The sequence below is a fragment of the Thamnophis sirtalis genome, unplaced genomic scaffold, assembly GCF_051295495.1.
Source record: "Thamnophis sirtalis isolate CommonGarterSnake01/CBP01778 unplaced genomic scaffold, rThaSir2_p1.2 scaffold_10, whole genome shotgun sequence".
In the NCBI taxonomy this organism is placed as follows: domain Eukaryota; kingdom Metazoa; phylum Chordata; class Lepidosauria; order Squamata; family Natricidae; genus Thamnophis; species Thamnophis sirtalis.
This window is the reverse complement of record NW_028261390.1, coordinates 23,017,378-23,149,570: the sequence shown is the minus strand read 5'-3', so window position 1 is coordinate 23,149,570 and position 132,193 is coordinate 23,017,378. Positions and strand designations below refer to the sequence as shown.

General features: G+C 38.7%; 1 protein-coding gene and 1 long non-coding RNA gene across 5 annotated transcripts; one reads left to right on the top strand and one right to left on the bottom strand.

The window, feature by feature from the left end:
- Positions 1 to 34,534: 34,534 nt before the first annotated feature.
- On the bottom strand, positions 34,535 to 46,016 carry LOC106553339 (uncharacterized). Of its 2 annotated transcripts, XR_001313855.2 has the most exons (6): positions 45,608 to 46,016; positions 44,126 to 44,219; positions 39,750 to 39,950; positions 38,663 to 38,753; positions 38,100 to 38,233; positions 34,535 to 34,805 (listed from the first exon to the last, which is right to left on the bottom strand). It is a non-coding gene; the product is annotated as an uncharacterized LOC106553339 (long non-coding RNA). The 2 variants fall into 2 exon arrangements; XR_015697873.1 differs by having other exon boundaries at positions 38,663 to 39,950.
- A 9,117-nt stretch (positions 46,017 to 55,133) lies between these two features.
- On the top strand, positions 55,134 to 119,880 carry ELOVL6 (ELOVL fatty acid elongase 6). Of its 3 annotated transcripts, none has more exons than XR_015697871.1 (5): positions 55,134 to 55,490; positions 101,332 to 101,463; positions 111,538 to 111,689; positions 116,088 to 117,158; positions 117,917 to 119,880. XR_015697871.1 is itself a non-coding variant. In XM_014073903.2 (4 exons), exons 1-4 carry the CDS (start codon positions 55,402 to 55,404, stop codon positions 116,510 to 116,512), a joined length of 798 nt encoding a protein of 265 aa, XP_013929378.1. In that variant the 5' UTR covers positions 55,134 to 55,401; the 3' UTR covers positions 116,513 to 119,880. The 3 variants fall into 3 exon arrangements, 1 of the variants encoding a protein (XP_013929378.1); XR_015697872.1 differs by having other exon boundaries at positions 116,088 to 118,085; positions 118,277 to 119,880; XM_014073903.2 differs by having other exon boundaries at positions 116,088 to 119,880.
- The last annotated feature ends 12,313 nt before the right edge of the window (positions 119,881 to 132,193 follow it).

Genomic DNA, 132,193 nt, shown 5'->3' with positions numbered 1-132,193 from the left:
GGAGGCACGGGATTAAGTACCACCAATATGCGGATGATACACAGTTGTATCTGTCCGCCCCGTGCCAACTCAATGAAGCGGTGGACGTGATGAACCGGGGCCTTGAGGCTGTTAAAGACTGGATGAGAGCTAACAAACTGGTGCTCAACCCGGAAAAGACCGAGTGGCTGTTGTGTTTTCCTCCCAAAAATTCGGCTAACATTCCATCAATCAGGCTGGGGGGGCAAAATTTATACCCCTCAGACAGGGTCCACAACTTGGGAGTCCTCCTGGATCCACAGCTGAATTTTGACCATCATTTGTCAGCTGTGACCAGGGGGGCATTTGCCCAGGTTCGCCTGGTGCGCCAGTTGCGGCCCTACCTGAACCGGGAGGCTCTCACAACAGTCACTCGAGCCCTTGTGATCTCTAGGCTGGAATACTGCAATGTGCTCTACATGGGGCTGCCCTTGAAGAGCATCCGGCGACTTCAGCTAGTCCAGAACGCGGCCGCGCGAGTGATCATGGGCGCACCACGGTTCGCCCATATAACACCGATCCTCCGTGAGCTGCGCTGGCTACCTGTTGATCGTCGGGTGCACTTCAAGGTTCTACTTACCACCTATAAAGCGCTCCATGGTAGTGGATCTGGCTATCTGAGAGACCGCCTTCTGCCAATTACCTCCCTGCGTCCCATCAGATCGCACAGGGTAGGCCTCCTCCGAATTCCATCCGCCAGTCAGTGCCGACTGGCGACTACGCGGAGGAGAGCCTTCTCAGTAGCAGCTCCGACGCTATGGAACAACCTCCCCGTGGAGATCCGTACCCTCACCACAGTCCAGGCCTTCCGCACAGCCCTCAAGATCTGGCTATCCCGTCAGGCCTGGGGATAGGATTTATTCTCACCCCGCCCGAATGCTGAGTGAATGTTGTGTTTTATGGTTAATTTTTTTTACTCACGTTTTTCTTTTATGTCTTGTCCTGCACTCCCTTCCCCCATTGTTGTAAGCCGCCCTGAGTCCCCTCAGGGAAAAGGGCAGCCTATAAATGTTCAATAAAAAATAAAAAAAAACTAAACTTGGTACACAGATGACTTACTCTCTGGAAAAAAAAACACTGTGGGGGTAAGACACTCCTAACACCCCTTGGGGGGATGTTCTGTTAAGATACAGCCTATTGTGCCTTGAAATGGCTTCTACTGTACTGCTGTAAAATGGCTTCTCCTGTACAGCACAGTGGAATTGCTTCACAGTACTCCACAAGGGAGCTCCCTATGGTAAGGGGGTAAATCCAACATTAGAAATTATGTTTGGTCCAGACATTTTCCCCTTATAAATAAATACCCAGGCAACACCGGGTTATCAGCTAGTGATAATTAAAAATATGATACTTCAGAAACGTCAAAGCATTTTTGAAGAACTGGCAGACATTTATAATAAATCTTTCTTGAACATTATAAATAATGACAGATATAATAAATATATTCAAGACTTTGTGGACAGACAGGATTAACAGGAAATACAAACCCTATCTGATGGAGAAGTTTTGAAAAATAACTAAATGGAGGATTATAAAACAGATATAACAATCAGATTGGAACGACAAATGAGAAATCAAGAGCTTGAAAAGGATCTGGGCAAGGACTTGTTTTTGAATTTACAAAAGAAACATTCTAAAAAGTTGAAAAAAATTGAGATGAGAGAAAGAAAATCTGCATGGAGAGTAATTCTATAACAGCAACTTGATGGATTAAAAATTAACATTGGTAGAAGCAAAAGAATTTAAGATTAACTTATTTCCATAAAATATGGAATATTTTTATAAAATTCTGGAAAACCGTTATGGACTTTTTGCTGATATTTGGAAAGAAATGAAAACGATTCCATTTGTGAATGGAAAAGGGGAAATATTGGGGGGAAAATGAGTATGTACTTTCACAGGGATTGGACAACTATTAATTTGCCTGCACCTATTGCAAGGACAATCAGAAATAATTTCTTTAAATGTTCTTTTTTCTTTCTCCACTTTTTTTCCCCTATTCTTTTTACTGATTCCATTTTGTATTATCTTTTAGTATTCTATAACCATTTAATAAATCTTATTATTAAATAAAATAAAGAATATTATTTATTTTTAAGAAAGATGATTTATAGTTGGTCAGCATTTATATAGCACAAGAACACCAACGTTGTAGGAGATTTTAGACCACTGTAAAGCTCTTCATGGATCCTTGTAACCTTTTGGATTGCCTAGAATACGCCCGTCCATTTCAAGTATCTTAGTGAAAAGCAAGGTAAGGTTCATTGACTGACAGCTGCATTTCCTCTCCCATTAAGGTTGCTGCTTCCACTTGCTGGTTGGGAAAATCAGTAATTATTTTCTTTAATATGGTGGAACAAGTTGGGCAATGGGAACTTGAGAAACAGAGATCTGGCGATCATCCTATACAAGCAGCTATGGTAGTATTGGTAACAGTGGTGGGTTGCAGGCGATACGCCCTGTACAGCGCCTGCACAATGCTCTGCTGAGCAGCTGGAGCGTCGTGGAGGCTTGCGGAGGTGCTAAGATGAATGCGCATGCTGCGTGTGTGTGTGCATGTGCTGCACACGTCCATGTGGACACCGCCAGGCTCTTTCCAACTGTACTTGTTGGAACGGGATCCAGAACCCACCACTGACCTTTACGATATGTTTGGTTTAGCACAGGGGTGTCAAACTCCCACCTGTGGGCTGGATGCATCCCGCATTGCCACGCCCTCATCTGGTTTAGCAAAGGAGAAAAAGTTGTGATACGTCATGTGACGATGCCGTGATGACGCGAGTTTGACAGCCCTGTTTTAGTGAAACTTTAAAAGTGAATTTCTATCACGTTCTTAATTGTTATGGGGAGTAATAAGCAGGTATGGCAGATGTGACAAAACACTATTAAATGTGGGGGAAAATGGTAAGATTTCTCTCTGATAATCAACTGGGCCTACACCCAGTGTATTATCAACTTTAATTCTTACATTTTCAAACAAGGAACTAGGAGAGAACTAAGCATCCTTTTGATATGCCAATAATGTTTATGAGCCACTGAAGAATCCAGTAAAATTCTAGAAACTAAAAAGAATTCTGGTTGCTGATGGGTTTTTTTTCTTTCCAGCCACCCCTTTAATTTTGATTAAAATTAAAAACCTTTCCTAAAAAGGTTAAAAATAGAGTAAAACATCAAGTCTGGTGAGCATAAAATTGATCGCTAACATGTAGATTAGTGTCTGTGGGTAGCATCATTAGGAACCTCAGGACTAGGCTAAAATGTGTTTTGCTAATTTGTGCATATGCCATCCCAGCCTGGTATACCTGCTTATTAATAACTTTTTATTGATTAATTTTGCTCAGGAAAAATAGTAATCAAGTCTGGCTAGGACAGCAGAAGAAGGAGCTATGTGATTGTTGCCAGTAACTGCCATTCCTAATCCTCTCCAAACAACAGCCATTGTTCTTTTTCTCCTGTTAACAAATTTTATCTTGAATTTTGATTGGGCTGAATGTGTAGGAGTCGGCTGTCGAGTCTTCCAGCAGCGGCCGCTCTAGAAGTGCGCTCTATGGTTGTAGGCCGGCTGCCAGACAGAGAGTCTTCAGACAGAGAATCTTCTGGACAGACTGTCTTCGGGCAGCCAGCCCACAACCATAGAGCGCACTCCTAGAAAGGCCGTAGCTGAAGACTCGGCAGCCGAGTTTCGGAGTTTGAAAGTCAGAGAAGAAGTTATGCTCGGAGTGTGGTGGCGGCGGCAGCAGCAGCAGCAGCAGCTGTGCCCTGGCCCTGCAGGAAAAGCTGGGTCAGAGCATGGTGAGGCTGGGAGGCATGTTTGCTGGGAGCGGAACAGGTGCTCGCGCAACCCCCCCTCTACAGCCAGGCTCCATGCACTGACCTAGGGGGTATCCCTAATATGCCAAGCCACAGGAGCTGGGGGGCGGGCAGAGCATTACATGGCTTGGCGCCTTAGGGATACCCCCTAGGTCAATGAATGGCATTCTGCCCAGCTGGAGAAGCGGCTGCTTGTGAGTGTGGTCACCTCATGACTGCATCACCCCTGAGGCTGTGCCCGGCTTTTTGGGAGCCCGCTTGCAAGGGAGCAACCCCTCAGCAACTCCTCTCTCCTGCCAGGTAGAACGCCACTCCCCAACCTAACGGTATCCCAAAGGCGCTAAGCAACATGAGTGCCTTTCCCCCCCAGCTCCTGTGGCTTGGCGCCTTCAGGGTACCCCTTAGTCAGTGAACGGTGCTCTGCCTGGCAGGAGGGGGAGGTTGTCCAGGGGGCTTATTTTCAGGGGTGGGCTTATATTTTTGCCCACCAGAAAAATGTGGCAAGGCCTTAGTTTCAGGACAGGTTGTATTTTCGGGAAAACATGGTACTTTGGAAGGTCCTCCTCCATTTTAGGGGCATGGGCCTCAAATTGAGGCACAGTAAATGTGTTTTTGCTGTACCCCAGGTGGAATTCCTGGGCTTCTTAGTGGACGCCCAGGGCATCCACCCCACCCACTCCAAACTTGCTGCCATTAGGGACGTCCCCACTTCTATCTGTAAGGTGGAGCTGCAGGCGTTCCTTGGCCTCCTCAATTTCTAAGCCCCTTTCATTCCCCACAAGGCATCACTTGCTGAGCCACTCCATCGGTTGCTCGACCGACAGACGGCCTGGTGCTGGGGCAGCTGCGAAGCACATGCGTTTGCAGCTGTCAAAGCCATGCTTACGTAAACATCTGTCCTAGTACAGTATAATGACAGGCTGCTGCTAACGTTAGCGTGTGATGCCTCCCACAATGGTGTGGGGGCTGTCCTGAGCCATGTCTTCCCAGAGAGCTCAGAAGCCCCCATTGCTTTTTACTCCTGGACACTATCTTCCACCAAATGGAATTACAGCCAGATTGACAAGGAGGCTCTGGCTGCAGTGTCTGGGATTAAAAAGTTCCATGACTACCTTTACGGGTGGCACTTCACCTTGCTCCACAAGCCTCTCCTTGGGCTTCTAGCCAGTGACCAACCACCCCTCCCATCCTTTCACCTCTGATGTCCAAATGGACTGAATTCTTGGCAGCGTATTCTTATACGCTGCATTATTGCCCGGGGAAGCAGCTGGGGCATGCTGATGCCCTTAGCCACTGCCTGTTGCCCCTCGCTGTCACAGACCACTCTCTGGCCTCCTCGGTCTTAGCCATAGAGTCTTTGGACCTGCCACTCTCAGCTTCTGATGTTGCATCCCACTCACTGACGGACCCCACTCTCTCACACGTCCTCACCTGGGTGCAGAGGGGGTGGCCATTGGGGAAGTTGGCTGATGATTTTTGGCCTTTTAAGATAACCAGAATTTCCTGGTGGTGGTGGATGCCTACTTGAAGTGGGTTGAGCTCTTCATCATGACATCCAGCACTGCTGAGGCCACCATCCGAAAGCTGCAGTGCCTTTTTGCCACACATGGTATTCCAGACACATTGGTGTCTGACAATGGCGCTCAATTCACGGCTGCAGCCTTCCAGGAGTTCCTGGCCAGCCTGGGCATCCGTCATGCCCTCCCCGGACCCTACAACCCTGCCTGTAATGGCCAGGCAGAATGTGTGGTCCGCTCAGCCAAAGAAGCTATGGGTCGAATGGGCCCTGGTGGCTGGCCGGACAAGGTCACGACCTACCTCCTGGGCCAGCATTCAACCCCCCCGCCCTATCTCCCACAAAAGCCCTGTGGAGCTGCTAATGGGTCGCCGCCTGCAGACCACCCTTGACTAGTTACATCCCACTACATTACCCCTTGTCCGAATGGTCCTGGGAGCCCTCCAAGATTTTTCTGGGTGGGGGATTTAGTCAGGTCCTATACCGGGGACCCTAGGTGGTTGACTGCCACCATCACCCAAATAACTGGACCCTGTTCATATAGGGTCGGCTTCCTGGATGGGCATGAATGGCGGTGCCACATGGACCAACTGAAGCGCCACCTACCAACCAAGGCCTTCCCTGAGTCAGGCCTCTCCTATGACGCTGCCACCTGCCGGGCATCATCCAGCTACCAGCCTCAAGCTGAACCACCGCTGTTGTTGGACTTACCTTCTCAGATGCCGCCACTTGTCAGGGAGGGTTCTCCTGACGTCACCTGGAGCTCCACTCCTGTGGGGGAGGAGCTACCATGGGCACGTCCTACCTCTTTGTCTGCAGCTCCACTATTGCGGCGCTCTGGGTGGATCCAGTGCCGCCCCACCTATTTAAGCGACTTCGCTTGCGCCACATCTGCGCATGCACCCTCGCTGGGGGGGAGGAGTGTTATGTCCTCAACTTGTGACTGGTCTTAAGTCCTCAATGTACGACTGTCCACAAGTCCTCGACATACGACTGACATCCGGCAACTGTTGAGCCGCGCCTGATTGGCTAAGGTGTGGCTGGCTGAGCGCAGGCTGTTTCTGCTGTTATTATTGGTTGCCCTACTTGACAGCTGTAGTATAAATAGCTGTCAAGCAGGGCAAGGTTCTCAGTTGTACATAGTTATCCTTGACTCTTGTTGTTAATAAAAGCTGTTCTAATTTACCTCAGCTGCTCCACGCCTCTTATGTCTCTCTCAGTATTCTTTACCTTTACATTCACCTTTTTATGGATTAAGAAATGGCTGTCCAGATATCAATCTATTCTTCAGTTTAGGACAGGTATTCTGTCTACACAGCAGTTATTTACGGATTCTGCTTGGTTGATTTCCCTGGAACTTTCACTCCTTCCACCTCTAGGAAGAAAGCAAATGTGATCACTTTTCATGACTGAAGGTTATGCCATTTCCATTAAGAATCCTTTGGTAGCATTAACTCTTCTTTGAAAGTTTTAAAAATATCCATTCTCCCTCTATCTTCATGTCATGTTCTTCACTTCTTCTGAAAGAAAAATATTAGTTCTAAAGTAGTTCATTGGAATGAAAAACGTATTTCGGAATAAATGATGAGGGAATCACTCAAGATTCACTGCTCTCTGACAGGAGCAGGAGAAAATTCCTGCATTTTTTCTGCTAGGACTTCTCACTCTGTTGGATGAAAGAGTATTTGCTTTAAAAATTATCCAAAGACGTCAGGGACGTTTCCCTGCGCGGGTCATGATTCGCTCATAATTTATGATGAGGTGGCCCAGCTGTGTGCGTGAACATCCCATCTTTCACTGCACTCTCTCACGGCCTGCAGTCTTTTTGCTTTCGACTCTTTCCCCGAAGTTGCAAGAGAAACTTTCATGAGGAAATCTTCCAGTCAGGCTCTTTTCAGCCAGAGAAGCTTTAAAGTGAGAAAGTTAACAGAAGAACCAGTAAGTACCACTTCCAGCATGAGGATAAACTCAAAAGCACAGCTAACAAAAATTTAAAAATAAAAAATCCTGAAATAGCAAGCAGCTAACAAAGAAAAATAGAAAAAAAATAGATTTGAGAAGCTGCAAGGTAATATTGGTGGCAAGGACTCTAGGTCAGGGGTGAAATCAACTTATCTTCGCTACTGGTCTGCAAGTGTGAGAGCGCGTGTGCGAGGGCTCACTTCACTAGTGCCACCTCCACACACGCACAGGACCTTCCGTGCATGCGCAGAGCATCAAAAATGAGACGTGATGATGTATAGGTGGGTGAGCAAAGCTTCCCGCCGTCACCAAACCAGATAGAACCGGCTGCATTGCACCACTGGTCCAGGTTAAAATTAGAGAAACATTCCTTTACCAAGACACAATGAAAGACCCTTGAAGGATTTCATTGGAATTCACTTAATGGAGTTATTTTACATTCTTGGGACATCTTAACATTTGTTACTTTTTAAAAATCCAACAAAAAGATTTGATGGATTCATATAAAAAATATTTCTTTTTTTTAAAAAAGGACTTTTCCAAAAAATAGAAATTGCAAAAGCTACAGAAAGATATGTATTTCTGATATATCTCTGGGGAGCTTTTGGTTTTCTGTTTTCCTGCTTGCCAATTGAATTATATCCATGAATCTTTGAACGGCTTATCGGTTAGCTGGAAAGAAATATGCTTTATTTTTCTTTGCACAATGTAACAATATTTCCCCTTCTATTCGGAAAAAAAAACCTTTGGGAAAAATGCACGCTGGGATATTTATTCTGTTTTTGTTGTTCTCCCTTTGGCCTTTGCGATCCCAATTTATTACCCTTCATTGCAAATTTATTTCCATCCATAACAGTATAATTAGGTTTAGTGGTAAATGATGGCAATGTTCTTCAGGGTGTATAAATGTGACCGCCAGGGGGCAAAGCACAAATGTAACATGGAATTAATCTGAAGAACAGCAAAATGGTTTTCTTGTATTTCTTTTTGATATAACATAAATAACATCATCATTTTATCCAAAGATCTGGTTGACTGAATAACTGTGCATAAATCTTTACATTTCCTCACCTCTTCATTCCTTTTTTCCTTTCACAATACTGAATATTTGATTCCATTATGTATTTAAAAAATATATCATGATAACATGCAGCTGCTTTTTGCATACATATTTATTTGCTGAATTTATTTGTGTGCAATCTCGGGACTCTCAGCAGCATACAGAATATAACAAGAAAAAATTAAAACAGCCATGATAAGATTTAAACACAAACAAGAGAAAGAGAAAATAAAACTGGGAAAAAATTTAAATAACAAGTAAAAGAAGATGTGGTAGGTTAAAAAAAAACCGTTCTTCCAAACAGCTCAGTTTTGAAGACCCTTCAAAAAAAGTCATCAGAGGTGACCTAACCAGAGGTGAGTTCCTACCAGTTCAGACCGGTTCATCCGAATTGGTAGTAACTTGATGGCCTGGGTTGCTGGAACTGGCAGCAACCCAGGCCTGCCACGCCCCAAACTGGTTCTCTCGTTGGCGCTGTAGGCACCACCATCTTGTTTTTGCCTTCTCCGCATGCAGAGATAATTTTTTGTTGCAATGCACATGAACACACAGCATACATCAAGCCCGCGCGTGCATGGCACGTCCCTGAGTGAACCGGCAGTAGCGGTAGCCGGAACCCACCCCTGGAACTAACAACATCCTGGAACTCCAGAGGAAGTTCAATACAGAAGTGTGAGACCACTAGGAGATTGTCTCAACTCTAGGAGGTCACTTTTTTCAGTGCTGTTCTAACACCTACTTCTAACAATCACTAAATGAACTGTTATAAGTGGAGGATTACCTGTTTTTAAAAATAGTAAAATTTTGTCATGTTGGCCAATAACAATTATTGACCTAGGTAGGTGTTATTTTTTTCCTTTAAAATACATTAAAAATGTGCTTTTTATCCTGATTGTGTATATGCTGTTATGTCTATGAACATAATAAAATTTTAATTTGATTTGATTTGAAGCTGATAACATTTGGAAATGAGGACACATATTAAATGATGTTTTCTGAAAGGTCAAACAACTCTACCAGATCTCAAGTTCTGGCATTTTATAATGTCAGCCAATGTTCTATTTCGAATGCTCATGTTAGCATCACTGGAATTAGGCAGTGTATTGCCTCAAGTTCACAAAGAAGACTCGAAGAGCCAATAACCTATTATTTAAAAAATTTAGCAATCCAGAAATGTGCTGGGCTTGAACTGAGAAAGAATGTAAGAACAATTCTTAAAGTATCTGAAAAACTGGAATCTTACCAACTGAATACAGCCTGTAGTTATTGCTTGCCCTGAAAAACTACAAATACAAAGACCAGATGCTCAGTCTATTCTTCTAGAAACTATCCTCATGCTGAATATTACCCAGGAAAAACAAAGTAGATGATTTTGCTCAACACCCAGTAAAATATCTTGGTTCAGATTCAATTTGATTTGTAGAAGTAGTCTTATTGCATGCTTCAATATTTAGACTGTATTTCCACAAAAATAAGACAAGGTCTTATTTTCTTTTGACTCCCGAAATAAGCACTTGGCCTTATTTTCAGGGAGGTCTTATTATTTTTGACATTCAGGAGGTGGTGAGTTTGGTCACCTCACAGCTGCTCCTGTGTTGCAATATTTTCAGGGAGGGTTTATTTTGGGGGAAAGGGCTTATTTTAGCGCATGCACTCAAAAGCCCGATTGGGCTTATTATCAGGGAGGGCTTATTTTCGGGGAAACAGGGTATCTGATTGCTTTCTTCACTGTTCACTTTGCTGTTTTTGACTCAGAGTTATAGGCAATGCTGAACTTTATACAAAATGATCGACCATCACATTCATTTAATATGCCCAGCCCATTATTGGTAGAAAAAAGATGACTTATCAAAAGGATGAGATCTCTATGATGACAGAATTGTTCTTCCAGTTCAGATGAGATTAAATGGTACAAGAAGTACCAGAAACACCTAAATTTAATATATCTTCCTTTTCTTTTCTATCTTTTTATTTTTTTTTTACTTTTTAAATTATTTTTAAGTTTGCATTAGTTTTTTTTCTTTGTATTTGTAAACTTTAATAACAATTATTGAAAAATTTACATGGCTATCAAAATTATTTTTTCTAGGGGTTGAAAACATGGCCAATCAAATCAGATCAGCTGCTATGAAGCACTTTGAAAACATTAGTTAGATGGACATATACTGATAAACCCATAATGTATCTAAGTCAGGGGTATCAAACTGAAGGCCCACGGACTGCCCTGGAAACAATGAAGGACCAGCCCACAGTGTGTCTGCCAGTGAAAACAGAGCTCAGGAGGGCCACATATGGCCCTCCCGAGCTCCATTTTCGCTGGCAGAGGGTTGTAGGAGGCCAGTCCAGCCAGAAACAGAGCTCAAGAGTCCATTTTCGCTGACAGAGTGCTCAGGCCACCACAGCCCCCCCCCAGGAGTGATGTCAAGCTGGCCACACCCATCCTGGCCACACACACCCCTACCTCCCAAGGTCAAACACAACCCTGAGGCAGCCCTCAATGAAATCGAGTTTGACACCCCTGATTGAAGTTCACACAGAAAGATCTCAATGATCACATATGGTTCTAGGCCACATGCTATCTGCCATTGATCAAAAGGGAAACATGCTATAAATCAGATGCTGATACCATTTACTTAGACTTTGACTTGAAGCATAAAGGTTAACCCCTCCGTAGTCATGGTCAATTGTTTTCAGTGGCATTGGTCTGAAAGTGCCAAGATTTGTTCTGTGACTGAAGAATCATCCATAAGTAGACATCCAAAAATGTTACACAGTATTGGATTAAAAAAATAGAAATAAATATTTTCTGCCCACAACATGGTAAGTACACACAACTTTTGGTTCCATCTACACATGTTGAAGGTCCCAAAGGTGTGAGGGTTTTTTTTTTTTCAAAACGCAACTGGACTTTCTTGATTTCTTTGAAAACATTTCATTTCTCATCGAAGAAGTTAGAAGTTAATTTAAGTTAGAACTGGAGAAGCTGCTTGGATGAGAAGTGAAATGCTTTCTTAAGACAAAAACAACCCCAAGAAAGTCCAGTTGCCCTTTTGGGTGGGAAAGCACCTTTGGGAGAACCATCACCTGGATGATTGAAAATCTCCATAGATACATGTTGAAGGATAATTCAATTATCTGATAAAGTTCAAGGTGGGTGACTGCCATACCCAAACTGCCATACTAGAACAAAACCATGCAGAGAGTGTGCCAGTGAGATACATAAAGTGACAACAAAGTGTTTCCTTTTTCCATCATAGTCCTAGGAAATTTCAGCATCACAATACTTTCTGATAAATTTGTGGGTACTTGCAAAAGCAGATTTCTTTTACATTGAGAATGACATTCTTTCTTTATACTTTTGAATACTATTTTCTGGCAGGCAACAATAATTCTGCAGGCAGCCAGAGAGAAAGTTGTCAGCTGGAACAAGTCTTGGAGATGGGCCGTTCTCCACTTGGAACAATCTTCTTTTCACCTCCAGTTTTGTACATTAAATTATAGCCAACGCAATCACTGGGGACACCCCCCCCCTACATACTCTCTTTTGGATTGTGTCCATGGAATTGTCACATTCCTTAATGCTGTCATTAGTCCAAAATAAACTTCATAACCACCAAGCTTTGGAACAATTCTTTTCCAGAAAGGGTAAATTAAGTAAATAAACTCTTCAGGTGGACAATTCTCCAACCTCCCTTTTTTGGGGAAGGTTGTTGAGAAGGTGGTGGCCCTTCAACTCCAACAGACCTTGGATGAAGCAGATTATCTAGACTCCTTTCAGTCTGGTTTCAGGCCTGGATACTGCACTGAAACCGCCTTGGTCGCGCTGATAGATGATCTCTGGCGGGCCAGGGATAGAGGACATTCCTCTATCCTGGTGCTCCTTGACCTCTCAGTGGCCTTCGATACCATCGACCATGGTATCCTTCTGCGACGGCTGGAAGAGGTGGGAGTGGGAGGCACCGTTTTACAGTGGTTCTCCTCTTACCTCTCCGACAGGTCGCAGTCGGTGTTGGTTGGAGGACAAAGGTTGACCCCTAGGCCCCTTAAATATGGGGTGCCGCAGGGCTCGGTCTTGTCCCCCCCTCCTATTCAATATCTACATGAAGCCACTGGGTGAGATCATTCGCCGGCACGGGATTAAATACCATCAATATGCGGATGATACCCAGTTGTATCTTTCCGCCCCATGCCAACTCAGTATAGCGGTGGAAGTGATGTGCCAGTGCCTGGAAGCTGTCAAGGTCTGGATGGGAGTGAACAAACTTGCACTCAATCCTGACAAGACCGAGTGGCTGTGGATGTTGCCTCCCAAGGACAGTCCAGATATTCCATCTCTAAGCCTGGGGGGTGAAACTTTACACCCCTCAGAGAGGGTCCGTAACTTGGGTGTCCTCCTGGACCCGCAGCTGACATTAGAACATCACTTGTCAGCTGTGACCAGGGGGGCCTTTGCCCAGGTCCACCTGGTGCACCAGTTGCGGCTCTATCTGGATCGGGAGGCACTTTAAACGGTCACTCACGCCCTCGTCACCTCAAGACTCGACTACTGTAACGCGCTCTACATGGGGCTGCCCCTGAAAAGTGTTCGGAGACTACAACTGGTCCAGAATGCAGCCGCGCGTGCGATATTGGGTGTACCAAGATACACCCATGTTACACTTATCCTCCGCGAGCTGCACTGGCTTCCTATTGGTCTCCGATCGCATTTCAAGGTGCTGGTTATTACCTTTAAAGCCCTACATGGCCTAGGACCCGGATATCTGGAGACCGTCTTCTGCCGCATACCTCCCAACGGCCGATAAGATCACACAGGGTGGGCCTTCTCCAGGTGCCGTCGACCAGACAATGTCATCTGGTGGCTCCCCAGGGGAGGGCCTTCTCTGTAGCCACTCTGACCCTATGAAATGATCTACCCCCAGAGATCCGGATCCTTCCCACTCTCACAGCCTTCCGAAAGGCTACCAAAACCTGGCTATTCCGGCAGGCCTGGTGCTGTTGACCTCATGAATGAGGTCCAGCCCCGCCTAGATTGAGTCATGAAGCGATCTTTTAATCTGTTTTTATCTCTATTTTTTATTTTTTATTTCTCTTAAAAATGTATTTCTATAAGCCACCCGGAATCCTTCGGGATTGGGCGGCCTGTAAATTTATTAAATACTTAAATACTTAAATACTTAATTCTGCAATTCAGCAGATCTCAGAATTAATTATACTCAGAATATTAATTTCATCAGGTGTACCATTCATGTTTTTATGATTATGCCTGAAAAGCGAATAGTCTAATTATAGGATATACAATGTAGCTTGCATCATATAAAATCTCAGAGATGATGCTATGACCCAATTACTATATTTCAAGAGTGCATCAATGAGCGTAGTCCATTCTTCATTCTTGTCGCAACACCCTTGTTTTTGCATCACAAGAATGGTCATGTTCAAATCTGCACTTTCCCATGTATAGGTAGTTCTTGACTTATGACCACCATTGAACCTTAATTTTATGTTGCTAAGTGAGACAGCTAAGTAAATTTTGCCTCACTTTATGACCTTTCTTGTCACAATTGTTAAGTGAATTCCTGTTGTTAAGTTAGTAAGTTAAGTTTGTTACTACTTTTGGAGGATTTTAGACCATTGTATTGGCATTGCTAATGAGCTATAGCTGAACTTTATATTCTTTTTTATTTAACTGAGCTCTCTCTCTCTTTCACACACACACACACACACACACACACACGGTTTAGGGGTTTTCTTAATGTTCCCCAGCAATTCAAAAACACAGGAGTGTGCCAACTGAGTCCAGGCAAAAGCAAACCAACATTAATCCATAGAGCAATGGCCCAATGAGTCCATAAGATACATGGAAGTTCCCAACAAGGTAAGTCCACCAGGCAAATTAAATCTACAATACAAGAGAGTTGAAAAAGCAAGAAGAGTCCAGAGTTCTGAGGCATGATCCAAAGTCAAAGCACAGTGCCAGTTCAGAGGTAGGAATCACGATAACCAGGAAACACGTTCCCAACGTCATCTCCATCTATCTGCTGTGCTAAATAGCCAACTTTGAATGCAGCCCATCAAGAGGGCTACTGCCTCATAAGTGGCCAGACTTGACCTTCGCTGCACCTATCTTTTCTTCACCTTCCATGATCTTGGATCAGGCAGAGAGGGCAGTCCCTCTTCCTCATGGCTGACCAGCTGCAACTGTGTTCTTCCTCCACCAAAGCCTCACGGCTGTCCTACTACTGCTGTGCCTCAGCCAAATCACTCTCAGCCATCTGGTCACTCCCATCGACCGTTCCACCTCACTTGGACTCACAGCCCCCGCTTCAGAGTCATCAGCTTCCTCCCCTCCTGGTGTGCCCAGGACTGGCACATCTTTTTCTGAACTAACAGCCTCCAGAGAAGCTTCTGGGGAAGCATCCGGGAAAATGATCATATCAACTTTCTGAGGGAATTACTGATATGCATATGCTTTATTTGTCAGGCTCTGTAAAAGTTGAGTGACATGAAAAATCAGATGTCACATTTTCTAGAGGCAGAAATTTTCAGAAATTAGGAATGCCATAAACCTTGTTGACAGATCAACCGAGCTTACCATATGGGTAATTACATTGATCTCGAAGCTGTTGCCATAAATGTTTACAGATCTCTGCCATTCATTTGTCAAGTCCGAAAGAAAATCACAGATCACTTTTAATTGACTGGATCTTTCAGTCTTTCCTTTTCTTTCATTTATTCCCTTTTGGCAGTTATAAATTCAGTTCTGATTTTGTATCCACAGACACAATCAGATAGCTTTGGGGGTTTCTGTCTTTATTTTTCATCAGGGGCTACAAGTCAATTAAATTGTTTAGACATTTTTTGTCAGGAAAAAAATGCTCACTGGAATAAAAAGTTGTTTATTAGGATGTCTCAACTATGGGTAATTATGTAGTACGGAAAAATGAATATGCATACAGCTGGGAGAATAAATTAGATTGTACAGTATGTGCTTCAGGTTAATTATTACCAATCAAGTATTTTAATGTTTTAAACCTGAAAAACAGTATTGCAGGAAACCAATAGTACTAAATTATACAAACTAAGCTGGATTAGGGCAAAAGTTTCTTTAGTTTTGCCATCTGTTTCTAGGTGTAGTCAATCCTAAATGTTATAGCTATCTGTAGATATGATGGGCTAGATCCAGAATAAATTAATACTTAAAGCAGAATTCTGCAACTTGAAGACCACAGGCCTGAAAGTTGCCAAGTTTGGGGGCCTCTGACTTAAAGTGAAAGTAACATTAAATGTTAATTATTAGCAACAATTCCATGGATTTTCTGTAGTAAATTATTTTTATTTCATTTTCATTTTCATTTTCATTTTATACAATCACTTATATACTGTGCGTAACAAAAAAAAAAAAACCAAAAAAAAGAAAGAATCCACCATAAAAAAAACCCCAACATAACACTTCAATCCCCCATACACCCTTTCTTCTCACCCTCCAACTTTCATTTCTCCCCTCCAGCATTCCCCTCTTCTACTTCCCTTCCCCCTCAAACATCTCCCCCTCCCTCCATCTCACCCTCCTTACATTCCCCTCTCACTCCCTCTTTACTTCTCCCTCTTCTTTCCCTCTTCTCCTCACTTTGGTGTATCCCTACAATTAATCTAATAGATTAGATTAATTCCATGGATTTTAATGGTATTTTGGCACAATTAAGTTAATAAAAATCCAAGATAACAATGATAGTTAAGATTTCTTGTTTGTTCCCAACCTCTAATAACATCATACTTCAGTTGTACCTGTGGCTTAAATTGAACCAATTAAATAATTAATGGCGATAAACTAAAGCAACCTGCCTGAAGCTACCAACCCTATTTCAAACAGTAATTAAAACCACTACAGACATACCTTGCGGTGATACCTTCCATGAATTAAATTGGAAAAAGAATATTCCATCTTAAAATGAAAAGCCGTATCAATCTGAATAGCAAAAAATGGTACAATTTGTTGGACCTGATTTGTCCAACAAACATGTCATTACTTGCCTATCTTTAGGTCTGAGAGTGACAACATACAATACACACAGATCAGAAAGTAGAGAACGTATTTGGTAGATAAAAGCAATTAGTATTTTAAAATATATTTCAACAAACCTGAAAAATAAGTTTTGTTTCTTTTAGGATGAGGAATATGTTTAACCTCTTATACAATTCTTATCTAGCATATTCAACAACAATTTATTATCACAGTCTTAGACCAGTGACCAGAACAAATAAGAGCACTCAGTATATATACACTTAAAACTTCTAGTGTAAAATAATAAATAACTAAAATCTATAATAAAATCCAGTGTCAATTATACATGGTCTGACTATAAGATAGTTGCAATCCCTAAACTGCATGGCCCTCTGTAAGTACAATGCTAAAAGGGAAGTGACTAAGCACTGCAAGGGGTTTGCCATGATTGTTATATAACATCGCTATGGAAAAGAGACGTGTTTGCGATGAATCCCTAGTGCTGCTGTGCAGAATCTGGCCACCTGCGCTGTAGTTATGGACTGTTCGTCCTCAAGTAGCCACTGGAGATAGGTAGTGTCGGAATGGCCAGGATCGTGGCACGACAAAACCGCGCTCGACTAAAGCACGCCCGATTAAACCGCGTCACTGATGTCATCAACAGGGCGACAATAGTGAGCGCGGAGAAAGAAGGGTGCTTTAAATAGCGCTTTGAAAGCAAGCCGATTCAAGTTAAGGTAAGGGTTAGGTTTAGGGTTAGGATTAGGTTTAGCGTTAGGTTAAGGGTTAGGTTTAGGGTTAGGTTAAGGGTTAGGGTTAGGGTTAGGATTAGGTTTAGGGGGGTTAGGTTTAGGTTTAGGGGTTAATTTTAGGTTTAGCGTTTACAGCGTGCATTTTTCTCCGCGCTGTTGTCGCGCTGTGATGACATCAGCTACGCGGTTTTGTCGAGCGCCCTTTAGTCGAATGCGGTTTTGTGGTGGAACTGGCCAGGATATCTAGCATATTCTTCTCTGATTCCTTCGCCCGTCATAAGTTGACTGCTGACTGAAGCTACTGCCAGAGCCTACATAATTGTTTAGATATTTGAAAGACTCAAAGTTCTCCCCCAAAACAATTGTATTTGGTATTTTGTAAGACCTGGATTCAGAGTGCTAAAGAGAATGATATGTTCTGGAAAAGTGAAGTGTGAAGCTATAAACAGAAGAATTGTGATCTGTGTGACTACAGAGTGATATTTGTCCTTTAGCTGTTAAGAACATTTGTAATGCAATTCAGATACGACAAGTAAATGTTTTATCTTTTTACTTAATATTTTGGGTACACTAAAGCTAAATATTTTTTTTAAAATGTGGATCATGGGAACTTTTCTTGTAATAAATTGTACAAATGTATTTTTTCTGTGCAACCCCCCCCCCCCCCCAAATAACACTAACACACAACAGAGGCTTCTGGAAAATATTCTAGATCTAGATTCATAGCAATCTGGCTTCAGATATGAAGAAAGGAATATAAACTGTGTTGGATTCTACTATGGAAGACTTGGATCTTGTACTGCCTTGTCCTCCAATCCAGTGATCTCCAATCTTGGCAACTTTAAGACTTGTGGACTTCAACTCCAGCTTTGCTGGCTAAGGAATTCTGGAAGTAGAAGTCCACAAGTCTTAAAGTTGCCAAGGTTGGAGACCCCTGCTCCAATCTCTCTCAGAATTCCGAACATTCACTTTCTTGATCATCTATAGGTTTGTGATTTGGCAGTGTTTTAGAAGACATGATCCCTACCCAATATGCAGTTAAAGGGAAGGAGATTGGGCCTACAGACCCTCTTTTATGGACCCTACCTTATTTAACACCTACATGAAGCCACTGAATACATCAATTTGGATGATAGTTATACATCTTCATCCTGAACCCAATGAAAAATGATGTAGAATTTCTGACTCAATGTTCTGATGGTATCAGGGTCTAGATTGGGTCTAGAACAGTTCAGACTCAACCCTAGTCAGACAGTTGAAAGGCTGGACAAATCAAAGGGAGATTCAAAAGGATTACGTTTCCTCCGAAAGCACATTATTACTTGAAATATTTTTGATAGATGCTCTGCTAAAACATTTAATGTCTATCAGGAAATGTACCATTACAATGGAAAAATTACTAAATTTCCTCAAATCAGTGGACCTCTATTCTCCTTCCTGCTGAACCATAAACAAACCAATTATACAACCAGCAGAAATGCTTAAGAAATGCATTGCACAGATCATTATGCTCAAAATAGATGTGTTGTTAGCCTAAGGGAAACAAAAGAAAGCAAAGTATAATACCTATCTGCCCTGTATGGGATATTCTTCAACAGTGTTCTATGCCCTGTCTTTTTAGGCACAATCTAAACCGTGGTGGCTCAGGGGCTAAAATACTGAGCTTATTGATCAGAAAGGTCAGCAGATCGGTGGTTTGAATCCCTAGTGTTGTGTAACGGAGTGAGCTCTCATTACTTGTCCCAGCTTCTACCAACCTAGCAGTTCAAAAGCATGTAAAATGCAAGTGTCAACTTGTACAGGGACCACTTTGATGGGAAGGTAACAGCATTCCATGCGCCTTTGGCGTTTAGTCTTGCTGGCCACATGACCACGGAGATGTCTTCGGACAGCACTGGCTCTTTGGCTTTGAAACAGAGATGAACACCCACCCCCTAGAGTCAGGAATGACTAGCACAAAGGTGCGAGGGGAACCTTTACCTTGACCTTAAACTATTACAGAGGGAAAGGGCAAGCATTCTGTTTCTGGTTCACTTTTTTCCAGGTGAAAAGACTTCAAGTTTTGGCAATTGTTGACTCCTGATTCAAGCCATAGTATATTGCAATTTCTGGCTTCTAATGCTAGCCTTTTGTATATTACAGGTGCAAACCTTAAATAACAACTTTAAGGACTTAAGAATCATTGTGGATCTTTTCAGTGTTTCTTTCCTGCCTTTTTTGTGTCTTGGATTCAGATCCAGTTTCTCTAAACTTCAATCAAATATTTTGACTGTTTTGTGTTTCTGCCAAATTAAAAATTGGTTCATTTATAGCTGTGTTAATAATCATTTGCTCCTATTTGTTTACTGCTTCCATAGTTGAGAACTGGATGCTTTGCGGATTTGGCGTGGCTCACAATTTGTTCCATTTACGTTCCTGTTCAGGACAACACTCTGATCATTCCTGTAAATCCACAATCTTTGGGAAACAGTTTCAGATCAGCTTTTTGCTTGCCTCCCTATTGTGAAATTGAAAATACATGAAAATCCACATTAAAAGTCTGGGTATTATTTAGAGCATCTTAGCATTTGCAAGAAGGGTGTTGCAAAATCAACAATAATATTACTTCTCTCGATGTAATTAAATGGTATTTAAAAACCAGGGAAGCAATACTGAGTTGGTGTTATTTAACCTGTGCAGGTAATAAGGACAACCTGGAAGCCAAAAGACAAGATGGTGCAAAAGTTCTCAGCAATGGTCTTTTGCAAAGATTTGAAGAGCTCCTGAATTTCTATTTTAGTGCAATGCATTTCCTGTAGAACTGCAGCCAAGTTGCAATAAAGCATCTGAACTGAGACTTATCAAAGGAGAATGTGGATATAGCAAAAGTGTTATATGTGCAAGTGCCCAAAATGTTATTGTTTCAAACCATTGTCAAGCGAATGGTTGTAAGTCAAGAACTAGCTGTAGCATATTTATAATACAACAAAGTTTGATCAGTGATACTTTTGATATTTTAAATCTAATAGAAACAGAGTTAATAAATTCAAAAGCTTTAATGTAAGTACCACTATTCAACTTGTCCAAGAAATGCAAACATTCTTAGTGAGGTATCTTCATATTTTTCCACCTTAAAGAACTGATTGCCTAGTTATTCCTGCTTTATGCAAAAAACCACCCTTGTAAATAAATTGGAGAAGATAAAATATGCGAAATCTTTAGGATATTAGTCATTTGGGGGGGAATGATGTCTGTAACAAATACTATGTGTTATGTAATAAAACTGCAACTTATTTGGCTGATGATGTTTGAAAAAGAAAAGATAAAAAGCCTATGTGTGTACTACAATGTTAATCAAAATAAATTACTTAGGCATCTATATAAAATGTTCGGGTTCTTTGTTCAGATTTCTCCTATTCCCTAATTCTTGACTTTTCTCCAGCTTCTCATTAAGTATTTCAAAGTTCCCTTGGTATCTCATCAATATCTGCAAGAATTTCAAAGTAAAAGACACATAAACAAAAATGCTGAGCAAACCAGTAAATAAAGCCTTCTCAATAGAGGCATATTTTGTTTTGCCAAAGTACTGGAGAAATTGCACTTGCTAGAGAAAAACAGTGGCACACAACTTTATATCATTTCTGAGATCTGCTTGTACTGGAAATGCCAGATTTCTATTTTAAAAAACCCAAGCAATATGGTGACTTTGTTTCACTCTTGTGGATGAGAGAGATAGCAGCATGAAACAGTTTTTTAAAAGTGGAATTGCAAAAGTGGAGTTGAAATGAAGCAATCCTTTGAAATGGCACAGCCTTGTGGTTTAAAACAATTCTTTCTTTTTCCACTAGATGGCCTTGCATAATCAGCTGACTTCAGAAACTGCTATGTTGGATTTTTTTTTCCCTAATAACAAGACATCTGCAAGAAAGCCATATTAAATATTTTCTGAAATATACAAAAAATACTTTCAGCTGTACCATCTTTTTAATAAGATTGAAATCGGTTAATTCAATAGCTTCAATAGCTTCAAAAACATTTCCACCTTTATAAAGGAATATCACATTTAACTCACTGGAAGAGAATTACTATGTGTCATATACAGATTAAAAAATATTATGGTGTATTCAATCATCTTAAATCATTTATATATCGAACACCAAATTAAGAAGATGTAAAAACACACATTTGTGAGACTAATAAAACAGATTAAGAGAGGAAACAAATGGTATAAAGTAAGAGGAAAATAGGATAAATTCAATAGGATAAAGTATTTTATATATGTTAATAGCTATAGCACAAGAGTAAATAGCATGAGATTATTTTTACAGTCCCTCCAAACCCCCAATGCTTAAGCCCCAAAGAAGTCTGGACTCATTAGCTTCTGATAGTGTTGTGGCCCGGCAGGAGCCGTTGGAGCTGCCACCAGACTCCGACAGCGAGGGGCCCTATGAGTCAGCCCTGGAGGATGTGGAGGACCCTGGACAGGGTTCCGACTCCGAGCAGGGCAAAGAGAGACTGGTTGGCCACCAGGTGGCGCCTGAGCCTTGGATCAGTGGGGAGGAGACAAGAGAGAGTGATCCAGAAATCAAGTGAGTTGTTCTGGGATGCATGCCATCGAAGGGCTACTCGGCGTCAAGAACTACTACATAATTACAGGAGGTAATTATGCTCAGCTGATGGTCATTAAGCTCCTCTCCAGATTATAGAAGAGACTGCTTGTGCCACACCCTTCTTGCAGAAGTCAATGTTTGGGACTAAAGAGAAACAAACTTGGCAGGCTGGATTGCTGCCAGAGTTTGTTTGCATTGCTGCCAAGGTTTGTCAGACTTGCTGCCAAAGTCCTTACCTATTTGTTTATTTGGCTTTCAGCCACCAAGATTCTGCTCTTGTTAATTAAAGGACATTCCATTTTACGCTTGTCTCGGCTTTCGTTACTGGACGGAGGAGGGGATCAGAACAGATTTCTATTGTACAGAGTAAGATTCAGCACCTGTCGTGTTTTCAAGGGTTGTGAGAGGTGGCAGTTGTAACAGCAGCTGCAATTAGGAACATCCCCATCCCTTTGCATCCATGTGTAATGTCAAGTGGGGCTTCATTTTCAGGGGTGTCAAAATCACATCATCATGGTAGCATCATGTGATGTATTGCAACTTTTATCCCCTTTACTAAACCGGGCGTGGGCATAGCCAGTGCATTCACAGCCCTGATTTAATATAGTCTTAACCACTATCTGAACACTTCCTGACAGGTGTCTTTCAGAGTTAAAATAAATGTATATACATAAATTATTGCTTTAATTTCAACAAGCATTTTCCAACTTTTCTGGTTTCTAGGCTTTCAAAGGTTATACAGTCCTGATAGAAGTTCAAAAATTTGAGAAATATTGACATTTCTTAGCGTCACTGAAAACTCTAAAAACTCAACTTAGGAAAGTAAAGAAAATAGTATTCTGTGAGTGAAAACTACCATAAATCCTTTGCCACAATTGTAATTGTTACTGTTGTTAAAAAGGAGAATAATCATAACCGAAAGCAAATACTGTATGTTATGCCATATTTTGACACATTCTGTTTGAGAATGATTCCGTTTTATCTCGAGGAAAAAAGAAGAGGTGCATCATTAACTTTATTAACAAGAAAAAAGGCCAGGGATAAATAGGTAGCTTGGGGAAAACGAAATAATAATTTACAAAATATTACCTCAGATTATAAAATGAGCAAACTTTTTACAAATGAAGTACTACATCTTTTGGGCCATTAGAACATTCTTGATAAAGATAATGTCAGAAGAAATTATAGACCATGGTTAACTGACTCAATTTAGGGCGAGTACAAAGTTTGTCCATTACTGCCTCCCAAAAATAATTTTGGTCCTAGGACAACTGGTTAATATGGATAAGCACTATGAACAGAGAGAATAAACTCGGTATGTTTAATCTTAAGAAAGTGAAGTTGGCTTATTCCAGTGGTGGGTTGCTCTTACCATCGCTACTGGTATGCTGCTCATGTGCAATCCACCACCCCTGCGACACCCAGCTCCTTCTTGGGGCTTGTGCAGTCGCCGCATGCTGTGCGCACGTGAGCAATTGGCCGGTTGTTTTAAAAACAGGTATAGAACGTGGGCGGGTGAGCCAAACAAGCCATCGTACCAGTACGCTGTCAGCTGCTCCCGGCTACTACTGGTATGCCCAGACCGGACCACACCGGACCAGGAGGAATCCATCATTGGCTTATTCCAAAGATATCCCACAAAAGATGACCAAGATTCATTTCCCATTATTCTAGAATGCAGGACAATAAATAAGGAAGTTACAGGGAAACATACCAGTGAATATTAGAAAAAAACATTGCAGCAATAATAGTTCAATAATGGAGTCAGTGAAGTAAGGTGAAGGTCTCTTTCATTGGATGTGTTGAAGTGAACACCAAGCTGTTGTGGATGTTTTAGTTTGAATTTCCTCACTGTGCAGTACACAATGGCTAGAACAGCTCTTTCTGTCAAAGAATACTAGGGGCCTTACCTCAGTATTCTTGCTTTCTAATGTCAAGCTGTAGAAATGGTTGCAGTAAGGAACCAATGTTGAGCAGTGATGTGCAGTGAAGTTTATGGCTGGTGAGGTAGTCCCCTCTCCCGACACCCCACTGACTAAAGCGCTTTCTTTCGCCCGCCTGAGCTCGCAGCAGCCCGCCTAAGCTCTGCTGCGAGCTCAGGCGGGCGAAAGAAAGTGCTTTAGTCAGTGGGGTGTCGTGGGAGAGGAGAGAATGCCTGAACATTGCATTTATTAAAGAAAAAAAAGGAAATTTGAAGGAAAAGAGGGAGTGTGGGGTGGGGGTGGGGGGCATCAGAAACGGAGAAAGAGAGGAGGAAGAGTGAGCGCAATGCTGCAGTTTTAAACAGAATGACAGAGTTGAAACCTCTACTATGAGGCAGGAGAACTGCGTGCCTCAACTATCTCGGGATTTTTTAGGCTTTTAACCCTCACTTAACTCTGCTCGAGCGCCTAAAAAGTCAGAGTAGATGAGGCATGCAGTTCTCCTGCCTCATAGTAGAGGGTGCTTTTTTAGAGGCTTTTTTAAACAGTCATTCACGGTCTGGCAGCAGCTAGCTAGCCTAACCTCAGCACTCGCCTTTTCCCGTTTACATTTTTTTTTCCTTTTCATGATTGACAGTGTTGAGGCTGTTTCTCCCCCTGCCTCCATGTCACTGATGTTGAGTAATATAGGTTCTTATGCAACAGAAGATATGGGACCATGAACAAGAAGTAAAGAAATAGACAAAAAGAAAGAGATGGTTGTTGACTTCAGGAGGACACAACACGACTGCTCCCTGCTGAACATCAATGGCTCTTCCATGGAGATCGTAGAGAGCACCAAATTCCTTGGTGTTCACCTGGCAGAGAATCTCACCTGGTTCCTCAACACCGGTTCCATAACAGGTAAGACCCAGCAGCGTCTTTACTTTCTTAGGAAACTGAGGAAGGCACAGCTTCCACCACACATTCTCACAACCTTCTACATCGAGAGCACCCTGAGCAGCTGCATCACCAGCTGGTTTGGGAATTGCACCATTTCAGGTCGCAAGACCCTACAGCGAATAGTGAGGATGGCAGAAAAGATCTTCGAGGTTGTTCTTACTTCTGTCATGGACATATACACCACATGCTGCATTCGTAAAGCCAGAAACATTGTGGCTGACCACACAAACCCCTCATACACGCTCTTTACTCTCCTGCCATCTGGAAAAAGGTACAGAAGCATTCAGGCCCGCACAAACAGACTGTGTAACAGTTTCTTTCCACAAGCCATCAGACTCCTCAACGCAAAGAAACTGGAACCATAAATACTTGTGTATTTAGCTTGTGTATTTTTTGTGTATTTAACTTGTGTATTTTTTAAGTTCTTAGATTTAGAGCTATATGTAGCTCTGTGTCCTGCTTTGTCTGACGTAGCACTGTGGTCCTGGGGAAACCTTGCTTCGTTTCACTGTGTACTGTACTGTATATTGTTGAAATGACAATAAAACTTGACTTGACTTAAATGTTTATGACTTATGTAAACAGTTCCAATGATTAATTCTCCCTCATTCATGCACATATATAATGCGCTGTTCCATAACCAGTTTGTTCATAATTTGATCTGGAAAAGGCAGGCAACAGAAGAAAAACAAAATGGGTCACAAGTCTTCTACCAAGTTTCTTGATTCCATCTTCCTTTAATAATATTCTTTTTATTGTTTCCTCCATAGTGGCATAGCACTGTTCACAACCTTTGGCTCTTTTTTTGGGGGGGGGATATTTCCAGGGGTGGGATTCTACCGGTTCAGACCTGTTTGGGCAAACCAGTAGCTCCAAAGAACTGACTCGCTCCCAGTATCAAGTGGGTCCACATGCCCGCTTCTGCGCTTTACCTACATCTTCTCAGCTGGGTCATGCACGGCTCTGCTGCACCTCAGCTGTTTTCCTTCCCAAGCTGTAATCCGGAAGGTAAGTCTTCTCTAAACTGTGCAAACACGTGCAGGGTGCGCTCAGTGAACTGGTTGTTAAACTGGTAGGATCCCACCCCTGGATACTTCTTTTTTCATGTACTTGCTATCCATAAAAGGATTGGTTTTCTGCTGTTATTGTGAATCCTTGTCTTCCCCATGGTGACAAAGAATTCATAATAGCTTTCTATTGGTTCTTCCCATAGCCTGTTTTTAATACTTTGAGCTTTGTGATTCTACAGTTGTATAACAGGGGAAGAACTGCTTAGATGATCTTTGGAATATGCAACTTACAGGTGAAACTCCAAAAAATAGAATATCGTGCCAAAGTTCATTTATTCTAGTAATGCAACTTAAAAGGTGAAATTAATATATGAGATGGACTCATTACATGCAAAGCAAGATAGTTCAAGCCGTGATTTGTCATAATTGTGATGATTATGGTTTACAGCCCATGAAAACCCCAAATCCACAATCACAGAAAATTAGATTATTACATGCAAACATTAAAACAAGGATTGTACATAGAACAAAATTGGACCTCTGAAAAGTATAAGCATGCATATGTACTCAGTACTTTGTTTTGGCCCCTTTTGCAGCAATTACTGCCTCAATGTGGCGTGGCATGGACGCTGCCAGCCTGTGGCACTGCTGAGGTGTTATGGAAGACCAGGATGCTTCAATACGGCCTTCAGCTCTTCTGCATTGTTCGGTCTCATGTATCTCATCTTTCTCTTGGCAATGCCCCATAGATTCTCTATGGGGTTCAGGTCAGGCGAGTTTGCTGACCAATCAAGCACAGTAATCCCATGATATTGAACCAGGTTTTGGTGCTTTTGGCAGTGTGGGTAGGTGCCAGGTCCTGCTGGAAAATGAAGTCACATCCCCATAAAGCTCATCTGCGGAAGAAAGCATGAAGTGTTTCAAAATCTCCTGGTAGACGGCTGCATTGACCCTGGACTTAATGAAGCACAGTGGACCAACACCAGCAAATGACATGGCTCCCCAAATCAACACAGACTGTGGAAACTTCACACTGGACTTCAAGCATCTTGCAGTGTGTGCCTCTCCATTCTTCCTCCATACTCTGAGTCCTTGGTTTCCAAATGAGATGCAAAAGAGGACTTTGGACCACTGAGCAACAGACCAGGTCTGTTTTACTTTAGCCCAAGTAAGACGCTTCTGACATTGTTTGTTGTTCAGAAGCGGATTGATAAGAGGAACACGACATTTGAAGCCCATGTCCAGGATCCGTCTGTGTGTGGTAGCTCTTGATGCACTGACTCCAGCCTCAGTCCACTCCTTGTGAAAGTCCCCAACACTTTTCCCTTCCAGATAACTTTCTATTAATGTGCTTTGATACAGCACTTTGGGAACATCCAACTTTTTTTGCAATTACCTTTTGAGGCTTTCCCTCCTTATGGAGGGTGTTAATGATGGTTTTCTGCACAACTGTCAGGTCAGCAGTCTTTCCCATGATTGTGACTCCTACTGAATCAGACTGAGAGACCATTTAAAGGCTCAGGAACCCTTTGCAGGTGTTATGGCTTAATTAGCTGATTAGAGTGGGACACTTTGAGCCTAGAATATTGCACCTTTTTACAATATTCTAATTTTCTGAGAGTGTGGATTTTGAGTTTTCATGAGCTGTAAGCCATAATCATCACAATTATGACAAATCACGGCTTGAACTATCTTGCTTTACATGTAATGAGTCTATCTCATATATTAATTTCACCTTTTAAATTGCATTACTAGAATAAATGAACTTTTGCACGATATTCTAATTTTTCGAGTTTTACCTGTAAGTGGTACAGGAAGCTTCATCCACTACAGGAAGTTGCCTATACCACAGCACACATCCCTGGGCATGTCCCAGATTCACTCCAGGACATTAAAGTACATCTATTTATCATTCCGAGAGATAAAGACTGTAATGTTCAACTGCATTAAACTTAAATGACAGTATGAAAAAAAGTTCTCTTAAGAGCTGCAAAAAGTGTGAATAATCTCCAAGATTTCTGCTTAAGAGGAATAAAAGAACAACTTAAAATATAAATAATGAAAGCAACGTCATGTAAAAGTCAGGAAAATGTAAAGCCCCAAGGATTCCTGTAAGTGTTTTATTTTAATGGAAACCATCAGGTTAGAGTGCAATGATATGAAAAAACCTGTAAAATACGTACACCATTTCCATTTGAAAGAAATAATTTTCATTCAGTTCATATCTTTCTAGCACTTCATAGACAATAAACAAGACTTGGTTAAGGAAATGCCTGTTAGTTATGAGATAATGGAGAATTCATAATTTTTCCCATTAATTTCTCCAAAGGCTCAGTGTGAGAATGATCTGATTATAGGCCTGTTTGTCAGTGAAATACATTGCGTAAATACTCCATAAAGAAGCAAACAAATTAGCATGTAACCAACTATAGCACTTCTAGTTAAGTATTTAAGATAAGGGAACAACCACCACCTCTGAGTAGTTTTTGTTGTTACTACATGAATCCCACAAAGTACAAAACTGGTTGCTTGCATGTTTCAAAGATTTTTTAAATGCTGTATCTTTACGTTAAATGTAATCTGTGTCAATAGTGCAAAGGATAGTTTGGAGGCTGTGTAAAATAAATTGCCTATTCCAGGAACGCCTTTGGGATTAACATAAATTGATGCGTTCAGCAGATTTAAATTGAAGTCCATGGAAATCAACCACACCTAAACTATTATTAGGCTTTTAGATATTAAAATCATAACCTAACACAATCCTCTGAATTAGCCTCAATAAAGAACATATTGAACGAATCTAATTGTAGTATATATTTTATCAGTTATCTTTTCCACAACAAATGCCAGAGAAATGTCTCTGCATCTACCAATTGTCATTCATTTTGATAAATTTTTAGGCTTTATTTAACAAGAAGAGAGAAATTCAGATAATTTCTCCAATGCCAAATTGTATTCTTGTACTTGGACCATGTCACAGCCAACTGGTACTTAGTTGTGACATGGTCAAAGGAAGGTATAAAAATAGCCTTTTCAACTGTCTTTCTTCTAGTGAAACATTAATCTGCTTTGCCATGTAGGTAGTCCTCAACTTATGCCCATTAGTTTAATAAGTGTACGACAGTCCTGAAAAAAGCAATTTACCACCATTCCTCAAATGTATGACTGCTTTAGTGTCCTGAGATTATGTGACTGCTGTTTGTGACTTTCCTTGGGGCTTCCAACAAGCAAAGTCAACGTGGGAAGCTGAGTCACTTACTGGCCAGGGCAAAAATGGTCATAAAATCAGGCGTTACTCACTTGAGCCGAGGTGGCGCAGTGGTTAAATGCAGCACTGCAGGCTACTTCAGCTGACTGCAGTTCTGCAGTTCGGCTGTTCAAATCTCACTGGCTCAGGGTTGACTCAGCCTTCCATCCTTCCAAGGTGGGTAAAATGAGGACCCGGAGTGTTGGGGGCAATATGCTGACTCTGTAAACCGCTTAGAGAGGGCTGAAAGCCCTATGAAGTGGTATATAAGTCTAACTGCTATTGCTATCAACAATGACATTGCTTAGTGATGGAAGTTCCAGTACTGATTGTGGTCATGTATCAAGACTATCTGTACTTTAGTTAAGTCCCAAAGGAAGAATGAGGGATTTTCTTTCAGTGGGCTCTGTTATTACAGCGGTACTGTCACTGCCGTAAGTGATTATTTTCTTGCCCAAGGAATAGTTGAGGAATTTCTCCTTTCCCTGGCCTGGAGATACTATCCATCCAGTTTCTTTGCACACAGTTGTAGATGATAGAATGAGGCTGGCTTTATTCATTATAAGCATCTAGTTTTAGCCTATCGTTAATCATCTGATACCATACCACACAGTACTACCAGCCTTTAAAACTACATAATTGAAGAGCTGAGATGGCACAGTGATTAGAGTGCAGTACTGCAGGCTACTTCAGCTGACTGCTAGCTGCAGTTCAGCAGTTCAAATCTCACCGACTCAAGGTTGACTCAGCCTTCCATCCTTCCGAGGTGGGTAAAATGAGGACCTAGGCTGTTGGGGGCAATATGCTGACTTTCTAAGCTGCTTAGAGAGGACTGTAAAAGCACTATGAAACGGTATATAAGTCTAAGCCCTATTGCTACTGCTATAATTGTTTATAAACCGATTGCCCTCATTGACAATTTATGGTATAATTTACCCCAAAGGACAGAGAAAGAAAAGTCTTTGCTGAAAAAATGATCTGATATATAACAGTGTAGTATGTTACCACTCCATGGATAGGTACTGCAGGCAAGGCATTTCTGCTATGCCCAGCTAAATAATATACTTACTAGGGAAAAATTAATATCCTGCCCTTCTTGTGCATGTACACATCATTTAGAGAAGCCACCAGGAGCAATTAAAATCATTCCAAGGAAAAAAAGGAAGAATTAAGAAATAGGCAGATCCGGTAGCCTAAAAAGTTTATCTGGGAAACAAGAAAAGGTGTTATGTGTTCAATAGAAAACTAAGATTTATCACACGGTGAAAGAATTACCACGGGACAAAAGAGATGGAATATTTGGATTGCAGTCTCCAGGAAGGTGTTTGTCTTCTTTTCCTCAGCCAGGCCTCTCACATTAGGTTTAGGTTAGGTTAGGTTAGGTTAGGTTAAGTTTATTTATAGGCCGCCCTTTTCCCTGAGGGGACTCAGGGCGGCTTACAACTTATATAGGAAGGGGAAACATACAAAGACATATAGGACAATACATAATTAAAAGAGTAAAGCAACATTCATTCAGTTAATTAGGATCAAATTAACTGTGCTTGTTCACAGGAATACAAATTAATATTCTAATAGGAAGATATCCATATCCTGGGTGGATGGATAACCATCTTAAGATAAGGCCACAGGGAAATCTTATCTATTATTGTGTGCCATTCAATGGCCCAGTAGATATACCAAATAAACAGAAAGGAGGAGGTAATTATCTTACTCCATTGTTGCTTCCCAGTAAATTATTTCGGTCATGCTCCCTTATGTTGGAAATACTGTATTTTGAGGGAAATGAGGGAAAAACACTCAGGACATCTAGAGAAACTAAAAAGGTGGAGTCACAATATTTCTAGAATAGTGTTTCTCAACCTTGGCAACTTTTACAATGTGTAGATTTCAATGTTTAGTAATGTAGGAATTGAAATAAATACATCTTGCGGTTGCCAAGTTTGAGCAACAGTTCCAAAATGTCCTCAGTCCAGCAGGCCTAACCGGCTTTATCTTTTTCTCCAGGTGTATCTATGGAGATTCTCAACCATCCAGATCATGGTTTTCAAAAGGCAACTAGAGTTTATTGGGTTTTTTCCTTGAAAACTTTTCACTTCCTTGAAAATGTTTCACTTATTTTTTTTTCTTTGAAAACCTTTTGTTTCTCATCCAAGAAGCTTCTTCAATTCTTAATTAAAACTTCAGTTAGAACTGAAGAAGCTTCTTGGATAAGAAGTGAAATATTTTCAAGCACAAAAACCAAGAAAGTTTTGGAAAAGCACCTTTGGAACAGGTCTGCACCTGGAGTTTCCCTAATGATATTTAGATTCCCTTTCTTTCTTTTTCTTTTTTGTATTGTAACTCTATTAAAGCTTACAAGGGCAAAGTTAAAAGACTAATGTAAAGTAAGGAAAACAGAAAAAGGAAAAAAGAGAGTACAGAGAAATAGGAAGAAGAAAGGATGGTCTTTCTCTAGAGAAACATAAACAATTTTAGTAATAATACCTTCTCTGGTATTTCAAAAGAAAAAAAAATCTCCCATCTCTTTTCTTATCAATAATCAAATTGTAAAAAAAATCATTCACTCTAAATCAGCAACATTCTGTTCTGTTCTAAACATTCTATTAAGAACTATAAAAAATAGTAAATTATTTTTTAATTTGTATTTTGCTTAATGTAATCAAACAAATCTATTTTGTTCTCTCTCTCTCTCACTTTCTCTCTCTCTCTGTATATGTGCACACACACACTCTTATCCACCAATCTTTAAAATCCCTTCATTCAGTTGCGATCAAAAAGAAATTCTATTAATACCTACAACATATATAATTTAACCCATATAGATTAAAATGGGCCATATGCTTGGGAACAAATGGATTAATCCTAAGGAAGAAAACAATGGCATACAGAATCGAGAAAAATAAGAATACTTATTACAGTGTTACAGCAGTCCTCTTTCTGGTGGAAATGTATGGTTTGGAAAGATGTGTGACTTGAAAAAGAGTGACGAAAGATAATCTGTCTTCAAATTATGGATCTGAAATCCACAAGACTGGAGTGTCAGAAGAACAGATTAACTGTGGATCAAACAGACTTATTGCTTCCTGGAGGCAAAGATTGGCAAACAGAAACTCATATATTTTGAGTATGTGGTGCAAGTGGAGGATTTAAAAACTTCGATGGGAACAGCAGGAGGAGGAGGGTGAGTCATTCAGTCTCTTTGAACTGTGACCCAATGGACATCCTATCAAAAGGATTGTCTCAGTAACTGATGGGATTTGTTGATAGGATGAAGAACACAGGAAGAGCTACAAATTATTATTATTAAATTCAACATGTATATATTTCCATGTCAGTGTACATGTCGTAAATATAAAAATCAGTGCCACTTTGTTTAGATGTGATAGATTTATTTATTTATTTGTCAACAAGTGGAAGAAACAAGCATGAAAACACATGAAAAAATGACACAAATAAATGGGTATAAATAAGCAAAACAGCCATAAACACATAGAGAGTACATATAAATGGGACAGTAGGACAGGGGCGGTAGGCACTGGTGCGCTTATGCATGCCCCCTTAGGGACCTTTCAGAAACGCATAAGATCCATGGTAGACAGTTTAAGGTAAAATGTATGGGGGTTAGAGGATAACAGTATCACAAGTTGTTCCAGAAACCATAACCATTACTCTTCTATATGAAGCTATTCATCCACCCTGACCAGTATTAAATTGTGCAAACTGAAAAATATCCATTATAATTGGATCAGCACACAAAAAAAATTAAATATACCAGATCTAACTTATTGAATGTTTCAATTGACCTGTTGACACTTTTGAAGTTATTTGAATCACGTTCAATGAATGGTTAATTATTAAAATGTACATGTATTTTAACAACATTGAGCTTCTCATATGGTTTGCGCTGATTATTTTATTCAAATTGAACTAAACACATTACATTTGTGGAAGATTTGATCTATAAAGTGGTTAAAAACATGAAAGGTTCTGGATAGAAAGTTCTTAGTGCTGTCATTCTAATCAGAGGTGATATGCTGCCAGTTTGCACCAGTTCAGGCGAAATGGTAGTGGCGTCGTCGTGAGGCTTCGCCCACTCACCCTGACCTCATCATGGACTTTCTGCACTTGCCAGATGTCCGTGCACTCCCATTACCGAACCCGTAGTGAAGAGAATAGAATACCATTACTGATTCTAATGAAACTATGAAGCTATGCCATCTTTTAATATATTTTTAACAAAAAGAAAAACTTTTTCTAGTAGTAGAAACACATGGAAGTAATAAGGTAGGTAATAATTCCTATAACCCACAACTAAGGCAGGCTAAGTTAAAAAAGAAAGCTTGTGTAACATTCTAGTGATGTTACTCATATCCTTATGAAACCAATGTCATGATTTGGCCTATTGCTTGTTATCAATCAGAACATTAAAATATGTGACTCAATAGTAATTACAGACATTCCACAAATATATGTTAAGACCAAGAGATCAAATATTTCTCTCACAGAATAGACTAAGCTATTGGCTGTTTATTGGGTCAGATAGGCTTATGTAGGTGTTAAGTCTCTTTGTATTCATTTATGGCTTAGCAGACAATAACAAGTAAATACTGGTGAGAAACATACACCCTGCTTTTTAACCTTTTTCCTAATTTTGCAATTCATTTTTGTGGAAATTGTTCTTTACTCTATTCCCATTTATTTTATACATTCCATGGGAGTAACTATTTATTCATTTCTATATGATTTTATACCTTATTAATTTTACTGGTGAAAGACTTTCAGAGACAAATTAAACTCTTAGATTTACTTGAAAATAGCCCATTAACCTGAAACACAACAAATTACTTGTTGGACGTATCCCTTTTAATTTCAAGAAATAAATACACTGAAGTTTTCCAATCTGTGGCCTTTTAGGAAACTTCTGATGATCTATAATGTCCCGTCAAAATAAATTAACCTGGCCAAAAGTTTGCAAAATTATCAAATTTCACAAGGCTTTGATACTCTTTCTTGAAATCTTACAGAATTTGGCATTTAAAGAGGTAATCCAAAGTTTCATGCAGTTTGGTGAGCTCACCTGATTTGAGCCATCACAACACATGCCTGTGTGCACACATACACAGAGTTTAAATTTCATTTTGGAATGCTACCTATAGGATATCATTTGTGGCATGATATTGAAAACTTTGTGTGGTGATCCCAAAAATCTTTCAGTGTACTGATTTATAGAAAAGTACTGCTGGTTTTCATTACAGATATCAACAGTGTTTTTTTTTAAAGTAAAATAGTTTCACAACAGAATCCCTTATTATTCTAGTTTTGTTACATAGCTAGAGAGCTTTGTGAAAATCAGAAACTGCATGTATTATTTTTGTGGAAGAACTCCATATGTTCCAGCAATTCCCAGACGATTCAAAGTTTCAATTAAGAGATGTATTCAAGCTGTTATTCAGGGAATCCTGCAGTTCCAAGGACATTTAACTGGATTCCTCAGTAAGAAATAACAATAGATGCTTTCTTTTTCTAAGATAAAATATTGGCCTAGTTAAAAATCTAAACCTAATGAAATCAAGTTATAATCAAGCTTAATGATGATCAAAGGTTTGTTCTCTGAAAGATGAACTCAGAGCTTTTGTATTGTGAGAAGAGAGCACATTTGGAGAAACCCAAAGGCAACTCAACTTTCTTGGGTTTTTTCCCCCTTCATTTTGGTAGTTCATACATTACATCTAAACATAAAACCATGACCTAATTGCATAATATTCGTTAATGATTAGCATTACAATGTGGTTGGATGATAGTTTGTGATTCTGGGTGTAATACAAATCTGGGTATCCATTTGCTTTACTAGATGCATCAAATCTTCATGTTTTTTTCAGTCAGCTTTCAGATGGTGCAACAGAATGAATGAATCTGTGATTCTGTATTAACAAGTGCAAACACTTCAAAAGATGGACGGACGGACGGGTAATCTAGATAGATAATTTACTAATTTATTACTCTTATGACCATAACAACAAAAACTTTGTCATACTAAGGAAAATTTTACAGTTCCTCATTCATAACTTTCTCTAAAATTACTACATAGTTTAATCCTCATATTTTTTATTTTCCTTTTACTGTTTTAATACAGAACAGCCAACTTGTTTTACCATATACCCCATGTGTTACCCAGCCAACTAGAACACATTTACTAAGAGATTCTACAGATTAGCAATTAACTATTTCTGGAATCTCTGGGGCAACATTTAGTGTATGTTATGTGTGTGCCAGGGGTGAGTTCCGGCTGCTGCTACTGCCGGTTTGCTTGTTGCACGCTACGCGTGCATGCACAGTACTAAAAAAATTGCTTCTGCACATGCAGGGGGTGTGGGAGGCCAAGTTACTACCTACTTGGCCGAACCAGTAGGAACCCACCTCTTGTATGTGCATTGAAAGAGAGAATCTTATACTACACGCTACATGTGTGTATAGTGCAACATCCTCTCTTTAAATTTCCCACTAAATATTACCATTCTCCTCTCCTAGACCATCAATACACCTCACCTAAAATCTACACTTCACACCCACATTTACCCTGGCCCCACAGCAGACTAACAATGTTGTTGTAGTCATATATTATGTTATTGGTGCATTGGCATTGACTGTTGTTCTGTACACTGTTTAAATAGTCTATAAATTCATAAATAAATACACTAACTTAAATCTATCTCACTAATGCATTATGAATTAGATGACGGCAATGTTATGGAGAGATGGTAAAACAAGGGGTTAATATATTTATATATTTGGTTAGTTATGAGTTGCAACACAGTCTTACTGAGTCTGCAAAAACAGATTTAATGTTTAGAGTAAACCAGGATAAGTAAATTCTAAGAAACCCAGATAAAAAGATTAAGGAGCCACATTTCACGAGTTACCTCCTTTGGAATATACTTCTCATGAAGGTATTCAACAAAGTAGACCGCAACCTACTTTTGGTAAGCTAGAAAAAAGTGGGATAAATAGCCTCACCATCAGATGGATTTGTAACTGGATGATACTAAGCTGACAGGAATAACCAACACCCTAAATGACAAGCTCAAGATCCAGATGGATCTTGACAGATTTGAACACTGGGCCCTATCTAACAAAATGAAATTCAATTAGAGAAAAGTAAATCCTTACATTTAGGCAAGAAAAACCAAAAGTACATATGTAGATTGGGTGAAACCAGGTATATATATCATATTTCCCCCGAAAATAAGACCCTCTAAATAAGGGCTTGGCCTTATTTTTGGGGAGGTCTTATTATTTTTCAGGTGTAGGAGGCAACAAGCTCACCAGCCCCCCTCTCTCTGTCCCACCACCTGCTTGCCTGCGGCCACAATGATCCAAATTCTCCTTGCATCCTGGCCTTTGCCTGCCCTGCTTGCTGGCTGCCAAATAGCTGACTGTGCTGCTCTGGCCTCGCGGGGGGCTCTTCCTGGCAGAACACGCACACACACACTCACACACACACACACACTCCCCTTCCAAGGCAGCCACATCACTAACTTGCTTTCCAGCTCCATTCTCTGTTCCACGTGCAGGACAAGAAAAGTAGACTGTATGCCTATGGCAGTGGTGGGATTCAGCCAGCTCGTACCTATTCGGGAGAACCAGTTGTTAACTTTCTAAGCAGTTCGGAGAACTGGTTGTTGGAAGAAATCTCCTTTTGGTTTTTTTCCCACTTTACAGGGCTAATCCTGTAAGGAAGGCAGGAAAGAAACATTCTGGTTTGTTGCTCTGCTTACAGAAACTGCCTCTCCGATTATCCAATGTGAATATACAGGTGAGAAGCGATCTCCTGTAGGCATGGAAATCCATACACTTGGGATATCAGAAGAAGCCCTGCAAGGAGATGCTGCTGCCGAAATGTAGGAAATCCCCCCCTCCCCTGCAGATCATCCTTTCAAAGAGGAGTTTCACCAGGACGAAGAGGTGGCTGAAGGTAGCGTTTGTGTCTCCTTCATCCTGGTGAAACTCCTCTTTGAAAGAATGATCTGCAGGTGGGGGGGGGGGGAGATTTCCTGCACATCAGCAGTGGTGTCTCCTTGCAGGGCTTCTTCCGATGTCCCAGGTGTATTGATTTCCATGCCTTCCTTTCCTGTTTTGTGGACGGAATTTCCTGCTGTGACTGTCACCATTAAGTAAGGAGGGCATGAGGCATTTGGGTTGTGTTGCTTGGCTTCCAGATTCTTTTGCAGTCACAATTGGCTGCAAAAGCAACTGGCGCTTGCTGGAGGCAGAGACCTGAGTGGCACCCGCGAATCAGCTGTTTTGTTAATGGAACGGCTCAGCTGATCTGATTAAGGGGCTGAGAAGCCCTGAGGTAACGAGAAAGGGAAGGGCTGCCCCCTATTCTGGTTAAACCCACCCCTTCACTAGGGCTTATTTTCAGGTAAGAGCTTATATTTTTACCCATCCCAAAAAACTGGCATGGCCCTAGTTTCAGGACATGTCTTATTTTTGGGGAAACACGGTGTATGTGTGTGTGTGTATGTATGTATTTATGTATGTGTGTGTGTATATATATATATATATATATATATATATATATATATATATATATGTATATGTATATGTATATGTATATGTATATGTATATGTATATGTATATGTATATGTATATGTATATGTATATGTATATGTATATGTATATGTATATGTATATGTATATGTATATGTATGTATATATATATATTGTAAAAATGAGAAAGTAAACAAAGAAGAATATGTATAAAATAATAGAATGGAAAATGGAAAACCTGAAATCAGAAAAAAGAAATACCAGTAACAGAAAGCTGTAAAAGTGTAATTGTGATTTTAATGTTTGGAAAATGTCAAATAAATTTTTTTTTAAAAAAAATACCTCCATAAAACCTTAGTAAGACCACACCTAGAATACCGCATGCTGTTTTTGGTCACCACACTATAAAAAAGATGTTGACACGCTAGAAAATGTGCAGAGAAGATGATTAGTAGACTGGAGGCTAAAACATACGATGAACAGTTGCAAGTACTCGCCATGGCTAGTCTCGTGAAGAGAAGGACTAAGGGAGACATGACAGCAGTGTTCCAATATTTGAGAGGGTGCCACACAGAAGAGAGGGTCAAGCTATTTTCCAAAGCACCCAAAGGCCAGACAATAAATAATGGATGGAAACTGATCAAGGAAAGATTCCACCTACAAATAAGAAGAAATTTGCTGACAGTGAGAACAATCAACCAATGGAACAGCTTACCTTCAGAGATTGCGGGAGCTTTATCACTGGAAGCTTTCAAGAAGAGACATAAATTTCATAAATGGTGTAGAGTCTCCTGTTTGGGCAGGGGGTTGGACTAGATGACCTACACGATCCCTTCCAAATGTGTTAGTCTGTATAGGACATAATAGGAAGTTTTAATTTCTCAATAATCAAATAGAAGTCAATTAAAACAGCTATTCTGTTTTAAGAAATGTGATCCCTTTAATTCTTACTAAAATAGGTCCTAGAAACGTTAAATGGTTGTTCCAATCAAATATTTACTTAGTGCAGGAATACTAACACAATTCCTGCAAGATGACCCAAAGATGGCCATCATCTTTAAAAGCAGCTCTGACCATTAGGACATTCTTCTGATGTCCAAATAAAATCTATTGCCTCGGAATATAAATCCATGGATTCTTCTCTTTGTCTTCTTGAACAATGCAGACAATTATGTGTCATCTTCTACGCAAAAACCCTTCTTCTACATAAATATCACCATAGTGGATTTGCAGGCTTCTCTTTTCCATGTTAAACTTTGCCAGTCCTGCCAACTGTACCTTATAAGTGTTTCCTTTTGGGTCCTTCATCACTTCTCTTGCTGTCTTCTGAATACAGTCAGTTCAACACTTAACACTTACCCTTAGCTTCCTGTAGAATTGTAAATACAATGATATGGATGTTCAGCTAATCATAGCATAGTTTAGCATCCATTATGCCATTTTCTCTATGAGAATATCATGAGAGATTTTCAACTATTAATCTGGATGTTTAGTGTTTTTATTGTTTTAAAATTTTATTAGTATTTTTAATTGTAATATTTGTTTCTTTTCTGAATCTAAGTCTCCCAGACTGAGATGGGGGTAGTTTAGAAATTGAATAAATAAACCAGGAGTGTCAAATTCAAGGCCTGGGGGCCAGATGCAGCCTGCAGGGTGCTTAGATCTGGTCAGCAGGACTATCCTGGCCCGCGGTGCCTCGGCCAGTGAAAACAGAACTCCATTTGGTGTGGCAGAGGGTTGCAAGAGGCCACTGCAGCTGGAAATGGAGCTTGGGAGCCCGTTTTCGCTGGCAGAGTGCTTGGGCCATCACAGGCGCCCCTGCCACAAGGGACAATGCCCACCCTGGCCACGCCCACTCCAGTCCCCTGAGGTTAAACACAAGCCCTCAATGAAATCGAGTATGACACCCCTGAAATAAACAAATAAATAAATATTTTGCCAAAACCAATGTATTTATATTGTTGTGATCAAATAAATTAGGCACACTGCCTAAAAGGGACAAGGTTATTTTGATGAATCCACACTGATGCCTACAAAGGAGTGCATTTTTTTTCTAACTGCTACAGTAGTTAAATCTTTATTCTGTTATCTATCTGTGTATATAGAGCCTTGTTCAGAATACTGCATGTTTATGAAACAAGTAAAATTTAGTTTTACCCAAACATTTATTCAAAAAAAGTGTTAGAACTTCAATCCACTTGAGTATTCTTATATGTGTTAAGTTATGTTGTCAGTATAGAAAACTTTGGAGGCACCATCTTTTTACTTACTAATAATTTTAGGTTCTACAAACCTGTTCAGACAAGCAAATATTCAAAATAATGTATCTCTTCTGTCATCATTCTGCCCTTGAAATTTTACTTACCACATTGGTGTCACACAATGTACTCTTCAGAATAAACAGGTTTTACTACTTATTTTATGCAGGATGCTAATTATTTAGCTCTTAAAGAGTCTCACAAAATTGTAGTTTCCCTAGAAGCAGTCTGGTTTGGTCTTAAACCAGATTAGGTTATTTCTCTATGTAATCCATTTTTTCGTAGTCATTCATATTGGGAACAGGCATCTATCAGAGAAAGAGAGGGGGGAAATGGGTATTAGGTACCATTTTGCTTGAAATGCATTAGAATCTTTCCCCCTATTCCAGGGATTTCACCCTTTATCTAGAGAATAAGTTCTATACCAAGAAAGTTAATTTTATAGCTAAGACATGGACCATTAATCACTAAGAGACAACAAAACCAATCTGATATTCTGTTGTTATTTATCTGTTCAATATATAAGGTTTATTATACAACAAATTAAAGCAATAAAACTGTAAAAAACCACACACACATACACACTCTCCCTCCCTCCCTCTTTTGAATTCTTTTTTTCAAAAATGATAGCATAGAACTTTGAAGTTTGGGCACTAAGGGAAACCAGAAGAAACTAAAGATTTTAATTAAAGGTGAAGAATTCTTAAATATGATTTACTAGTAAAGAATGGAGCAACATATTTTAATATTGAATGTACTGAAGGATACTTGTGAATAATCGATCCAGAAATGAATTTTTCCATAACTTATTTTAACACAAATAAAGTTTGTGTTTAAATAAGTTATGGAAAAGGAATGGGTTTTACCAGAAAAAAATGACACTGATCTGAAAATAGATTTAAAAATGACAGACTTCAAGAATGGTATGGAAAAATAAGCTACACCAGATACACAAATGAAACTGGCTGGTGTCTTAATAAGGCAAAGTAACAAATCAAAAGTGCGACCTGCATGATTTTCTTATATTGGATTTACAATCGAGACTTCTTAAAATTTTGAAAGATTTTATGAAAATGGACAAAGAAATGAAAAGAAATCAAATTCTAGGACGTTATTTGAAGAGTTTAAAGAGCAGTTAAAAGTAAAATAAAAAATATGTAATTAGATACAGTGCATTCTCTGGTCATTCTTAGGGGACTTTTATGATCAGGACTGAATAAGGATTTAAGGATTCAATTCTAGATAAGAAATTAGATTTGGGGAAAAGAGATCATTTGTTGCATTTTTTTAAAGTTACTAAATTGTTTATAGGTGTTCATTGAAGAAGTCATTTATATATTTTTATTGTCTATATTCTTTTTTTTCTTTTTTTTTCTTTTCCCTTTTTCATTTGTATTACTTTTTTATCTTTTCAGTTGCCATGTTTAATAAATATAGATTTAATAGGGCAGGAAAGTATAACTGCAGAGAGGCAGTCCCTCCAGAAAAGCATATTTTGCATAGTTGCATAAGCTCAGCAAAAAACTCATGCCATATGGATAAACTGTCTTCAGGACAGACTACAGACAACAGAGTAACAAAATTACTGCACACTTTTCTGACTATTGCTTTGAGCAGAGGTGGGTTCCTACTGGTTCGGCCGAGTAGGTAGTAACTCGGCCACCACGCCCCCAAACTGGTTCTATCGGCAGCACCATAGGTGGCCATCTTGTTTTACTACTGCGTATGTGTGCATTGCACACATCAAGCGCGCCAATGCATGAAGCGCGTCCCTGAGCAAACCGGCAGTAACAGAAGCCAGAACCCAGCCCTGGCTTTGAAGCTTCTTAATAGATTTACAGATTAAAACTAGCAATATATCTGTCAAGTGCAACCAAGAAACCAAAATATTTTGGCAGCTTGAATGGAAAGATACACTGCCTGTAGTGCACCCATATGGTGCAGGTATTCCTCATTTACTGACTGAGTTTAATGATTCAAAATTAAGAGGCAATAAACTAAAAGCTTTGTGACCATGACATCAATCCATTATTGCTATAAGGGTGCTTCGCAAATGGCACACATTTATGACAGTTTCCTATGATCACGTTATCCCTGCTTATGGGCTTCATAACTAGCATCAGAAAGCCCAATTGTGGTTACTAAGCAAAGACTACCTTTTGCATTTCTTAAACACTAAAGAAAAGAAAACTCATCAACTACAAGACTTACTTGTTGAAATCAAAGCAAACAAGATTTACTTATTGCAATCAAATAAAAACATCAAAAACATTCAACAAGGCAGGTTGAAATGTACACTCATCTGATATATCCTCTGCCTGTTAAATCAATCCAGCCAATGAGAACAGAGGGAGAAACCACAGACTTCAATCTTTTTTTTTAAAGCTAACCACAGTGCAATCTAATGTTCTCATTCTCCATGTTACATAATTATCTTACTTTCTTTTCTTTTTAATATATGTTGAGTTGTTTAATTATATTTCATTCTGAGACAAGTTCTTATTTAGAAATACACATCAGTAATTGAAAACATACATTATTTCATTTCTGTGTCTAATTTTCCCCCCAAACAACATAAAATTGCATGCATGAGGTCTGCATGATACTTTTCATCTTTGAATTAGTGCTGTGGGTGCAGTAGTTAGAATGCAGTATTTCAGGCTAACTCTGCCCACTTCTAGGAGTTTAATTCTGACCAGCTCAAAGATGATTCAACCTTCCAAGATCGGTAAAATGAGGATCCAGATATGTTGACTCTGTAAATTGCTTAGAAAGGGCTGAAGTGGTTATGTTGTGGCCTGACCCCGGGGGGGGGGGGGGAGGAGGGAGGAGAGAGAGACAGAGACAGAGGCGGAGCCTGGTCCATCTGTCAGCCCTCAGATGGAGAGACAACAGCCTCCTAAAGGCTGTGCAGACCATTTTTGCAAAGGGGGCAGGGTTTGGGGAGGCAAAAAAATGCTGTGTTCAGTGTATAAGACGCACACAGATTTTCACCCTCTTTTTGAGGAAAAAAGGTGCGTCTTATATTCTGAAAAATACGGTAAGTCTCAGTGCTATTGCTATTAAAGAGAAATAGAAGGACATGCACCAAACAAAAGAAAATAAAGTCCACATACACTTGTTAAAAAAACCTTAATGCTAGTATACAGGTTGTCCTCAATTTACTACAATTTACAACAGCACTGAAAAAAGTGACATGACCATTTTTCACACTTAAAAAACTGCAGCATCCTCATAGTCACATGGTCAAAATTCGGATGCTTGGCAACTGACACATATTTATGACATTTAATGTCCCAGGGTCATGACCCTTTTGCAACCTTCTGAGAAGCAAAGTCAATGGGGAATCCAGATGTACTTAACAATTGTGTTCCTAACTTAACAATGGCAGTAATTCGCTTGAACAACTGAGGCAAAAAAGTCATAAACTGGGACAAAACTCACCTAACAACTGTTTCACGTACCAACAAAAATGTTGAGCTCAATTGTGGTCATAAATCAAGGACTACCTGTACTTTGAAGAAAAAAATACCTTCTTCGGGGGATTATGAATGATGGAAATGTCCTTTTATAATAAATATTTTGAAGTACCGTAATAGTTTCAGATAAAATATGCACAAGGAACACATTAACCAGCGTGAGACAAGATCATCCAAAAGCTTTTATATGTACAGTTTCTGTTGTTTATCTGTGCATTGATAGTCACAGCTGAATTTCAGTAAGGATGCTTAATCATGTCTTATACTTTCAAAGCATAGTTCTGACTGTATAACTTAATAGTAAACATGCTGAACAAAGAATACTTTATTTCCTTAGTAAGATAACAATAGGTTTAACACATACCTACCAAGATAGTACACATAATTTGATTGTTAAATTATTTGTCCTGGTTTATTTTTTAGAAAAATATATTTTTATTATTTACATACAGGTACTATATTTTTTGGAGTATAAGATGCACCTTTCCCTCCCCGAGAGTGTGGAAATGTTGGTGGGTCTTATACACCAAATACAGCTATGTTTAGCCTCCCAAAGCCCCGCTCCCACATTCCATTTTTGCGAAAAACGGGCAGTTTTTGAATGAGCCAAGGTGGCGCAGTGGTTAAATGCAGCACTGCAGGCTACTGCTAGATCAGCAGGTCAGCGGTTCAAATCTCACCGGCTCAGGGTTGACTCAGCCTTCCATCCTTCCGAGGTGGGTAAAATGAGGACCCAGATTGTTGGGGGCAATATGCTGACTCTCTGTAAACCGCTTAGAGAGGCCTGAAAGGCCTATGAAGCGGTATATAAGTCTACTGCTATTGCTATTGCTATAAAAACTGAGGCTTTTTGGCCTTCTCTCAGCTCCCACAGCACTCTGCAGGCTTCAGCAGGGCTGGGGCAAGGCAGAAACGGGGGCGTTTTTGTCTTGCCCCAGCCGTGCTGAAGCCTGCAGAATGCCTCTGGCGGCTGAGGGAAGGCAAAAACTTTTTTTCTTACTTACCTCTTCGAAATCTTGGTGCATCTTATACACCGGTGTTTCTTATAGTCCGAAAAATACGGTATATCGAACACAGTATGACCATCCTCGATTTCATCTGCCATAAAAACCAAAGTGAAAGACAAATAACATATATACTACTTACACAGTGCTAGTCTTGTACAATTATTTTTGACCAATACATATATAATACCTCATTCCAGGTCTACTTAGCCTAATTTTTTTCATGTTCCGACTCCTACCGGGTTTTTTCAGCCTTTGATAAAATCTGTTCCATGTGACAAGATATTCTGTCTCTCCTTTGTTTTTTAATTCTAACGTTAGTCTATCCATCTTTGCACATATTAATATCTTCCTTATTATCTCCTTTTCTGAAGGGATGTTTTCACTTTTCCATTGCATACACCATTCTTGCTGCTATCAGGATGTGAAGTATTAGGTATATTGACCCTTTGCTATAGCCTTCTGTTATAATACCTAATAGAATTATTTATCCTGCTTGATCACACTACTTCAGATGCTAGCATTAGCAACAAGGCTTAGATTTATATACTGCTCCTTGGATAGCTCTGAGTAGTTTGCAAATATCATCATATTGTCCTCAATAATCTGGGTCCTCATTTTATCTCACTTTATTCCAAAGTTTAAATAAAGTTTTAAAGAAAGAATATTTTTTTCAGTAAAAAGAAAAGCAAAATAACCCACTGTTAATTTTACCTGCTTGACATTAAAATAGATCTGTTAAGAATGCAATTTTGAGCACAGTTTGTTGACTGCTCAAAGGGAGCTCAAGTAATAACAACGGATTGAAACTCAGCCTAAATACTGATTAGAATGCATTTGTCCACAATCTAGTTTCCCTGTTGGGCTGGTTTCTGAATCACAATTTTAGCTTGAAAAAGCTAGTAGTTAGCCAATACAATCTACTAATACCTTATGGATAATTATACAATAAGCAGAGGTCTTCAAACTTGGCAACTTTAAGACTTGTGGACTTCAACTCCACAAGTTGAAGTCCACAAGTCTTAAAGTTGCCAAGTTTGGGGACCCCCGGGTAGTAGTAATCAAATTTATGGGTCTGCATTGACCATTTATTGTGGCTATTCCTTTCATAAAACGCTGCTCTGGTCTGCGTATGCCGGTAGGCGTAATCTCTTTCAGCCCAGATAGCATTGGTTAATTTTAACCAGTGGTAGTCAACCTGGTCCCTACCGCCCACTAGTGGGCGTTCCAGTTTTCATGGTGGGCGGTAGGGGTTTTATCTGATATAGAAGCACTTTTCTTTTTAAAATTTAATTGACTTCCCTACTTTATAAATCACCATTACTGTGGAACCGGTGGGCGGTTAGAAAATTTTACTACTAACAGAGATACAAAAGTGGGCGGTAGATATAAAAACGTTGACTACCCCCGATTTTAACTATTATTAAAGAACAAACGTAGGTACTGGCTGTGCCCAGGACACTAAAGGTCATTTTCGCCTACCTGAAGTCTTCCAAATATACTGAAACGACAACTCTGGTCATTCTCAACTTGTCCTTTGGCCTCGTTGGCCTTTGAGAATTTAGATAATTGCACTCGCAAAAGACTTGGAGGGCACCAAATTGGATGCATTTTTAAGAGGCGGCCGCATTCTGCTCTGTACGGTAAACTCCCCAGAGGCTCATAAAAATCAGGCGAGCAAGGCGATTTGCTGGTGGCTACCGCCTTACCCATCCACCCCCCAAAAAACAAAAAAACCTCACCACACCCTCAATCCGTAGAAGCACGTGGGCGCTATTACAACTTTATCCACCCACCCCTTGAAAATTGGCTTCCAGCTAGCTAGGAAATAATTGCAGTTTGTGACTTAAAGCTACGCCGCCCGCATCCGACTGCGCACTTTGATCCTTTGGCTGCTGGCGTTCGCCTGAGCGTGACGTCATTTCATTCATTCTCGGACCGAAGGAGGAAGAGGGAGCGTTTGAAAACCGACACGAAAGGGGGGCCTACGCCGCTTTGATTAGCTACCCCTATCGGTTAAACGCTTTCAAACCCATCCATTCATTTCAAGGCAAGGCTTTCGGTTAAAATGTATCGATGCTAGAGGTAGATAAAAAAAACGATTTTATTTTTTTTAAATCGTTTTTCAGTACTAAGATTTCTACGTATCGAATAAGCTCAATAGGCAATACCCCCCTCCCTCCCCCCGTTTCTTGAATCTTAGTGGTGCAGTCCCTTTTGATATTCCGCTAGGAATCTATCTGCCTCGGGCGAGTGCGAGAAGTGTGGATGCTTCTGGGTCTTAAAGTCCATTAATTTAAAGTACGTTCTTGCTTCCCCGTGGGCAGGGGTTGAGACAGAGAATTATTGTGTTTTTTTTGCATGCATATCGTTCTTAAATGTTTATCTATGAATGCTAAGCAAGGGGCATTGTTATCCTGATCCTGATCCTGATCCATCTTAGATATTACCAGTAGAAACTTTCATGAGCAGAGTTTACTTCATTAAAAGGAGTGAGGAAGGGAGTTGTTACTCACAAAATCATATGCATTTAATAAAAGTCTGCTATCAGACCCATGATTTTTTTTTCTAGGGTACATCAAAAAGGTTTTAGGCTATATCAAAAGGTCTCTATAAACACAAATGGGTATTTAACACGTGGCAGTTTTTAATACATTTATTATCAAACATTTTAGGAATGACTACACAAAAAGAAAAAAAAAGAAAAGATATAGTGGAGGGAAAATAAAATATCCCTAAATAAACAGATTTGCAATTGTCACAACATTTAAAATGTATCACTTGAAAACATTTCTTTGACAGTTTTGTCTTAAATTAGACTTATTGAATTTTTCCACCAGTCTTCCAATTGTTGCATTGTATTTGTTTAAAATTTTGAATCCAAGATCCTTTATTTGTTCGGTGTCTGTCATAGTTAACAGCAATTTACATATATGCAGTACATGTCGTCCTTGATTTACAACCATTCCTTTACTGACTGTTTGAAGTTACAACAGCACTGAAAAAAGTCACTTATCACCAGTTTTCACACTTATGACAGTTGCAGTATCTCCACTGTCATGTGATCAAAATTTAGATGTTGGCAACTGACATGTATTTGGGACAGTTGCAATGTCCTGGGGTCATGTGATAACCATTTGTAATTTTCTGACAAGCCATGTCAATGGGCTAAACCAGATTAGTTTAATGACCACATGATTTGCAGAATCACAAGTGCAGTGATTCACTTAACAACTGCGGCAAAAACAGTCACAAAATGGAGCATAACTCACTTAACAACTACCTTGCTTAGCCACATACATTGTGGGGTCATTTGTGGTGTAGAGCAGTGGTCTCCAACCTTGGCAACTTTAAGACTTGTGGACTTCAACTCCCAGAGTTCCTCAGCCAGCAAAGCTGGCTGAGGAACTCTGGGAGTTGAAGTCCACAGGTCTTAAAGTTGCCAAGGTTGGAGACCACTGGTGTAGAGGACTACCTCTACCCTAATTTGCCTGCCTATCCTACTTAGCATAATGTCACACTGTACTTTCTAAATTTTGCTCCTTGTCCTTTCTCATAGCTTTCAATCAGAATTCGGCCAAACATTCCCAGACATATTCAACAGATTAACCCCCCTGAAGCTTTTGCATTCATTCTTGCTTATTCCCCTTTTGTATAGGGGAACAGTAATAGCATTCCATCAGTTCTCGGGCACAGATGTAGACTTCACCCATACATTAAACAACCCACACAGCCACTCCATATGCAACCCACATCCATATTTAAAACTTTCTCCAGTTACAATTGCACTTTACAATTGCTCAACAGTCTTACATCATTTTTCTCATTTTTTTTCCCTTGAGCACTAGTATTGATTGATTACATGCCATCCAGCAGTGTCAGCTCTTAGCAACCACATAGATGGACCTTCTCCAGAATAAGAGACTGACATTAATAGCGTTCAATTCAGTTTGACGCATCAACGTATCACTTCCATACAAATCTCTAAAATGGGGCATTGGCTTTCTAACGTTTCAGTTTCATCCCAAGTAAATTCATCACTTTTTTTATTTACATTCACTTTGCAGAATCCCTCTTGTCTATTCTTTTACCTGCTTCCAAAACATTATATTTTCATTAAAATTCCTCTGCATTTTCAAACCCAACTGAATTTTTATTCTTACTGACTCAATGCTTTTATCTAGGCTTCCTTTCTTGCTGCCACAATGCTACCGTTATTAGGCAACAATAATATTCTGCAACGAATTGTACAGGCCAAGGTACTTGATTAATCTTAGGTATTTCTGGTTCTTTGACTTCATTTGTAGCAGTATCTGTTTTCCTTATATACCTCACATGGTATCTTTCTCTCAGCTTCAGTTCTGTAGTCATCACTATCTGATATACTGTATATCTGTTTAATTTAAAGCCTACTTTATCATTTAACCAATAATTCTTTTTTATATTTCTGATTTGTTTGTGGCATTCCATTGCATAATTATATTCTTCTACTTTTTTCTACCCACTTTCCGCCCACTCCATTAGAAGAATAACTATCTTGGTAACATGTACTTTTCTTTGTGCAGTTTTCCCTTAGTCTTATTTTCTTCGCTATTTTTTTTCTTCTCTTTCATGTGCTAGCTGTTTATAATAATTTGTGTCACATTTGGAATCCTTTCATCACGCTTACATTCTTCACAAATTAATTTAGTCTTCCATCAAAAACAATCAAATTAAGCTAGGATGCCACAAACATAACCAAACCAGTTTACTGCAGGCATGCTCATGCTAACCTGCACATTCTACAGACTACCTTACTCCACAATTCAAATCCATCTATTAGATACAAGGCATTTTCATTCAGTTTTAGGTTGTGTCGTTTTAAAAATACTTTTGTACAAGGAGAACTGTAAGGCTGAATTTCATTTCTAAAAAATGTTCACTCGCTCTCCCGCACCCCTGCTTAAATCAGTGTTCATTCCTGGTGACTTCCTAGAAAAGCCCTCTGCTTTACTTGGCAAGATGTCTGGAAGGGATTTGCCATTGCCTCCTTCCTAGAGCTGAAAGAGAAACATCTGCCCCAACTCACCCAGCTGCCTTTGTGCCCAAGGCATGACTAGAACTCAGATTCCCAGTTTCTAGCCCTGGCTATTCACCAAATTTCCTCCCAAGAAAGATCTCACTGGGATTTAACAAAACAAATCATAAAAAAACAGTCCAAACCCATTATATCTAAAATGTCTTTCTACAGTTCAATAACATTTTATTATCTGATTAATATATCTAGAATGCAGCAGAGGCTAAGAGGTGGCTCAGTGGCTAAGACGCTGAGCTTGTCGATCAGAAAAGTCAGCAGTTTTGCGGTTTGAATCCTTGGTGCCGCATAACGGAGTGAGCTCCCGTTACTTGTCCCAGCTTCTGCCAATGTAGCAGTTCGAAAGCATGTAAAATTGCAAGTTGAAAAATAGGAACCACTTTTGGTGGGAACTTTTGGCATTTAGTCACATCTTTGGACAGGGCTGGCTGTTCAGCTTTGAAATGGAGATGAGCACCACCCCCTAGAGTTGGGAACTACTAGCACATAAGTGAACCTTTACCTTTACCTAGAATGCAGCATTTGTTTGGCTTTTGGTGAGGAAATACAAATGTACACCCAACCTAGCTCACAAAAACCATAATTTTCCCAGAAAGAAATTAATGAGGGAAAAAACAGGGGTCTCCAACCTTGGCAACTTTACAACTTCTGGACTTCAAGTCCCAGAGTTCCTCAGTCAGCTTCACTGGCTGAGGAATGCTGGAAGTTGAAGTCCACAAGTCTTAAAGTTGCCAAGGTTGGAGACCCCTGCTTTAGAGGCATAATTGCCCTAGAATTTAAGCTTCTCCTATCACCAGGAAATTCTGGAGTGCATTATGACACTTTAACACAAACTTGCAAGGTATTCATTTTTCTGGGAAGGCATGTATGTGTGTGTGTGTATGATTCTTTTTATCCAAGTTAATGTCCCAATCGCTGATGCCAAAAAAGAAAAAGTTGACCAATTTCATAGTTGCCTTGGTTGAAATAGACAAAATATGCAAGCAAAAAATGCTGTATGGGTAGTTGGAGATTGTAATGCAAAAGTTGAAAATAGTAAGGAAGAAAATACAGTTGGGCTATATGGGTAGGAAATAGAAATAAAGCAGAACTACATATTGGAGTAGAGTAGAGACTGTGAAGGGAAGGGGAGAGAGGAGAGGAGAAGAGGGCAAAAAAGTCAATATTCTCATGAAGGAGCTTAACAAAGTATGGGATGGAATGGGATGAGATAGCTATTTGGCCAAATGTGATTAAAAAAACAAGGATTGATTAGAAGTTATCAGCATACATGAAAAACAAAAGAGTAATTAGTAATCCTAATAATTATACCAGTAGGTGGGGGTAGTAGAAAAGTTGAGAAGGATAATAATCTAAAGCCATAGACATCTGTTAAAAGAGACAAAGAAGCCGTACAAAGAAATCGTACTATAATAAAAGTAGTACAAAGACATCTGTAAGGACATCAAAGACGGAAACAGAGACCTTTCTCAGGTTGTCTTTGGGAAAACTCTCCAACCTCAGAAAGTTAAAATGTTAATGGGCAGATAGTAACCAATTAAAAGATAGAAAGAGAAGATTGAAATTCTGTAGATAAAATATCTAAGATGCCCTAGAAGATGGGTTTTCTAAAACATATAAAAAAAACTTGAATACTAGAAAATGAAATTGTATCAATTCTCTGATCATCACGTTAAAGCTACAGGGACTGCTAGAATATCTACAGAAATATTGCAAAGAACAGAAAAATCAGTAAAGGTTCTAACAAAATTATGTCAGCAAATTGGCAGAATGACACAATGGCAACAGATTAGAAGAGGTCAGTTTATTTTACCAATACCAAAGAAAGATAACACCTTTAATTTCACATGCTAGTAAAATAATGTTTAGGATCATTCAATGTAGACTAGAGCCTTACATGGACAGGGAGATGTCAGATGTTTAAGATGGTTTTAGAAAAACTTGAGGAACAAAAGATGCTGCTGATAATGTATCCTAGACAATTGACAAATCCAAACAAGTTTAAAGACATGTGCTTCATTGTCTATTAAGGGCTCAGATGTGTCCACCATGTCAACCTGTGCAATAATCTGAATAAAATGGGAATACCGGAATGTCTAATTGATTTCATCAGAAACCTATATATTAAGAAGCCATAGTCCGGAAGAAACATGGTGAAACAAATTAGCTCCATGTCAACAAAGAATGGTAGTGAGTGGAAAACTTATTATCAGGGGTGGGCAAGGGGTTCTTTGCCCGGTTGCTGGATGGGCGTGGCCTAGTTGGTGTCCTGCACCATGGGGGGGGCATTTTTGCCCTACCTGGCTTTTCTTGAGCCTCTGGGAGGTCGAAAATGGGCTTCCCAGGCTTCAGAGGCCCACTGGAGGCCAGAAACGGGCCCATTTCCGGCCTTCCCAAACTTCTGGTAGGCCCGTTTTTGCCCTCTTCGAGCCTCGTGCCCTGCACTTACCTGCATCCAAAATGGGCCATGTGAGGACCCTTGGGAGGGGTGGGGCAGGGTAGCCAGGAGTGGGATTTGGCGGTTCTCTGAACTGCGCAGATCTTATCTAGAGGTTGTCCCGAACCCCTACAAGCCTCCAGCAGCCCACCTCTGCTAATTATGTTCTCCAGAAAATGGTTACCTGCTTTTCCAGCAACTGGATAATGGGGATGCATGTTGAGGAGACAGGTATATTGAGGTTATATTTTAAATATTAAAATGCAAAATACAAAATGCAAGGGGGTATTTTAAAAGGGAGTTCCTTTCCTAAAAACTAATTTTGAAAGTGTTTTCTAAATTCTACTGTAAATATTGCTTAGTTTATTTCCATCTAATTAGTAAAGTGAAATAGTTGTATAATTGTTTGCTCAACTAAAAATGTTTTCCATTTTTCTTGGAAAGCGTCAGGAAGCTTTCAAAGATGACAGTCATTATAGCACTTTTAAAAATACAGGTCTATCACCCAATTAGAAAAATAACTGAGGCTTTTATTACACTAAGTTGGGAATGAACTACGTAAACACAAAGTAAATTAAACTTCTCAGTAAACATATATATCTTTGTACTAGTTTAGTGGAATGTCTGTTAAATAATAACTTTTGCATAGATCTGCATGTGAGATAAATAATTGGTTTGAGAGAAATATGTCATTTGTTTTTAGGAGGTTAATGCATGCTATAATTAGCAGCAATTTTGTGCCATGGCTAGGCTAACTGTAGAAAGAGCCTGGAGGGAGGAATCCTATGCCTAGACATTTTCATTCTTGCATTAAGTTTAATTTTTGTAAGCTATAATCCTCCTATGGGCACGTGTTCAAAATTGTCCATGTTTCTGGAGTGAGCAAGCTGAGTTGGGATGCATTGCTTTGAGGGACAGAGCACAATGCCATTTTTCACATAATTTCCTTACTTCTGGCAACACAATCAGAAATATGTCATGGCCAAATATACCAAAGAGTGCTAGAAGATTTTAAAAAGAAACAGAACTGCTCCTCCTACAGGAATCAGCCAAGGCAATCAAGGATCAAGACAATAATTATTTGGTTCTGCTCTGTTCTATGTACTGTAAGCCCCTTATGCGCAACCATCTAATTATACAATACATTATTAGATCCTGGCCAATGATAAAGCTATTCAGACTGCTATTTCCTCAACCTCAGATACTATACTATCACATAGTTGTTTTAAATTCCTTCTGTGATTCTGTTTTTATACTCCTTATATACTTCTTCAAAGTTTTCTTTATTTAGATTATTATTCTAATTTTAAATATATTTTGTTTTTCCCATTGTAAGGTGTTCTGGACTTGAAAAATCAATTAATCAATCAATCAATCAATCTGAGTTTATATCCAAGTACACAAGGAGGTGTTTTATGGCATAAATTAACTTTCTGACACTTTCTTTTTTCACTAGGGATATTTAGCATAGAGTAGAAGGCTAAAGTGTTGTGAGAATACAGCAGGAACATTATATTGTTCCATCCTCCTTTCCCATATCAGCCAGCTAACAAAATGAATTCAGGAAATATTTTGAGAATGCTGATTGACATTTGCTCCAGAAATGTATCAATGATAATCAAGGCTAGGTTCCTTGCCTGAACACACCTTCTCAAATGGGTGGGTGGAGTCAGATAAAATTTAGACCCTTTGGCTCTCTGACTGATGAAGCAGGAAAAACTGGTTATTCACTGGAACTGGAAGAATTAGCAGAAGACTTTACAATACTGCATGGGCTGGGAACAAGATGGATCATCATCACATTTTTGTACTGTGTGTAGAGACTAATTGGTGAAGAGTGACCTCATGTTCCCTGATTTCAAACCACTGTGCACCTTAAATATCAACATCTTGAACTGGCTTTAAAATATGCTGTATTCTCTCATCAGGTTTAAACAGGTGATGATCTGCCTTCCCACAACATATTATGCTTATTTAATATTAAGTTAGTATTAATTTTTATTTCCTTGGCATGCTGCAGGAGTACAGACAACTTGGTTAGTTTATGATTCAGTGAATTGTATAACTGTCCTTCCAATGGATTAATTCAGTCATCATATTAAATACATAGCCATTGTTCAGTGTAGCTGATGCTAAAATGAAGAGTTGACAGTTGAGATTCTGATATATTTTACCCTTTAGTTAGCTATGTTTTGAACGCAATTTAACTTAATGTAAAGCTTGTTACAATGGTCCAATCAGGAGATTATTGCAGTTCCAGTTTAGAACTACCACCAGTAATAGATTGCAGGTCTGACAGATTTACCGAGACACTGTCGTGCTCTTCTGTGATAACAAACCTGAGGACCAACAGGAACAAGAGTGCCAACTGATGCCTCCTGATGTTATAGTGATTGTAAAGAGACCCCCAAAGTCCAGGGATAATCTTGGATTATAATTAAAGAGTCAGAACACGACAGGGACTATTTGGCAAGAGATCTCTATTATGTTAAGTATCTGACTCTAAGAAAGGGTTTAAGTAGGAACCAGTAACCAAGGTATTGTTCAAGTCTATTTCTACACTTGACATTATAGTCTGTAAGAAAGTTGGCAAGGCATGATAAGTATTACAGAACAGAGATCATTCACTTTACAAAACATAGATTTTGTCAGATCATTAACCACTCTAGATCTATATTGTTACTAGTTGCTTAGCCAAGTGATATCCATTTGGTTCAGACACTTACTGGGTCTCTCATCTTATCCTGTGTGCTGGTATGGACAAGCCAGATATGAATGAATGTCCTGGAATGGAAAAGAAGTGAAATAATACAAATCAACACACCATATAAACCATATTGGGGCTTAGCATAACAAATGATCAAGCTGTAATGTCTAAATGCAGATAATTTATTTAAAGCAACTTGGCCTCTGTACCAGTAGCAATTATTCACTACTCAAAAACAGCCTGTTCCATTTGAACTGCACGATTCTTTACTACAGTGTGCAGGGCAATCCCTTCTTAAACATTTTATATCAGCAGCTGCTGATATAAAACATGTACTCAGAGGAAGTTTAGTGGTTAGTTGGCTTTTCATTTTCTTTTCATTTTCACCCCTTCATAAGATTTGCTTCGTTATTTATCATTATCTCATTGTTTAAAAAATGTGTTTCCGAAGCAAAAGTCAAAGCATTTAAAAATTATTTTCAAGTAGGTATATTCGTCGCTTGCATTCTTCTGCGGTGCCACTATCCTCTTGTTGTTTCTTTTCCCGTGATCCTTTCTTTATTACTCTTGCTGATGAGTATCCCTATCAAGCAAAACCTTCGGAGAACTTAAGGCAAACGCGGGCATCTTACTTACCGGGGTTACCTACAAAAGACTGACGCTGCAAGCTCCGCCTTCTAAACGACGATTGGAGCGTGGCCAGACACAAATTTCTCGCTTTAAAACGGAGAATGAATGGCTCTGGGAGGACTAAAGCGAGGGTTGAGCACTAAGACCGCAGCGGATCCCTCACCGCCCAGGTTAGATTGCAGAGACGAGGAGATCTCCAGACACGAGAGAGGGGAGGCTATATAGGAAGAGCAGAAAAGCAATGCTACGGCAAGCACAGGGCTGAAAGGGAGAAGGACGCCAGAAGAGGAGACACCTGGCGAGACGCTCCGAAAGGAAGGGGGGGAAAAACCACCAAACCAAACGAGGCGGAAAAACAACAGGGTCTAATCGCAGGCTCGTGTCCTTTCTCCTAGGCGTAGCGAAGCGTCCTCTCCAAGACCGCTCCAATGAACATGTCAGTGTTGACTTTGCAGGAATACGAATTCGAGAAGCAGTTCAACGAGAATGAAGCGATTCAATGGATGCAAGAAAACTGGTAAGTGATGCGGGAGGCTCGCGCGCCGGGTCGGCCCGCTCCTTGCCGCCACGGGGCTCGTGCCTCTCCCGAGCCGAGGCGGTGGTGCCCGTCTGCGTCTGGCGATCTCCACGGCATGGATTATTAAAAGGGAGCGGAGGGAGGGAGGAAGGGAGACCGGCGGCGGCGGCGGCGGCGGGGGTGGGGTGGGGGTGGAGGTCAGTAAAATCCGAGAACCACGGAGTGACCGGGAGCGAAGGGTGAGAGCTCCGTTCCCGGCGCGCCTCTGATGCGTACGTGGATATATGGATACATGGTTTAGGGGGTACCCTGATTTGTTGTTGGGGAGGGTCTGCACATCGCGGGGAGAAGCGGGGAGAGGGGGAAGGTCATGTTTTTTGCGTGGCTGACTCTGAAAAGGAACATACCATTGCCGGGGAACTAGCCTCCTGGATTCCCCCCCTTCCTCCTCCGGTGCAGAATAAATTATATAATATACTATATTTCCAAGTGATGGATTCAGTAGGCTTCTTTCTGCCGTTTTTTTTTGTTGTTGTTGTTGTTTTGGGGGGCTCGAGCCTTTGATCTTCCTCCCCTACCACGCGGAGTACCGTGCCCTGGTCTTAAAACTCTTGTCGGCACTACTAGTAGTCCCCTTGCCCTCCCCGGCCACTATTTCCGCCCCCCTAACCCATTGGCGGGCATGTTTGCTCTCCACCCACTCCTGGGCTCTATGGAGAGCCCATAAAAATTGATTTATCGGGCGAATATAAAAGGCTCTGTCGGGGGAGGGTTCAGGGATGGATGGGGAGGAACCGAAGAGTGCCCGAAGCTCAAAGAGGGCCGGGAAGTTAACAGTAGTGTAGCCCATCCTCGGCGCGTCCTTAAAGTTACCCATAGTAAAGACGTTGCCCTAATAATTCATGCCCTCCTGTCAGGGGTGCTTTGGAAAGTTATTTATTTCATCGTCAACATCCTGTGGCGAGCTCAAATCGTGCCTTTTATTGTGTTTATTGTGATTCTTCCTTCTCCCCACCGCCATCTGATTTAAGACAGAAACCTGTGCGGCTTGGAATGACCTTGACTTAAGTATTTTATTTTTAAAAGCTGGGGCAACCTCTACGAGGCACAGTGGTTGAGAGAAGTACACTTCGATATGTCGGAAAACCTGAAGACATACAGGATTGCTAAGCTTAGTGGGATAACGTGGGGGGTGGGGGGGCGGTTTGGTCGTTCCAGGCTTCTCCTCTCAGCGGGCATCATCCCTTCACCAACCGGCGGCGGCTCGCTCGCTCAGACCGGCCCGCGAGGGCTCCCTGTATGTGCGCGCGCGCCTTTCTGAAACCAAACGCACGCCTCGAGTGGCGAATGAATGGCAGGCGGCGGCGGCGGCGGAGGAGAAGGGGAAGGAGGTGCGCGCCGGGAGCTTGGCGGGGCTTATGGCAAGCTCAGGTTCTTTTATCCCGGAAACTTGTACGTTTAATATTTCGGCGCATGTGCAGAGTGAGTCGAATCGCCGGCCGGTGCACAGTCTGCGTTGGAAGAAAAAGGCGGCAAACGTGTGGGGGGGGGGGGATAAAGGGCAGGACTTTTCGTGTGGGGGGGAGGTTGAGCCTCATTATATATTGCTTAAAGAACTGATAATTTAGGAAAGGAGGGAGAGCTTGGATACACGAGTGTCTCTTAGTCGTGAGTATCCGGGTTTTTATTTTTCCTTTCGGCGTGGCTTGTCCTCCACTACCACGGCCTCCCCCGCCTTCCTCGCTTTGCAACCTTGGCGTGAGGTCGGAGTTGTCCCTTGGACCACAAAGGGACAGTTTGAGGCTGTCTTGCACAACGGCTTCCTTCCCTCTTCCCCAGAGGCAGGTTGGCCTGCAGCTACCTTGAGCAGACAGAAAAACTTGGCCCAATGTGAATTTGGAATGGGCTGAAGAGGGAAGGCTGCCAGGTGCCCTAGAAAAGAAAAAGCGAGATAGTTCTTTTCCTTTCTTTCTTGGCTTACTTCTGCCCTTTCCTGCTAGCTTAAATAGGTAGACATTAGCTAATGTGGCTTTGGCACTCTAGGGGGGTCTGTTCGTGTTGACTGCACATCACATAGCTCCCGGAGTAGCACAAGCCAGTTCAGAAGAAATGCAAGAGCAACCTGCGGTTCCCCCAATAGAAATAAAAGGACCCACTTCAGTTTCAGTCTCCAGAGACGATTCTCTGCTTGGATTCTGTGGTTCTCCCCCCTCCTGCCCCAAATGAAAAGGGGGAATCATAGACAAAGTGACTGATGAAGAACTGGACTGGGTTCTGCTTCAGAATTCTGCCCATCTTCTCTTGTCTGGTCCATCACCCATATCCCATTTTGCCCCCACCCGATTAAAATTCTATTAAACAAAAGAAAATGCTGTATAGAAAGACTGAGGCGTGGTTTAGTACAGTGATTAAGGCATCAGGCTAGAAACTGGGAGACTGAAGTCTAGACCTGCCTGAGGCACAAAGCCAACTGGGTGACCTGGGGACAGTCATTCTCTTCATGCCTAGGAAGAAGTCAGTGGCAAAACACTTCTGCAATCTTGCCAAGAAAATTGAAGCGAGGGTCCAGGCACTGCCTAGAACTCTGATTCAGAACACACATACCCTTTCTCCTCCCAAACCAGGCTAAACAGCCAAACAGGTGAGTTAAAACCAACCATCTGCTATAATGGGAAAAGAAAATGCTTGAAACTGTACAGGAAATTAGCCAATAAGCCTAAATAAGCCATTTTCCCTAACAAAATAAGGAAGGTTTGTTTCTTCTACTTTGTCAGAAGCCGGGTGTCAAAAACAGTATCATGGGGATGGATGGCTATGAAAGGAACTCAAGAAACCAACTGCTAACCCAGAAAACAAATGATAGGAAAGAAATGGCTAGGCTGGAAACTAGCTAGTGATCAGAAGACAGTTGGCTGATCTACACCTCCTAAAATCCCAACACATTTCTCTCCACAGCCAATACAGGTCACTTAACTTCAATGTAAGGAATGGCAAAGATTTTATACATTTTGAGACTGTTTTTGAGAAGCACTGAAATAAGGGGGAAGGGTATTACTTTTGTAATGTTTAGGCTAGTCTCACTGATGGCTGGGAATAAAACGGAAGCAACCTCATGAAAATAAGGGGGAAATTGATGAAACTGATCTTGTCAGGGCAAGACTGGCATGATTACAGTAAATGTAAGTAAAAATTATGCTAATGTGTTAGAAAAAAAATCCTTTTTTCCAAAGTTTTTTTCCTTACATAAGATCTGCTCTAGTCTGATCAATATGATCAATTCATATATTAAGCCATATTAGATTTTGTTTTGTTTGGGCTTAGTGTGTTGTATGAATGTTAGATTCATACATCACACTAAGCCCAAACTAAACAAAATCTGCAATTTATAAATCATGATTTATAATAGTGCATTATATTATCCAGGCAGCAATGTTTCAGTCAAAACATAATTAAAATCAGTTGACTGTGATATACAAACGCACTATAAGTTTTATATTTCCTTTTCCTCTGCTCACAATTTAACAACTGCCATTGACCTAATGGCTTGATTTGGACAATATGCCAAGAACAAGAAACAAACCACTTTTAAAACTAATAAACATAGCATATTAGAAAAAGTGGTTTTATGTCTCTTGATGTAACCATACACAAGTCAAGGTATATCGTTAAGTAAAAAGAATGCTTGATTAAAATTTGATAACTATAGAGCCTTGCACCATAATATACATTAATTTCTAAAATGTCACAAGACTTAGGTTTTTTTTCTTACATCACATTAACTAGTTAAAAAGCCTGTTGAGCTCCTCCCTTCTCTATTTTCTTCTGCCACCAAGAAACAAAAAAAACATCACTTTCTCTTACTAGTTCTGCCTACAAGATAAAAGATGACATTTCCTTTCTAGCACACACTATTTAGGTTTTTTTTTTTGAAGAGAAATAAATGTTGCATAAACATTGAAATAAATGTATGCTCATTTTTTATTCTGCAAACAATATGAATGCAATAATAATGACAAGAATTTAAAATGCGGTACAATTATAATATGAGAAGTTACAAAAAGTAATTATTCTAGAGAACTATACAAATTGTTCTGAGAACTACACAAAATTTTGAAATCACTTTTCTGTAATCTCATCTATGCAAGATAAGCTTGGTTACTCAGTGCATGAATCAAAGGATCTTTCTAAATATTAGGGAGTTGTATGTATTTTGGCATCCTCAAATGAGACTTTAATATTTAACTACAGGCCAGACCTATTACTTTATAGAGAGAATGGCTATTATGATAGGTTTAAATATCTGATTAGAGATCAGGGATAACCTTGAATGTGAATTGCACAAAAGGTACTTCTGAGTTGGAACATTTTACTTGTTTGCCTTTAATTTATATAAGAAGATAATCATGTCTTCCCCAGAAAATCCATGCAAGGAAAATGTCATTTTTTATTATTGCCAACAGATATTAAGAACAAAGGAATGCCATTCCATTGTCTCTACAACAATGTTTTTTCACAGTAGTGTCAATGTCTCTACTGTGAAGGTTTGGTTGTACTGTAACATAGGATTTTAGAAGCCTTTCACTTACCAGCCTGCCTTCATTGAGGACCTATATACTGCACAGGTCAGGAAGGCTGAGAAAATAGCTACAGACCCCTTTTATCCTGGACACAAACTGTTTCAATTCTTCCCCTCAGAATGCTGCTATAGACATTGCATACCAAAAGAACCAGACACAAAGATAAGTTTTTCCCCTAGTTCCATCATTCTGCTGAAAGTTAATTACCACAGTATTTATTATGTTTAAGGATATTTACTCATGTACTATGGCTGTACTACTATTATCCTTTTCATCTTTTCTACTACTTTGTTCTATTGTTATCTTACGATTATATATACTGAGAGCTATGCACCAGAGACAAATTTCTTGTGTGTTCAATCACAGTTGGCCGATAATTCTGTTCTATTCCTATTCCTATTCTACTCTATCCTACCCTGTTATTTCACTCACTGTGTTGGAACCAGACAGACTTTTGCTTTAGTGTGTGTATGCTACTGGACTTTGGTGTAGTGAATCTTCTTTGATAAACATAAAGCAGATTGTGTATATATTTTATTCTCTCTGTGTGTGCATGTTTAAAGGACACACAAAAATGCCATTAACTTTCCAGCCTACATAATGCAATGAACTTCCAATAAGTACCATTTTGTGTTCCAATGTTATCTCTAGAAAAATAGCTCTCTGTCATGTAGAATGTATGTTAGTGCATGGTCCAAAGTTACTAAGCAAACTTTTGTGAGGGGGGTGGATTTGAACGTTAGATTCCTTGAGATCAGAAATCTCAATTTCTGTGGCTGAATTACAATTGTAATCATAAGACTTTTTGTTTTACTTTACTTACAGTTTTGTTATTTCTTAGTTTTTTCCAATGACAGCAGAATTATTGCTGGCTAAACTTATGTTCAATTATCTTGGGAACTCAGTTAAAAGTTTATATATTGGGACAACCCAAATTATAGCTAATTAGAGAATTTCATTGCAACACAGCTACTGAGCAATGTATGTGGTATTGCAAAAATAATGTGTCAACATATAAATATCAGAATGACGGTGAAACATCCATCTTCAGTCACTACAAAAATGAATTTTAATCTTCTTAGTAGTATAACTTACCATTCTACATTTTCACCTAGACTATATTGTGAATATTTAGTAAGTTTTAACTTCTAAGGACTATATAGCTCTTATTTCTATTTCTTCAGCTATAATATCAGGATTAATTTATCTGAAAGAGATTTATTTTTAAAAAATTTCCGGAATGCTCTATGAAAAAGTGAAATACAGAATATGGTGCATTGCACAGTCATAATTATATATTTCACAACCCTAATTATAGTATCTCTGGAGTATGCTAATTTGTTGCAGAATGTTACCTGCTGGATATCTCACGCAGTAATGTTCATCACATGCTGTTCAATTTTATAGGGGAATTAGCTGTGTTAGCTTTAATGTTAGATAACTACATATTGGTGTCACATTTGTAAGACTGTATTTTGTGAATGAACTGGAGTGAAATGCCAGTTCCACTCATGTTTAACTGCATATTGTTTCAGAAAATTCTGGAGAAGGTTACAAATGCTTTGGATGTACTTCTCTTGAATATGTAAAAGTTTGCTCATATGTAATTATATTATTGGCTCATCTACTTTTATCTTACCTGTAGTAAGTTGGCAGTGGATATCTAGATTTTTTTTAAAAAAAGGTATTTAATCATGTTTTAGTTCTACTTGGACTGTAACTGGGGCTTGTTCAATGAAACCATTCTACTTTCTAACTAAATTACAGCTTTTCCAATAAAATATTGCTTCTTTGTAGGCGATCCTCAGCTGGTTGATTCTAGCGACTCTCTTATATGTTTTTAGTTTTTAGTTTCAGCTTTGTTAAGCTGTATAACAGATAAGAGCAACATCTATGCTCTTATAGATTCTTTTTTTAATAAGTCATTCTCCTGACTTTCATTGCAATGAAAGCACTATAGAACTAAGTAGATATGAGAGTCAATAAATGTAAATGACTGTAGATTTGGGGAGGAAGGGAGAGAGAGAAAAAGAAATAAGAAAGAAAGAAAAAGAAAGAGAAAAGAGCTGTAAGGCTATTTTAAACATTTTCTCCTATGATGGCTTGTCAGTTTCTAAAAGGCAAATTCAAGTTGCCAGGTGATCATCTCAAAACTGCAATATAATAAGAAACGTCAACTGAGAAAAGATACAGTATTGATAAGAATATAGAATAAGAAAGGAAACTTCAAATCTTTTTCTTTGCAGTCTTTATACATCTACACTCATAGCTTTATGATGCTTTAAAAATTATTTCCTCAAAATAATTGCACAGCATTTGAGCAACATTTAGTCTTGAGATTCAAACATCCATCAATATATACTATATTGCCAAAAGTATTCGCTCACCATCCAAATAATCAGAATCAGTTGTGAGTGAATACTTTTGGCAATATAGTGTATCTATTACATTTTTTTCCTTTTCCTGACACACAACATACCTATTTTTCTTTCATTTCTTGACACACAACATATCTATTTTATTTATTTATTTCATTCATCTACACTGTTTACTCTTATGTTCCACATTGCAATCTTCCACATACCTTCGTCATTATCAAATGGGCCCATTTGTCATGGGCTTTGGTCAGATAAGTAATGTCACATAATGTCTGTTAGCAATATAGGGTATCCTATAGATCTGGGTTGAAGGGGTGTGGTGGCCTAACGGTTAAGATGCTGGGTTGTCAATGGAACATTGGCAGTCTGGGACCTACATACCAGATGACGGGATGAGCTCCTGGTCTTGCGCTAAGCTAGCAGTTTAAAAACATGCAAAACCAAGTAGATAAATAGATACCGCTGTGGTAGGAAGGTAGCAACGTTCAATGCCCCTCAACATATTCTGTTGGCCACATGACTTTGGAAAGGATCTTCGGACAATATTAGCTCCCTTAGCTAAGAAATGGAGATGAGTGCCAACCCCTAGAGTTAGACAACTGGGCAGAGAAAATCTTTTACTTTTTTTTAATATAGACTAGGTTACAAGTCAAATTTTTTATTGTGCTACATGTTGCATTCCATTGTAATTACAGATGCAATGCTAGTTATTGGATATTATTTAGTCAGTTTTGTTACAAGGAAAAGGCAAAGTCAAGTTTGTCCCAAGCATTTTCATGTTATACTATGTTCTCTAATAAGAGACGTTTCTGTAAATCAACAAACTGTTACCCGTATTCTTCCAATTTTGAGGTACATGCAGTATAATGATACACATTCTGTGGTGATTACTAAGTACATTTTAATCAAATACTACAAAGAAGTCCACAAAAACTAATGAGGTTTTTTTTTGTAATAGATTTTGGAAGCTGATAAAGGAGAAATGGGAATTGAATTTCTGTGTGGCTTCATTTCTATGCTGAATGAAGAGAACAGAAATGTCTTTCAGCTAAGCAGCTTATTTACATGTATTGACTCTTGTGAACTCCCTATTCATCTACAATATAACTAACAAGTAGTGTTTAGCTAGCTGGGATCCTTTTTAAGAATGCTACATTTCACTCTAGTCTGCTATAGAATAATTCTATACCTGTACCTGATATAAAACATTTCAACATGAGAGTCTTCTACATTTAACAGAATATATTTAAGTAACTATTGCTACACTGTTGTTGTTATACCTGGTTATGAAATGGGATGACAAAACAAATTTAGTGCATAAATACATTTGAAATGTAGTTTGTATCCTCAAGCAAAACCAACTATTTACATGAAAGAGTGTTGTAACTAAATTGCTAGATTTATAGTTTAAAATGCAGAAGCGATTTTAAGATATAGCAAATTTATTTCACTTTTGTAATAATTAGATCTGCTGTGTGATACTACCAAGTTTTATGAATTGTCAACTGTATCAGTAGAAAATCAGTAAGATGAAGCAACTACTCAATTTCTGATTAAAACTGTGCTTCCAGTTAATCAAATGACAGATTAAATAATCCCCCCTCTCCTATAAAAATTGTTAGGAGCTGCTGCATATCTTTTTTAAAAGTATATCTCCATATACATACTTACAAAGAAAATTGTCCTACTAAAATTATACTATATGCACATCTAAACACAAAATAAATACCTCTATAGGACATTATTTTCAGTTACATGCAAATTGGTGCATGTGTAATAATCTTTTTTTTTAAAGGAACATTTGGATACATTTGAACAGAGGTATGTATATAAGCATTACATACATTAACTTTCAGGGAATTCTTTCTCAGTAGTTTAATCTACTGAAGTGTTATGTATCAATTGCAAACGCCCTGTGTGTTTTAGAAGATTGGAGAGATTTCTTTCATGTTATCTGTGCATTTTGTGAGGTGCACATCAGGACTATGCAATTTAACAGTACACATTCTATTCAGGTTTGTTTGCCTAAATCTATCTATATTTCCATTTAGGAACCATTTGTTACGCTCTCTTAAGGAACCTAAGATACTATTGGGTTCTAAAATTCACAAATCATGGGCTAATTGCATTGTGATTGGCTATACACATATATTCTGTTGGGAGAGTTTTGAAGTTTCAAAATCTTGTCAATTTGTATTTTGTGATTTTTTTTTCATTTTTTTCAATCTGGAACTTAGTTCATCTAATTGCTTTATCATGTTCAAAATTTTGTTTGAAGTTCACTTAGTATGTAATATTGGATGCAGGAATGTCTAGTATATATTTTCTACATCTTTTAGTACAAAGAACTATTTTTAAACTGCATTACATTACAGAAATGTAAACACATTTGGGTACTATGCATTAACATTTTTGTGCATATTTTTCATTTGGTGAATTGCAACATTTAAAAAAAAGAATTTTGAGGGATAATTGTGTTTGCGTTGATTAAATATTGATTAAAAGTGCAAAATTAGCTAAATGAATCTCTGTCCTCAAAGTCTACAGTGGTTTCTCACATTGTGACCTTTGGATCAATAGTGCTCAGCAAAGATCCATCAGGGCACCAGAAATGATTTCATTGATCTGTACAAGTGATCATTCAAGTAGCAATATAAGTACTAGAATTCAGAAAACCGATAGTAATGAAAAGGTCTCAAGTGAAGTTACTGACTTCCAATCCACATGTGCTAAGCAGAATTGTGATTTCACCCAAGCAAACCCAAAAGGAAATTTGTGAAATAGAAAATAGAGCAATATACAGTATATATAAGAATGGGATCTCATTCAGCTAAGATTTATCCAGATTTCTATTAAAACCCTTCTGACCAGCAAAGTGGTGCTACTAGATGTTATTATTATGGCATGGGATACATAAAGCAATGCAAGTGATGCATAAGTAATTTTAATTAAATATTTGATCTAACATTTAATTTAAAAGGGTCTTTAAAATGTAGGTAATGGGTAAGTATATACAAATTCAAATACAATTATTACTTATTTACTGCAAAAAATGAACTCCCATGCTCTAAAGGGGGGGGGGTAGAGATTTTTTCCCTGCATATTTTGAATAGTTAACAGTGCAAAATTGCAGAAATTTAAACAAATACTGCTTTGAGGAAATGTAACTTCATCTGAGACATAGAATTTCCTACTGTTGGAGAAATAAGATATCCCGAAAGAGCTTCGTGCTGCATGGCTGATTTATGTTGGAATTAGATATAAATTACTAGAGGTGATAGTAAAATTTAGCCCAAAATTTGCATTGCTAAGGAAGCCAGTTGTGGAGTTTTGCCTCATAATCTTTTTTGCCAGGTTGTTAAATGAATTGTTGCAAATGTTAAGTGAATCATGCAGTCATTAAGTGAATCTGGCTTCTCTCATTGACTTTGCTTGTTGGAAGCCAGTTGCGGAAGTTAGAGATGTGATCACATGAATCTAGGACAGCTCATCTGTCATAAATGCATACCAGTTGCCAATGTCTGAATTTTGATCGCAGACCATGGGAATGTTGGTCGTAAGTGTGAATACTAGTCATGTCACTTTTCAGTTCCATTTTAACCTCAAATGGTCACTAAACAAATGGTTGTAAGTCGAGAACCTCCTGTAGTTGGTGAAATATTATTAAACTGTGAAATATACCCACATTAATCATTTGCTTCTCTTGAGCAGGAAGGATATATTGTTTGGCAACTCCTTTCTGACTTGGTATATTCTGGTTGGTTCCCATTCTGATATTTGATGTAATCTACCAACTTTAAATTTCTTGGCACAATGCTACATTTCACTTTTACCAACTGCTTGTATTTCAGCTCTATCAAAGTAGAATGATGATGATGATGATGTAGAGAAAATCAGATTCTCCTACCCTTCCAGAGGAATTAGAATACTATTCCCATACCAATTTACAAAGTAAACCACAACAGGAAAGGATCTGGTTCTGGAAAACTAGGAAAGATTATAAATCTGAGGCTCTCTTCTTCCACAAAACCATTGACTGAAACTGCTTGCTCAGAAAGGTAAATCACTGTAAAACAGAGCTCCAATCCTCACCAGCAGGCCAGAAATAAACCATCATTGGTAGCACTGAAGGCTGCTGTGAAGTTTAAAAGACCAGGAAGGTGCATTCCCTTCATCCAACTCTCAGTGAAGGAGTTGGGATCGTTTTCTATGATTTTTTCATTCATTTATTTATGAATGAAATAATTTTCATTCAACAATTTATATTCCTGCCCAAATCACAGTGACTCTGGATAGTTTATTGAAATAAACCCTCAGTACAAAACCCAATAAACCCCTACCCCAGGCTTTCCACCACTAATTATTCATTATGTTGTGTTAAGCTATTAAAAGTTATAGTCAAAACCTCTGGAAGCCACCTGGACTTCTCACTATATTGTAGTACTACTTATTTGTTTAAAAGGATGCAGAAGAAAAATTCTGTATGAAGGGATAAAACATTATTCCCATCACAACTCCTAGTATGCCAGTTGTGACATAAAAGGGAGGAAATGTTTGAGGCACAATGGCATTTACCTCAGCCCCACAGTAAATGTAGCTCCCAGTAGATTACTCTCAAGGGAATACAATTCTATACAAAAAGTTTTCTACCATCTAAGGAAATTGAAGCCTAATCCTTTCATTATGTACTCTTTGCAAAGTACAAGAATTGCACACCAGCAGAGATTGAAAGGAAAATCTCAGAGATTATAAAAGTAGTAACTATTTTGGCAGGGGAAAATTGCAAGCTCAGTATTGCATAACAGGAGAGTAACTGCCTCATAGACTTAAATTTATAGTAAGATGTTGTTCCAATTTTTTCAGTTTTAAATACTTTTCCTGGATCAGAAGCAACTGTTTTGAATCTCTATTTCAAATGCACAAAAACCCCTCATTTTTAATTAAACATTCTTTAATTAAACATTCTTTAATTAAACATTCACAACTCTTCTGGAGCACTAATTCAATGGCAAAAGAGTTGCATGGTTTGCCAGAATGTGTTTTAAAATCATGCTTCTGAGCCAATATTTCATTCAGCTGCACACAACTAGTTTAGTTTAAACTGACACTGTCTATATTGGCTGTCAGAGTGAAAGAGTTCTAAAAGCTGATGTTCCTAACTTGCAGCTGCATTTTTGGGAAATTGCAATTTAAAGAGAGAGAGAAAAAAAAACACTCCAACGAACATGCCATAACACCCCATTTCCTCTTTGCTTTGATTTGCATAGCCTGCTGGGCTAGCAGCATTGAAAGACAGTCACTGTCCTTGTGAGCGCTCAGCCAATAGTGTTCACCTTCTGATGTCTGCTGATAGGGAACACACCAATAGGAATTTGGGAGGGTTGTGCTGACTCTTCGAGAATATAAGGTTCATAACATTAGAAGAGTTGGCTTTTTGTTTGGTGTGTGAGAGAGAGTGTGTGTGTGTGCGCGTGAGAGAGTGTGTGAAATTCCATCAAAACTCAAGAAATCTTTTCTTAGAATCACACACAATGCATCACAGCATGACTTTTGTTAGTCTTTTTTTAAAGCTTCCTTGCAGAGTGGTCTTTTCTGACAGCTCTGAAATAGGCTTTCATTTTATGTTTTGGGCAAAATTAGAGGGACTGAGAACAAAACCTCTTTATGTATGCACATGTTTTAAGTAAATAAACCACACATCATGTTTTTCTCAGAAAAAGCTATTTTTTAGTGTCATCAAAAAGAAATTGCTTTTAAGTGCCTGAAATATTTATTTCAGTAGCTGAGCCTAATCTAGGATACAAATATTGTACATGATAATGTTAAAGAAAATTATGGAACATAATAGAGTCCTGTAACATTTAGTTCTAAACCTTATGATGTATGTGGGGCTGTTTAAAATATAAGTACAACTGAAATATACTACTGTAAGGATCACTTTAATAGGGGGTATAAATATTAAAAAGAAGACAATTTAATTCATTGTATATGCGTAGATGGGAAATAACACAACCAATTAGATGTTTTATGAAATATTCAAGTCCTTTTTTTCTATGCAGCATAAAGCAATCTTTTATATTCTTCCATTCTGGGCTGTTAGCAGAAATATCAGAAATATGTACATAGAAAGGAAAGTTAAAACAAGTTGCCAGAAAAATAATTTTTTCTAAAAGCAGCAAAATAAATGATTAGTATTATATGGGAGGAATATGGTTTTCTTTATTTTAGCTGTATAATCAGATGACAACCCATCAAATATATAAATTAGGACAATTTGAAGAGGGATTTAATTTATTGTGCTATTTTATTTTTTTACCTTATACTCAGAACAACTCACCACATCAGAATGAAATGTTTTCCAATTGATATTTTGATATTATTATTTTATTTGCAGATTAATTGTGGGGCTAGGAGTTGCATTGATGTTTCTTCCAAAAAGAAACAATTCTCTTATATAGAAGTAAATGTGAACGATAAAAAGTGATTTGCAAAGTATTTATTCCAAGTTCAGAACTTGGAAGACAACAATAATGTGATCAGAATTTCTCCAAAATAAATATTTTTAAAAAAATATTGATCAAATGTATATGGCAATATCTGTAAAAGGCACTTCAGATTCTCTGTGAATACAATGAAACATATGACATAGGACCTGAATTTAGCATAGAGAGCCTCAGATTTTCTGCTGTTTTACTAAAGGCAAGCCAGGGATATTTTATGATTGTGTATTTCTAAGCATTTGTGTTTTGTTTTGTTGCTGTCAGGTCAGTCTTGACTCCTGGCAGCTGCCTAGACCAGACAAGTTTTCTTTGCAAGATTTTTTGAAGTGACCTGCCATTGCGTTCTTCCCACGGCTGAAAGAAAATGACTGTCCCAAGTCACCCACCTGGCTTTGCCCCTTAGGATGTCCTGATTTATAACCTGGTACTTTAAATCAAGATTTTTCAACCTTGGCAACTTTCAGATGTATGGATTTCATCTTTCAAGGTTGAGAAATACTGCCTTAAACCACTTCACCAAAGTGGCTCCTACTTCTGAGCATACATACTGATGCAAAAGAGAATGCAAAAAAGAATATGAGGGATATATTTTGAATATTTTTAGAATATCGCTTTCTGAATCTATGAGCAAGAAGGGCACATCCTGGATTTCCCAGCTTACTTTCTTCTTTCTTTGTCTGTTCTCAGATGCTAATTTTCTGTTCATTTTCTGTTTTCTGCTATATGTTAATATGACCGTTATTTAAATAATTGATTACTATGACTAGATGTCAACTGTAGCTTGAGATTAGTTCTAAATGTCACTGCCTGGTTTCAGTTACTTTGGTTAAATATGATTAGAGGAATATAAAAGTTAAGGTAGTAGTTGGCCCATAGAAAAAATAGTACAAAGTTTGTGACCTTGTGATACATTTTTTGACATACAAATCTGAAGGAGTCCTTGAAATGAACCTTCAGATTTTTTCCTCTTGTTTTGGCTAATCATTTCCTACTACATGATGTAGTTATGAGGATTAACTTAAATGTTATTAAGAAGTGCTTATCCAGAGTGCATTACAGATTATCAGTAAATGCTTTAAAATAGTATTTTGAATTAAATTGGCAGAGCGGAAGCAGGAATCATTTATCTTTTCCTGAAAAAAAGCTATCCATGCAAAGTATTTTATTCCAAAAGATGTATCATCTTGCTGCCATCCTTTTTAATAAAGAGATTAGGTCAAGTAGCTTCAGCCTCCATAAGCAAGCTAAACAGCCCCGACCAGACTTCTGGATAAATGCCCCACTTCCCTGTGGGTCTGTTTTGTCTCTAGCATCATAGTAGCATGGGATGAATTCAGTTAAAGCCAATGACATGGTCATCTAGTCCAGCATTATGGTTAGACAACTGTCTTTCCAAAGTAGTTTCTTTTCTAATAGATACAGATGGATTGGTTATGTATGTAAGGTATCTGTTCAGCTATTGAGGTCTATCCTGATTGGCTTTATATATTGTTACATCATTTTTAAGTTGTCTGGATTTCCATGCATAGGATTGAGATCCTTGGCCTTTTTCTGAAGTTTCGGTGGGAGGGGCTACAACAGGGTTTGTTACAGTCTGATTGGCCCAGAGACTGAGGGATTTTTCTTAAGTATCCTCCTTTCCCTCTCGGCTCCCAGTTTCCCTCAGTCTTTGGTCCAAGCACTAGCTGTGGCTCCAGTGAGGTACAATTTAACTTGTGATAAAAGATTTTATTAATTGGATTTCTAAAATTGATTCAAAACAAATTGCCATCAGAGAGACCTTCCAGTCTCACGGAAGAGAAGAGGGGGCTTTGTCTCCTACTCCACGGCCAACCTGAGAGCTGCCTGCTCCTTCTGAGCGCAGCGGAGGCCGCTTCTCTAATTTCAATGCAGCGGCTCAAACGTGGCCTCTAGCGATCACCTGAAAGCTCTGTCCGATATTGATCGGATTTCAGTGTCGCTGCCACCGCAGCTTCAAAGACCTGCCGCGGCTCACTTAGTCATCAGATGACGCGCCGATTCGGATTTGCCGGACAGCGCGGCCCATAGAAACAGGAGGACTGCAAAAAAAGCTGGGCGCAGGATTCTTTCAGACTTGACTCGTCATGAGGCTAATCCCTCAGAGCCACTTAAAAAGTTGTGATTGCCCGATTCATCACCCACAAGGCATGGCGGCCATTTTTGGTGCGAACTCGTGAGCGGCAGCCTCTTGCCGCGTTACCAGCAGCGGCCTGCATTAGAATTTCCTTCGAAGCCCGCAGGAGACGACGAGTGCCAGGATTCACGAAACAACTACAGCGAAGCCAGAGATTGAGGTTGGCAGGCACCCCAGTCCATCCTCAGACACGTGAGTGAGGCATGGCCTCCTCAGTTCCAGAACCACACCCCAAGGAGATCTAGCGGAGGAGGGCCAGGGCAGGCTTAGGCCCAGGGCAACGGCCTCCAGGCTTACAGCCGACCAGCGCCCTTCCAGAGCAGCCACTAGGGATGAATCCAGAAGAAAAAAAGCCCTGGAAAAACAGGTGGCTAGGGCAGAAAGGCTGGCACAGGGAACTAGGCCTGAATCCCCCAACAGATCTAGATCTCCGATTGGGCCCTGTTCTCAAACATCTGGATCGTCCCCTAGGCGCTTCAGTCCTTCCTCTCCCTCTATTTCTCCTGCAAGGCCCCTCAGGGGGGTGGCCTATCCTCCCCCCATCTCACCTAGAGCCTATAGGGAAAGGGTGGTGGACCTGGGATAAGGGGGATCCTGGGACTACCTACCGGCAGCCCAACTTGCCCCCCGAAGGCCTCCATCACGAGGCCCTTCCAAGGAGGATTTAGAGGATTTAGGCCAGTTGCCTGATAGCATCAGGAGACTCATCTCTGCAGCTAACTAGAGGTATTTCCTCGGGCCTAGCCCAGAGAGACAGTTCTTCCCAAGGGGTGCCCAGACCACCGGCGGTTTGCCCCTCTTCTTCCAGAGGACACGATAATCCTAGGCCTCCTTCCCCCTCAATGGTCAGTGAGGGTTCCATCTTGGGGGAGGTCACACACCCAGACTTGGGGTTTTCAGAAGATGAGGATTCCGCTTCCCCAGAGGCCCCAGCATTTCCGGGGCTTTTTCCTCCCCCCGCTTTCAGGCTTATGTTACACAAGGCCAAAAAGACTACTCAGATTGGCATGAGGGCTCCGCCAGTCTCCCAGCACAGGGATCTCAACTTGGCCATGTTTATAAATCCCAACACGGATAAAGAGGAGGTCCCAGCCCCTCCCCTTTTTTGGAAGTGGTACAGAATCAGTGGGCGAGGCCTTCCTCGCCCAATCCTGGAAGCAATGATAAGCGTTATTACAATATGGAGCAGGCCTTCTCCCAGGCTCTGCAACTTCCCATGGTAGATGCTCCGGTCGCCCTTTTAGTTAACGCATCCACAGTAGTCTCGGGTGACGTGGTCGACAAGCTGAAGCCAGAGGACAGGCTTATCCTTCGTAAGAACTTCAACGCTTCTGCCTGGGCCATTAAGGCGGCCGCAGCAGCATCCTATTTCAACCGCACAATGGTCATGTGGCTCCGGCAACTACAGGACCGCATCCCGATCCAAGATGTGCATCTTCACCAAGACCTTACTAAGATCATTTCAGCTACCCAGTTCTCAGCGGACGCCATCCTGAATTCCATTAAATTTGCATCCAGAACTCTATCCACCTCTGTGACTGCGAGGAGACTCCTGTGGTTCTGTAATTGGCAAATGGACAACAAGTCCAATTGGAACCGGGCGGCAGCCCCCTTCACCGGCCCTACCCTTTTTGGAGCTTCCCTTGATCCCATCCTTGTGGAGAACAAGGATAAAAAGAAGGTCCTACCTTCAAATTCCAAGAAGCCGGACAACTGTCCGTCTTCATACCATAGGCCTTCATCGTTCAGGCCACCTGACCAGGACTACCGCCAACAGCGGTATGCCCCATACAGATATGATAGACAGAGTCAGCAGCCGTTCTACCAAGATAGGAATATGTTTCAAGGTCAATCCAAACAGCCCTTTCACGGAGGGGGCGGCCGTTCCTTCCGCAGGGGAAAATGACTCCAACCCGAGTCAACCCATAGGCAGCCGCATGGCATCCTTCGCAGACCAGTGGGATCAGATAATATCAGATGCCTGGGTCAGGTCAACGGTCAGGGAGGGTCGCCGTCTGGAGTTCCTCTCCCCTCCCCCGACACTCTTCAGAAGTTTCCCCTCCTCCAGAGAGCCAGAAAAGCATCTCCTAATGCTCCTGGCAACCCAGCATCTGCTGGACATTCAGGCGGTCGAGCTGGTTCCTCTGGAGGAGTATGGGCAAGGTTTGTACTAAAAACTTTTTGTTGTCCCGAAGAGCTCCAGGGGATGGAGAGTGATCCTAGACTTGAAGCATCTGAATGCATTCCTGGTCTACTGGCGCTTCAAGATGTCCTCTCTCAAATCCATATTACTGGGGATGAGACGGGGAGACTTCATGGCATCAATAGACTTAATAGAGGCATACTTGCACAATCTGATTTGGTCAACTCACTGCAAATTCCTCCGTTTTTCCCATGGGGGTCGTCATTTTCAGTATAGGGCACTCCCATTTGGCCTAGTCTCTGCTCCCCGCACGTTCACGAAAGTCCAGGCAGCAATGGCGGCTCACCTGCGCTCCCTGCCGGTAAGACTCTATCGTTACCTCGACGACGTGTTACTGTTCACAAGGCAGGGGACACACTCCACCAGGCATAGTTTGGCCATGTTCTCTTCATGTGTAACCCTCCCTAGGGACGTGTAGGCTTTGGTACATCCTATCCTGGATACTCCTCCCCTCACTATGGAGAAAGGGCGTTGGTATTTGCCTGATACACCTCTTCTCATAGTAGGGGAGGAGTATCCAGCCCCTCCCTGACATGGTTATGTAGCAAGCGTTATGTTGGTTGTTAAACTGTTATGTTGAAGGTATGAATCAATAAAAATTTTGAAACTAAAATAAAAGTCTGGAGTGGAAGGCACAACGAGTTAGATAGAGTTTTTCGCCAATAATTGGGCAGTACCTGGTGACCAGGGCGTGTCCTAAAGAGCTTATCTGACTCAGTCCAATCAACGAGAAGACAAGATCAACTCATCCTGGATACTCCTCCCCCACTATGAGAAGAGGCGTATCAGATAAGTACCAATGCCCTATTGCCATATGTTTGCATTTGGTGCTGACACAAGGCAAGTGGCAAAGCACAATGCCAAGGCATATACCTTTTATGCAAATGGTCCATAGTTTAAACCTTGTGAAGTCCAGGCAAATGTGAGAAAAAACTCCTTAGCTAAAATACTGAAAGAGCTGCTGCCATTCTGAGTATGACAGTTTTGTCTAATCTGGTATGCTTTAAATCTGTTGGGTTTATAATTTCAAGCATTGTCGCTCTAAGAAACCTGGCAAGGATCATTAGTATTGAATCAGCCAGACCAATACCTGTAAGGCAGTTTCCTGTCTGAGGAAGCCTTGAAGAGTCTTTCAACGATCACTCATTTGTTTCACAGGTATATACAACACTCTTAAGCAGGCTCTTAATGGAGCTGTTAATTAACTACACAAAATAGCTATTTTAAAAAAAATAAAAGACCATCAGTGTTGTGAGTGGGAGGGGATGTCAAGATTTACAATATCTCAATAAAATTGTCAGGCCATATCTTATTAAATCAATAAAAATATTATCACCTGGCACTCTAGTAAGAATAGTTGGCTCCAATCAAGACTTCATGAAGCATTTTTTCAAAGAAAAGAAGTTTCCTGCCAGGTGGCTGATAAAGCACCACTATTAAGAAAACAACTTTGTAAAAAAATCAGAATCAGGGGAACCACATTCTGTTTTCCTGCTGCTGGATTTCTATTCTGTATAAACCTTTGGAGGTATAGCCCAGTTTAAAGGTAAAGTTCCCCTCGAACATATGTGCTAGTCGTTCCTGACTCTAGGGGGCGGTGGTTGTCTCAGTTTCTAAGCCAAAGAGCCAGTGCTGTCTGATGACGATTCCGTAGTCATGTAACCAGCATGACTAAATGCCAAAGGCACACAGAGCAATGTTACCTTCCCACCAAAGTGGTCCCTATTTTTCTACTTGCATTTTTTATGTGCTTTCGAACTGCTAGGTTGGCAGAAGCTGGGGCACGTAAGCTCACTCCGTTACAGGGATGCAAAACGCCAAACTGCCAAACTTTCTGATTGACAAGCTCAGCATCTTAGCCACTGCGTTCCCCCTTAGCCCAGCTTACAATTGTGCTAAACCATGGACTGTTTTCACAGGGATCATCTCAAGAGTTCTTTCCCCAGCCTTACTCACAGGTTCTGAAGAAAGGTACTGTTATTTGGATAGGGCACGGGTGTCAAGCTCACTGTGTCACATTGCTGCCTTGTGATGTATTGCCACATATTTTCTCTTCATGGAGCTGAGGTAGGCATGGCCTATGTGTGTTGCATATGGCCAGCGGCCAACAGTTTGACACCCCTGGGATAGGATGCTAAAGCAAGTAAACAGCCTCCATTTTTTTCTTATTCTAGGTTTAAGAGAATAATCCAGATAATAGTAATATTTGCATGAGCTGTATGTCAGCTTTCACATTCGTAAAGAGCGGTAAAATATTGAAACACAAGTAGCCAAGTTTCTCTGAATGAAAAATCTGCAGTCTTTTTCGCCCCAGAAAGATTTATTTTGTTGGCTTTTCTCTTTATTTTCTAGCTGTATGAAATCTTTTCTGTGATGGAGTAACTAGAACAAAATCCTGTTCCATAGATCAATAGATACTTACTTTCTTGGGTAATGAAAAATTGTGCAAGAGAGAGTAAATGCAGACAGCTCTTTTTCCCTTTAATTTGCATTTCTTTATTTGTTGGAGGACCCACATTTAAAGTTGGAATAATTCAGCGTAGTCAGGAGAGTTCAAAGTTAGACATAAAATACGTAAAAGGAATTAATAACCTGACAGACATGAAACTTGTCAATGCACCCCTCCCTGTTTCTCCTACAGAGAAAAATGTCTGAAGAAACTTCTGTATATATTTTCTTGTAAAACCTTATGCCTACCTTGCAAAATAAAGAATTCCCATAGTAGCATGCATTTATATCTACATCTATATCTAATTTCTTAAATAATAGTTAAAATGCCCAATAAATAAATATTATTAGTGCTCAATTTCAAGAAAACGGCAACATTGCTGTATGAAAATAAAATGGGAACAAATAGAATACATTCTGGGAAAGGATGTTTTATTGCACGGCTGATGCATCTTGTACTTCAGCAAAATAATGGAGTACTATACTGATTGCATGCATTGATTGAATAGGTCAGAAATCTTTGTCAATTTAACAGGTTGCATTAATCTGCTGAGTCACTATTGCAACTGCTTTTCAGCCAGGCATGATTTGATTCCACTTAACTGCTAAGGTACCTCCTAGAAGCTGTAGTCTAAATTAAATACTTCCTCTAAATTTTTTAGAATGTAATTAGCTCTAACACTGCATGAAACACAGAATCTCATGATACATCACTTCCCCCTTTACTCATTGTCAGGATGTGTACAAAATGCCCTGCATATTCCTCGGTAACAGTTTCAAACATCCCTAGATATACCAAATACCCCATTAGCAAGTATTACTGCATAAAACCTGCTGCTATTTTTGACACGTTTTGAGTAAGAAAAATATTTCAGTATGTTAATTCCAAACAACCTTATCTACTAAATAAACATACCGTCTTGTTCAGAAATGAATAGATATGATTTGTCATGTAATTCTGCTTGGTCTGTCGTCTTCTGCTTGGTCTATTATTCCCCAAATAATGAACCAAGAACCTGTCACCCTACAGAAGTTGTACAATTTCAATATCCAGCATCCTTCATTCTTGGCCGCTGTAATTAAAACTATTGAGAGATAAAGTGACATTATTTAGAAAAAATGTATGTTCCATTTCCCCCCAGAAAATACTAAAGACTAAATCATCAAATATGCCTGGATTTCTGCTATATGTTGAATTAAAAGTATAAAAACATGTCAGTTTTGCTTTAAATTCAAGCTATTTTATGTTTGAAATGGCATTTAACATAGATGTAATCTGCACAACAGATCCCATCTATGTTAAATGCCATTTCATGTGATGTCATGTGCAGCATGTTAAAAAATAGACTTCTAGATGAAATTGCATCTAGATTCTTGTATGGAGGAAAAACTAATTCAAGGTTATAATTTCTCATTAATCAGCATCATTACATATCTTGTGATTCATGAAGCCTCTTGCTATACTTTATGCTAGATTCTCCATTCATTTTTGCAATTCCAAAACAAAATCAAGAACAGAAAATTTAATTTTGATCACAAACAGTTAGGATTTCAACATGTTTTATTTGGGAATCCAAGAGTATTTCAGTAATCTATACACCCACACAGCACAATATTGCTGAATTTAACCCATTTTTTGACTTGGCACAATACACTGAGCCATAAATTAAACATCATAGAGACACTCTCCTGAAGAACTCAGGTTAGAAGTAAATACACCTGCAAGTGACCTATATAAGTATATTGTAAACACAGCTGGAAGTTTTGTGATAGATTCTTGTTCTGGATCTTAGCCAAGCTGTCAAAGCACCTGCATGCATGTTATCATCTGCTAAATTTAGATACTCCGTATAGAGAGGCCTAGACTTGTAGCCAAAGACTACCTTCATTTGCATCCACAAATTAAAAACTGCAATTTTATCTCTGGTCCTCACAACAAATTTGGCTTACATGTTCAAAGTTATAAGTGCTGACAATTTAAAGGGGGAAGCACTTCTTTTCTGAATCTTCGGTATCAAGCAGCTTTTTACTGCCAATATTGCTCCAGGTATTATTGCCTAGTAAAGCAGGCTTGCAATTTCTGAATTTTGTAGTGTAACATTTGATACCTTGAACTTCAACATTCATTTTTAAGCCCTTGAGCAACTCTGGATCACACATCCATGAGAGTATGATTGATGGACCAATCATACACTCATGGATTTTTGTTAATATAATTCAGGAGGGAAGCTTCCCATGTACGTCATGACCTCTCAAATGAAAACTTGGGAGAAGGAAGGAAGGAGAAGAGAAGGAAGGAAGGAAGGAAGGAAGGAAAAATCCTGAGTATATTTTTATCAAACTACTTCCAAACAGATCACTGTGTGTTGCAGAAAAATAAGTCTGGTGTCACCATTTATAAGATCACTAACAAATCTATAGAGAGCCAGTTTAGTGCAGATGTTAAAGTATCAGACTAGGCACCGGCTGTTTTAGTCCCTCCTTTGTTCCAAAGCCAGCTAGGTGGGAAGAAGGCAAGGGAAGCCACTTCTGCAATCTTGCCAAGAACTAGTCCAGGCAGTAAAATAAAAATCAACAAAAAGAATATGGAAAGATTTGCCTCTGGCACACACTAAATAAATTCAGTCTTACTCCATTGCTTTAATCAGGAGATCTTCAACTTGCCAGCAAAGAAATATAAATTTCCACTCTGGATTAAGTTCCCATGTGCCAACACACAGATGTGTTTCTTAATCTCTGATCAACTGGTTGAACCATTTACAGAGAAATGCATCTGGATCTAAGTTTCAGTCTAACTGCTTTAGATATAACCTTGAATCATTTTTTGTGTCTCCTGTGTCATTTTCCGGACTATCACAATGAAATTCTGAATTTGTTTTTAAGAAGATTCTCTCTGGGAGAGTGTAAGTTTTGATGGGCAGAGAAACAGAATTTCTTATTTTCACTTTGATCATTCTAAGATGATGCAGGCATAATTATATTCTTTGTAGGATTTTGCACCATTAAATCCCAACATTAATTAACAGGATGTGAACGATAAGAGAATTATGGTATGATTTAGAGTATACTATACTTTAATTTTTTTAAATGTGATTAAAATTAAGACTTGGGCTACATCTTTAAAGAAGAAAACACTGTGAATTCAGGAGGATGTCAAACAGGTTCAAACAATATGCAGGAAAACCCTACGCTCATCATTTGTCCTGGAGCAGCAGGCAGCTATATAAAAACATTTTCCTTCATTTATAGCTAAATTAAAAATTGAAACAGTCATATCTCTTCTGCATCCTTTCTGTAAAGGGTGTTAATTTCTAAAAGCTGAAAACAACTGACTGCATGTTGATGTAGAACGTGAAAAAGGCAAACAAGATCTTATATTTTTATTAGCTTCCCCCCTCATGCAGGCACCCATGCCATTAGACCTAGAGGGGAAAGAAATAGTACAATCATCTTTAAATACACATCAATATACATTACAATGATGCATTGTTATTGTTTCTAAGTACTTATTTTTGTAAAAGCATAGGCTGATCAAAGCAATCTTGCAGAATTGTTTTTCCTCCAGGAAAGTTCACTGGAGCTATATGAGTAATCTGCATATTCACATATTAACAAACTGATCTGGGGTTAACTGGGATGCTAATCATAGCGGCAGGATCAGCAGCAGTCTCAAAATCCAGCTAGCTCAGGATTCTTTACAATTCAACAGTCTGCATTTTTCGAACACATTTGCAAACTCCAAAAGTGGTTCAGCCTCCAACTCCACCGTTGCACAATTCTTAGTTAATTCTTACTTGATTCATGACAAATGTTTTTATATTAATTTAGCACTTTCTATGGTGTCCATATTATACCAACATTTAAAAAGTGGATTTTTTCATTGTGCATAATAAAGCAGCGTTATTCTGAAGAATAAGGCATCAGTGGGCCAATTCACTCTTGCTAAAACTCATAGAGAGACAATTTAATGCAGTGGTTATGGCATCAGGCTAGAAACCAGAAGACTGACTTCTTATCTTAAGCACAAAGCCAACTGTGACCTTGGACCAGTTACGTTCTATCAGCCCTAGGAAGGACACAATGGCAAACCATGTCTCAAAACTCTTGCCAGGAAAACTGCAAAGTTATCCAGACAGTTGCCAGGAATCAATGTTGACTGAAGTCACAAAACAAAAGAACCCTGAGAACATAATCTGGGAGATTTTCAGGTGCAGGTTCCATTGAAAATAGAAGTGTCTATATTTTAGTGAGGTGGTTACACATCAGGAGTGTCAAACTCGCATCGTCACAGCGGCGTCATGTCACAATTCCCCCCCCCTCCGACTTCCTCCCTGACTAATCTTAATTGAAACTTTACTCCTCATTGTTTTCCATTTTCCAAGGTGTCTAATAAAATAAATATATATTTTAAAGGGAATATTTGTAGCTCCAGATTGAAATGAAGGGTCCTTGCTGCTCCCTGAGCTTGGTTGTTTTCTTGCAGATGTTTCATTACCCAAACTAGGTAATATTATAACCACTCATGATGTTACCTAGTTTGGGCAATGAAACATCTGCAAGAAAAGAACCAAATTCAACCTCATAAGATGTATTTTTAATCATATATCTCTTCATAGCTGCTACACAATAATCTTCAGGATACCATGCAAAGATTTGAAAGTGTTTAAAGCTTGCCATCTGGGTAACAGCAAGAACACATCTGACTCAGTTTGATTCTCACAATGTGGCCCAGTAGGTTCCCTTAATTGCTTTGAATATTGTAACATCTTGCTTACACAGAGATGAGATAGACAGCTGGAAAAGAAATACTGAAAGAGTAATTACCCCAGGTCTTGCATGTTTTAGTAGTAATAGTGATATGATTGGGAATTGCTTCTTCCAAATTTTCAGGTACCTTAATAATCCTATATTTTATTTACTCTTTAGATCAACACATGTTAAATTACTCTTAAAAAAGGAATGTTATATCTAAAAGAAAGACATGGGATTGCTTTAAGTCACAATTTTATTTTGATGAGGTTTGTTGGAATTACAGTGTTATTACCTCAGGACTACAATGTTTAAGAAATAAATTAGTTGTTGAACATGTGCTGCTGACAAAGCATCCAAGATGCTGTAGCATCAGTTTTGAATGATGTATTTGTGTTGTCTCCAAGAAGAAAAATATAGTTGCTTTTATGGCATGATGGATTACCTAAATATCAGTCATGCAGGAAAGGCCTTAAATGAATTTCCATCTAAACCAGAACAATAGCTTTCTGTAATAAATCTAGTTGTCACATTTGCTGCCCATCACTGATATTCTCACAACTTGACTAAACTGGAGGGAGAACACTGGATGGGGATCTTAAAGTCAGACAGACTTATTTCCTAAAATTTTCCTAACCTTCCAATCTACCTATGCATTGCTCTGCTTTCTAGGAATTTTGCTGCATATTTAGTTTAATTCTTAATATCAGTAATAGGAAAGATAATGTCCTAATAATAAGGAACCAAATCTATTGCATACTGTTTTTGCTGCCATGTATTTTGAGAGTCAGGAAAGTCTACACAGTACTCTGGCTGCCAGCAATTGTTAGTTCATTTAGTTCACATTGCCAGGGTGTACCACGAGGAGGTGAGCTGCTTCACACAATTGCCATACACTTAATAAATAAGTAATGCATACTGTGTGTGTGTGTGTGTGTGTGTGTGTGTGTGTGTGTGTGTAAAAAATAAGTATTTTTGGCTACCTAGCTCTAAACCAAATCCATAGCAGATTAATCAGTGAATCTTCGCTGAATTGCATGATCCATGTAGCAACAGATAACATTAGCTACATTAAAGGGCCTGGTCATGAACTGTACTAAATATTAGAAGATACAACGCCAATGTATGTGCTGTCTCTATACCTTATGACCCTAGTTGCTAGAAAATAATTGAATATGTTTTGCAATGAAGCCAGAAATGTTGTCTTAAATATACTTAAAATCCGAATCCCTGAAAACAAAGCACCTTTCATCCTGACATATATCTTAATACATCTATGTCCAGAGGTGCAGTTCATCCCTGAGCTTTCTGTATCAAAGGTGATTGGCCCAGGCACCAAGCATTGTGGCAGATGATCTAATTGGAGCCTTTGGCAATCTGGAAAGCACTCCAAGTCTTCTAGATCTGTTTCCATTGTTAAACTGTCCAGGTGGTACTGGGGAATTCCCGCACCGGTCCGGTTTGGTATATAAACAAAAATGATAGCATAATAACGGTTAGGAATATAATCTAACGGTTGGGTTGGCAATATATAAATCATGTAACAATTTATACCTGTTTCTTTAAATCATACGGTAAAATGTAATTGGTTGCTGTTTTCCCCAATCCGCCATAAGAGGAAGTCAGAACGACTGTTAGCTCACTGTTTCGTTAGATGCTGGGCTGATCTGATCTGAGTGTTTTGGAAGCTGGAATTGCTGTGAGCTATTGTAAATTTTGCAACTGTTAGCAAACTTTGAATACTGAACTGAATATATGATTACTGGACTATGTTATTTGGATTATCCCTTAACTGAAAGACATTGATGACTGACTGTCTTATCTGTGTATGACATGGATTGTTTGATAGACTCTGATACTTCTGTTTCCACAAAAAAGCCTATTTAAACTGCAGTGTCTCTGTATGTTGGTTTGTGTGTTCTCCCACACAACTCTCACAACGCTTCGCTGAGCGTACTCGCTCTCCCAACGGGGAGCTTACCTAACAATAACTTCATCTCTATTCTTAATATGAGATCTGGAATCATTAGAATGTCATTAGAATATTTTCATTATTAGAATATTTTTCATTCTTTCTTCATCCTGGCAATCCATATACTGCAAAATGACCACTATCCTTGCTGATCAGTTCAGCCATATCAGAACAGCTACCCAGTATATCAAATAGTAATGGCCCTTATCGAAATCCATTGGGACATTTTCAAGGTGATCTTGCATAAAGGGATAGCAGATTATGCTTAGTTTTTTGCAACAAAGGTGGGAGAGAGAATTCTTTCCCCTCCTTTTTTAATGAGCACCTTCTTCTACACCTTTCTGCCCATTTTCCTGCTCATTCTCTGAAGATCACCAAAGATTTGATCATCTGCATTATAATTGCAGTGTACCTGTTTCAGCTGTGCTCAATCTCAGCTGTCCTGTCTCACCTGCTAGGAATATTTCTGAACCTGACTTTGAACCTGTAGAAAGAGGACAAGATGGAGCAGTTGATTTTTTAAAAGTCTTCTGTAAGGGCCAAATGAAAATCCTCTTAAAAATTTATCCAGAAATAACAGCTTACAGTATTCCTTGCAGTATTTAGATGCATCGAAGTTGGTATTTTCTCTGCACATAAAAGAGTGAGATTTCATTTACTTTTCAATAAGGTTACATCATGTGTTATCTCTTTTGTTTTTTCCTAGCTCACTGATAAAATAATTCTATATATCTCTTGCTATATTTTGGTCTGGAACTGCTCACTTGTTTGCTGTAGTGTTAACATTGAAGCCTTTTCAGTCCATAGTTCCCATTTTGATTTTTCCTCCACATATGGCAGGACCATAGCTGGGATATCAGCACATTAAGCCATTATTTACAAATAAGTAACCAATTCTCTCCACCCCCACCCCCCTCAAATTTCCACACTGTGGAAGCAGGTGCATATTACATTGCATTTTTAAATCAAATTTGTGCCAGCTTGCTTCCAAAGATCCAGTCAAGATTCATGTTCTAATAATATTTATTATACAAGTGAAGTTAGATACTTTTTTTGCCCACATGTTCATCAGTTGCTGATTATTATTTAAGCTTGTAATAGTCATTCTTGCTGTGTAAGCATAACCATTGTTTTTCTTTTTTTTAAACAACATTCTAAAGAACATAATATGCTTGTGTGAGCCAACTTGGCTATCTCATTGCTCACATTAACCCCAGAGACTTTTATGTATAAAATAAAAAGGGAAGAACTGTTACTTGTTGAATGATTTTCCACTTTTGGACTTAGTGTTAAGTATATTTAGTACAAACTTTAAATTTCTTTAGTATTTAATTCCTAGATTTATTTTTCAGCTTGCTTTTACAGCCTTATTTTGACTATGGGTGACAATTAATAAATGAAATGAATAGTACTTCTCTTTGCACGAGTGCTTAATTCTCTTACTTACTTAAATAGCAGAATAAATGCCAGTCAATTACATGTTTAAAAATATGAAAATAAAATAAAATTGTGTATAATGAGGGAAAAAGATAAAAGATTTATATTTTTTCAGTGACTGTAGAAACTCCCTGAGTAGTGATAGAGTGGCCAGGTATACAAGGATATTTTTACTGTGAGCAAATGGGATTTCTAATTTTCCTAATTTAGATGAAATTGCTACCTCTGTTAGAAATGCTCTTCAAGATATGAGCATACATTTTTATAATACTTATGCATCAAGCATTCCCAGGGGTAAATTACTCTCTAAATTATAATTAAATGCACATCCTGGACAATGCAGTTAAATTATTAGCAGTGCAGGTGACAAATTTTGAAAGTGACTAAAATAAGCTTGTGATTCTTTTTATCACATCCTCATTTTTTTGCGATCCTGAAAGGAAAACAGATCCTTTCATATATTTTTTTACCTATTTCCCCTATATAAAACTATGATGATGACTTTGGGCAGGTATTGAATTTCAGCAACCATTGCAACTGAACACCGTGATGAGATTGTGATGAGAAATGTTAAGTAAAAACCAAACAGGCACTCCTAGTTTCCCAAACATGTTACAATTGTTTGCTTTCTTTCTGTCACAAGTTTTTCAGATTAAACAGAGCCCAATATGTTGACAATGTGGGTGGGGAGTTAGGAGAAAAAAAGATTTCTTCACATCAGCAACACTAGATATTCAGTTACGAGCTCTCCACAATTGTTACTTCTGATCCAGCTGTCTTTCAGTGAGTGTCACCAGATGAAATAGCTCCCAAATACTTGTCAAACAGAATCTGACCATTTAAGCCAGCTAGTTAAGGCAGAACTGACATAATTTATTGTATTTTAAATTATCTGCAAAGAAGATAATATAAAACATGAAGATTAGCAGAAGATTATAGTTGTTTTATAGGGACACAGTGGCTCAGTGGCTAAGAGACTAGCTTGTCGAACAGAAAGTTTGGCAGTTTGAATCCCTAGCGCCGTGTAACAGCGTGAACTCCCATTACTTATCCCGGCTTCTGCCAACCTAGCAGTTTGAAAGCATGTTAAATGCAAGTAGAAAAATAGGAACCTTTGTTGGGAATGTAACAGTGTGCCATGTGTCTTTGGTGACTAGTCATGCCAGCCACATGACCATGGAGACGTCCTTGGATAGCGCTGGCTCTTTGGCTTTGAAACAGAGATGAGCACCACCCTAGAGTCGGGATCAACTAGTACATATGTGTGAGGGGAACCTTTACCTTTTATAGTTTTATACTTTATATTTCTTATTGTTGCGGTGAGCCACATATAATTACTTAAGATGGGCAGCCATGTAGATCTTTTAAATTGATTAAGTTATGAGTTATTTGATTGCTTGTGGGCTGCCTAGAGTCAGGTTACGAAGCAGTTTATACATTTTTATAGCAAATAAATGTGTATGCCTGCATGTATACCAATCTAAAGAACCTTTTAAAGTTTTCATAAGTAATAACTGTTGCCCCATTGAGAAATATAATTAATCTCAGGGTATAAATTGAAGCAAGCACACTTGAACTAATCTGGCAAGATTATAGTTCATATTGAAGGGTTCCCTTTATGTTGAAGGATCAAAAATGTCCATCAATTTCAGTTCTAGGTGCTCAATTCAGCAAGGTCTCAATAGAGTGATTCTTGCCATTGCAGGATTTTTCCTATGCAGACAACCTGTTCTCAAAAGATAGTAAACAATAGAGTAGTTGTAAATGAGATACTAGCATTTAAGCCACCTTCAGCCCTTTTCTTCTTATTAAAATGAAAACACTTATTTCATACGAGAGAGGTGCATGATTCATGAATTAATAGCATGACTATTTTTTGAGAAGAGAGGCAAGATATGCATATTTTCTAGGAAAATGTATATATTACTATATTGTCTTGGAAAGAATAGTTTATGAATTTGTCATAGAAATAAAATGTGTACTGAGAAAAATAAAGCTAAGCTAAACCAAGGAAAGCTGCTTACTTTGTATTAGAGAAAGTATAAATTAGGAAGAATTCTTTCTTGTTCACAGTTGTTTCAGAAATGTTAATACATGGTTAAAGCTTGACTTTTTATTGTGTTCTATTTTAAACAGTCAGAAGACAAATGGAGATATTAAAAAAGGAAGACATCAGAAAAGATTCATTGTGGCATTTTAGAAATGCTTAGAAAAGGTGACTATTAAATTCAAATCCTCAACATATAAAGTGCAGCTAGAATATAATCGCTGAGATACTGGAAATTCTAAAAGTTATCCATTCTTCAGAATCACTGAGGGTCAGGGAGGAAAGAAGTTTAATAAATTATGGTTGATTGCATAGTCATTCAGGTATATAAACCTGATTTAGCATTTTTGTCCACTTATTATTCTGATTTTTTTGCATAATCAGCCAGATGTTTGGAATGAATTTGGCATTTGGATCACTTGTTGAGTTCTTCCCAAGGACATGGGATAGGTAGATGTTGTTGGCCTTGTCCAGGCAGTCACAAGGAATAAAAAAACTGACACGAAGGTATCCTCCCCCACAAATTAAAAAAAAAATGTTAATGTGTAATTTATCTGTCTAAAATATAATTATGTATTTGTATCTCATAACAATAAAAGTCATAGGCTTCAGAATTGGTATCAAAAACATGGTGAAGTTTATTATAAATATATATTGCAAATAAATGTTTAGTGTTTTCATTTGCAACTTCCCAGACAACTGTATCCATAGAATTGGATGCTTATTCATAAACTAGCAGTTGGTACACTACAGTACACTATAGGCAATAAGAGCTGTGTCAGTGTGATTTTCATGGAACACAATAAACACTCATGCTGAGAGAGGAAGGAACGCAATACTTTGGAGATCTCTTAACACTGCTAGGGTACTATTGTAACATTGCATAATATTAACATAGCATAACTTGATTGGAAATGCATAGTTTGTAATTTGACACATGCAAAAATTTTAGGCAATCAAACCTGCTCTTCATATTTCTGAAATATGAGTATAAACTTGTTGCAACTTTGTTGAACGTGGTCTATTTTTAATACCTTCAGTTTTTTTAGCCTTATTATTTTCAATTTGAGTCTTCATCTTTTTGAGAATATTATCTTTCTCAACTCTACTAGGAAGGGAAGAGAAAATTCACTCACTCAGCACTGACCTGCCTTCATGTCTAAACTTCTCTATTCCAAACTTGTAAATCTTGTAAGCCTTTTCTGTCTCTTTATCGTCTACATGCTTTCTTCAATCCTGCTTAGACTGGTCCAACTGGAAGAAGCAGTGATATCTCATTTCCAGAACACATTACACATTGCAATTCCCAGAATACTAATCTATCAGGGAAGCCTGAATGGGAAGGAAAATTTATTTTCCTATTTAGATTGTTTTGCTTGATCTATTTATCCATGGATTTATTTATAATATTTGTAGATTGTAGATTGTAGATTTATTTATAATATTTGTAGATTGCACCAGACATGAGACTCTGGGTTGTGTAGAACCACTAGAAATATCAACACAACAGTGAAAACAAAGCAATACAACAAAATGAGAAAAAGGAGGGAATAGGAACTGCAATTCAGTACATCTTCATTTAAGACATAAAGACATGCCTTTGTTTAGTGCAGCAGAATATAGGGATAACACAGATAGTACTTAAGTGATAACCTCAACTGGGACCAGAATTTCTGTTACTAAGCCATGTAGGGCTATCAGCACTGAGTGGGACCAACCTTGGAACATAGAACAATAGAGCTGGAAGGGACCTTGCAGATGTTCTAATTCAACCCTCTGCTCAGGCAGGAGACCTTATACCTTGTGGTCCAGTCTCTTTTTGAAAGCCTCCAGTGATGGAGCAACTACAATTTCACAATTAATTTTCAGATCTTCATACTTTGTGATCTTCTCTATTGTCTTCTGTTCTACTACTCCCTGGTATTGCAATATCAATTATTCCCTGCTTTCTTCTTTTCAGCCACAGATATATGTATGTATGTATGTATGTATATTTATATTTATATATATATTTATTTTTATATATGTATATGTATATGTGTATATATATATTTATATATATAATTTGTGCTGATAAGTAAATAAAGGCACAAATGCAGCACAAATACAACACAAATGTAACAAAGGCAACAGTAAAAATATTGGGTTTCTGTCTGGATGGTCTCTTGTGACGAGCCGATGGACAGAGAATGGAAGCAGTGGACTTCCTCCCATGTTTGGGCATACCGGGGGTTGTGACTTTACATACATACATACATACATACATACATACATACATACATACATACATACATCTTCTTGCACGAACTAAATATATGATCTGCTTTTTTGTAAAATCTGGATTTGAAGAGAGTTCAGTTATGGCCTTGATTTTATTAGTTCAATAGTGTGCACTTGCACAGCCAAAATCAAGTCTTTGGGGTTTTTTCTTTCTTTTTAATGTTTCCAATGAAAGCCATTGGTAGGTTTATCTTTATCCACTTTACCCTTAATCTTTTTAGTTATTGATTGTGCAATACCTTTTCTTGCTAGGATTCTGTTTGTGTTTTTCTATTTTGATGCTCACTTTTTGTTTCCTGTATATTTAGCAAGTTCCATTTTTAACATGCATTCTTGCTGTATTTTATAATCTATCAATATCAGTATGGGGTGTAATGCATAGTGAATAGTCATCAGTTGTCTTGCTTTTTTATCCAAATTGCTAGTTTACCTTGTGTCCGTTTAATAACTCCAGCAGTATATTGTATTGTTATTGTTGTTTTTGTTGTTATTATTTAAGTTTTAATCTTCAATTTGATTCACAATCTGGGACTCATAAAAACTTAACAGTTCAAGTCCTAAGTTTCCCTTGTTCCCATCTTTCAGCAGAGGTTGTTTTGCTTTGTTAATGTAGTCATTTAAGCCATGTTTTTCTTCTTCCACAGTTTGTTTCACCTGTAAGAATCTTCTGCCACCCTAAGTTCTTGGCAAGTACAATTGAGCAATAGCACTTTTTGGGTGCAGAGCATGGTGCACTGTGGTTCTTGTCTTTCGATCCACGTTATCAAGTTCTAGTCAATTCCAGCTGAGTATTATATTACAGACACTGTCCTGGTGTTAACTGCCTTTATGATATTTCTTCCAATCAGTTCTGATCTCAAGACTTTCTGGATTCATTTTATATATTTTGTTGAAGTAGGACTCACTTTATGTATTTTGTGTTGGGTTTTCTAAAATTATTATTGTTGTTGCTGTTGTTGTTAATCTTCAATTCGATTCACAGTCTGGGACTGGTAAAAATGTAACAGTTCAAATCCTAACCCAGGATCTTAAAGCTATTAAGATAGCATCTAAATCAGTGACTGGAGTCAAAAATATTTACTACCTGTTCTGTGGGCATGGCTTGGTGGGCGTGGCTTGGTGGGCGTGGCAGGGGAAGGATACTGTAAAATCTCAATTCTCATTCCACTCCAGGGGAAGGTTACTTCAAAATCCCCATTCTTCCCAATGAGCTGGGACTTGGGAGACAGAGAATAGATGGGAGCAGCCCAGTCAGAGATGGTATTTACTGGTTTTCCAAACTACTCAAAATTTCTGCTACCGGTTCTCCAGAACCTGCTGAATACCACCTCTCATCTGAGTATATAGACAATTCATAGTAGGATGGGTTTTTTTTTTTTTGCAAAGTCAGGATATTCAAAGTTTCTATGTATCTAGTCAGCCCTTTGGGTATTGCTCCAGGAGCTCCTATTACTATTGGTACAACCATTGATTTCTTCTTCCATAATCACTCAACTTGCAAATCACAATATTTTGTTATTTTTTTTCTAGCTGTTTTTCTTCAATTCATGCATCACCTGGTATTGTAATATCAATGAACCAGACTTTTTTCTTTTCCACAATAGTGATGCTCAGCGTGTTGTTGTTGTTGTTGTTGTTGTTGTTATTATTATTATTCATTCTTTTGAGTTGACAAATATACCTGAAGTGGGTTGCTCCCAGTTCAGTCCAGTTCAGCCGAACCGGTAGTGGGATTCAGGCCTGGGTTGCAGAACCAGCAGCGACCCAGGCCTGCCACGCCCCTGAACCGGTTCCCTTGCCACCACTGGGCCACCGCCATTTTGGTTTTTAGTGACTGTGCATGCACAGTTCACTGTAAATTGTTCTGCACATGTGCAAAGAACAATTTACATTCTGTCTGTCCTCCCCCCCCCCTTTTTGAACTGTGAGCCGCCCTGAGTCCCCCCAGGGAAAAGGGCGGCATACAAATAAAGGGAAAACTAAAAAAAACTAAACTAAACAGCGCAAGCAGCGTGTAGTAAAACCAGCAGCAACCCACCCCTGAAACATACCTAAGGCTTCTAATTCCTATTTTTGCTGCAACAATACAGTAACATAGTCTTAAGAATGCAGGATGGCAGATTCTAGTGAAGGTTTAAAAGCTTAATTGTACGATCCATTATCCAGAGAAATGATGAATTTCGTTGAACATGTTTAAGCAAAAACTACACAATCATCTGTGGATCCCTCCTTCTTTCTTTCATTCTTCTTGAACTTAGCGAGATTGGACTCAGTGGCCTATGTGGTTCAAAAGATTCTTCTGTCAAAGTAACGGCTCTGTTCCCACCAAGGTTTTCTTTTTGCAACTTTGTTTATTGTGGGAAAGGAGCCAACATATACTAAATACATTGCTGAAAGTTGCTTGTTCCTTTCTGATAACAGGAATATCTCTGTTATCAGAATACAATGTCTTTCTGATATTCCCCACCATCCCAACTGAAAATCTAATTTTATTCATTTTTCCACATATATTGCATGAGTTGGCATGTGAATTGGGGCATGTTGTACATACGTAAATAAAGATATTTGTATTTAGTCATAAGCAGGATCAGTTGTGACGTGGTTAATAGACCGTCTTTCACTATGATGGATGGTTCTTTGAACTTGTTCTTTTTCCAAATTTAGATAGAAGAACCTGTAAAGCAAGAACATATTCAAATTCAGAATACAAATGAATGCACATACAGCAGATTTAAACCTTTGGTATTTAATTTATATATTCTAAATAGCTTATGGCCAGACAAGACATTCCTTCATCTAGGTGTAATGAACAGACAGCATCTTTGTCAAATGCCTCTTGATTGTATAACAATCTTGGCATTGGAAGGAAGGATGACATTTTTTTGGAGGACGCCATTTCTGGAGTATTCTTCTCACTAAACATAATTCAGGCACATGTTAAAATGTTTTTAAAGTTCTTGTACACTGTCTCATATTGCCTGTGTTTTGCTAGTTATAACAGTCTTAAATAATAAGGCCACAGTAGAAATGCTGAATACATGTCTTACTCGTGTAAGTAAGAGTAATTTTATTTAATTTTTTCATCGTGTATGATTTGTCTTTTACTAATTCAAAATTTCTCCCTCTGAGCTTTAATTTAATCACATGAAATTACTGAAAATTTTAAAAGATGACTTTGCTCCCCCCTTAGCCTTTCTGAGCATAAGATGCCTATATTTTTAACTCAACAATAATTATTTTTAGGTTTGATGATAACTGAACTTAAGAACTACGCTTTCTATTCTAATATAGTGTCAACTCCACAAGATACATCAAACCAGGAAATCAACTCCATAGGAAGGTTAAACCTATTTTTATTGAAATTTGCTATAACAGAAACCTGCAAGCCTGATTATTGTACTGCCTTCTCTTTCTTATAGTTTGGTAAATTAAGGAGGTATCTGTTTGAGTCATTTCCAAAAATTATTTTATTCTGAACTTTAAAAATCCTCTATCCCTCTTTGCTTTATTTTTCTTTATTCTGTATACATAGTGTGTTCAGTAATCTACTAAAATCTTTGGTATAATTTAGTAGTCCTTGTCATCTTCAACAACCAAAAATAGAACTTTTAGTTTGCACAGGATTTATACAGAAATTAATTAATGTAACCACTAATTCAGAAGTCACCAACATAGTAAAGGAATTAGAACCTCTTGTTAACAATTGCCCAACTTATAAGTCACTGTTTTTCTCACCCATAAATATATTTTGTTTGCTAGCAAGTTATTAAATGACAGCTGTATTTATGTTAACCACAGCCAGAAAATAATGTACTGCTTAGTGTGTAAGAATAAGCAAGAAAGCAAGAAATTCCCTTCTAGAAATAATTCAGTAGAAATGTGAATAGTTAGAGTGAAAGGGTATGCCTCAAGTTCAGGTTGAAGCTAAAAACATCCTGTACATTCTTATTTCTTATGTCATCTATTTTTGATTTTCCTATCATGAATGCAACTTCTATGTCACTAAACAAAGAACAATGCCTGTAAACAAATGGAAATAAAAATAACAAAGGAATAACTTCATACAATTTTAGGAGCTCTGTACAAGAAATTTAATCAAAAGCAAAAAATGAGCATGGAATTCAGAGGTGGTATTCTGCCAGTTCACACCGGTTCAGCTGAACCAGTAGTGGCAGCCAAGGTGATATCATCATGCATGCGCAGAAGGTCCTGCACATGCCCAGAAGTGCAGGCTCCCACTACTGAACTGGTAGCAAAGAAAATAGGATTTCATACCTGATGGAATTGTTGAGAATCCAACATTCCCACCCCACTCCAGGGGAAGGTTACTGCAAAATCCCCATTTTCTCCTGATCAGCTGGAACTCAGGAGGCAGAGAATAGATGGAGGTGAGGCCAGTCAGAGGTGCAGTGATGTGCAATCAGGGGAGGCAGAGCCTCACCACTGTCATCATGAAAAGAAAAAAAATGTAAAAGGAAAAAGGCTGAGGTAGTTGCTGCCAGAGTCACAGTGGATGACTCTGCTTAGTGCTTAACTGTTTAAAAAAGCCTCTTAAAAAGTGCCCTCTACAGGAGGAGGCAGGAGAACCACGTGCCTCATTTAGTCTACCTTTATGATCACTCGAGCAGAGTTAAGCCAGGGTTAAAAGCCGAAAAATTCCTTATGTAGATGAGGCACGTGGTTCTCTCGCCTCCTCCTATAGAGGGCACTTTTTTTAGAGGCTTTTTTAAACAGTTAAGCAGAGTCATCCATTGGGGACTCTGGCAGCAGCTAATCCAGCCTGACCTCAGCAGCTCTTGCCTTTTTCCTTTTATATTTTTACATTTTCATCATGGCAGGCAAGAGCAGAATTGAAATCCTCTGTGATTGTGAGGGAGGGGGAGGAATTCAAAATTAATGTAATTGAAAGTAATTTGTGTTTGTTTGTGTGTGTGTTTTTCTTCACTCAGAGGGAGAGGCAGGGAGGGCAGCCCACCAGCTTCTTTCTCTGTGTCGGAGAAGCCTGCCAGCAGAGGCAGGTCTTTTACCCGCCTCTGCTGGCGGGCTGGCCCTTTCTTTTGCTGCAAAAGAAAGAAAGCAGCTTTTGGCTGCCCCGGCGCTATGTCTGACATAGAGGCGTCCCTCTATGTCGGACATAGCGGCGGGTCGCCCAAAAGCCGCTTTCTTTCTTTTTGCCTCACCAGCCATAAATCTCACCGCACGTCGCTGCAGAGGTGGTATTTACTGGTTCTCCAAACTATTCAAAATTTCCACTATGGGTTCCAGACAGACAGTATGATACTATAGCTCTTAAGGTTCAATAATATTTTTAAAATTAAAGAGAAAGAAAAGTTACTAGCCTTTAGGATGGAAATGGGCTACCTAATTATCATTAAACTGTTATTTTTCTGGAAAAACAGCGTTTAGTAGAAACTTTATCAGTTTCTACTAAACAGCATTAGATTGGAGAGCTAGTTTGATGTAGTAGTTAAGGTATAGGCTAGAAACTGGAAGATCGTTAATTTTAATAACATTTTAGGACAAACCAACTGGGTGATCTTGGGCTAGTCATCCTCTCTCAGCTCAAGGAAGCAGGCAAGGACAAACCGTTTCCAAAATCTCACGAAGAAAATTGCAGGAACATGTCCAGGCAATTGCCAATATTCTACTTTTAAAAAATTGCTTAATTTAAGAAACTTCTTTCACTAAAATATATACTACTGGGTTACATCACAATGATGCAGTTTTTTGACATTCAAAGCAACGGTCCCAGTTTTTATGCCTATTGGCTGCCATAGCCATAGACCCATGGTTAATCATATGCTATCCAATTATCAGAAGGTGATCTAAACACCCACAGTACTCAGTAAGAACCCACTACCTTTCCCAAGTATGGAAGCATAGTTACAAACCAAGTATTAAGCTGCATTCATATACCACTTTTTATCTTCAAAAAAAATACTTCCTTGAAAATGTATATTCTACTTTGTCTTCCTCTACTTTTTTAAAACCATGTATATCACGGTTTGGAAGCAATTTTTTAAAAAGTAGAACAGGGCAAAAAACTTTGCAGGAAGCATTTGCTGGACATACTGCACCTATCAGCACAATGCTAGAAACTCTATTCCATTATGCACAACTTAAATCCAAAGTTTTCATGCTACATATACATTGCTTTCATGATCCTTAAAAAGACTTTAATCCTCTTCTTTCTAGAACAATCTTCAAAAATAGGATTTTAAAACTGGAAGACCATTCAGATTGGCAAGGATTAAAGCATAGGGAAAGGGAAGACAACAATTTGAAAAGAGGAAGTGGCTGCATCTGTACCTCCCCTACATTCTTTGCCATATTACACTAGTAGTGGGTATACTAGTACTTAAAGTTTCAGCTTACATCCAAACTCTACTACAGATAACGTGTCATGCAGAATTTCATCAATTTTTCAAAAAAGGCAAAACAATATATTCATTGCACTTATGAATATTAATTACTTCACATTAGGACAGCATAATAGTATGTGTAGAATGGAGATTTTACAGTATCATTCCCCTGCTATGCCCACCAAGCCACGCCTACCAAGCCATGCAACACCCAGAGAACTGGTAGTAATTTTTTTTTTAATCCCACCACTGCCCAGGAGCAAATGTACCAAAGAGCATTGATAATGCAATCTTGGGTATATTTAATGGAGCTTCCTCAGTGGAAGCAGGGATAGCAGAGCAGAAGATGTTGAATCCATTTAATTTGAGAAAAGATCCAAGCCAGTGTCTTTGATTTAATTCCCTAAATAATAGAATCACAAGTTGGAAAGGGCAGCTTAGGTGTTGAAGTTCATTTCTACTCAGCACAGAGATACAAATTAAAGTATCTCCAGTGGGAAGGAGCTCACAACCTCCTTACTTGTTTTGTCCTCAAACTGCTCATATGGTTATGAAATATTTTCAACTGAAATCTGTCTTCCTGTAGTTTAAAATTATTATTTTACATCTTGTATTCTGAGTTTTGATTTTCTACTTTATATATTTTTCTCAGCTATTGTGAAAAGTATTAGGTTACCCTATCCTATTTAGTCTTTTCTTCTCAAGGCTTAACATCTCCGGTTTCTAAATCTCTTTTCATAGGACTTACTTGATTTCAAAACTCAAGTTAAGGAAATCAAATACATCTGAGTGAGGAAATGTATTTATTCCAGTTAAATTTTGTTCTGTTGTTTTCTGTATGATTATGTTTAAGAATATAATGACCATGCACAGCAGTCCTGATTTGATGTTCACATAGGGTTTGTATCTACCCGCAATAAGCTACCACATTCCTACTGCCAAATTAATGCAATCTGCAAATATCTATTAATAAGAAATCTCCATTAAGTTCAATGAGTCCTGGGCTAAGGATATGCAACCTTAAGAATAAGTTGAAAAACTGTTCCTCTGTTGTAATTCAAGGAATAGCTCCACATAGTAATCTTCAGCATGTGGTAATTTGGTGACAAATTAATACTATATAGCGAAACAGGCAACTGGATTTATAGTATTAGCTTGCATGACTGGTAACCTAGTAAGCAAAAAATCCTGATTCTAATCGTGACACTATGGTCATTAAGTGTATTATTGTGGATTAAACAGGACAGTCTCAGATGGTGATCATATAACCACAGAGTTCTGTAACAGTCCAAATAAGTACTGATTACCAAATGCCAAAATTGCAATCCCGTGACCATGGGAATGTTGCAACAGCCACAGCATTAAGGACTGTCATGAATCTCCATTTTTCAAGCCATTAAAACTTCAAACAGTTACTGAACGAATGGTCAGTAAGTGAGAACTACCTCTATGTATTGCTACAGACACCAAATCCTTGAAATCAAATTGAGGAAGGCTAAGACTATCCAGTGTGCAGATCCCCATAAAGCAAGCAGATGCAGCAAAGAGTTGGCTTGTTTTACCTTTGTTTCTAATCTAGTTTGAATTTTTACATATAGGATGAGGCTACATTGGAGAATCCAAAGGTATTAGCAACAAAGAATTAATTCTAAACAAGGACAATATTTTTTTTTTAAATCAAGACTTGAGCGTATTTTTGTTTCCTTTTCATTTCTTTCATCTCAAGCTTTTTTAATAACATCAAGTTTTTATTTTTCTAAGCAGATTTTTTTTATTATTTTTTCCCTTCTACAACACCTTACAGTCATTACATCAACATTGTTATGTCATCATACCTGTACATGTATATAATATTTTGCTTCTATATTTACACACCTTTATACATACATACATACATACATACATACATACATACATACATACATATATATCCTTAATTAATTTTATTCTTGTTTTGCAGCCACTTGTACCCATTGTTCCAAATTTCATAATATTCCAACTCTTCTTTATCTTTTAATTTCAGTGTTAATTTGTCCATCTCTGCACAATCTAAAGGTTTTTTATCACCAATTCGTCCAAGAGGGTATTATTTTGTTTCCAGCATTGGGCAAATCCTATTCTAGCTGTAGTTAGCAGATGTGTTAATATGTACTTAATTTTCTTTGTATATTTCCCTTTGATTATTCCCAGTAGAAAGATTTCGGGTTTGTATTTTATCTGTTCTCCTGTAATTTCTTGCACCCATTTCCAAATTTTTGTCCAATATTTTTGTGTTTCCAGGCAGGTCCACCATATGTGATAATAAGTCCCTTGTACTTTTTTACACTTCCAGCAGGTCGGTTTCATGTTTGGGTACATTTTAGCCAATCTTGTCGGTGATAAATGCCAACGATAAAACATTTTGTATATATTTTCTTTAAATGCTACTAACATCAAGCTTTTAAAGCATATCATTATGGTGTTTCAGTGTCTTTACTTTATGCCAAATATGTGACAGAAAATGTGTGAACCCAAAATTGGGAACCAAAGATAAGAGTTCCAACACCCATTTATTCTAGTTTTCAAATTGGCAAATACTAAGGCATAATGTTCCATTCAACACCCGCTAAGAAGGCAACAAAAATAGGAGTTTTTTTCAAGCTGTGAGTGAAAATAGTATGTGAAAGTCAATGCAATATGTTTAACAGTATGGACTTGCTGTTTATTACTCTTGCTTTAGGCTGTTAGTTTCATTGTGACTTAAAAAGAAATCTATCATTAAAAATAAATTCTGGTTTAGAATTAAACATTTTCCACATGAGGGATTTTCCTTCATCTGCAATCATTGCAAAATGATGTTTATTTTCTCTCTTTGAAGGACAGAGAACCAAAGGGTTGAACTGGAATAGGAATCTTGAAAATTCTTAATATTGTTTAATATAGTTCTGCCCCCTTGTACTTGAACACTGTTACATTTAGGATTTGTTTGATTTTCATTGGTATTTTCCAGTCAGCAATGGGTTCAAGAATTATCCCTAACTTCTCAAATTAAGATAGGCTTTTTAACATGTTCATTGTACTGCTTTTTTGATCATTGAAATATGTAATCATTTAAGATAAATTCAGTAATAAGCTATTCATTCATGTCACAAATCACACTGTTCCTGTAAATAAAACTGAAAGGCATTCAGCTGCCGTACATCTACCCACCCAGGGGTTGGCTGCTATGGGTTCACCCAGATTTGGGAGAACCCTTAGCTAATGTTATGGCCGGTTCTGAGAATCTCCAAATCCCAACCCCTCCCAGGAGTCTCCACGTGGCCTGTTGGATGTGAGATAAGTGCAGGGCCTGTGCGGAGGCTCGATGAGGGGGGAAAACGGGCCTTCCGTAAGGCCAGAAATGGGCCTGTTTCCAGCCTCTGGAGGGCCTTCAGAGCCTGGGGGAAGCAGTTTTCACCCTCCCAGAGGCTTGGGGAAAGCCTCCAGAGCCTGGGGAAGGCAAAAATGCCCCCCTGCCATGGTGCAGGAGGCCGACGAGGCTATGTCTAACCTGAAGAAAGAATCCACTTTACTGACTCTTTACATAGATAAAGAGAATATGCAGACAATTTGGCATTTATGACCTTTAGAAATCTGAATTAAGGAGTTAATTAAAAATTTGTGAAATGACCTGATGTATAAATATAGTTGTTGACCTACTTAAGATAATTTGATTTAATGTCATGGATAATTTAGATAACATTTTTGCTTAACTGTAGTTTGCTTATAGGAATGAAAAAAATGGAATGGGAACCAAGATTCAAGCATTCTCTAAATGGAGTTAAGTCCCATGGTGCTCAGCTGTGCTTAAAATATATCTGTCTGTCTACATACATACACATACACACTGTGAGACAAATTATCTTTGTAATTCTGTAATTTTTAATATAAATTTACAATTGCGACAATTATTTAAAGAGCTACTTAGCTATTTCAAAGAATTTGGGTCCAAGCTGTACCATTATGAATATTTATGAAAGTTATAAGACTCCCTTGCAATCACTGGACTTGAGGCACCTTACAGAAGTTACATTATAAAAACAAGAGACATACTCAGAATAAAATGTACTAATTAGTTAGAACTATTTAATTAACTAATCAATAGTTAATTAACTGTTAATAGCAGTGATTAAAATGCTAACAAAAAGTAAGGAATTAAAATTATAGAATTGTAAAAATAAGCACAAAGGTGCCAAGATGAAATTGAATTTATCTGAGTTGGGAAACAATAATTTTTTATTTGAACTGCTTTGTGACGCAATGTGATCAGATTCAACCCAAAGTCAGTCAGTCAGTCATCCTCTGTCTGTTTGTCCTTCCTTCCTTCTCTCCATCTATCTATCTATCTATCTACCTATCTATCTATTTAATCTCCAAAGCACCTGAAGGCAGAACAAGAAGCGATGGATGGAAACTAATCAAGGAGAGAACCAACCTAGAAATAAGGAGAAATTTCATTTCATTTTCATTTTCCCTTTATTTGTATGCCGCCCTTTTCCCTGGGGGGACTCAGGGCGGCTCACAGTTCAAAAAAAGTGGGGGGGAAGGACAAACAATTTCCAACATACAGACAATACAACATATTAAAAAAACACAACAGCCACACAAATTCGAGTGGGGTTAGAGTCTTAACCCCAGGCCAGCCGGGACAGCCAGATCTTCAAGGCGGCGCGGAAGGACTGGAGGGTGGTGAGGGTCCGAATCTCCACGGGGAGTTCGTTCCAGAGGGTCGGAGCAGCCACCGAGAAGGCTCTCCTCCAGGTAGTTGCCAGTCTACACTGGCTAGATGATGGAATTCGGAGGAGGCCTAATCTATGCGATCGTATCGGTCTAGTGGAGGTAATTGTTGACAATTAGAACAATTAATTAGTGGAATGGCTTGCCACCAGAAGTTGTGGGTGTTTCATCATTGGAGGTCATCAAGAAGAAATTGCACAACCATTTGTTTAAAATGTCTTCTGCTTGAGCTGGGGGTTGGATTAGAACACCTCCAAGGTGTTTGTTTGTCTGTCCATCTGTTTTTCTGTCTATCTCCTTCATAAGCATGATAGAGGAGAATGCTATTCTACCAATGTAGACCTGAGAAAGATAAACACAGCTAGATTTGATTAGTATTTCAATGGGAGATCTTTAGCATTTCCCAGTCTATAGTTTATATGGAGGAGAGGGTAGGAAAAAAATAATGAGAAACTAATTCTGTATTATTGCCAAAAACCCTATAGAGATACGTCCCTGCAGTCAACAGCAGAAGCCAAGCTCAGTGTGAAGGAAACTATTTTTACTTGTCCTTCATAAGTGATGTATAAAATAACCATGGAGAAAGGAAGACATAAGGTTAAAATGCACCTTGGCAGTTCAGCAAGACACCACCTTCTGGATTCAGTGTTCTGTTGAAATCCTTCAACTATGAAACTGTTTACCTGTTCTGTAAGGTAACAGCTAGATAACTTTCTGTCTTCCAACTGCCCTAAATAAATTGGGAATATATCACTAGAAATTTCTGAATTGTTGCTGAAGCTGCGGTGCCTTAGGCTTATGTTTCAATTCTAATTTGAGGTCAGTGCAAGACACATTTTTATTATGCTAGTGAAACACTATTATGTGCATGCTGCTATGTTACAGGCTAATCCAGTATTTGAAGTTATCATTATAATATTTTTAGGAGTATCTGGAAGCACTGAAATGCCTAGAGTAGTATTCAAAATCCCAATTAATGCTTGTAGGCTATTTTCTGATATAGATATAGGTCAGGGGTCCCGAACTGTCAGGCCTCAGCTCACTACTGGTCCTTGAGCTGTTCGGAACTGGGTCATGAAAGTGGCAGGCAAGCACGTGCATTCCCACGCATATGCACACCATTTGTGCAAGTGGGCATGACAACTGCACGCACATACTTGCCCACCGCTTGCGTGGAACCATCCCTCCCCCTCCAGTCCGCAAAGCTGGAAAGATTGGAGAACTCTGATATAGGTGATATAGATATAAATAGATGTAAGCTGGTCTGTTACCTTCTATTAATACTCATCGAAAATCCCATATCACAACCTGGAATGAGATACTATATATGTATTAGAACAAATACGTTGGTCAAAAATAATTGTACAAGACTAGCACTGTGTAAGTAGTTATATACGTTATTTGTCTTTCACTTTGGTTTCTATGGCGGATGAAACGCAGGACGGTCACACTGTGTTCGATATACTTACATGTAAATAATAAGAATTTTTTTTAAAAAAGAGAAAAGAAAATCCCATATCATTAAAACAAACAAAAATACTTTCACTGAAAATGCTGGTCCAGTTCAGATGTAACATGCTGGCATGCTTTAATTTGGTTTTCTATATTTGCAAACTTGCAAACTCCTATGGCATGTTGAACCATTATTTAATCATGATTAGTTTACACAATGTGCTCAATCCAAACCAAAGAATTACATTATGTCTTTAAGCAGCCTTCTATCAGAATATTGGATTATTACTAGGAACACAACAAGATCACAAAGTAATTTTAACTGGGTTTCACTTTATAATTATATTTTGAGTTTATTACACAGTGATTAATTTGCATTCAATATTCTGTTTTGATTGACTGAAAGAAATATATCAGTATTTCATGAATGCTTTTCTTGTCACATACCTTCAAATATAGATTTTCACACTAATGGCTGATTAAATAGCATTTTATGATGGAGGTTTATTTCATTTTTCTTTTTTAGGAAAAAATCTTTCCTGTTTTCTGCTCTATATGCTGCCTTTATATTCGGTGGTCGGCATCTAATGAACAAAAGAGCAAAATTTGAACTAAGAAAACCATTAGTTTTGTGGTCTTTGAGTCTCGCAGTTTTCAGGTAAGCTATTTTTTGGAAGCTATTCATATTTAAATTATTAACTGGTTTAAATAAGGAAAATATTTTAAAAGTTAATTTTTTTAAAAACATCAGGATTCTTACATTTTACAACTGCCTTCGCCAAGCAGGAGACCTTGGAGATAGAGAAATTTCAACTCTGAGAATTCCCAGCCAATGTGTTTTATAATATATGTGTACCACAATTGCAAGGTCTGAGGCATCCCTTTCCCCGTTATCTGGCCATTTATTCCCCCAAGTATTAGGCTGGATTGAAATGGAAGCCTGAGGATGGCATGTTAGGGGCATCACAGGACAATGGATATGGCATGGGGCGGGGGGGATGTTTTATTTTTCTGCTTTGTGCCTTTATGCTCCACGGCAGGGGTGTCAAACTCACGTCGTCACCGGGCATCACATGATGTATTGGGGATTCCCCCCCCCTTCGCTAAACCAGGCATGGCCAGCGTGTGACGCATCCGGCCCACGGGCCGGGAGTTCAACAGCCCTGCTCTACAGTTATGCTCAAAATGGGTGCATCTAAAGTTAAGCTTTAAAATGGGTGGCTAGACAATTTTTTTAGATAAATAAAAATAAACTGTCCTCCTGAAAGATGTATGTCCTTTCAAGCTTCATTAAAGCATATGAGGATTTGCTCAGGATTAAGAAACATCTGAGGAAGTAAGTACAATATTATTTTCACCATCTTTAAATTGTGGATTTAATCTATTTACCACAGCTTTATTGCAATTCAACCTTGCAATCTTGTACTTGTCTACTCAAATTAACTCACATTGGAAGCAATAGTGCTTAATCCTACAGGAATGCAGGACAGAAGGACAGATTGTTAGTAGTCAAAAATAAGAAGAGTCTGGTAGCACTTTTCCAGCCTAACATATTTTATGAAAAGGCATAAGCTTTTATGTGCTCCAGTGTGCTATGTCATGTGCATGGAAATGTAAGATGTAGCCTAGGTTTCTGTTACATAGCTAAAGTTTTCTCACAGTTGAAATGTGTATGAGAGTTACTTTGGTGCATCAGTCTTAAGGAAAAAGGCAAGGCAAACCACTTCCAAAAATGTTGTTCAGGATTAATTCGGAGACAATCATCATCATCATCATCATCATCATCATCATCATCATCATAAATATTTTGATTTAGGATAATGATAGGTAGATAGATGACAGATTTCAATGGTGGATTCTCTATTGCAGGGGTGTCAAACTCAAGGCCAGAGGGGCGGGCCCACAAGATACTTAGATCTGGCCCATGGAGCCACCCTGGAAACAGCGAAGGACTGGCCTGCGGTGCTTCTGCCAGCAAAAATGAGCTCCGTTTTCAGCTGCCTCAGCCTCCTGCAACCCTCTGCCAATGAAAACAGAGCTCAGGAGCTGTTTTCACTGGCAGAGCGCTCGGGCCACCAGAGGCGCCCCTGACAGGAGTGGTGTCAAGCTGGCCACACCCACCCCGGCCTCCTGAAGTCAAACACAGTTCCCACCCGGCCCTCAATGACATCATATTTGACACCCCAGCTCTATTGTCTCCAACATCTGGATACCTCTGTTTTTTTAATAACCTTAAGAATATCCTGTAGAAATAGGCTTTCTTCCTTTTTAGACTGCTGTTCAAATCTTTATAAAAATCTCAAGACACTTTCAGGACTTAAGATTTACTACCATTACCATTATGATCACAATTTAACAGGCTCTTTTCTGAAAATAATCATTGGGGATTATTTAAATTTCATACCGTATTGATGCATGTGTTTTGAACTGTGTTAAAGTTTATTAAGTAACTCCTTTAATTACAAGGAGATTATTTGCCAAGTAGAGAATTGAAACTGAAAACATCTACGAGAAGCTGCCTCATTTTGCTACAGTCACATATGATGTTTTTAGTAATATAATTTTATTCCATTGGGTAGCTTTAATATATTTATTTAGGGTTCTGTAAATAATATATACATTTATTTTCATGGATTATATAATGTTTTGTGTCATCTGTTGAATCTGCAATAATATTAGCATGTCAGAGGATTACAGGAACTTTATTTCCACACTTAGAATATCCATGTCTCCCTGAGAAAAGCATGTGTTTATTTTTAAATCTACTCCTATCACATTTTATTAATTTACAGTATTGAATATTTTCTTAAGAAACTTGATCTTGTTTGGGGAGAATAAATTGAAACAATAGTAACTAGCAATTTGTCTAAAACTCCCTAAATAAATATATTTACCATATTTATAAATGCTGATTTATGTAACAAAATTTAACCAAACAAGTAAGCAGTGTTTTTCTTTAAAAAAATTAAACTAATGTTCATTCCATCTTTTATAATGAAAGAAGATAAATATTTATATCAATTTCTAAGAGTTGTTTACAAATGAGATTGGAAATGTTAAAGAAAAGATAAAACACTGCAATCTATTATAGATTATACTGCTTAGAGTCTTATGCCAGTTTGGCACTCTACATTTACTGGAATTGCCATCTTAAAAGCTCTTCATTCCTTCAGCCATACTGACTGGAATCTCTGGGAACTGTTCAGTCAATATATTTGAAGAGTCTACGCTCATTCCAGCCTTGGGTATCCAGATGGCCTTGAAGAATGGAAGGAGGACAATTGTAGTTGGGAGCCACTGGAAAAGCTAAATCAGTTCCTGACAAATTATTAACAGAAAGAGTTATCTAGCCCAGAGGTGGGTTGCTAATTTTTTTACTACCGGTTCGGGCATGTTCCTGCATGCACAGAAGTGTCCGGGAGGGTGGGCGGAGCCTCCCACTACTGGCTCGCCCGATCTGGACCGAACCGGCAGCAACCCACCTCTGATCTAGTCTCATTTACACTTCACTTGTTATTCAAAGAAGTGTGATGAATAAATAAGCAAGCAAACAAACGAACAAACTCACAGGATCCCAGCATAGCTACAAACATTTCTTATTATCCACAAGGCTACAAGTTCCATCTGATTTTATGTCTCTGCAATGTTTTTAAGTAGAAAATGAAGCATAAGACTGCCATGGTGTAAAGAAAAGTTTCAAGTCTTTCTTCTTAATAGTGCTTCTGGGTCACACCAAGCACTCTTAAAATAATAAAATGGGGGGAAAAAAGGCAGTGATTTTTTTAAAATGTACCCATCTGCTCAGAAAAAGAACTTGAGATAGTATAGATCTGTCTGAGAAATTAAAGGGTTTCTTGTTGGCAGGAAACAACTTAGGCAGTTTAACGTCTCACTATTATATGATTGGTCATGCATATAATAGTAGAGATTTGAGAGCATTCCATTAACATGCTCCACAGCCCAAATGTTTGGAGACGTTTGCCTTCCTTGAATACCCATATACCTCAATGAATCCTTTATCAGAGCTATCATTCAATGACTGGCATTGTGCTCCAATTATGTTACTGCTACTTAGTTTTCGTGATACCTTTTTCTCTGGTAGGATCACCGAAAACAAGTATGGGTGATCCTTGCTTACTCACCATTCATTCAGTGATGGTTCAGCTACGGTGCTGTTGAATAAGATTTATAACCAGTCCTTGAAGTTGCAGCTGCTGTAGTTTCCCTGTTATCATGTGATTCAGTGATCACATGATTCAGTCGCTTGGCAGCTGGCAAACATTTATGACAGTTGCAGCATTCTGCGGTCACATGATTACCATTTGCAGCCCTCACAACCAGCTTCCACCAAAATTGTCAGTGAGGGAGTCTTCAGGAAGCCACAAGTCATTGTCATGTGACATCATGCTTAACAAGCATAGGTGATTATCTAATGACCACAGCTGGAATTGCCATAGTAAATTGGGTGCAACCATGCAACAGAGCTGTTAGTCTAACTGACTTTCATCAGTGAGGACTACCTGTAGACCAGGGTTGTCAAACTCACATCGTCACAGCATCATCACTTGAGGTATCACAACTTTCTTCCCCTTCACTGAACCAGATGTGGCCAGCATGTGATGCATCCAGCCTGCGGGCTGCCAGTTTGAACCCCTGCTGTAGACCAAACTGGGATCCTGAAAAGTTAAAAAAATAATCACCAAGGTTGGCCATCAGTAGAAATATTTGGATTTTCTTGCTGCCCCTTAATTAAAAATGTTATTTACATTCTTTTATTTGTTTCTTTTCATATCTTCCTCCTGGAGTCTAAAGTGGCATGCAGTGGTATCTCGGCCCAGTTTTATTCCTACAAAGCAGATTAGTCCGAGAGTTAGTGAGTCTGCCAAAATACTAATGAAGCTGCACTTTAATGTAGTCGCTATTATGCTGACATAATCCCTGATGTTACACTGGTCTGATCCCTATTGAAGATATCCTTGCCCAATTCTCTGGGGGTGGCATCAGCTGATCCTAAGAATAAGCTCTTTATTTGGAACATTGCCTTGTAATTGTAATAGCTATTTCAATCTTTTGTTACAATTTGTTTTTTGGCTGAATAGATGAAGATGAATGACCTGATTGAGATGTTGTTTGCACTCACATGGTGTTCTCAACCAACTGTTGTTTTGGCAGCAAATGATTTAGAGATCCACACTAACTTTTCAGATTCTTTTGAGGTTGTTTTCACTAGGAACCTTTAGATTGAAAAGAAATGAGCTATTTCTTAGTCTTCCAAGTGACTATTAGAATAGGAATATAGTTGGTTATTATTAGTTGTTTATAACTTTCTTACTACAAATCTTTTTATCCTTTTGTTTATTCATTGTGACATTTATTACATTTCGTATCATTTTTAATCAAACTAAGACTTAGGTCAATGGAGGAAAATACTTTATAAATAAGTATATTTACTGTACAACTAAAATGCATTCATGCTGTTGCTACCTGTCTATGAAGCTCATAGACAGGTAGCAACAGCCTGAATGCATTTTACTCCATAGATCAGGAGTCTGCAACCTTAAATACTCAAAGAGCCATTTGGACTCATTTTCCACAGAAAACAAAATACCAGGAGTCCCAAAACCTGAGTGGGCATGGCCAACTCAATGGCATTCACTCCCACCCAGTCACATGATCCCCCCAGCCACGCCCATCCAGGTTTTGTAGCCCCCAGTGTTTTCTATGGGAAACAGATATCTCTGTGTGTGTGTGTCCCTCTCTCTTTCTATCTTTTTTTCCTCTCTCTTTTTCCCTCTCATATCTTTTTCTCTAGCTTTCTCCTCTCTTCCACCCTCTCTCTTTCTTTCTCTCTCCCTCCCTCTCTCATCTCTCCCTCCCTTTCCCTCCATCTCTCTTTCTCTCTTTCATCTTTCTCCATCTCACCTCTCTATTTCTCCCTCTCTATTTCTCCCTCTCTCTCACTCTGATCTCTTTCTCCCTCTCTCATCTCTATCTCCCTTTCTCTCTCATCTCTCTCATATCTTTCTCCCTTTCTTTCATCTCTCTTTTCCTCATCTCTCTCTTTCTCTCTCACATATCTTTCTTTCTTCCTCTCTGTCCCTCTCTTATTTATTTCCCTCTCTCATTCTCTCCCTCCATCATTTTCTCATTTCTTTCTCTTTTTCTCTCTTTTTCTCCCCTTGTCTCTCTCTCATGTCTTGCACGCACGTGTGTGCACAAGCAGGATACCCTCAAGCCAGGATCATGGAGGTGGCCGGGGTGGTGACTCCTCCTCCCACTGCCGCCACTGTGCAGTGAGGCAAGTAGCTGGCTGTGCTGCGCAGAGAGCCAGAGCTCTTCCTCTTTGCATCTGGCTGCGGTGGCTGCTCCTCCCCATTCCCCTCCTTCCTGAGTCGACACGAAGGTGACCACGGTGACCACGTCTGATGCTGAGCTGCCTGCAAAGGATGCGGAATCGCAAAAAGCAGCCAGTCGCAGGCAGTGTAGAGAAAGTGCTAAGGGCATTTTAGCCGTGCAGCTCTGTGGAGAGGCTTGCGCCTTCTCGGGGGGGAGAGCAGGTTGCATGATCAGGACAGCAGAGAGCCCCAGGAGAAGGGTCAAAGAGCCGCGTGAGGCTCTCGGGCCGCGGGTTGCTGACACCTGCCATAGATTATAGATGTCATTATTGAGAACATAGTTACTTAAATAGAAATTTATTAATTTGCTTTTTTTAAAATAGCATTTCCATCAAATCCAGGACATAGCTCAGCTTGAAAAACAAATAGGGTCCTTTTTAGCACTTTGTAAAATATGAAACCATTATTATATAAGCTTCAAGTTTACCCTAAATGTACCATGTAATTGGGGCATTTAGATTGTAGCAAATTCTTCACTTATTGTGGAGTCCTTGATATTCTCTGACCTTGTTAGTTCGCTTGCAAATATTTTGTTACCCAATTGGGTAACATCATCAGTACTAGTGGGAGTGGTATTTGCTCACTGTTTACATGTAGCTTGTTCTACAAGTATTGGTGGGTCGTTTTCTCCTTGGTAGTTCTTTGATTAGGGCATTATGTTCTGTCTGATTGTTTGTCTGGTGTTAATCCCTGCTTATCTGGATGTAGGTTGCTGGAGAGTACATGCTCCGGTCTTTTTGTTTCTTCCTTGGTTATATTAGCAGGTAAATTTAAAAAATGAGGTCCTTTCAGTTTTCATGTTTTAATATCTATAAAGCTTTATAAGTACTGCTAAAATACCCTATATTCATGTTGTCACATATCACGTGCAGCTGCTTCAGATTTTAAATAAGCTGTCCAGATTTTAAATTGTCCTCGTAAAAAACAGGAAACCAACAAGGTTGTGAAATTTTCAACTTATAAAACAATTCACATTTCACATCTTCTACATTCTAAGGTGAAGATTATCATGGCATGTATAACTGAGGCTGAGTCATATTTGAGAGTATGGTGCTAGGTAGTCTGGTGTTTGATAATAAAAAACGCTATCTCACCAGGGCTACTTATATTTCTATGTGCAAAGGTAGATCTGTTTTCTATAGGTACACAGCATCTGAGTAAACTAAATATTAACTGAATATCAGGAGAGCAAGTTGGATATAGGGACAGTGGACATGATGATGCTTTTATACCCACAATGCAGTGTTTTATAAAAAAATATTGTAGATACATTTTATTTTCTCTTTTAAGCTTTTGCTAATGGAATAGAAATTTTATTAATATACGTTTATATTATTTCTCAAACATTTTTGGTCCCACAAAAGGTATGATCATATGAAGATAAGTTTTTTACCGCATGGAAGAGATGTGATCCATTTAAACATTTATATTAAATTCAAATGAAAAAATAGAGCATATAACAGAATAGCAGAGTTCAAAAGCACCTTGGAGATATTCTAGTCCAGTGTTTCTCAACCTTGGCGATTTTAATTCCTGTGAGTTGAAGTTCACAGGACTTAAGTTGCCAAGGTTGAAAAATGCTGTTCTAGTCCAACCCCTGCTCAGGCAGAAACCCTATACTATAGTTGTTCAATTTCTTCTTAAAAACTTTCAGTGTTGGACCATTCACAACTTTTGGAGGCAAGTTGTTCCATTGATTAATTGTTCTAACTGTCAGGAAATTTCTCCTTAGTTCTAAGTTGCTTCTCTCCTTGATTAGTTTCCACCCATTGCTTCTTGTCCTGCCCTCAGGTACTTTGGAGAATATGTTGACCATCTCTTCTTTGTGGCAGCCCCTGAAATATCGGAACACTGCTATCATGTCACCCCTAGTCCTTCTTTTCATTAAACTAGACATACCAAAATCATAGCAACCGTTCTTTATGTTTTAGCCTCCAGACTCTTAATCAACTTGGGTTGTTCTTCTCTGTACTCTTTCTAGAGTCTCAATATCTTTTTTACATCGTGACAACCAAAATTGGATGCAGTTTTCCAAATGTGGCCTTATCAAAGCATTATAAAGTGGTATTAACACTTCACGTGATCTTGATTCTATCCCTCTGTTAATGCAGCCTAGAACTATATATATCTATGAGATATGTATGTTTCCCCATGTATAACATAATAATTAGAGTCCAGAAGCTGATTACCTTAGTTTCTTGCTAATTGACTCGTTAATCTGGATTTCCGATAACACTTGGTTCTGTGTCAGGGATATAATTAATCATAAACACAACCTCCAAGTGATACAATGCTGAAACTTAAGTAGACTCCTATAATTCAGTATAGTTTCCCTTTTATCCCCCATTCCTTCTCCCCCTCCTCTTTTTTCTCTTCTGCTTTTAACTATACACATACTATTATAATGTTTTATTTTGCTATTTCCTTATTTTCATTGGTTGGACTATAATCCCATCAAAACCAAGAAACGGTTCAGCAAGTATTAGATTTAATATAATTTAGCAGAGCTTTACATTCTTGTATTGTTTTATAAATTCTAATATTACTTATGTTCCTTTTATACTTACCTATCCTATCTATTTATAGCATTTAGATTATTCATTTTAAAATTAATTGTAGCTTTATACAATGGTGCGGCCATGAGCGAACCAGCAGTAGCGACTGCCGGAACTCACCCCTGCTGTGTAGGTTCATGAGCAATATAAATTTGAATGATTGACTTATTTAAAATATGCTTACGTATATGCAATGTAGTCTCCAAAGAATTCATGCAAAACCACATATGCGCTATGAAATTTTGAAATTTAATTAATGACTACCAAATTGTAAATTTTCTGCAAGTTACTCACCATGCCTTGCAATCTTGGATGAAACGAATTGTCTGGGTTTTCCAATGTTGCAGCTCAGGTTACCACTGGAATAGCCTTGGATGATGGATAGTTCTTATTAAAAAAGAGAGAAAGGGGAGTGTAAAGTTATTGATTCTTTTTTCTTATTGCAATAATAAAATTAAGAGACAGTTTCATTTATAATGCTGGATTCATTACAGAGATTGCATTGAAATTTTACAGAAATGGTATGTGTGCTGCATTTCCTTTGCTCTTTCACTATGTATGCAGTAAAATTGCTTGGAATATTGTTACTAGTCTGCCATTGATAAGAATTCTCTCTTTTGTTTACGGTTGTCTAATCAGGGTGCTGACTCTTATATAAATATAATAACAAGTTGGTGAGGCCTTTCTTGTGGGAAAAGAGTAGCCAGAGCTATGGCGGGAGAGTTAAAGGCCTCATCAGTTTAGAGTTGTTGCATTCTCATCCAACCCTTCCTGAATTGCTTTGACCCTTATCTGGTACCAGTTTAGTACTTGACTGGATTCTTAGACTTGAATAAATCTTCTATGCTGCAACCTTACAAATGTTCCTGATTCTTTGCACCTGACTTCACCAGACGTGGTATTCAGCAGGTTCTGACCAGTTCTGGAGAACCGGGAGCAGAAATTTTGAGTAGTTTGGAGAACCAGTTAATACCACCTCTGATTGGCCCCGCCCCTGTCTATTCTCTGCCTCCCAAGTCCCAGCTGATCGGGAGGAAATGGGGATTTTACAGTAACCTTCCCCTGCCACGCCCACAAAGCCATGCCACACCCACAAAGCCACGCCCACAGAACTGTTAGTAAAATATTTTGAATCCCACCACTGGACTTTACTACACAAAAACCTAATCCTGACTAGATTTAAAAACTATTGTTGATGATTTATGGGTATATATATTTAGGTCTAAGTTTCTAAATTTCCTCAACAACTTTGAATCCCCCTTCCCCACGTTTTGGCTGGGGATTTTCTTTAATTCATCATTGTCCTTGGAGACTCAGAGAGGGTGCCATATGTGGACTGCAAAAATCAGGACAGCCACTACAGGTTTTCAATATCACTTTGCTGCCAACTAGAAGTCATCTGTATTAGCCTGGATATACTGTATTTGGTATATACAGGGAAGGCTATAATTGTGAATCCAAAATATTCAGACAAATTGGTTGTCTCGTAGAACTAACATAGAACTAACATTTGTATAATACCACTGGAAAAAAAATAACAGTTCATAAGTAGATGTTTTCCTTTGTTCTTGCTTGCTTCCTCAATTAGTGATTCAGTTAGGGTTGCTTTTATATAGATAATGTTTAAGTGTTCTGTTTGTCCTTCATTCTTTCATATAGTGAAAAAAAATTTAAAGAAAAAAACATGACCAACTCTGCACATTAATAGTGTCTGTAAATTTTGCCTCCATTGCTTCTTGCAGTTAATGACTATTGTTTGTTTTTCTCTTTATGGTCACAAAGTATATTTGGTGCTCTTCGAACGGGTGCTTATATGGTGTATATATTGATGACCAAAGGACTGAAGCAATCTGTTTGTGATCAGAGTTTTTACAATGGACCAGTCAGCAAATTCTGGGCGTATGCATTTGTGCTAAGTAAAGCACCAGAATTAGGTAAGTGGCTTTTTTTTAAATAAAAACTTTATGGGACATAATGAAAGCAAAAAAGCAAAGTTGCAAAGGATTTACCTTGGTGTTTTAAGTGGTTTTAAAATATTGCTCTGCATCCCTTTGACTTTCATATTTGTAAGTTTGAAAATCACTTTCAAATTGTAAAATGAAGAGCATATCAAACAATTTGAGGAAATTGTTAATCCATTCAGTTTAGATTTGAATTATAAAATTTCTGAATTCTTTTCTTTATTCTACTCTCCAGCTCTCCCTCTGCACTAGAAAGTAGCACTTTCTCCATACAATAAATTCTGCACTAGCCCAGAGATTGATTAATGCAGCCACAATTCATAATGTCTTAGTGCTGTGAAAAGTTCCAGGTGGAAGGGTCAGTTCATTAATTGGTTAAAATTTTATAGATTAGAACCGTGATGGCGAACCTAAGGCACATGTGCCAGATATGGCACACAGAACCCTCTCTGTGGGCATGCGTGCCATCCAGAAGACCAGCTGTCTGGCGCTCATGTGCGCGATGGAACTGGAGGAGCAGCTGGCAACCATGTGCCGCTCTCTTCCAGGTTCCAGTGCTCCAACACAGGCGTGCAGACATGCACTCTCGTTTCGGCACTCAGTACCGAAAAGGTTAGCCATCACTAGGAGAAGAAGAATGAAAAAAAATCACACCTACTCAGTCCCTGGAAAGAAATCTTGATTTTGCTGCTTAGCTTACAGTTTATTTTGCTTGTTGCCACAAACCAAAATGCAATGAAATATTGAAAGTCATATCTAGGAGTTAAACAAACTTTTTGGTTTTTCTCTAAAAATGTTACCGTAGATCTTGAGCCAGTTTTCTGGATCTTTTGAATCTGTTGTGTATATATATATATACAGTTGCAAGAAAAAGTATGTGAACCCCTTGGGATTACGTGGAGTTTTGCATGAATTGGTCATAAAATGTGCTCTGAACTTCATCTAAGTCACAACAATAGAAAAACACAGTCTGCTGAAAATAATACTACACAAACATTAGATGTTGCTATGGTTTAATTGCACATAACATGTAAACATTCACAGTGCAGGGAGGAAAAAGTATGTGAGCCCCTATCCTAATGACTTCTCCAAGAGCTAATTGGAGCCAGGAGTGTGCCAACCTTGACTCCAATCACTGTGATGATATTGGAAGTGTTGCTGACAGCTGTTCTGCCCTTTAAAAACACACACCTATTTTGGGTTTACTGGTTTCAAGAAGTACTGTCTAATGTGAACCATGCCTCACAGAAAAGAGCTCTCAGAATACCTACGATCAAGAATTGTTGACTTGCATGAAGCTGGAAAGGGTTACAAAAGTATCTCCAAAAGCCTTAATGTTCATGCGTCCACTATAATACAGACTGTCTACAAATGGAGAAAGTTTAGCACTGTTGCTACTCTCTCTAGGTGTGGTCGTCCTGTAAAAATGGCTGCAAGAGCACAGCGCAGAATGGTTCATGAGGTAAAGAAGAATCCTAGAGTGTCAGCTAAAGACCTACAGAAATCTCTGGCACATGGTAACGTTTTTGTTGACACATCTACAATAAGGAAAACATTAAACAAGAATGGAATACATGGGAGGACACCACGGAGGAAGCCATTGCTGTCCAAAAAAAATATTACAGTACGTTTGAAGTTTGCAAAAGAGCACCTGGATGTTCCACAGCACTACTGGCAAAATATACTGTGGACAGATGAAACCAAAATTGAGTTGTTCAGGAAAAACACACAACACGATGTGTGGAGAAAAAAAGGGACATCCCCACTGTAAAACATGGCAGAGGGAGCATCATGGTTTGGGGCTGCTTTGCTGCCTCAGGGCCTGGACGGATTGTTGTCGTTGATGGGTAAATGAATTCCAGAGTTTATCAAGACATTTTGCAGGAAAACGTACGACCATCTGTCTGCCAACTGAAGCTCCGCAGGGGAGGGGTGATGCAACAGGACAATGACCCAAAGTATACAAGTAAGTCAACACAAAAATGGCTTCAGCAGCACAGAATACGCCCTCTGGAATGGCCCAGTCAGAGTCCTGACCTCAACCTGGTTGAAATGCTATGGCATGACCTTAAGAGAGCAATTCACACGAGACATCCCAAGAATATTGCTACACTGAAACAGTTTTGTGAAGAGGAGTGGTCCAAAATTACTCCAGATTGTTGTGCAGGTCTGATCTGCAACTACAGGAAACATTTGGTTGAGGTTATTGCTGCCAAAGGAGGGTCAACCAGTTATTAAGTCCAACGGTTCACATACTTTTTCTTCCCTGCACTGTGAATGTTTACATTTATATGCAATTAAACCATGGCAACATCTAATGTTTGTGTAGTATTATTTTTAGTAGACTGTGTTTTTCTATTGTTGTGACTTAGATGAAGTTCAGAGCACATTTTATGACCAATTCATGCAAAACTCCACGTAATCCCAAGGGGTTCACATACTTTTTCTTGCAACTGTGTGTATATATATATATATGTGTGTGTGTATACACACACACACACACACACACACACACACACACACACATATACATACATATACATATATATATATTAGATTTTTACAACCCCTAATATCTAATCTAATATATTAGATTTTTAAGCCCCAATTATGGGAGGAAGCTAACTGCTTCCATCATCTGTCAATCGGCTCGTCACAAGAGTCCATCACGACAGAAACCCAATATTTTTACTGTTGCCTTTGTTATATTTGTGTTTTTTTATTTGTGCTGATAAATAAATAAAGGGAGACTAGTATAGATCTATTTCAAGCTATTTAGCTCTCATCAGCTAGCCATACCCTTACTGGGATTTGAACCTGGGCTATATTGCATACTAGCATGATCTCTGCCTAGTATGCCTAGTATGCAATATAGCCCAGGTTCAAATCCCAGTAAGGGTATGGCTAGCTGATGAGAGCTAAATAGCTTGAAATAGATCTATACTAGTCTCCCTTTATTTATTTATCAGCACAAATAAAAAAACACACACACACACACACACACACACACACACACACACACACACACACACACACACATATATATATATATATATATATATATATATATATATATATATATTATATATATATATATATATATATATATATATGTTTGCTCGGCTTCGTGCTTCCAGGAGCAATGTGGGATCTCAGCTGTTGCTCCTGGAAGCACGAAGCCGAGCAAACAAGCCTGAAGATAACGAATGACACTTCATCGAAACGTCACCAAGAAACTCCCAATTTTACGCGGGAGAAAACCCGAATAACCAAAGACACACACACACACACACACACACACACATATATTTGCATCTTAAGAGCCTGAAAAATATGACCTTTTTAAAAAAATTATATTGAATTTAGATTGCAGAATTGAGCTTTGGGAGAAAAGAGAGGTAGTGTATGTACTGTTTATGATACAGTCAACTATGATTAAAAATTCCAGCAGGTACCCTCTGAAGCAGTATTGCACACTAAGAACTAAATCATTGCAATTCACTGAACTATATTTTTCACCACCTTTAAAATATCCTTCACACTAAAATCAGGTCTGTGTTACAACTTAAAATGTGAAAAACAGATTTGTGTAGATCTTAGCAATTTTTAATCTTTCTAGGGTAGAATATTTTTCCCCTTGCATTGTCTTCACAATTCAGCTGGAAATATGAGGTGTTTAATCCAAAGAGAGAGCTGAATCAACTGTGTCATAGATTTAAAGTTTCCTCACAATTCATATTAATACTGCCTTAACACATACACTAATGTCTTGTAACTAAAATTATTTTTCCCTTACTGTTTTGGGTATTTGTTTTCTATTAAAAAATTATTTTTGGTTCTAAATATCTGAAGAGAATAAAAAAGGTTAATCCGGGTTGAAGCACATTAACATGATCTCAGAAAGCATATTGTAATTTAGAACACAACTATTTTCTTCATTGCTATATGTTCTTTTGTTTATGCTAATTACAGGCATAATTATTATCTATTCTAGAAGTGTAAGATTATCATAAAGATGTATTTAATTGATATTTAATCATTTAGGGAGATTCTTAATTATTTCTTGTGTATCTTTCCTTATTAAGAAGTAAAAATTGAATCTAAAGTTAGGGCCTTGCAGAGATTTTTATTATGATGTCATTATACAAACAAATACAAATGGTCACAATTAAAGATGCTAAAATCAATTTTAATATGATATTGCATTCAAAATATTTTTATAGAAAATCCTTATTTCTTTGACGTACATTTTTAAACTGATGTAATGTTTCAGAGTAATTCAAAGGGTTCTTTTAGTGTCTTCTTTTTTCCTAAAACCATGTTGTACAATATACATATTTATTCTATTCCCTCTTTCTTTTTTCTCTGCAGGAGATACAATATTTATTATTCTTAGGAAACAGAAGCTCATCTTCCTCCATTGGTATCACCATATTACAGTACTACTTTATTCTTGGTACTCTTACAAGGACATGGTGGCCGGTGGTGGCTGGTTTATGACCATGAACTATGGAGTACATGCAGTCATGTACACATATTATGCCTTGCGGGCTGCGGGCTTCAGAGTGTCACGCAAATTTGCCATGTTTATCACCTTGTCACAGATTACACAGATGTTTGTGGGCTGCATAGTCAACTACCTGGTCTTCGCCTGGATGCAACAAGGCCAATGCCACTCACATGTTTACAACGTCGTTTGGTGTTCCCTCATGTACCTCAGCTACTTTGTGCTCTTCTGTCATTTCTTCTTTGACGCATACATTGGCAAAACAAGGAAAGCAAGGAAGGCTGAGTAATGCTAGGAATACCGCTAAGCCCCCACTCAGCTCGTCGACCAAACCAGAAACACAAAGCAAAACAAAATGGCACAACAAAAACCATTTATATGTGGTGCAAGTAAAACTCAGCAGCTGTGGACAGATAGGTTTGTTCAAACCGATAAATTTATGATCATGTTACGGTAAGGACTCAAGGAATGATCTTTATATCTTAGCAGGCTGCTGTAAGACATCTTCTTTCTTGCATCTCTTAAAAGAAGCAAACTTGCATTTAGAAAACAAAAGGAGAAAAAGATCAGAATTTTGCGAAATAAAATATTAAGAATATGGTTTCCCCGATCATATAGATAACCTTTATTTTAAATGAAATTTATTATATTCTTTCTAACTTTTGTTTTTAAAGATCTAAAACTTGAACGGAATTTAAGAAGAGGAAACAAATAGTCTGTATCCTGTGAAATATTACAAATCTGCCTTACACTGTCAGAGCATGGTTCTTTTGAGCTCCTTCTTCTCTATTCTGACTGGCAGCAGTTCCACTAATCTTGGGAAATGCCCTGCAAGTAAAGATCCTGGTTTATTTTATATACATACAATACACCCAAGAATCCCAAGGATTAAACTTTGGACATTTCTGCAGGCAAAGTATTTGCTCTCCAATTGAGTTAAGGGATCCTTCCAGTATTTGCCAGTATTTCTGTAAAAGTGGGGGGAAAGCTCCTTCTTGAAAAGGTTGCACTCTAGGAAGCCAAATTATTTTTAAAAAAAGGTTCATATCAAAGCTCTTATTAGGGCAGCCTTTTAGATTCCACTGAAGCACTACATGACGAAAAAAAATGGTAACCATGGGTGCACAAGAGAGCATGGGTGCCTGGGTTCATATATGTTCTGTATTATGTTGTCAGAGGCTCTGGTATGTCAAGTTAAAGATTTAGAATTAGAATAATCTAAAGATTGAAAGCTTTCTTCAAAAAATGTGTTAGAAGGCATTGGTTCAAGCGTATTTTGAGTCTAAAATGTGGCCAAGAATAATTGTAATATTGAGTCAATTAGTTACTGGAACTATTGATAATAGAAAGCAGGAGGAGGGGGGGGGGAAAGGGATAGGAAATGGCCCTTCCCAGTAAGCCAATTTGCAGAGATCTTTCCAGCTACTGTGCTGTGATGCTATTTGAGATACAGAGGATATTGTTCACTCTTCATTTAGTTGATATATTGTCATCTGAATCACTTTATCCACAGTTATTTCTATTACCCAGAATTGTTCAAAATAAGGGAATGCAAATGTTACAGTAAGGCTGGTTTTTGGAACGACGTTTCCTGCTTCCAATGTCTTCTCTTTCTTCCTGTTGATTCCAATGACGGCTCACAGCTCATAACCACAAGTCGTTGTTAAGAGAACTTGTAATTTCTTTATCATAGATCATAAACAGAGGTACAATTTTCATTGGTGTATGCAAATTGCTTCTCCTACCAAACAAGTCTAAGGCTCCAAAACTGAGGTGGAACCATCATAGGGAGAAGAAAATAGAAGCTATCCTAAAGATGATAGAGCCCGAAGATACATCATTAAGTGCAATTGGAATGAAAGGTACAATGACAAGCAAAAATTAGCTTTGGAGATATATTAGTGTTAGAGAGATCAGGAAACAAATACTGTGGTATGGTACATATTTTATATTTTTATGAACTTCAAAGAATAGATATCTGCAACTTTAAATAGTATTTTACAGACTGTAAATGACTTTAGCTAACACTGTGCTTCTGTATTTGCTTCACAAGCAATGCAAAGATGTTTAAAGTGCCCTCCTGTGGCCACTTAGAGATACTACTCTAGAAGGCAGACCATGGAATCATACTGCAAGCTTTGACGAGGGCAAATCCTGAATGGACTGGTTGTGCTGCAACAAATTAATGTATAGAAAAAACTTCATGCTCACTTTTTAAAAAAAAAATCCATAGGAAAGCTATACTGTAGCATCCTTGATTGCTTAAAAAAAGACATCTGGTTCTTCAGTCAGCTGCAGATAAAAAGATGCCACTCTGAACCTCAGAGAAATAGCTGAAAAGAGCCATATTTTCTACAAAGAAAAAGTAGATTGTATTATCTGTAAGATTTCAGTCCTTACAAAGCCAAATAAAATATATAACATTCCTAATACTTCAAAGAAAAAAGTATGTAAATTTAATGTTGCAAGTGTATTAGCATAATGTTTTCTCATTTCTGTTCGGTTCTTTTTAACAATTAGAAGAACTAGAGAAAGAATGAAAAGCTGCTATTTTACGTAGGGAATCAAACGTACATGTAACTACATATATAATCCTTACATGACTTGTCCAAAATAAAATTAATGGGGCCAGGCAGAATCACTTTTTTTTTCTAATGGAAAATGTTGTCCACTTTCTTACTTTAACTTCAGACTCAGAGATTATACTCAGACATAGTAATACGGTACATAGTAATTTGATTTAGCTTCAACTGTGCTGTCTATCATTCAGGACTCAATGTAATAACCCTGTTAGACATAAAGGGCTTTCAATGTTCCATGATGTCCAGAAAACTGCTACATTCTATATGATTCTATGTGAACTGTATTTGGGGGTGGGGGCTATGGGATTCAGAAGCTCTCTAGGGCTTAATCATAACTCTGAAAAATTGAAAAAAAAGTTTGTAGCTGTGTCATTTAAGTTATTGATGTTCTGACATTGTTATACACTACAAGAATAACAAAATATTATATTAAGTAGAACATAAAAATATAATAGTAAATTATAGGACTTATAGGGTACATGGGCATTAAATTAAAATGTAGACAATGTTATTTGGGGTTGCGAGGGTAAGAATTCTGTTCCACAGTAAACCTTCCTTTGCTTTCTGCTCCCACAACAAATATTTGAAGCAAAACTAAAGTGTGGAAAAGTTGTGGGAAGTAGTAGTTGGTAATTTGCAGCTGTGCCCTTACCATGTGTATCTTTCATGTCTCTCTTAATTGTTTGCATTATAAGCTGATGATCTACTCATTCATGGAAAATTTACTTTTTTAGAAGATGGTATTTCACAAGGGATGCTAAGAATTTTATTATTATTTTTTTGCTCCCTGTAACCAAAGGAATGGATTACATCAGTGAAGATCATTCATTTAAAAGGGTTTTCCCCCCTGTTTTATTCTAGTATTAATAAGAGTGATAAGCAACCATTTGCATTCTTTTTTCATATGACTTATGAGAATGCTTTGATAGGGCAGTTCTGAGATAGTTGTTTAAAGGCACAATGTCACAGAACTCAAAACAGCATTCCAGCCTTATTCCTCTTCCATTAAAGCAGTTGTGGTTTACTTTTGAAAGGGAAAGTTTGTTTATTATTATTAGAAAGAAAAATGAGAAAAATTGATATTGCACTGTTATAAAAATAATAATAATAACAGTTATAAGATGAACATTGTTATAAAATGAATCAGGAGAAGAATAGGCATCTTTTGTCCAGAATAGGTTGTCCAGACCCAAAATATTTATATCTCAACTCTCCCATTCAAATAACTGGCTCTGAAAATGTGTGAGGCGATAGCTAGCTGGTATCTCCTTCTCCCCCCCCTCCTTTATTTATAAATGAGCAAATGTACTGCAATACATAATGGCCTAACATTTATCACCTTTAATATTCTTATAAGAATAAATTCAGCTAAGTTACTATTTAGTAACTGGGTTAAATTATTGCAAAATCTGCAAAATATTTTTTCCTTATTGGAAAGCTAATTGGAAGCCTTGATTCCTGGAGTTCCATAAACAGATTATAATGTTTGCTGAGTCATTTGTAATTTTCTTAATTGTTGCTCATCCACAGAATCTCCTGCTTTAACCATTTAGGTCACCAAAATATAGTGAATAAGTTAAATATACTTGCATGATCTATTCTTTAGACCTAAAGAAGTTACAGATTCTGCAAATCACCTAAACGTGTGCCAGCTAGCTCATCTGGAATGCACCCAATCCAGTGCTGATGATCCCATTTTAGACCATAGATTACATTGAGGCAAGTTTTGGTAAACTTTCTTGTTGAGCAAGTGAATTCATTCATTGAGTCTCAGGCTAAGCACTCGCCTTTTATGGCCTAAATCTAGAAAGACTTGAGTCATGCTTAAGCATGCTAGTATCAGTGGATTTGTCTGTCTTGGCTGAGCTGATACAGAAATAGGAGACTCACAAATACATAGAGAGCAAAGCAGCTAAAAAGAAGACATATAAAGGTGGATCAGTGACTGTGTGAACATGACTGATCTCCATTGCCTTGAAAAGTCTTCCATGCAGAAATATGTCTTAAGATTTTGTATTTCTGGAGAATGGAGGAGTGAATAGTTTGCAAGGCTAACCATGCAGTGATATCATATTGATTCAAAACTAAATCATCTTAGTTCAAGGGGGTGATGGTTATTCCCTAATGAGTGGGGGTAGACCCAACCATGTCCACACTTTAGGATTCTGACTCATACGTCACTCCTGCTAAAGTTTGTCTCAATTATTTACCACCAATGGTCAGTTTGCGTACCAGCCACTTACCCATCTTAGAAAGTAATTTTGCTCCCTTTTTTAAATGAAAGCTTAGCTTATTTGCATCTATTCAGAAATAGAAGATATAGCTGAAAAATGAGTGATGAAATAGATTTTAAAACTAAATGGTGTGTAACACAGTACATAGGATGCCATTCTGTTTAAATAACGTTAAGATGTGCATCTTAATGAACCCCCCAAAAATCCGAAACAACGATGAGGGTTGGCTTGAGGCAAATAGAGAGGGAAAGTGTTTCAAAGCCTTGATTAGCAACTTCCTTGCTCTGTGTTTGCCAGCAATTGGAAATCTTGATCCTTTCTCTCCCTCATCATAAACTGTCCAGGAGCTTTTCCTCTTGCTTTCAAATAAGAAGTTTGAATATAACCATCTAAAAGAAAAGCATGGGCTTGACCACTAAAAACTCAATTTCCCATAATAAATTTAACTAATATAATACTTTTCTATAACACCTGACACTTAACATGTAAGCATATTCTGAAGGACATTTCATCTGATACTTAGATATTCACAGGTGAAATTCCCAAATGTTATATTTGCTGGGAGTTTTGACATATACCGTATACTGTAGATCCATCATAAGGATGCCAAAGGACACTTCAGAGAATACTACTCCCTTCTCCTCCTCCTCCTCCTCCTCCTCCTCCTTTGCAGGAGAATACAATTGTAAGAAATGGTTATCATTCAGAATTCCTTGACATTTAGGAACAAATTGTTTTCCCATCCTTTGTTTCCCTAATTCAGCAACTCCTGCTTAAATCCTACTGAAAGCATTCATTTGGAAATTTATTGCTAATTTAACGATCTGGTTAAACATTGGCAATTTAATTTCTTCCTGCTGTCGTTCTATTCCCTGTGAAAAGGTTTTGAAAAACATATTCCAGTTTTCAGCATTATAGTTTTTATTTTTATGAAAACAACGATTTCCCTTTTGAAGAAAAGAAAAGCAACATGTGTCAATTTGGTTAAAATGGCCCTGAAATAATCATTGCTAGTTTTGAATAAGCCTGTAAAAACAGTGTGTTAGTAAACAAAAATGAAAATGAATCTGTACTCTGAATTTTTACTATCCGCCTTTTAAATAGTTTCTTGCACAATGAATATAGGCACTCTATTTTCTATTTTTATATATGTAGATAGGTCACGAACAAGGAAGATATAATTAAATGCTGATGAGGATCATAGTTCTAACTAGTACCCCTCAGAAAGAAAATATATAGTAGGCAGGGATGGGGTCTATTTTTTCACAGAGCCATAAGTCATTCATAAGCAAGCAGGGGTCTCTAATGCCTAGAACAGGGGTGTCAAACTTGTGGCGTCATGGGGCTTTTTACCCCTTCACTAAATCAGGCCTGGGCATGGCCAGCATATGAGGCATCCAGCCTGTGGACTGTGAGTTTGACAGTCCTGGCCTAGAACCTCCCCCACCCCCAGCTGTGGGGGAAGGTTCTTCATGTTGAAATTTCATAATTGACTTCATCATAGGGGCCGGGATAAGAATCTCACTACGATTTGCTTACCTATAGTTTTTGTTTTTTTTAAATAAACCACAATTGGCTGGAATCACACAACATGCAAAGCCCCCATTCCACAATGGCTAATTCAGGCTATATAACCAGCCACAACCCAACCAAGGATATTGGGGTTCAGCATTATGTGCAAAACCAGGAATGGATTCTATAAACTGCCCGTTCCACTTTTCCAATGCTTTATTCTGCAGATGAACTGAAGTGAACTGCCTTGTGAAAAAATATAATACTTTGTACTTTTACAGCCACTGCAACCGAGTTACATAATCTCAGTTAAAGTATATATCAGCTTTGTCAAAAGGGAGAAGGATTCTTGCCAGTCCTTTCCATCCACTGCAGTTATTGCACCATAAACGCTCTTTATTTTGAACCAAAGCAGCTAGCAGGTTTTTCTTGGGCAATGGGGGATGCCATCCTCTCTTCACCTGATGCCCATCACTTCCACGGCTTCAGGGACCTTTGCTCAAGAAAGTGGTGTATTTGATCATCTCATCTGCTTAATAGGATACCACCTAATGCATGCCAACACCCGAGCTGGGTGAGCCCTTGCGTCATTTTCCCAAGAGAATTATTCATCTCTGTGTGTCAACAGCAGTTTAAGTAATTTGCCAAGCATTCTGTTTCTTCTAGAGTCTCTCTGTCTAGCCAAAATGAGACCATTTAACACCATATCATTCTTCTAGTGCCCTACTGGTTCCCAGCATGGGATTACAGGCTTCTCACCTCTCTTCATTCTCCAGAGCTATTTGGTTCTTCAGTGTCTTAAAGCTTGAATCAGATGTATGTTCAGATTAAAGTTGTCTGTAAAGTATCTATAATGATTAGGAATAGCTTTATTTTGTCATTTTCAAATATGGATGTTTCATTCCATAAAAGGGAGAGTTTTTAATTTTAATTTTATTTTGGTATATCAATATTCTAAATAAAATGTGATTTTTTTTGGTTTAAAATAACACATTTGTCTGTCTTATTATGCACATATATTATGCATTATATCTTGTTTTGTCTTTAAAAATGCATCAGTACATATCTGGTTGAAACATACAGTATGTAAAACATTCTGAGAGAAAGAAAAATATACTACCTTACTGTCTCCAAAAAACCTGATGAAACCATTTCTAATCAGCATCCCAAAAATCCTTATAAAACAGTTTCCTGAGGATTAACATAGAACTCTGAGAACTACCATGGTTTAACACTAAGCAAATTAAATTAGCTTCTATTTTTTATGGTGGAAGAGACAAAAATACATTCATGTAAACCCAATCTCCAAAAATCCATATTGTGATCAATATGGACACCATTTTAACCCTAGAACCTGTTTTCGTTTATCGATGTTATGGACCATAACCTAGCACATTAAAAGTCGAAGGTTTCTATAGAATCACAGCGCCCCACTTCACTATCCTATCCTATTCATTTCCATTTTGCTTTTAGATGCAACCCCCCCCCAAAAAAAACCCTACATGTGTGCAATGAAAGGCCATGTTAGCATTCCATTTCCATACAGAAAATAGGATCATTTCTTTAATTACTTGAAATCATCTCTGTGCCAAGTATTTTATTCTTTGTGTAGAGTAGATTCAACCTACTTGAATCTAGCTTCCTAATTAATAGCTGCTATTCTTAATGCTTTTGTCCACTGCTATGAAATAGCTTGAAGTGTATTTGGTTACAGTGTACCTGTCTGGAAGAAGGTAGTGAATAAAACCAGGAATAAGATAGTATAACAACACCAAGGAAGATATCAAGCTGGTTCTTTGCGGTTTCCAGAGTGGCCCCATGAGCCAGATTTAAGCACCCCATGGGCTGGATTTGGCAAAAAGAGAGCTCACAAGGCCAGTGTGTGGCCCTCCCAAACTCCGTTTTCACTGGCAGAGAGTTTCAGGAGGCCGTCCCAGCTGAAAACACAGCTCGCAAGCCTATTTCACTGGCAGAGCGCTCAGGCCACCACAGGCACCCCTGACATGATGTCAAACTGGCCATGCCCACCCTAGCCATATCCGCTCCCCCCAAGGTCAAACAATCCTAATGCGGCCCTCAATGAAATCGAGTTCGACACCCCTGCCCTAGACTATATACTACAGTAGAATATAGAGGGAGCCCTAACATCATATCAAGAGAGCAGTTTTATATCATTGACATAAAATTGTTTGAAAATGAAAGCATTGTCTTGACAGACAATAATACAGAAAGGAGTAAGGCAGGGTTGCCCACTATCACATCTGCTCTTTATCCTGATGCTTGAAAGTTTGTTAATAAGAATTAGACAAAATTCAGAGATAAGAAGAACTAAAATTAAAAAAAGAGGAGTATAAAATTCAGGCCTTTGCAGATGATTTGGTATTCATTGTAGAAGACCCGCTAGAAACAGGAAATAGCTTAATGCAAGAAAAATATGGAGATGTAGCAGGGTTAAAGATTAATAGAGAAAAGACTAAAATGATAACTAAAAATTTGAAGGAAGAACAAAATAAAGAATTAGAAAGAATAATAGGACTGCAAGTGACAAAGAAAGTTAAATATCTTGGAATATGGCTAACTACAAAGTGCTCAACAATAAAAGAAAATAATTATACAAAATTAGTGCAACAAATAAAAAAAGATTTAGAATTATGGGGGAAACTACAACTATCATTATTAGGGAAAATAGTAGCGATAAAAATGAATGTACTACCGAGACTATTATACTTATTTCAAACAATCCCCATAAAATTAGGATATTTTTTTTTACTGAATTGAATAAGATTATATTAAAATTTATATGGCAAGGGAAGAAAGCCTGGATAAAGTTGAAAGCTCTACAGGATGACAGAAGCAGAGGTGGTATGGGACACCTTGACTGGGAGCTTTATTACAAAGCAGCAGCACTAACATGGATCAGGGATAGGATAAATTTAAAAAATAAAAGAATACTAACATTAAGGACCACGATTTGCAAACAGGATGGCATTTTTTCCTATGGGAATAGGGTAAAAGGAAACCAAAATACTTTCACAGACACTATATTAGAGATGCACTGATACAGGTCTGGAATAAAATTAGAGAAAAACACTACATGAAAATACCGACATGGCTTTCCACTATGGAATCCATGACACATCCCAATACACTAGATCTATTGAAAATGGTTAGATATAGTGAAATTTTAGACATCCAAGGAAATTTGAAAACAAATCAGGAACTAAAGGAGCAAAATATAAATATAGATTGGTGGCCATATCTCCAACTACAATCGAGATATAAAAAAGATGTAAAAGAATATGGAATATACACAGAATTACAACAAATAGATAAAATTTTAATTGGCCCTGAAAATTATTCATAACGAAAATTTACAAATATTTATTAGAAGTAACAAAGAAGAAAAAGTTAAAGGTCGTATGATAGCATGGGACAAAAATTTTGGTTACAATATAGATCTAGTGGATTAGGAAAGAACTGTGTATAAAGATGTATAAACATAGAAGCGAAATAATATATACATGTACAGGTATGATGATATAATAATGTTGATATAATGACTAAGGTGTTGTAGAAGGGAAAAATTAATAAAAAAATAAAAAATAATTAAATTATTAATGTTTGACCTCAGAGGGTGGGGGATTGTGTGGCTGGGGGTGGGGGTGTCCATGGCCACAGCCATTTTTGGCCAACAGTGCTGCTGGAGGCTGGGGAGACTGAAAACAGCCCATGGGGGGTGGCGTGTGGGGCCTCCACGGGACCCATTTTAGCCAAAAATGGTAGAGGCACCTCAGACCGGTCCTTTGATATTTCCAGCCCAGCCCCGTGGGCCAGACCCAGCCGACGTGCCTTTAGTTTGACACCGCTGATCTATGAACTTGCTGAAAAAATGACTGAATTCTGACTGAATTCCAGCAAAGTGGAATAAATGAATGGTGATAAGACTTCAGGAAATTGGGGAACAAGAATCTAGAGTAACCACCAACTTCAAAACATTTGTTTTCAAAGATCAGGATGCCCCCTTCCCCGATCCCTATAAAGAAAATGCTCTTCCAAAGAGCTTTTGCAGTGGAAAATTCTATTTAGGAGATTGCAGTATTCAGATTTAGTGGCTTAACTGACATTTAGATTTATGCTTTTAGAATCCACCTAGAATTAACAGCATACAAAAGTCTGCAAATAACTAAATTCCATATCCCAAAAAATGATTGTTCCATTTTTTTTCTGTACTATTTAGATCCAGCTTTAACTTATAAGCTGTTTTGGATGCCACCTCTTAATAAGGTTTCAAAAACAGCAACTAGGATTATCAAACAACTACAAACGAATATATCTTCATGAGAGGCTCATTAATGTGCATTCCTCTAGCCTTTGAGTAGTCAGAAAAGTTCACAGGCATAATTTTCATTCTCTCAATAATTTTGCTATGTAACAAGACGTATGAATCAGAGGTGGGTTGCTCCTGATTCGGTCCAGATCAGACAAACTGGTGGTAGCGGCGGCTGGAGGCTCCACCCACCCGCCAGACGTTTCTACGCATGCGCAGAAGCATCGCACGAGCGAACCGGTAGTTTAAAAAAATGGAAACCTACCACTGTTATGAATGGTCCTGTTATGATAGCTTTGTTGCATGATAATTTAAGGGCAGAAATTGGCAGGTTCACCTAGCTTTATTTCCCCTTCATTTATCCAATAGCTAACCAGCATGGGGGGAAAACACTACCAGTTCCTTTTCCTTAATAAATTCAGGCAATGGTCGGCAACCACTTAGGATGGGATATTAACCAGATTTAGAGATTTTGTGACAGACATCTTCCACTGTCATTTAGTTCATTTCAGAACACAGAACTGCCAATTTTGTTTTTTGGAGAGCAGCAGCCATATTTCCCAAAACAGCTCAGTAATTTGGTGGTGGGATATGGAATGAAATGGGAGCTTACTTGCATGGTGCATCAAAAGGACTCCCTGTTAGTGTCTCGTCTTGGTCCCATCCTCTGCACAATTTGCTTGCTCACCTGATAGATTTTGCGCACATGTCCAATGGGAGAGTAAACTGGAGAAACTCACGCAAATGAGAATTTAGAATTCACTGGCATTGCCCATCCACCCCCCCAAAAAAACCTTAAATTTGCAGCCTAGTATGAACATTCATTTTTTTTCTTCATCCAGCTTTAAGAGTCTTTGATCAAACAAATCAGTATATTAACAATCTAAATTTAATTAGAAGTTTAATTTCCTCTCACCCTAAATCATGTCTGATTATTCGCAACAACAGCAGACAATGATATGTGCCCTGGCACTCTTAGAAGTCTTACTGGAGGTAGGTTCCTACCGGTTCGGACCAGTTTGGCTGAGTAGGTAGTAATTTGGCCTGCCACGCCCCGAACAGGTTCTCTCAGTGACACCATAGGTGCTGCCATCTTGTTTTTTTAGTACTGCGCATGCACGCATAGCACCCATCAAGCGCGCGCGAAGCGCGTCCCTGAGCAAACCGGCAGTAGCAGCAGCGGGAATCCACCCCTGAGTCTTAAGATAGGAATAAAACAAAAAACAAAACAAAGAACAAAAATAATTCAATATTGGAGATGGAAATATTCAGAAACAGCTTAGCAATTTTTAAAAAATGAGGGTTTCCCCCCCCCGCAAACGTATTTTTCCATTTGCCTGCTCCTCCAGTAACAGAGAACATTAAATGTAACTTAAAAATGCAATTGAAGTACAATGTTCAAATTGTCTCTGAATACTCTCTGCCAAGGCCCTTTCACAGTTGCAAAGCTTCCCCAAGTGCTTTGCAGCTTTTATTCTGGGGTCAGCATGTAGGCTTCAAAATGCTTCCATTGCAACTGTTTTACTATAATGTTGAACTTGCACTGCTCAGTCTGGAGGAAAAGTACATTTAAAAGCTCTATAGGAAAGATGATCTGGAACTGCTTTCCACCGTTAGAGAAAGAAGAATCAGAAATATAAGCTATAAATTGCAGCTTTCTGGATTTTTAAAAAAATCTAAGAGTCTAATGGAAGAAGAGGAAGCCAAAACCATGAAGAGATGATTCTACAAAAAAAGGACATTCGCATTCCGCTTCTTTAAATTTCATCTAAATTTTATTTCCATTGCAAACATCTTTCAAGCAAACTATTTTTTTCATCATATTGAAGCAAAACTGATTGGGGAAAAAATTGCAGGAAGATTTATGTATCAGCCACGCACTATTAAAGTCTTGTTGGCTAACTGACTAAACAATCATTTGCTCAACTAACCCAAGCATTGATTTAGGGCCTCTCCCACATGGATTTACACATTTTTACATGTGCAAAATGATTGTGCAAAGGATACTTCCCCAAAAGCAAGTGAGGGGCTGCCCTTGAAGAGCATCCGGCGACTTCAGCTAGTCCAGAATGCAGCCGCGCGAGTGATTGTGGGCGCACCGCGGTTCGCCCACATAACACCGATCCTCCGTGAGCTGCGCTGGCTACCTGTTGATCTCCGGGTGCGCTTCAAGGTGCTACTCACCATTCATAAAGCCCTTCATGGTAGTGGATCTGACTATTTGAGAGACCGCCTTCTGCCAATTACCTCCCTTCGTCCCATCAGATCGCATAGAGTAGGCCTCCTTCGAATTCCATCCGCCAGTCAGTGCCGACTGGCGACTACGCGGAGGAGAGCCTTCTCGGTTGCAGCTCCGACGCTTTGGAACGATCTCCCCGTGGAGATTCGCACCCTCACCACCGTCCAGACCTTCTGCACAGCCCTTAAGATCTGGCTATCCCGTCAGGCCTGGGGATAAGATCCTAATCTCGCCCCGCCCGAATGTCGAATGAATGTTGTGTTTTATTGGTTATTTCCCTTTATTCACATTTCTTTTGTGTCCTGTCTTAACTCCCCTCCTATAAAATGTAAGCCGCCCTGAGTCCCCTTAGGGAAAAGGGCGGCCTATAAATGTCAATAAAATGAAAAATGAAATGAAATGAATGAAATGATTATTCTTTTTTTCATCTTGTCATAATCAAATAATGTCTTGTGGGCTAAGCCCCACTAATTTATTAACCAAACTATGCTTGTTCCTATCTAAGCTTCATTTTCTGAGGTTTCATCACCCCAAGTTTGACTTTATAAAATCATCTTTCATCTTTAGTCTATATCAAGGGTGTCAGACTCAAGGCCCGTGGGCCGCATCTGACCCACAGGTTGCTTAGATCTGGCCTGTGGGGCTTCCCTGGAAATAGCGAATGACTGGCCTGAGGTGCCTCTACCAGCGAAAATGGAGCATGGGAGGGCTATGCACACTGGCCCTTTTCCCTGGCAGAGGGATGCAGGAAGCCATCACAGCTGAAAATGGAGCCAGGGTGGACACATGTGCTAGTAAAAAAAACTACTAGCAAAAGTGGATCCCCTCCAGGCCACCCGAGGTGCCCCTGACACAAGTTACCTCAAACTGGCCATGCCACACCCACCCAGCCTTCCAAAGTCAACGTCTGATGGGGCCCTCTATGAAATTGAGTTTGGCAATTTCTATATAATAATAATCAAATATGAATCACAAAGAAAATGTATCATCTCATCATCTGTATATGTTCCTTTAAGAAACCTAGTAAACTTACACTAGTCAATAACTAGCCTTAATATTTTGGGAATAGTAACAGTAAATGTAGGGTAAAAGGGATGAATTGTATCTTGAATGAAGTCACAGAAGAGTTGTTGGTTCTTCTTTCCCTCCCCCTGTATTTTTCTTTGGAGAAAGATCAAATCATTGATTGATTGACTTGTTTGTAGGATTTACATTACGGTTCTGACGTGTGTCCCACCTCAGAATGGCAAGAAGGGCCCTCTCTATTTGTGATTCCAAGAATCATCCCTGACAAAAGTTTTTAAAACTGAATTAGCAAATAAGTTCCCACATCATATTCTGAATTGACTTCCAGGGGAGTGGTGTACAAACAAAAATTACTAACTCATGGAGAATAAGGTATGTTTGCTGAAAATTTTTAGAAAACAAGTCATTTTGTAGTGTACAATGAGTATGTTTTCCCCTGCAGTACATCCTGGGAGAAATGAGGAGGTGAAAAATAGCCTTTTGTTATAGGATCTAAGAAATTTTAAGATATCCTGGGGATTGTTGGGAAGTCTTTTCTGGTCTTCAGAGATTTTAATTACATCTGTCCATATTTTCATTTTCAAGGCTACTTCATATTCCATGCCTGCTCTCTTTATTTTGTCATTCATAATAACATGACATGGTGCCTATTGAATTATTTAATTCATATCCTTCCCAAATTGGTGCTCCGGGCAAATAACAGTAACAAAATTAAAGATTAAAAACTCAATTACAATTTAAAAGACCATATTGGCTAAAAACCAAATTAAAACATAATTTAACTCCAAACTGAAACATAGGAAAACAAATGGGGGGGGGGAGAAACAACCACCAATTAAATAAGAAGTGTCTTACGGCTACTGGATGTGCTAAAGGAGAGATTGAAATTACACAAAACACCATGATGGGGCGAATAAAATCATCTCTCTGTTTTGAAAAGATTTTTTAATGCCTCATGTAGGTAAGCTGTGGATACGTCACATTCCAAGTGAGACATTTAAAATGCAAAATATGGGCAGGAAGAAAAATAGTTTACATTCTACTGGAAGAACAATATGGAAAAATCTAATTTGACCCCCTCAGCAAGGAATTCCAAAGTCTGTGTATAATCTTCACCAAAAACCTTCCTTACTATCTACCATGCTAGGTTTCTAAAATTAACATCACTGTAAGATAGAGAAATCCATAATATAAACTTTCCAAGTTGTAGAGATAAATTTCACCTGCTTTTTATATGTGTAGATATCTTATTAATACAGTTTATTTATTTATTTAGCATGTGGCATATCATACATGGATTAGCAATATATATTAGCATTTCAACTAGATTAGTAGACCCCAATCTACATATATAAAAACAGCTCTGTGTATGTATGTTCCAACATAACTCTGGAACGCCTCGAGCAATTTCACCCAAACTTGGTACACAGATGACTTACTCTCTGGAGAAAAACGTTGTGTGGGTAAGACATCCATAACACCCCTCAGGGTGTGTGTTCTGTTAAGATACAGCCTGTTGTGCCATACTGTGGTACTGGCTTCTGTACAGCACAGTGGAGTTGCCATGGTAACGTCTTCACAGTATTCCACAAGGGAGCTCCCTCTGGTAAGGGGGAAAATCCAACATTAGAAATTACGTTTGGTCTGGATATTTTCCCCCTGTAAATAAATACCCAGGCAATACTGGTTTATTGGCTAGTAAAATATAAAGGTTAAAAAAATCTATGTTTGAGTATCGGTGTCTAGGCCATCTAACCATTGAAGCACAGCATCATTTATATATTTAAAAAATCAGATGGGCTAATATATGCCCTCAACTTACAGCTGGGCAAAATGTGATTGATAGTGTGGCATGGAACCTGCAGTCACACTGAGGGGATGACACTATGCCACATTTATATGCAGTTATGAAATAACAGTCATAGAATAGCCTATGATATTCAATGCAGCCTAATACAACATACTAACCAGTAGTTAATGCCTCTACAGTTTACAGAAGTTTACAGTATAAACAATATGCATTATTCACCCATGAATCTAAATAAGTAAA

Coding starts and splice junctions, on each gene's coding strand:
- ELOVL6 (XM_014073903.2), top strand. CDS start 55,402: ATGAACATGTCAGTGTTGACTTTGCAGGAATACGAATTCGAGAAGCAG. Junction 101,464..111,537: donor TTGAGTCTCGCAGTTTTCAG/GTAAGCTATTTT, acceptor ATGGTCACAAAG/TATATTTGGTGCTCTTCGAA. Junction 111,690..116,087: donor AAGTAAAGCACCAGAATTAG/GTAAGTGGCTTT, acceptor TTTTCTCTGCAG/GAGATACAATATTTATTATT.